Source organism: Cryptomeria japonica, chromosome 7 (genome assembly GCF_030272615.1).
Source record: "Cryptomeria japonica chromosome 7, Sugi_1.0, whole genome shotgun sequence".
In the NCBI taxonomy this organism is placed as follows: domain Eukaryota; kingdom Viridiplantae; phylum Streptophyta; class Pinopsida; order Cupressales; family Cupressaceae; genus Cryptomeria; species Cryptomeria japonica.
Window position 1 is genome coordinate 552115004 of NC_081411.1, and position 144179 is coordinate 552259182.

Genomic DNA, 144179 nt, shown 5'->3' on the forward strand with positions numbered 1-144179 from the left:
TTGACTTTTTCATCACCCAATTAAGGGGAGAGCATATACCTACCACTCAAGACAAAGAATACAATATTCTTTTTACCTTTTCAAAGCAATTATTTTCTAAGTCCTAATTGGAGATGTTCTGATTAATAAGAAAAATAGGTTTTCATGACCCGAAACCTTTAACATATGAGACTAAGAAGTATCATCATAGAGTATCTAGACCATAAAAACTGCTTACAAAATGATTGGAAAAAAAGCCAGTAACAGAAAGGACAACAAAAGATAGAAACAACAAAACAACAGAAACCAGGAAAACACTGCACAATTAAAGAGTCTTCAGGATGTCCTTCGCCTTAATCACCAATTAGTCATAGGTGGTCGCAATAGCTTTGAGTTCATCCAGGTCCTTATTAGGCTTCTTCTCCTTCTTTTTACATCTAGTTCTTGTTCTGGGTCCTTGAACATCTCCTATATCTTCAGTGTCAGGGTCAATTTCCAGAATGTCCTTCTCCTCATCCAATTTGTTGATGAGAGTTTTGGTATTGCGAGTAGAGACCTTCAGAATATTTAAGCTTTGCTCTGCGATACTTTTGAGACATTCCTCAATTTTGTTGACTTTACTGACAGTTCCCGACATGGTTTGATCCATAGCATTAGCATTCGCTTTCCTCTCCAGCAAGTCTTTCTCAATTTGCTCGAATCTGGGGTTGAAGGAGTCTCTTATATTTTCAACTTTAGCAATAGTATTTGTCAAATCCTCCATATAATCTGCCATAGTCTTCCCTTCACCAGTGTTGATAGTTTCCAGAATCTAGATTATGTGGCTGAGCTTCTTGTTGTCATCCACAACTTTCTTGTAACTGGTGATTAACCATTCCATGGTGTCCATAAAACCTTTCAAACCCTCATCCAGAGGGTTTGAGGGGGGATCAATCTTACCAGAGTTGTCCTGTTCCTTATTTGGGGTGTCACCAATAGTAGCATTATCTTTAGCAGCATCTCCAGTGGTCACCTCCTCCAAGTTCTAGTCAACATCCGAAATCTGTTTCTGCTTATGATCCTCCAGCTCCTTCACATTCTCATCTTTTCTCTTTTGCTTGTTTCTGGTCTGAATATAGGCTTTAGTTTTCTTTTTCAGAGAACCCTGGGGTTTCTCCTTCTCTAAATATTCAAAGCCCTCCTCCTCCTCCGAGGAGCTTATTTGGAGAATTTTGCCTTTAGATTTCTTGCCCTTTGAGGAGGAAGGTCTGGTTTTCAAATGTTTCCTCTTCTTACCTACTTGAGCTTCCGAGTCATCCCTACTCTCCTCAGATTCACTCATTGGATCACTGTCAGAACCCTCATCCAAATAAAAAACAGAGTCTGACCCATCCCCCTCAGACTCAGAAATAGAGGGTTGCGGGCGAGCTATTTGGTTAGCCTTGAGGTGGTCATAAATAAGAACCATTAAGCCTTGATGCATGGCAGTGTCACCCGTAGGGTTCTCTTTATAGGCCTTAATGGTGGCATTCATAAAACATGACAGAAAATATGGAATGTTAACCTTCTTGTCATACCTAAAATGATTCATCAAAACAAAATGGTAGTCGTATACTTTAGTAAATCTACCATCCAAAGTAATATAGCGCATTATAACAAAAAGGACCTCCCTCCATGGTTTAACAAAAGCCCTAGGTGGATAGTAAGTTTTACTTACCTTCACGAGACATTTTTTCTCCTTTTCAGTTTCAGGATATCTTTCAATGGCCTCCTTGCTCACTTTCCTATCTCTGTAGTAGTTGCTTCCTTCCCTTCGGAGACCCGTGGCCTGGGCAATAAGGTCTTTATCTATGACAATAGACTGGTCTCCCATCTTCAAAGCGCCCTTTCTCCAGTTTTTACAAAAGAAATCAGTGAGTGTGGCATCCCGTCCATGGAGCCTCTCCATAAATTTTGAAAACCCGCCCTTCTGCAAAATGTTCCAGATCACCTCCTTTTGCTTCCATTCCTTACAGCTGCTAGGTTTGTAGCGGCGCCTATTCCCTCCCATATTTTTTCTATTCAGAGTTGAATGTCGAAACTTGCAGAGAGCTTTAGACAGAGAGTTTCTCGAAGCTACCAAATTTACCAAGAAAGTGTGCAAAGTGATATATTGAGTGTTATAATAAATGGTGCTGACAATATTATAATTGCTCAAAGCACTCCTTTTCATCTATTTCATTATTGTTTTGTACATTAATGATCTTTGGGGTGCCATTGTATCGGTCCTTAAAAATGATTAATTTGACATCCTCTAGGAGGCCTTGTTCTCCCTTCCAAGTAATCATTTTGTCTTGATTGACCGCCGCATTGGCTGCCCAATCAGCAGAACCATTCGCTTCATGGTAGATATGAGATATGTAACTTTTCTCAAAAGTGTTAATAAGGTCTCTAGCAACCTTTATAATGTTATTGATAGACCATGAGGGCTTAAAGGTCCCCTTGAGGCATTTGATGATGTTGTTAGAGTCCCCTTCAATCCATATGTAGGGGCAATTCCATCTTTTTGCGAGGAGATACCTTGGAGTGTTGCCATTGCTTCTGCTTTATGGTTTGTTTGGCTTCCTATTAGAACAACAACCATTTCCTTGCATATACCTTTGTCATCTCTAAGAATAGCTCCACATCCCGCAAGGCCCGGATTACCTTTTGCAGCATGATCAAAATTGACTTTGAACCAACCTTGAGGGGGAGTTTACCATCTTGCTTCTAATCTTTTGTTTTGCTTGGGGTCAAAACTGCCAACATTCTTCAAATTCCAGGAACTTAAAATGTGAGACTCCAATGGGTTGGTCGAAAAGTAGGGACCCCTAATGATCCCAATGTTCTCCACAATCGCCCATTGTATTTTCTGGAACACAATATCCTGAGTAAGAGAAGTGTCCCTAAAAATACGATTGTTTCTTTCTTTCCATATTCCCCACAAGATGTGGGGGAGAGATAGCTGCCACAAAGATCTCAAAAAAGAGTTAGACCAATGGTAATTCCAGGAGTAGAACAACTCACTGATAGTGTTAAGAAACACCTAATCAATGCAAAACCTCTTAAGAAATCTTTCCCAGATAGAAGCAAAATAGGAACAATGGATAGCCAGATGGTCCACTGACTCTTCCTCATTAAGACACATAGCACATCTATTAGGAAAGGAAAATCCTCTACCCTTGAGGTTATCTAAGGTCAAGATTTTATTTTGTAGAATAGTCCAATAGAAAAAGTTAATTTTGGGGGTCAGACCCTTTAACCAAGCTTTAGACCAGAAAGGACTTTCAGAAGGGGTGGGGGAGAGAACACCATACATTGAAGAGGCAGTGATATTACCTTTGGGTTCATATTTCCAAATGAGGGAGTCTTCCTCTTTATTCAACCAGACTGAAGACGGATGAATTTTGAGCTTGATAAGGCTTGGGTGAATACTTTCTATGTTCTGCCATTTATTATCAGTCCAATACCCTTCAACTAAAGGACCAAAAGTTCTAATACAGGAGGAGGCATAAGGGGCCCATTCTGGGAAATCAGTTAAAGGTTTATCAAAAAGCCAGGGGTCTTCCCAAAAATTAACTTTCCTACCATTGCCTACTTTCCAAGTGACCCCTTTAGCAATGCTATCTCTGCACTTAGAGGCATGATTCCAGATATGAGACCCATTAATGCTGATTTCAGAATTGATAAAAGAGGAAAGAGAGGAGGACAAAAAAGAGTACTTTGCCATATTTTACACCATTAACTATCTGAGTGGAACATTCTCCAAACCTATTTAGATAGGAAAGCTTCATTTAAGATCCAGATTCTTCTCAGGCCTAGACCTCCTTTACTTTTCGGTCTGCATACCTAATCCCAAGCCACAAGAGACATTCTTTTCTTATCCTCAACCCCTGACCATAGAAATTTTCTTTGATTTTTCTCAATTGCATTAGCATACTTAACTGGAATTCTGAAAAGGCTTAGGGCATAGATAGGTATGCTCTGAAGAGAAGCTTTAAGAAGTTGAAGCTTTCCAGCCTGACTTAAAAGGGCTCCTTTCCAACCAGCTAGCTTTTTATGAAATTTGTCCACTAAAGAGCTCCAAAAAGAATTAGGAGGTGCAATGCCCAAGGGGAGGCAAAGATAAGTGGCAGAAAGATTAGCAATCCGACATTCCAGGATTCTACTGATTCTATGTTGTCTTCTCTCTGACGTATTGATGAAAAAAACTTCACTTTTGACCCAATTAATGAGCTGATCAAATGCAGAGGCAAACTTACAAAGAGTGTCCTTCAGGGTTCTAGCTTCTGAGATACTTGACTCCCCCATGACAATGGTATCATCCACAAACTGTTGGTGAGAGCAGATAAGATCAGCTGAAGAAGGTTAGAGTCCCTTAAAAGATCCTCGCATAACCATGTTTTCCATAGACCTACCAAAACATTCAACCATAATTATGAAGAGGATAGGGGAAATGGGATCCCCTTGCCTCAGTCCTCTAGATGCTTGGAAGAAGGGGGGAGGGGAACCATTGACAAGAACAACAAAAGAGGCTGAGGTAATAAGCTGACTGAAGAGGTCAACACTTTGGGTGGGAAAACCGTAAGCCATAAGAACCTTCACAAGAAAAGACCAATCAACCCGATCACAGGCCTTAGAGGGATCAAGCTCGAGGATGAGACCCTATTTCTTAGCCCTAACAGGAGAATGAATATTCTCATGGACAGTAATAATGGAGTCGAGAATTTGCCTTCCAAGGATAAAACCATTTTGCTGATGATTAATCAGAGAAGGAAGGACAGTCAAGATTCTGGTGGTAAGAACCTTGGAGATAATCTTATAAAAAGATTTGCATAACCTGATTGGTCTGAACTTGTCCATGGAGTCAGCACCTTGGGTTTTGGGAATAAGTGCTATGAAAGTGCCATTAATTTCTTTCAAAATTCTTTTAGCCCCAAAAAATTCCTTGACCCCGTTGGAAACATCTTTCCCTACAGTGTCCTAGAAATCTTGGAAAAAGAACATGGGGAAGCCATCTGGACCGGGGGCTTTGTTACCATCAAAAGAAAAAACAACATTTTTGATTTCCAAGATCGAAGGAATTGAAGAAAGGGAGGCATTCATCTGCTTATCATTGAGACAAGGAATATTTTGAAGAAAAGAAGATTGAGCATCAACGCCCAACCTATGATCCCTCCTCAGAAGTTTAGAAAAGTACCTTTTGGCCTAATCCCTTATCTCTTCCTCCTTGACTAGTTCCCCATTGTCCACTGCCAATTTCGTAATCCTGTTTGTCGCTTTATGTTTGATCATCGACATATGAAAAAAATCTTGTATTCTTATCTCCTTCCTTTAGCCAAATGCATTTTGATCTCTATTTCCAAAAAGTTTCCTCTTTAGCAATGATTTCATGGTATTTTTTAAGGGTCTTATTTTCTTCAGCTATAGACAAAGTATTGAAACCATCCTTCTGAATTTGGTCCTGAATTTTAAGGTCATCCTAGACTTTACCTTTGGCCTCAAAAATGTCCCCAAAGCTAGATTTATTCCAGAGTCTTACATTGTCCTTAAAACTTTTGAGTTTCTTTACAACTTTGTACATAACAGTTCCCTCTACTTGGATACTCCACCATTTCTGAATATTACAAGTGACATCAGGGTGATGAGTCCATATTTTTTCAAATCTGAAAGGAAAATGTCTTCTTCTATTGATTGGGTTAGCAATGAAGGTGATGGGAAAATGATCTGACCCAACCTAGATGTGGGCAGACAGGGAGCAGAAGTAATGTCTGTACCATTCATCAAAAATAAGAGCCCTATCAAGGCGAACTTGGATAAGATCATTACCAGTTCTCCTATTAGTCCATGTGTAATTGCAACCCTGTATCTCCACATCGTTGAGAGCCTGTGTATTTATGAAATCCATAAGGGTCATCCTACTTTCCAACTGAGAGGGGCTACCACCAAATTTTTCCTCCTCTCTCAAAGGAGTATTAAAGTCTCCCATGACCAGCCAGCTAAGATCCTTGAAGCTATCCCTAGTTTCTATAAGTTTTTTCTAGAAGGAGTTTCTAGCTTTCAAGGTGTTGGGTGCATAAATGTTGGTGAGGACCCATGTTGTTCTATCTTTTAAATGCTCAAATCTAATGCAAGAGAAATTATTTTCTTAAATAAGAACATGACCTTTGACACTATTAAGATTCCAAATTTTAGCTATGCCTCCCAAAGCACCTTCCGAGCTACCACCACTGATACTCCCATTTTTAAAAAACTTCAAAGATTCCACTTTTTCTCTACTCATTTTGGTCTCTCGAATAAGAAAAACATCAGGTTTACTATCCCTTATCATATTCCTAATAATATCGTGTTTATGAGGATTATTAAGTCCCTTAATATTCCAAGAGATAATCTTCATAGTTACTTACTGATTCCTAACTCCTTAAGAGTCTTCTGAGTCCCATCTGCAATGTTCTTATTGGCCTCCTTGTCTCTGACTTTATGGTTAGAAGGTCGACCTAGGGAAGAGGAAATATACCCAACATCTACTTGAGCTATTCTGCTGGATTTCCTTAGTTGAGAAGTCAAGGGAGTCAATCCTTTCTTGTTCCTGTATTTTGGTATTTTCCAGTCAGCTTCTTTTTCGAGAACCGCTTCTAGATTACTGAGGATTCTAGATCTTTCATCTTCATTGCCCCAATTAGGGAATCTAGAATCATGTGAAGCACTGTTTACTGTTTTTGAGTTTTGATCTGAGTCCGAAAGGTTCATACCTAGTATTACACATTTTTGGGCTTCTTGCATTTCATAGCTTATCATGAGTGGGGAAGAGTCAGTCTCTTCTTCTTGAGAGCCAAAGATCTCCCCTTCCTTAGGTTGTTCCTCTTTCTTTTGTGTTTCCTTACCAGCATAAGTATCAGTGATTACCACTTCAGCTGTGTCTTTTGAAGATTCAATCTGTTCTTTCAATTCCTCTATTTGGATCTGCTCTGTCACAGGGTTGTTTACTTTGGTTGACTCATTTCTCAATACTTCCTGGGTTGGGGGATTGGAGACAGAAGTTGAGGGTACCACTTCCTTATTTTCCCCCAAGGGTTCAAAACAATTGTTATCAGTAAAGTCAACTTCCTTGTTTTCTAAGTTTTTAACTTGCTATACCTTTTTTTCTAGAACCTTTTTACTTTAAACCGAGGGTTTAGTCTGCTTGAGCTCTCCTTTAGGCTTGATAGGACAAGATTTTGCCTAGTGACCTACTTTCTTGCAATGGAAGTAGACAAAGGGGATAGATTCATATTCTATTTGTTATTTCCATGTCCCCAACTTTGACACTATATCTATCTGTTCTGACATATCTGCATCATGGGCTATCCCTACACAAAACCTAGCATGAGTGAGTCTCCTTTTTGAAGCTGTGACTGGGTCTATAGAGAGGAGTTCGCCAAAGGAGCTTTCTATTCCTGAGAAAATGCTTTATGCCCAATATTCAAGAGGCAGGCTTGGTAACTTTACCCAAACTAGAAATTGTGCCAAAAGAGAGTCATTCATGTTCAGATTCAGATGCCATTTCCGAAGAACCAAGGTTGTCTTTCCTACCATCCAGGGACTACCACAAAGTATCCTTAATTTATCTTCTTCACATGAGAAAGTAAAAGACATAAGGCCTTTAGGCAAAGCTGAGATTTCAATGTTACCCTTCAGAGCCCATTTCCGTTTGACATAAGCCCTTACAACTTCGATGTTTGGACGCAAACCCATAAATTTGCCTACCAAGGAGTTTGACATACTGTTTATATTATGATTGAGAACCAGATCAGGGATAGAGATAGCAAACTTTCCACCGGTTGGATCAGAAATATTCTTGACATGAGGTAAAGAGGATTTACTAGATGGTTTTGTTCCAAAAAGGGATGACCATTTTCTAGATTCTTTTCCGTTCTCCAAGGTCTCTTCACGTGGGTTGGACCCCCCGCTAGACCCCTCCCTTGAAAACCTAGAACCCACTTTCTTCTCTGGTAGAGTACCACCAGTCTGCGGAATGCCAACAACCTTTGGAATGTTCGGAGGCTTGTCCTTCTCTCCCATAGGACCAACTCCTTCGTTCTGGCCGCTCCCACCATTGGAACCAGAGTTCCCGCCTTTTAGAGAATTTGAATTTTGAATTCTCCCATTGCCGCTTCCTACTCCTCCCAGCTGCATCTTCGGTTTTTCCTCTCTTAGCGGTGCAATCAAATGTTCATTTCATATCTTGAGATCATTGTTACCAATCTATGCAATCCTCCTAATTGGAGATGTTGCTCCAATCAAACATGGTGTTTATTTTAGTCCCACGTAGCAATTGTATTCTAACTAGGAAAGTGAAATCCTGGTCAACAAAATGAAAGCACGTTGCTATAAAGTAAATCGATTTTGGAAAAAGGGATTAGTTGATTGTTCTTTTTAACTTGCAAATACAGATTGATTGTGAATTTTAACTTTGCAAGAAAATGAAAGATGTTGTTCTTTTTAAGCCCAAATTGAGGTGTTTTTGCTCCTAACTTGCAAGAAAACAAAGTTTGATTTGTGATTCTTTTTACCTTTACAAGTGATGTTCTTTTTAGAGCCCAAAAAATAAGTTTGATTTATTTTAGAGGACCAAAACGAAATTGTGAGGTTCTTTTTACCAAAAAGGAAATATGAATTCTTTTTACCCAACTTTGAAAAAGCTAGAAAGAAATAAAAAATCCTAATTTAACTCCTCCAACCTGCAAGAAACTGTTAGAAACCTGCAAAAAAGAAGTTAGTGAAAATCTCAATCACTTGGTGGGCTAGACAAGCCTAATTTACCAATCGAGATTACAATTTTTTTGCCTCTGTGACAAATGCGCTAAAACAAAGTGCAAATGCGCTACAATGTACTACAAATGCGCTAAAAGACACTATAAATGCGCTAAACTGTCTAGAACCAGAAAAAGACAGAAGATTCAAATGCATTAAAATAAAGAGTGAATGTGCTACGTCGTATTGCAAATGCGTTATAATAGAGAAAAAACGCGCTATAACAAAGACCAAATGCACTGCAGTGTACCACGTATGCGCTAAAAGATTCTAGAAAATTTCTTGGCCAGACTTGCGCAAAAATGTTAAAATTTTGATCAAATTAGGGGTCTAGCCCCACGGTGGGTGCCAAAAATGTGCACCTGATTTGTTGGGGGCCTGCAAGACAACAAGAAAACATCAAATGCACCCATGAAACATTATATCAAGAAATTAAATGAAGAAAACGTGTTCATCAAATCAAATTGCTCAAAATTGTCTCATGGTCCTCTATCTCCAAGGATCTTCAAGATTCAAGGTGGCTCTCAGCTTGGAAGAGCACTTGATCTTTTATATGTCAACCTAAAGAACAAGAGATGAGGAATGATCTAGGATCAAAATGGATGCAACGAAGATCCTAGTGATTAGATGAAAAACTATTGATATGATATGGATGAAGAACTATGATAGATGATATGCAAGATGGAGGTGTATTTCCAAATTGAAAGATTAAGTGATGCAGTTAAGCTAAGATGAAGATGAGATATGAGAATGCTATGGAATTGATATGAAATTAAGCTAAATGATAATCTAAAACATGATATAATATAAAGTATGATGCAATTAGGATGGCCTAGATGCTTGAGGGTGAACAATTGGAGCTCCTTGATAACTTGCACAACAAAATAACTATAATATGGATGCAAAAGATGATGGGTACTAAGATTGAATAAAGGGGCTCTATTTATAGAGAAAATAGAGAAATGGATGGCCAAGATTGAGCAATCTTAACAAGGGCTAGGATTGAAAGTTATCAATCGATGAGGGAGATTCAATCCAATCCCAAGTTGAGAAATGTCACCTTGAGATGGCTTGAGAGGATGCCAAGCAAGCATTAGATGCTAAGTGAGCATTAGGTGCTAAGTAAGCATTACTGATAACCTCAAGAGATGACATCATTGGATAATGCTATTATCCAAGGGAGAATGCTATTGTCCAAGAGGTAAACTCTTGTGCAAAGTTGAGGGATGGCCAAAGGGACAACCATCATGGGCTAGGGTGATGTCTTGTAAGAGACATTAAATGCTCTTTGAAGACTTTGGAGGTTAACTTGTTGAAAGTTAGACAACCTTACAAGTTTGGAAGACTCAACAAGTTAACTTGTCGAAGAAGGTAAAATCTTCAACACATTTTGAAGATTTTCCCCAAATTTGGATAAGTGACTCCCCCAAATTTAGGGATGTGACATGATTAGAGGAATTAGGTTAATTAATGAGGAATTAGAGGGGTTACAGAAGAATATTAGCATGCTAATGGAAAATGTAGGAGATTGCAAGTGGAGGGAAATAGGCATTTTTAGATAAAATAAATGATTTATTTTAGCCAAAAGGGGTGCAACTTGCATTTGTAGGATTTTGCAAGTGGGGAGACTATTCACAAATAAGCAATGATTCATGGGATTTTAATCAAATGTAAATTCAATTAAAAGGGGAAAAATGGGGTTTTAATTAAATAAATAAGATTTATTCAATCTAAAGGGTACTTAATCAAACCTTACTTTAATTAATATGTTAGGCTAGAATAAAAGTATTTTAGTCAAATCTTTAATTTGATTAATAGGTTGATTGGAAGAATATGGATATTAATTAAACCTTAGTCTAATTAATAGGCGAATAAATGATGATTAAAAGATTAAAATTCATTTAATTAGTTGTGCAAGTTTTAGGTGTCTACAAACCATTTGATGGGTTGAATCAATGATGGTGAACCAAAGTTAAAAATGATAAGTAGGCATGTAATGTACTCCTAGAATGATGTCACAATCAAACATTGTGGAATTAATTCTTGTTTAGACTCTTTGACATAGGCATTCTTTTTATGTTAAAGATGATTCACTTTGAAATAGGGTTGGTCCTTAAATACACTACTCTAATGTGGCTCAAAATAATTGTTCTTTAGTGAGTTCACAATGGTTAGTAAAAATGGAAGGAATGGGGTCTAATTTAAAAAAAATGAATTTATCTGTGTGAGATTGGTTCAAATTTACAAGTGCAAAAATAATTTGAATCAATTATGTACTTGTAAATTTGAACCAAATTGACAAATATAAACTTTTAGAAACAAATGACCATAAGATTATAATTATATATCTTTATTTGCCAACCTCAACATGAAATACTCCATCTTACATGCTAACCGATAAATAAAAAATAAACTACATCATCATATACCCAAATCACGAATACACAAATTTTGATTAGTATATTTATTATTATGATTATATAAAAAGAATGCCTATGTCAAAGAGTTTAAAATATAAATTAAAAAAACTATAAGCGAATGTGTAAACCCTAAACAATTTTTTTCTCCATAGGGAGTTCCATGCAATTTGGCATTCATTGTAGAAGATCAGACCTTGAAACGCGCCATCATCACTAACTTACATGTAATTTATGTTTTTAGTGTAGAATAATTACGAAAATTCTTGTTTGTGCTCAGGAAAATCTTATTTCAGCTTGGAAAAATCTTGTTTGAGCTTGGAACCTTGGACGGTAAGGATTTTTGTTAATAGATGCGTTTGAATTCAAAGCTCTGAACCCCTGCTCCACAGTGCGCATTGGACAATAATGGGGAAGAAGGACAAGAACAGTAACAAGTCCCAGTTACCGCTGCTTCCCCCAGAGGAAGAGGTCGAGGTGTCCGACGAGGATTTGGAATTTATACAGAGGAATACGCAATATGCTTCCTTCCTCAACCGCTTGGATACTCACACCATCACCAAGTAATTAAGCTATAGCTTTGAGTTTTAGAGTTTAGTGTTGAGCTTGGTCACTGTTTATCATTTATTAGTTTGAAGTTTGAACTGTACAAGTTAAATGGAGAACACTTCCATAGTGTGGTTCATTGCTTTTCTGTGTAGACAAGTGGTGGGGTTGCTTGATGAGGGAAATGATGAGGAGGCGTTAGAAAATTATTATGAGAAGAAGCGGTTGAAGAAGAAGGAAGAGAACATTTCAAATTTAGTAGATGCCGTCGACGTGCTTCCCGTGAAGAGCCTCACTGGACAGCTCTATTATAAAACAGGCAACTTTAACTAACTCAATCTACTGCAATGGCTCTATTACAATGTTTATTTTGCTCTAGATTATGTGTATTCTGTCAATTCATTTTTTTGTACATGCACGCACTCTTTTTCTTTTTAGCACAATTCTCAATTGCGCAGCTATTTGAAGATAGATCCTTTGACTTGTCTTAAACAATCTTTTCTCAATCTAGAGATGGATTAGTAAACAACAGTCAGTCCACATTTGATTAGTGGCGTTGCATTTAAAATGGAAGATTAGATAACTTTTACATGTAAGATAATGCTGTGTCTCATTCAGCACAGCAAAAATTGATCCCTTGAGAAAATAACAGCCTTCTATTTTTTTAATTGGCAAATGAAATATGACAGCGGTCCCCTTACTCAGCTAAAACTACTCAAGCAAATCCTCTGCATGGATTTAATTACAGAGTCAAGAATTTTCAATATTAATATGAAATTTGAAAAATGCTGCTAAAACGGAGTTACAGGAAGCTCCCCATTAACGACAGGGACCGATCCTATAGCTATTCATTAGTTGATAGGGTATGAATGCATTCTTTGATATAGCTGTCGATAATATCGCAACGTTTGCAGTATAAGAGGTCACATTGGATTAAGCATTACACTAAAGTTAAAGAATTTGGTGTTTCCCGTACATTTCTGCATACATGCCTATCACAACAGTCACAGTGACTACAGACAATAATCTTGTTTTAAATAGCGAAGACAGGAAAGGAAAACACACCTAAACAGATCTTCTAAGCAAATTCTAGGCTTTATAACAACAGCCTAACTCCATTTGTGGAGAAATGACTGTTGGAATAGCACCTTTTTTGACTGCGTTGTTTGAACATTATTCGTCTCGACATTTCTGTTTGTCCAGCAGCTCTTGCACAAACAATGACTTTGCTGACTGTATCCAGAGGTTGTTGCAATAGGAATTGCAGAGCTTTGCTTCTCTATTTCCGATGCACTATATTTGCACTGGCCATGAAAGGGAGTGTTTGCTCCACTATGACTATTCTTATTTTCCAGGAAAATATAGAAAACAACAGCAGGGTCCCCCGCAAAATTCATAAGGAGCACTTTCAAACATTCCTCCTTTCAATCCCACTACAGTTTGTTTATAAATTGGGGAGTGGAACAGGTAACAATTGGAAAAGAAGCTGTTGTTAGGGCTAGAGAAGATCCTATTATACCGAAAAAGATGAAATAATCGATCTATTAGCCCATCAATTAACTTCAAAGGCTTTATTCGGATTACTGGAAATACATCAATAAACAATAAGTTGAAAATCTTGGTCATATACAACACCACGAGAACCAACAAAAGTATCATTTGGCCTGCAAAAACTTCACTCCTATACAAGAGGTTTGTTCTGGCATTACAACTAATCAAGGAAACAATAATCGTTTGGGGAATTAATCGGCAAAACAAAAGTATAAGATTTTTTCAAAAAATCGGGAAAAAATCGGGAAAAAATCGGATATACAAAAAAACGTAAAAAATTGCAGAAAAACAATCAAAAACTACTTTTTTTATATATTTTAGGGTATTTCCATAGCATAGAGATATTGTAGGCAAATAAAATAGACACTGGAAAACATGAATTGCAGGAAATAGATTTTTGTTGTTTATATTCATATCACTGATTACGTTCCACAAAATATACTACACCATAAATAATATCTAGATGGTGATAGATGTCAAAATGTCAATTACAATATAGTTTGTGACTTTGAACAAAGTCAACCTGTAAACTAAGTACAAAATTCCAAAATCTCAAATGTAGGCAATGACATGCTAGAGAGTAGGAGGCCCTGATGATGAAGCTCCTGGGTAAGAGCCTGTCCTAATTCCTTCAACCCATTCAGGATGAAAGTTGGCTTGCCTCATGATATCAAAATCTTCAGACACAAGCGGACGATCAGCAACAACATAATCATCATCAACATCATCATCATCATCATCAGCATCATCAGCAGCAATCAACTCGCACTCTGGATATATCTCATCGAGGTCAATTGGCAAGCATTCCTCAATAGTTCCTGATTTTGCCCATGTAGAAATTAGTGTTTCCCTTACAAATGAAAAACCAATGAATAGTGAATACAATTCAAAAAACTGCAACTATATATTAATATTCTCACCTTGAGCTTTCCTTATCTTCAAGCGGAGGTTGTGATGAACAAATACCAAGTCATTCAGTCGTTGTTGTGATAGGCGGTTGCGTTTCTTAGAATGTATGTGTTCAAACACACTCCAATTACGCTCACAAGCTGATGAGCTACATGGTTGGCTCAAAATACGCACCGCCATCCACCTTAAATTTGGTATTTCATCTCCAAAAGAAGCCCACCATGCAGCTGAAAAACACATTATATGGAGATGATATTGTAAGACTAAGCATATCTTATAATCTTAACAAACTTAATGGTTGGCAAAATAAAGAGATTGTCAAAAGTTTATAGAGTGTACCTGGTTGAATTGTCTTTCTGCTTTGTATAGCAGCCCTAGAAGAGAGAAAGCCCTTAGCATGCTTGTACATTTCCAGCTCTATCGTAGCCGCATCAAATTTTTCCAAGTCAGGAAACATTTTTTCCATGCACTTGAAGAAGCCTTGTTTGATCTCAGCATCAATTTCCAGGAAGTCAGTCTTATAGAATAACAGAGGATTGAGAAAATATCCTGCAGCATGGAGAGGAGTGTGCATTTGTCCATCCCATCTCCTATCAATTATGTCCCACAACGGCATATACTTATCCCTGTTATTTTCCAGCTTACTCCTTATCACCTCCTTGGCCCCATCCATGGCCTCATACACATATCCCATGGGGGGTTTATCTCCATCCACTAGTCTCAAGACTTTTACTAAAGGCTCTGAAAATTCTACAATTTGTTCAATAGATTCCCAAAATGTGGTAGAATACATATACCCTGCCACTACTATGCCATTTGCTTGAGTTGTGAAACCAGACTCCATCCACTCAGCTGAAACAAACATTCGCCTTAAATTACCTTTTTGTTCACATAATGTTTGTAATGCAAGGAAATATGTTGCAAATCTTGTCACTCCTGGTCGAACTAGCTCCTTGCCTCCTGTGAAAGAGCGCCTTATAGCCAAAACCCTTGTGTGATTATAAACAAATTTGGTAACCTTGTGAGCTTTCTGAAATGCCGCCTTAACCCATTCAATTTTTCCAATGTCCTCTAGGGTTAGATCAAGGCAATGTGCTGCACATGGTGTAAAAAACATGGAAGGATATTTATCTGTCAGAAGTCTCCCTGCAGCAACACAAGCAGCAGCATTGTCTGTGATAAATTGAACCACATTTTGTGGCCCTACATCCATAACTACCACGTCATACATCTCAAACAATGCATTTGTGGATTTCATCATATTAGATGCATCCACAGATTTCAAAAAAACAGTGCCAATCTCACAAGAGACAAGGAAGTTAATGAGAGTTCGGTTCCTTCTATCTGTCCAACCATCTGACATGATGCTGCAACCAGTTCTAGCCCACTGTAATCGATGTTGTTTAACAACATCTTGAACATCCTCTACTGCATCTTTCAGCATACCAACCCTCAATGATTCACAAGATGGGGCTTGAAACCCAGGACCTACAGCTGCAATAGCATCTACCATGGGTTGCCAATATGGATTTCTGGAAGCATGGAATGCCGTGTGAGAGGAGTACCAATAATTAGCAATTGCCTTCTTTGCTTGTTCAGTGACAGTTTTCCTCCATCCTGTACTCTCCAAAGTGGTTTGTGATCCTGGTGTGGTACGAGGTTGGAAGAAAGCATTAGTGTTTCCTCCACCTGTATTTGGTCCATGTGCTATAGAATTATGTGTCGACCCAGATTCCCTGAAACTCCCATCTTCACCATCCTCCTCACCCAAATGGTTCGTCTTGGGATCTGCAGAACTAGAACCTAGTTCAACGGTAATTCTTGCCTTTTTGGCCTTACTCTCAGCAATCCCGTCAAGAGATTGCTTTGCCTGATACGAGACATCTGTAGGGCATGCCTTGCATATCACGGTGTTATTTCCTCGTTCTTTGGACAAATGCCATTTGAAACGATAAATTCCACCACTGATCTCTTCTAGACACCAATTGCACTTGACCTTCGTGCTACCAGGAACTGCTGTGCAATGTGTCCACGCAAAGTCTTTTTGACGCGGCATTCTGATCAAAAAACAGATCTGTAAAAACATTACACTTAGTCTTAAACTTTTGAGGGATCTAGGGTTGGGCTTGTGTATAATAATTGCATTTTAATTACATTGACATGGGAAATTGGAAACCTAAATGTAATTGAATTTCAAGTTTACACCAATGGTATACTTTAATCATTGCTCAATACATAACCTAGTAGATGACCACAAACAACTGTGACATAATGACATTAATTCATAAATTTACGACATCAAGACAAAGAACTAATAGTAGAAGTCACACACAGTTATATGGGCACCTATATTAGACCTTTGACACTTAAAGAATCAATGCCATGCAAAGTTATATCAAAATCAAGATCAAATAGAATATTAGTTGGGCAAAGCTAAGACTTCATATTGTCACAAGTCATAATAAAGACACAATTTCATAAGCATGTTAAGTAGACTGGTTTCTAAACGCCCTATGACAAGTAATTCCCCATCCTTTGTCAGGATTGATGATTAGGAAATAAGGATTGGGGCTTAAGCATAGTAACTGCCAAATGTATTATGAATCCTAATTGTTCCTTCACTTATGAATTGTTTTCTATCACAAAAAACCAAAACAAGGAAATTTTTAAGTGATATGGTTGAGCAGTAGGGTTTCTATGGTAGTCTACCCAATTTTATAAAAAATATATCTCTATTTTCTGTGCAAATTAAACTGTATAAATTAATAAAGAAAATGGAGTTTAATATGATTTTTATTATATAGAAAATAGAGCAAAAATATATATACAAAAAACATATACATAAATTTTTTAAAAATATTTTATGTATAAATTTCCTATATATACTTTATTTTCTGTATAAATTTATATAGAAAATATAGCCACTGTATAAATTACAGTGGCTATATTTTCTGTATAAATTTTTTACAGTGGCTACAGAAAATAGAGTATATATTTTCTGCATTAATCTATGATTCTATACTATACAAAAAATATATAAGTACTTCTGTATACAGCCATTAATATAGAAAATTAATACAAAAAAATTATAAAGAAAAGTTAATACTATATTAAATAAAGAAATATACAGAAAAATACTCTGTTTTTTTAATTAATTTTCTATAAAATACATAAAATTAATATAGAAAAATTAATACTCTATTTATATAGAAAATCACGTAAAAAAATTCTATTTAATATAGTCTCTTTTCCTGCATACAAATACTCTATTTTTTGTATTAATTTTCTATAAAATACATAAAATTAATATAGGAAAATTAATAATCTATTAATACAGAAAATCACATAAAAAAATTAATAATCTATTAATACATAAAATTAATAATCTATTAATACAGAAAATCACATAAAAAAATTAATAATCTATTAATACAGAAAATAACATAAAAAAATTAATAATCTATTAATACTTAAAATTAATAATCTATTAATACATTAAATTAATTTAGGAAAATTATTTCTGTATATTTCTGGCAAATCACATAAAAAATACAGAAAATCACATAAAACTTTGGATTAAAAAAATTTGTGTAAAAACCTGGCAATGGCAGAAGACCTCTTCCCGTCAATGTGCAATGGCGCGACCTCTTCCCGTTTTCGTCGAGCTCCCGTGCCTCTTCTCTTCCCGTCGGGCTATTTCACGACCCCACAATGGCTTCCGTCTAATTACGCGACCCCGTGGTTTTCGTTGTTAATTTACAAACACCTTCCCCGCGTATTTATAAAAAATCTGACATTTTCTAACATTTCGCGGCGTGTTTAGGGTTTTCGCGGGGATTTTTAGGGTTTTCGCGGGTTATTATTCCGCGCTGGTGATTTTTACCGATTAATCGCGTCTAATATGTTCGTTTTTTTGCCGATTATACCCGAAAAAATCGTTGACCGCGTTGACCGATTAAAACGCGATTTTTGGGGGGAATTAATCGGCCAGACACCCGATCAACGATTAATCGGGTTTAATCGCGTTTTTTTCCAGACTGTTGTTTCTATGCAACTAATCAGTGGGGAGCAGTGGCGTATTACAAAACAATTGTTTTACCAACTGCACCATACAACTGAGAAACATATGCATCCCAGGATTTTCCATCCAACAAATTAATTTCGAAGGATTAGATTGGATTTTCATGATGGCAGTGCAAGTTTGTTGTATGTACTGTGTATAGAGGCATATTTAATGAGTATAGAAGTTTTAATGAGTATAGAAGTATATGCCTGCAGATTCAGTTTAGGGACAGTTGACGTGCAGATGATACTTGAAAAAGAATATGCCTTTGAGGAGGGCAAAGCAGGGGCAAATTTATGATGAAATCTTGGAGGTTTGGACCTAACATATTCTTTGGAAAAACAGCCAAACACTTAATGGTCAGCACCTGTCATATGAATGATGAGATTAGTTCGGGCTAGGAGCAAGGGGTTTATCATTATGATGTATCTCTTCCAGTCTGCCTCACTTCACAGCAATAGAACAAGTGAATGTGCATACAATTTGGGGGTGATTGGATTAACCCATGGTCATCTTTATCAGGAGCCCATGAAGGCTCATCAACTTTCAGTCTGTCATTTGAAGATCTTAGAGTTCCTCTTCTTCCATAGGTGCCAAAAGGTTATTGACTGGGCAATTGAGAGCCTTTGTTTATGCTAATCTTGTAAGATCACTTGAGATTGAACAAGGGTGAGGGGATTGTCATCTAGCCCAGGCCAATCTCATTTCAAATTTTTCAATAAAATAATTCTATTGTATTATGAAAAATTGCAGTGAAGTAGGAGTTAAATCAGGGTATTCTAGTATCATCCATACAAAATTGCATAGTTGGACATACAAATCCATTGTGTTTTAGTGTACTTGTTGAAAGAATTTTGCAACTGCCAGCCAACCACAAGAAGACATTTGCCTTACGAAGTTCCACCTTAACCCAGGTTTTGTGGGCAGGAAATTCAGGCTGGGCTATTGGGTTTCTAAGAAGAAGTAGGTAGCTCTACTGTGCAGACTATTGCCTAGAAGCATGCTCTGCTCACTTGGAACTGAAAACCTGTAACTATGTTGTCAGTTCCGCTAGTGTGTTCTAAGTCCAAAAGCAGATTTTTAGAGCAGGTATTTTAATGTTGTCTAGACTAACCTCATTAATTGTGAGAGTCCTGGCAAAAGTTCTGATATATTGCATCCCAAGCATTCACAAATGAGTTCATAAGAGCACAAAGTTATGTGTTTAACAAAAATGTTTTATTTCTTGCTCAAGAGTACACTTGAAAGTTAACACTATATCCATTTCTGATATCCCAACCTATGAACGTCCACACCAGTTTACAGGATTGAACAAGGGTGAGGGGATTGTCATCTAGCCCAGGCCAATCTCATTTCAAATTTCTCAATAAAATAATTCTATTGTATTATGAAAAATTGCAGTGAAGTAGGAGTTAAATCAGGGTATTCTAGTATCATCCATACAAAATTGCATAGTTGGACATACAAATCCATTGTGTTTTAGTGTACTTGTTGAAAGAATTTTGCAAATGCCAGCCAACCACAAGAAAACATTTGCCTTACGAAGTTCCACCTTAACCCAGGTTTTGTGGGCAGGAAATTCAGGCTGGGCTATTGGGTTTCTAAGAAGAAGTAGGTAGCTCTACTGTGCAGACTATTGCCTAGAAGCATGCTCTGCTCGCTTGGAACTGAAAACCTGTAACTATGTTGTCAGTTCCGCTAGTGTGTTCTAAGTCCAAAGGCAGATTTTTAGAGCAGGTATTTTAATGTTGTCTAGACTAACCTCATTAATTGTGAGAGTCCTGGCAAAAGTTCTGATATATTGCATCCCAAGCATTCACAAATGAGTTCATAAGAGCACAAAGTTATGTGTTTAACAAAAATGTTTTATTTCTTGCTCAAGAGTACACTTGAAAGTTAACACTATATCCATTTCTGATATCCCAACCTATGAACGTCCACACCAGTTTACAGGATTTGCTGATGGAGTTCAAACCATGTGATTCTTTTGTAATCGAGCTTGTATTTAGGATCTTGTTGGGGTAAGGGTTGTCAAAATAATCGTTGCATGACTATGATGATATGCCTCTTTGAAGAGTTGCCATATTGTTGTTGCTGCTAAGTCTGTGGTCAAAGTGCCAAATATGAGTTCCCATCTCTACTATGCTAGCAAGAGTGTCTAAACATTAGCACTCATTCGTCATATTTTTTATTATTGTGCTAAGGTTGTCTTAGACCTACTTTGGGGTTTTCAAGATTGACATTAGATGAATTGTGTAATGCCCCTTTTCCGGTCCATTCCAACATTTTTGGAAACTCCAATTTTCTCGGAGAGTGCCAGTTTTCTTAGAAAGGTTTTTGAACAATGGCAGGGAGTTTGTAGAGCCAAGATGAGTACAATGGTACTTTCTGTGTGTGGATAGAACAGCTTGGGAGCACTTCACTCTTCTTGGAGAGGTTTGTCATCTTTGGAGAATGCCAAGTTTCAAATAGACATTTGTCATATGTACTTTTAGTGTTGGTGGTGAGATTGAAAATCATATTTGGCATATTTTAGTAGCTTTGATGGTTGTGCAGAAAATAAATTAAAATATTAAATGGTTTAAACACTTAAGTAGTCAAAAAATGCAAAATTAAAACTTTTCATTAATATGGGGAAGTGAAATTACCAGAGGAGTAGTGAGGGTGTTGCTTTGGTAGAGTGCTATTAGGATTAGGCTGTGCTGTTAAAGTAATGGCAGGGATAGGTCTTGAAGGGGTTTCAGCTAGGGAAAGAGTTTTCTTGGTGGGCACTATCAGTAGTCATTGCAGTGCAATTGTAACTTTTCTTTCAAGAATTTAGGTCAGAGGAGATTAAATCCATGTCTGTAATGAGGAACTATTAACTTTCATTAATAGGTTAGGTTTTTTTTTTACTTCTGCCTTTTCATTTTCTTTTTGGGCGAAGGATACCCATGTTCACCCCTGGTATGGCCAGGGTCCTGCATTGGTAAGCTCTGGGTTCATCTCAGTTGAACCTGGGCCGTAACTAAGCAGGATCTGCAAGAAACAACCAATTCACAGTTTACTCCATATGCAGACCGTACTGGACCCAAGACCCAGTTTGGGTATGCTCCTGTCTACAACAGAGCCCAGTATTAGAGAGTTTAGGGTAGATTCTGCATTTAAAATAATGATATCATAAAGTTTTGAGGGAGAAAGCTTTCTATAAACTTGAAGATGAACACGATCAGTTAATCAACTTAATCTAATTCTAACTACCAGTAGAAGAAGCTAACCACCTTTGAATCAAATGATTACGTAAAGCTAGTGGACTAACTGCTTATCTTGCAGGACTGTACAGATGACAAGATTGACCTGGATAATTTTGTTTTCTTTGTTGGTGAATTCTTAAGTATGAAAATCTGGATACTGAAAGCTTCTATTCTTCATTGAAGCAAATTGTTCTGGGAGAACTGAAAGAGAACAGACTAAATCAACAGTTGCATGTCAAGTAGTGCTTTTAGCTACACTCCTTTTGCTATTTGCAAGCAATGAGGGGTGATGTGACCGTTGTGACAAATGGATTGATCACAACATGAAATATAAATTCAGTGAAAGGATGCCATTTTGGCTTTGGAAGCACAACGGTGAATATAGTTGGTTCTTGGGCCAGAACAGTGAGTGCAGATAGAAAGCTAAGTAAGTATCTCAACTTTGAACCTGCAATAATGGATAATGGACCAGAACCTTCACAAGGTAAGCCTGTTACCCCCTAATCTTGCAAGTGAAATTAAAGAAAACGAGTAATAGACAGAAATAAGGAAGAACAAAGAAGAAGTCAATTAAGAATTTAAGATGGTAGATCTTGTTTAATGTGTACATACTTAAGAAGTCAAGTTATCTTGGATAAATAAAGGAGCATGCTAATACACACAATGATAGCATACTTTTAATATATATATGAGAAGTGTATGTCATTTACAAAATGAACAATTTTGGTGGTTATGGGGGAGTAAGTAGGGGAGGTTAAGTTGAGATACCATAACTAGAAGACTAAAAGTAGAGGGTTCATAAGTCCTAATAAATCAATCCACATTGGTCATGCTGAAAAAATTTGTCTCTCAGATTACAATGGTGTTTTGTCTGGCTTTGGAAACTTTGACAGGTATTAGCAGTAGGAAAATAAAGTTAGTGAAGAATGCAGATTGATTTGGACAAATTGTTTTCTAAATCCCAAAATTAGTATTTTTTGTATCATCTATACTTTAAGTTCTTGGAAATCTTAAATTTCTTTTCTTAAGCAATTGAAAAATCTGGCTCTTAAAAAGCAAGAGGAAATTTGGTTTAATTATGTACAGAAATGAGTATTGCATGTGGTTTTACAATGTGAGAAGTAAAATTAATAATGTTTTTAATGTGTTTGTCATCATTTTGAGCTTTGTTTAGTTATGCCTTGGAGTGCGTGATTTCTTGGCATACATTTATGTTCTGCACATTATGCTCAATGATAGAATACTGCTTCTGTATTTATCAAATCTGGAATGAATCCTGAACTGTGGATTTCCTTTTTTTTTGGGTAGAATTTTAATAGTTATGCCTTGGAGTGCGTGATTTCTTGGCATACATTTATGTTATGCACATTATGCTCAATGATAGAATACTGCTTCTGTATTTATCAAATCTGGAATGAATCCTGAACTGTGGATTTCCTTTTTTTTTGGCTAGAATTTTAATTCTTCGGAAGACTTTATATTCCGTGGTTTTAGAATGTGAGAATTAAAATTAATAAAATGTGAGAAGTAAAACTAACAATGTATTTAATTTGTTTGTATGATGTCCCCTTGTTGAATTATGATTTACTAATAAATAATAATAATAAATTAAAATATACAAGAATAATAATAAAAATTAATATAATTAAAATTTAGTTAAGTTTAATGAATGGTCAAAAGGCATGAAATGAAAAGTTGTGACTCCGTCAAACATGAGGTATAAAAGGGAGAGAAGAGAACTTCATTTGGAAAAAAGAGGAAAAAGGAAGAAAGAAGGGAGCAAAGGAATTAAGGAAGCATTGAAGGGAAGAAGATAAGGAAGTGACTCTTTCAAAGGGGCAGCAATGATGAAAGATTGTGACCCTTTCGAAGGGTGGCAATTGTGAAAGGTTGTGACCATTAAGAAGAGGTGCGACTCTCCCTTACATTGGAGGATATAAAGTGGAGAAGTTTTCATTTGAGAAGGTAGGATCCATAGAGTAGAACAAAATATTTGAAGCGTTAAAAGCAGATTTAGGAGCAGGCCTAAACAGACTTATAAGAAAATCTTGAAGAATGATAGGAACATTTATCAAAGAGATCAGAACACAAATATAAATCTGCAAACAATAATAAAGCAGGCATCGAAGAAAAAGAAGAGGAAACATTAAATCAATAATCAGAGAATCAGACCTGATGGAATACAAAGGATTTTCATACACACATACATATATCTGAGTATAGTTAGCAGATCAGATTGATATAAACAGCAGACCTGTGCATTTAAAGAGGGAAACAACATTGAATTGAATCTGTCCAACTTACTACAGCAGACTGAATATACATAACTTGCAATAACTCTACAAGTATATTAGGCAAGATTTAGTGTCCTCCCAAAAGGGGACATTACAGTTTGTCATCATTTTCAGCTTTTTTTTAGTTATGCCTTGGAGTGTGTGATTTCTTGGCATACATTTATGTTATGCACATTATGCTCAATGACAGAATACTGCTGCTGTATTTATCAAATCTGGAATTAATCCTGAACTGTGCACTTCCTTTTTTTGGGTAGAATTTTAATTCTTCGGAAGACTTTATATTCCCTGTGGTTTTAAAGTGTGAGAAGTAAAATTAATAAAATGTTAGAAGGAAAATTATTAATGTATTTAATGTGTTTGTCATCATTTACAGCTTTGTTTAGTTATGCCTCGGAGTTTGTGATTTCTTGGCATACATTTATGTTATGCACATTATGCTCAATGATAGAATACTGCTTCTGTATTTATCAAATCCAGAATTAATCCTGAACTGTGAATTTCCATTTTCTTGGGTAGAATTTTAATTCTTCGGAAGACTTTATATTCCCTCTACTTGAATCTTGCAATTTAATACATTTCATGTTTTTCATGGAACCAATGCAATATTGTGTTTATCAACTATGACAAATTCAGTTAATGGAAATCTAATGTTCTTTCAAAAAATGTGTAGATTCTAAGGGTTCAGGTCCTTTTCAGCAGAATAATAAAGGAACTTCAGTTGAGAGCAATGTAAATGAAGATGTTAGTGCTGCAAAATCCAAGGAGAAGCTTTCGAAAGCTGAAAGAAGAAAGGAGTTGAAGCATGCCAAAAAGCAGGCTAAGAAATTGGCAAAGGAAGAAAGTCAGCTTGCTACAATAAGAAAAGCACCGAAATCAGCTTTGCTGGTATTTTTTTTTTGATTTCTGAGATAATATACATTTCTTTTACAGATAAATTAGAAAATGTCAACAGCAGCCTGGCAATAGAAGGAAGGAATAAATTCTGATGCTCATGTGTTGTATGTGTCATTGCACCACAAACAAATAATTTATTGAAGAAGAACATTTAATTCCATCTAGCCAAAGCCAAGATAATAAAATAAATCTGATTCATTGATTTAAATACACGTAATTTTTTGAGTGCCATAGTTTGCACTTGCAAATAGATAAGATACATTCCTATACTGTATCTAAACACTGAGTATGGTAAAATGAAATAAAAAAAAGACAAGAATTCTTGTGCTTTAGCAGAAAAAATAACAGTAATCAATTCTGAAAATGAAACCTGCATATGCATTGGCCCACTCAATACAGGTTTATCTAGGAGTTTGGAATCCATGGGTATTCCTAGGATGAATTGGGCATGGCGAGTAAACTTAATCATCTTGCTCTAGAGCTCTGAAAGTCAGCCTACCCTGCATTCTTCGTCCTCAATCAGACATTAAAATTGGGGGTCTGCCACCTTTTTATGTTGCCAATCTAAAGATAAGTTAAATAAATAATTCTCATTTGTGATTAGTTTGCACCGGATCTGGGTAATGGTTTGGTATGCATGTGGGTGCACCCGATTCTAATTGTGATTTTTTGGCCTCCCTACACGCATTTGACTTTTCCCTTCATCCAATTGTTTACATTTCATTTGTTGTGGCAAATAGATACACTTATCACATATGTTTGTACTGTAGTATATAGATCATGATTTGTTTGGCTGGAATTATTCCATGGATAGTTATTTAATAAAACTTTAAAAGGATGGTTGGAAGTATTATCTTTAAATTTAATAATATTGTTTTATTTTTAATAATTTTAATTTAATAAGTGTAAAATATATATATTAATTTTAAATTTAATTTATTATTGTTTTATTTATTTATTTATTTTTTGGTCGGTAATATTTGTATATTTTATTGCATCAAAATAAGGTAAAACTAAAAGTTTACATAAAATAGAATTTATTATTGCTTTATTTTAATAAATAATACATTTCACTATATTATTTTATAATATAAAAAACTCAAGTCTATTGGGGGACTTAGTGTGTGTGTGTGTGTGTGTATGATTTTTACATGGTTTTTGTACCAATGAACCCAAATGAATCCGGACCCCAAAAATATTTAGTTGAATTGGCGAACTGAATCCCCAAACCTGAACCTAAACTGGAACCGACAACTTAGGGAGCCATCATTGATCATTTCTTGACCTTCCAACTGAAGTTTTCCAGCTTCCAATTTTGGGCCCTCCTTTTGTTTTAAGTTCTAATAGGCAACAAGCACTCCATGGAAGTGATGTCACCCAAATACTACAACTCTTGCACTGAAGGGAAAATTGAAGTAAGCAGTGATCCTTGTGCTGTCGATTATGCAGAGAACCAGAATTCTACTTCCAAGTCTCCTTTGGTAGAGTATTCCTTTCCATTGAATCCATAGGAATCTCTGAAAGCAATTGAAAATGTAATGTCCCCTTTTATAAAAGCCATAATTACAATTTTTGATTGAAACAAGATTAGGGTTAGAGATATCTTTCACTTGATTGAGACCTTGCAAACAGCCTAGAAACTATTTATAACCATAATCCATAAAAGAGATCTCTTAGTTAGGAATCATCAAAAGCATATATCAGAAATATAAATTTAATCACAAGATTTCTTAAATCTATTTGAGAAAGCTCAACCATAGGAGAGCTAGGATAAAGCGACTTGATAGGGTGCCCTAGAGATCCTCTAACCTAGGCCCAAGAGCGGATATACCATCCCTCTTGGTCCCATATGGTTTGTGCCATCCATATGGAGTGGTGTACCTAGTGAGGTGTCCTATAACCGCTCCCCTTCATCTTGCCATCCATCTCTCACTTCCTATGATTGGACTTCTTAGTGTATTAAGCCACCTTAATAGAGGGTTGAGGTGTATTCACAATAAGGTGACACGGAAGTCCATCCCTTCTAAGCCCAAAGGTAGTACCCCTTGTACCCCCTTGGCCTCATGGGACTCCCTGGTCTACTACCATGAGGTGGCGTACCTAGAAGAGGACCCCTTTGCTATTTACCCTCCTTGTAATCCCTCATTGTGCCTATCACGGCTGATTTTAATAATTAAGCAAAACATATAAAGAAATCCATATTATACACCCACACACACACACACACACTCACACAAACACACACACACAAATATACGCACACAGACACAGACACAGACACAGACACACACAGACACACAGACACAGACACACACATACACATACACACACACACACACACACACATAAATATACGCACACAGACACAGACACAGACACACACAAATCAGCCAGAAACAACAACATATTATTAATCATAGAAGCAGAAATCGGGAATAAATGGCCAAAATCGCGATTAATCATGAATCAGCAATATTCCTGATTTTTTCCCCTTAGAAATCATGTTTTTTTTAATAAATCGTTCACTATCACTTTGTTGCCGATTTTCAACGATTTATGCACAGCTTTTTTTAATTAATCGTAATTTTTTAGTGAAATAATGTACGGGATTTTATCTACTTGTGTCTGTAGGGTTTATATCTGCACGTTTTTGCCATTTTAAACGTAACGGTTCTGATGAATTTGCTGCGATTGTAGGGCAAACATTCTGACCGAAGGTGAGACATGGACACGACATATATTTCAGACAAAATTTTTGCTCTTTTTTCTTTTTTCTTGCCTTTCTTTGAGAGGATTAATAGGAAATTTTTTATTTTCAACTAATTGTGATTATATTTTCTATAAAATCTTTCAAAACTTTATCATTTATCATGCAAATTACTTATTTTTAAAATCTTTTCATTTTTCTAATGATATTTTTTATAAGTTATTTAATTTATTTTTATTTTTATTCTTTTTATAAATTATTATTAAAGTTAATAAATAATTAAATTGTACAATTTTTTAAATTAATTTAGAATGTTGTTTTAAATATAATTCTGATTCTTATTAATTTTTTTTTTACCTCACAAATTTTAACTTATATGTATAATAAATATAATATATTATTATACTAATAACTATATTATTTTTTTTTAGGTGAATTGCTACCATGGGGGTAGCTCCCTTTCCATTAAAACATGAAAAAAGATTACATAGCTAATTACATAGAATTTGCAACAAGATTCAAATAGCCTCTAGAACCTTCTGCATAGCTATTTATCCATCAGTTCGATCCTTGATTATAATGTTCTAGATGGTGTCTCACTACCTACTATCCGTAGTAATAATGCTCTTAGGCAGATCAATGACAGCCTTAGACAGAAAGTTCGCCACCTTGTTGGCTTCCTTGTACACATGTCAGATTGTATAGTCCTCTATCCCATTCAATAGCTCCTTGATGTGCTTGGTCCATACATGGAACTTCCAGCTTAATGTTGTATTGGACGTGGTAGCATTTATGATGATCATCGAGTCTCCCTCTATGTCGACAGTGTTTAAATTTTGTGGCCTACACCACTTGACTCCTTCATATAAAGCTCTGAACTCGACATCATTATTAGTGCCATCTGGAACTTTAATCGCCCCTAGCCAAATTGGCGACCCATTGTGGTCAGGGATTATGAAACCACTGCTCGACCGGCCAGGGTTAGACTTTGATGCCTTGTCAAAGTTTAACTTTAGTTTGCTAGAGGGGGGCAAATTCCATCTCGCCAATTTCCGATCTGCTTTTGTTTTCAGGAAATCACCTTTGGGAGATATTAGATGTTTCCATATTGTGGTTGTCCTATCATCCCAAGCTGAATAATATTTGCATTTCTTCCAGGCAATTGCAGATTAATAATTATATTATATTATTATATAAAATTTATAATATAAAATAATACAAAATAATTTAAATGTACCTATATATTATACTTAATTATATTATAAAATAATATAATATAATTTTAATGTACCAAAATATTATACTTATATTCTAATTAATTAATCATTAATTACTATATTATAGTCAATGAAGGTTTTTCATTTTTTTATTTATAAAAAAATCTTATAGCTATAACATAACATAAAAATATTATAAATATTTTATTAAATAATAGCATAATGCAATAATATATGTAATACTCAGAATATATATTAATACATGTAATATAATTATAACATATTAATATTGTGATATGTATCATTATATGAATATATTATATTAAATTATTAAAAAATCTTATAACTATAATAATATAACTATATATTATTAATAATTATATACCCAATTGCCCCCACGGGTTAGAGTAGTTGGTCTTAAGTCTCGGGTTTGCTCCCTGGGGTCTTGGGTTCGACTCTCTCTCCCGGAGTTATTCTGCCACGGACACTTGGGGGCGGTGCTGATGGCACCGTGGCCGCAGGGATTAGTCTCGCCCCCAGCTCACCCCTTGCCTGAACCAGGGTAAGGTCGGGGCGCTGGGCTGGGGCTGCGGGGATACCCTGACGACAACAAAAAAAAAATTATATACCCAATTGCTGCAGTCTAAAAAATAATTATTAATAATTATAATATATATTATTTTAGATATTTTATAATAATATACATTTTTTTAAATCTGATTTTTGTCTGATTTTTTCAAAAAATCTTATACCTTTGATTTGCCGATTTTTTCCCCAAACGGTTTTCGCTTCATCATAACATTCATCATGCGGAATATATAGAACTCATACCAAACCATAAGTATGTTCAAACTGCTGTATATTAATTATGAATATTCAATTGATTCTGTCTTCCTTTGATGTTCTGGAATGTTGGAATGGTCCTTTATATCCTTCGATTGATGCTAGGCAGTTGTGATCTTTCCAACGGTTGCACTGTTTGCAGGAGAGCTGCCTTTTCCTTATTCATTCACTACCTTTCCCACAATTGATTAGTGACTTTTAAATTGCTTTGTTTATTCTTAATGAATCGTTCCTTAATAATATTCCATATGTTAACTGAACCGCCTCTTATTGATATAACTTATGCTTAACAAGTCGCTGGTCACTAAGTGTGAGATCACTGACATTTGGAGAGTGGGAAAACGATTCATTATAACATCTTCCATTCTCCACTGCCTGTTGCAGTCGTGTGGGCTGTTCAATTCTTGAAATTGTGAAGTCTTACAACTTGTAAGTCTGCAAGACAATTTCATTTTATTGATTTTTTGTTTATTTAATGTCAGATTGGTGGGCATGACAGAAAACCATCTTTGGTGACAAGATAGGAAGCAAGCCTGATTCCTCCAAACGAAATCCTTTGTTTTGGAACCCATTTCTGCAACTTGACCAAGCCGCTCTGAAGCATCTGCTGGGGCAAAGAAGAACTGTCATGCCCCCTCCTTGATCATTATATATAACATAACGAAACACTTATTATTATTATTGAATATAATAATTAGGAATTTATTTATTTATTAGATATTATTATTTAATTAATATTTATTACTAATAATATTCTTGAAATAATTCATGTAAAAAATAATAATAAATCAATATTATATTATAAATATAATATTATATATATTATAAAGAAGAGACAGTAAACTGTTGAGAACCAACAGCAATAACGGTGGTCGACTTTCTTAATATGAACAAAACAGCAACTGGAGCTCCTTAAATTGTCAACTTTATTTCTGGACAACTTCCTCATTATCGGCACCTACTAAAGACAAAGATCGAAATACACATAATGCAATAACTAAAGAATGTGATTAAGGATAATAGTCAGCGATTTGTTTAAGAGATGGGTCAGCGATTTGAGGTAGATAATCATTCATATAGAAGCGATGAGAATAACTAATAGTTAGTGTAAATAAGCACCAAACCTGCTATTATGACCAACTTTCATAATAATACAAAACAGTGATTAGAGTCAAAGTTGGTGCGACCCATAAAATAATAGTTATACATTCATTAAAGAATTCAAGGAAGAAGTCGATCATGTTAATGATAGTGCTTATGTTTGTAAAGGCAGCACTTAAAGATTTGTTAAGAATCATTGATTAAAGTCAGCGATTTATATAACAGACATGAGAGAAAAGGCACGACTTCTATTAAGTTAATAAGAATTGTTTACATGAATCGACTAAAGGTTGTGTCCATTAGAAAGGATACCTCTTTTAATAGATACTACCTCTCACGAAGTGGTATGTGGAAGATATTTATTCGTAAGGCAAGAATCGATTGAGAGTGTGTGGAGATTTTATTTTAATATTAAATACAACTAAAGTGCTCAGAAGAGCCACAACAGTACCATGAATGGACACATGAATAATAAGAGTTATAATCAGGGGCAGCGCCACTAAGTCATAGACCGCATGAAGACATTGACAGTCATCTGAGACAGTGATCAGACTTTGCGAGACTAAGAAGTTCTGTTCAAGTCACATACAATAGCAGATCTGTTTAGTTATTCTTTCATAGGCAAATGTACATCAGCTGATCAATATTAAATATGTAGTCATATCAATCCAAGGAGACACTATTTGTGGGAAAGCTGAAGGTTACAACAGATTGAATACACTTAGCAGGATTATAGCCTCAGAGTCTTATATTCTAGAGGTCATATCCGACCTTCTTTCTTGGCAGAGAATCAGAATTTATACCAGACTTATCATTTCAATACAAGGAGAGTTAAGTAATATTTGGTGTCAATATTGATATTATTCAACATCCATCTAATATAAGGGTATATTACAAGAACAGACAGAACTCCCACATCCAGTCTGATTGCACTTGAATAATCTTAGAGGCAAACCCTCATAATCTACATATTATAACCAAGTGCCAGAAGAGGAATGAATATTAAGAGAACAAGGAACTAGTCAGGAAAGATCCATATACACACAAACCTTTGCAAAGCTGTTGACTGAATCTTCTAGGTCTGAATCAAATTTGGCAAAGATGCCAATCTTCTTTGCCAACAGGTGAACCATTTTTTTAGATCTAAAGAGCAGTGAAAGATTGTTGAAGCAGATAAAAAAGGGAACCTTTGAGAAAGCAACCTGCTTAGGATCAAATAGGGGCTGCAAGGTACTAAAGGTCAAACCAAAAATCCCGTAAAACCATGGTACAAAGCTCCACACGAAAGTTTGATGTTTAGGAAAATTTTATGTAAGGAGAAAGAAACACTAAGAAATGAAGGAGAAAGGTGACATCATGGATTGTAGAAGCAGATAAAAAAGGGAACCTTTGAGAAAGCAACCAGCTTAGGATCAAATAGGAGCTGCAAGGTACTTAAAGTTAAGGCCAAACCAAAAAGCCCTAAAAACCATGGTACAAAGCTCCACACAAAAGTCTGATGTTCAAATTTTATGTAAGGAGAAAGAAACACTAAGAAATGAAGGAGAAAGGTGACATCATGAGGCCTGACCAAGAAGATTCTATCCACTGAGAAAGCTCGGAACCATTAAGACTTTTACCCACAAAATTGTAAACCAAGGAAATACCCCTTTGAAGACATCTGCAAAACACAATCATCTGCTAGAGATATGTCAATTGGAAACACAGCCAAATTAAGAGGGATGCCGTCCCAAATAACCCAGTGCGCTCAGAAGGCAGCACCTTATCAGTGGCCAGACACTTGTATCCATTCAACATAGCCACAGAAGCTTTTTACTAGTTTTGGAGCCTGCTTCTCTTTCTCATTTAAAAGAACCGAGGCACTGAAAAACAGAAGCTGCTACTGAAGTGCAAGGGGCTGCAGGCATTCTTGGAGGCCTGATATACCATCTTCTCAGGCGGTCTACCTTATTTGGCCACTTCATCCTTAGCACACAGCACCATATTAGTGCTAAACCAGAAGCATGTTGAAAAAAACCTCCCTTTGGCACAACATCAGCAATGGCACCTACACTTTTTTTCACCTGGTTAGCGGTTGCAGGTCTAGAATATGTTAGAAAACCTTTCAAGAGAGAAGAACCACTGCTAACAGCAACCTTCCAAAGATAAGAATCAGCACACTCCTTTCAATCATCACCCTTAGCAGTCACTGCCTCTGTCTTTCTCCCTGCAAACCGAACTCTAGAGCTGCTCTTGAATGCTCCATCTCTCCTAACTATGTCAGGGATAAGCTCTTATTGTTTTATTTCCCAATTTCTATACTACCCTTTCTTTTTTCCACCCATTATTTATCACATTCTTTTCTAGTCTCCTTCAGACCAGTTCTGTTATTATCCAGCTTTTGAGTTAATAGTAGAACGGCTGTTAAGAGTTCAGTTTGTTTTCATTTAGTAATCAAGGTGTGTGAACAGCTGCGTTGATAAATCTGCTGACTAGTTCATTAGTTTTAGTTGTTTACAACATGCGTGATGTTTTGGCAATAAAAGTGTAACTAAAAATAGTTAGCAGTTAGTCATCAAATTTATTAAGTCAGAAAAACTAGTTCTTAGTAATGCCACATTTTGGATTCTAATACAGTCTATCTGAGGTTAGTTTGACTATTTCTGCATTTCACAAGTTGACAATCTGAAGAATAGGAGCCAAGAGAATGGCTATAAATGTAATTTCATTTTCATAACAACATTTTAGAATTGAAGAAAATTATTGAGCTCAGCAAGAGCCATATGTGCACAGTTTCCAGGTTCAGCAATTTATTTCTTATGTTATTTTCTGTGTTTAATGCTGTAATGTGTCTCTCTGTAAGAGCAATAATTGTTTTCTTTGAGCTAATGAGTCCCCAAAACAACACAGTCATGGTAGCGTCATATTACACAAAAGCTCTAAATCGATGTAAATGGTGCCATTCAATATTAAAATAATATTGTAATATTTAGTTTTAATGGTCACTTAAGTTGTTAGTATGGATGGTAGGAATATTCTTTATTCTTTTGGTTGTCATCTACTTTTCTTAGTTGTCAATCTTATCCTTTTCAGATAAATTGTTTGTAAGTCTTATTTAAGGAGCCCTTCACTGTTTTGTTAATATCAAATATCTTGGTAATCATTCTTTGTGTAATTACTTTCCGTAATTGGGTATTAGAGCTGAAGTTTTGGAGGAATCTCTTGATTGGTGATTGCAACTTAATATTTGTATTTTGTAGAAGAGAATTGATCAAAAGTGCATGTACGAATTTGTACGATGCTGCATAGATCACCCAAGAAAGGAAATTTGCAGATTTCCTCTTAAGATTTTGACAATTTTTTTACAAATTTGTGGGTCTAAGATTACACAATTTTTTGGTGAAATTTCGAGGGTTTTTCAATTGAAATTCGTAGGTCATTTCTGCTTCATAGTGTGCAAAGATTCTTGGAAAATCATGGCCATATCTTTGGTGTCCAAATAGGCGACTAGATTTAATTGGGTTTTCGCATGTGACAACAGATTTTTGGTACCGGTTTTGACAATTTTTTTTAAAGTTGCAAGCTTTTTTTCAGAAAATCATGGGCCGTTTTTGTGGAGAGTCATAGCTGGAAGAAATTGCAAGGCTAGGTCTTGATTTCTGCAATGTCACAAGTTTTTCTTCCATTTTTTTGCAGCCGCAATTGGTTTGAGAGTCGTGGATAGGGTTTAGACACGATAACATTTTTTACGATTTTTTCAGATTTACTGTCGTGGATAGGTTTTAGCCATGATTTCCATATTTTAGAGACAATTTTTGAATGATTTATTTACAAAATTGTGGGTACAACAATGCCTAGGATTTCTAGAGTTTTTTTGGCTCTTTTTTAAACAAGTTTTGAATAAATTTGTGAACTTCATAGTGCCTAGGGTTTGAAGCAGCTAGGGTTAGGATTTTTTAGAATTTTTAATTGCAAAATTTTTACCGATTTTTTCATAAAAAATTGTGGGTTTTGTTCGTTGCTCGGAGTCTCTAATTCTTTTTTCTAAACATTTTAGTTATTTTCAAAAGTGGCGGGTTTCTTTTTTTGTGACTTAGGATTGTGGGAGGGATGGCTTCATTGGCTGACATCATGTTGGAAGGCTGCTAGAGGTTTACTGGCAAAAATTACAACACTTGGAAGTAGAGGATGCTCACTATCTTCAAATATTGGTGCCCTGATCAGAACATCCTAGAGATTGAGACTTGGACAATGATTGCGGTTAAAGATTGGGACAAGTTTCATGAGTGTATTGATTATGAGGAGACGTTTGCTCCTATAACAAAGATGAGCACCATCTGCTTGGTTCTGGCCATTATAGCTCAATTTCGTTGGGAAGTCCATCAAATGGATGTCAAGAGTGCCTTCCTCAATGGCGACTTAGAAGAAGAATTGTACATGACTCAACCTCAGGGATTTCAGGTTGAAGGAAAGGAGAATCAGGTATGCAGATTGACAAAGACTCTTTATGGCTTGAAACAGGCTTCCAAGCCATGGGACAAAAATATTGGCAGGTATTTGGATGAATAGGGGTTTTGGAGAAGTCTTTCAGACCCTAATTTGTATGTCAAAAGCATAGGCAATGACGTTATCCTTCTGGTCATGTATGTGGATGATATCTTTATAACAAGTAGTGAGGCACATTTGATTGAGCAAATTAAAATGGAATTTGAACAAGGCCTTTTGACATGACAGACTTACATCTCCTACGTTATTGCCAAGGTGTAGAGTTTTGGTAGACAGGTGGTGGTGTTTTCATTTCTCAGTCTAAATATGCCAGGGGTTTGCTAGACAAGTTTAGAATGACAGATTGCAAGATCTCGTCTACACCTATGGAGAAAGGGCTGAAGCTTTAAGCCAAGATAGACATTGACAGAATATTTGGGCAGAATAATAGAAGCATGCAAATATTTTACACAAATAATATTGTGCTTCATTGTTTTTAATCAAATACATCACACATTTATAGGATTTACATATCCTATTTTATTGGTAACTTCCCAAACAACTTTCCTAAATAGAGAGTTGTTTTAACAACTCAACACAAACACATCCAAAGTACTAAAATATTAACCTATTTAACAAACTGCAAACCTTAAAATAATTATTATATGCATCTTATGATGCAATATTACTAACACAGATACCAACAGACTCAAAGTTGATCAATGAGTCAGCATTCAAGAAACTAGTGGGCAGCCTCATCTATCGTAGAGCCACTAGACCTGACTTGAGCTATGTTGTGAATTACATTTTTAGATTCATGACAACACCTAAGGCATAGCATTGCATTGTAGTGAAGAGGGTGGTGAGATATGTGTAAGGTACACTCGACTTTGGCATTTTGTATGGCAAAAACAAAGATCCTAGAATGGTCGGGTTCTCAAATTTAGATTGGGTAGGTTCAGCTGATGATAGGAGACCACTTCTGGGTATGCGTTCATTCTCGATACGGGTGTAGCCACATGGACTAGTAAGAAGCACCATGTAGTATCTTTTTCCTCGACATAAGTTGAGTATCGAGGAACAGTCAAAGTAGCATGTGAGGCAGTATGGGTATGGAGGATTCTTTAGACATGCAAATGTGTCATGCCCCACCTATCAACAGCCTCTTACCGACCTTCTAGCAGGAAGAAAACAAAAATAAATAAATCAAGAGACTCTATTAATCAGAAAATTGTCTCATTTATGAGACTTAATGATTTTCTAAAGGAACTAATGCTTCAAGCAATATAAGTCTTCATAAAGTAGGCCTGAAAGGCTAGCATTATTAATAACATTGATACATACACTTGGGGGATGCAACGATCCACATACAAAATAGAGATGCTGCGAATAATGCATTACCCACATTAGTACGGACCTGTAATTCAGGATTAAAAGCGATAACAATAACAGATAATTACCATGGTTAGAGGCGACGCAATAACTATAAATTAATCAAAAGCCAAAGATTTTAAACTAAAGGATGCTACCCTTGCAAGGGAGTTGACTGTTTGGGAAGGACATAACCCTCCATTCACTTTAAGGAGATATATATGCAGCCCATCATCCATTGAAGAGATCATGGAATCAGATCAGAAAATGGATTCAGGAAAATCTACACTCATCAAGAGGAAGATCAATCATTAGTAACTGTGGCAACAGTTTGGTATGATGTATCTCACTTATTTTTAAGTGACTGTTTGCAATTATATGATATAGAACATTGAGAGTAAAAAACAAATATTTGTAATATGAGACACTATATTAATAAATGCATATTAGTGAATATTGTCAATAATTTGCATTGGTAATAATAAGGAAATCAGATTTATACTTAATTTCTTGTGCATTCATAATACTTGGAAGGCCAATTTATTAAACGGTCTAGTCCTTGATCTTCTGCTAATGCCTTTGTTAGGATAGGTTGGTTTTGTGTAGGGAGACGCGAAGTAATTCCTTACAAGATGGGTAAGTCCCAAGATGGGTTATAGACAGGTGTTCCAGAAACCTTTAGGGAGAAGTCCCAAGATGGGGTATGGACTTGTGTTCCTGAAACCTTGAGGGAGCCTACTTGTAGATTGGTTTCCAAGCGCCCTAGCATTGTAATTCCCCATCCTCCGTTAGGGTCAGGGAAATAATAAGTATAAACCCTTAATATAATTGGTTATTGATTGTATTATGAAGAATTAGTTGTTCACCAATCTCAAATGCTTAATTCAAGGCATAATAATATTTAATGATATATGTTAATTTTTGGTAAACTGGCAGCCTTCTAGTAGGGGACATCATAATTGGTATCAGAGCTATATCCTGCCATCTTGTGAAAAGATAAGTTAATGCAACATAATCAAAGGGCACAAAGAGCCTAAGAAAGGGAAAGGAAAAAACTAGCAGCAAGCTCTAACCCCAATTAATATAAACATGGTAGGTGAATTGGCTTGGGCCGTGGGTTTGCTCCCCATTGGTCTCGGGTTCGATTCTCTGCCAGATTAACCCGGCGGTTGGGGACTGCGGGCGGACTCATCCGCCTCCAGAGGACTAGTCTTGCCTCATCTCGCCCCTCTTGTGACCCCAACTTGGCACCCATAAGTCCAAGGTAAGGTGGGGTTGGTCGCTGGGATGAGACGTGGGGATACCTTTGGGTTACCAAAAAAAAACCAAAAAAACATGGATGAACCAATGGTAGATGAGTTTAGAACATTCATGGAGTTGACAACCAAAGCATTAATGGATCAGAATGAAAGAACCCAAGTACTTCTGCAGGGCCTATAAAATATGAATAATTCAATTAATAATCTTAAGTCCAATTCCTCAAATGGGAGAGACATTAGTTCAAACCATTCAGAAAACAATAATGGGTCCTCTACATCTAAGATACCAAAACCATCTTTCCTACTGAGGAATGATATACCAAGGGAGGAAGAAGAAATTAATCCTCCCACTAACATCACCGAGGAAATTGCTATAGCATACACAAATTTAGACCCTGAGGTGAGAAGAATCATATCATTTAGGGAATTCTATGAAGCAAAGAAACATGAGGCACCTAGAAAAGAAAAGGGACATCCAAGTAAAGACATGGGACATAAGGTAAATATAGTAACTCTTCCAAATTTTGATGGATCTAATAAAATAACAGCCCATGCATGGTTACAAAAGTCGAACACCTATTTTACTCTTAGCCCAATGACAGAAGAAGATGCTGTCCAATTTGCTATCCTACATTTAGAAGGATTGTCCCACGAATGGTGGCACCATTGAATCCACACCCAAGGGCACCAAAATATAACTTCCTATGATGAATTCTCACAAAAACTGATCAAAAGATTTGACCAGAAACATCGTCAAAAAGGTTACAAAGAACTGACTCAGTTAAAACAGCAAGGGATAGTGGAGGATTACATAGCCGAATGCCAAAGAATTTTAGTTAGAGTTTCAGGAGTTGATGAAGACAGGCTAACCTATCTATTTGTTGAAGGATTGAAAGATTCACTCTGAGGATTTGTAAGTGCCCTTAACCCAATATCTCTAGAGGATGCCATTGAAAAGGCCTTGAGACTAGAAACATCATCTACAAGTAACAAACCCTTAAATGAGCACACAAAAACTTTCTACAAGGAAGATATATTACACAAAGTCTTCTCTTTAAGAGATGAACTTAAGAGAAAGAACTTATGCTGCAAATGCAAGGAACCTTGGGAAAGTGGGCACATTTGCCATAAAGGTGAACCTGAAAAGAAAAATTTATGCTACAAATGTAAGGATAAATGGGAACCAGGGCATAATGTAAAAATATAGGTCAAGCTCATAAGATAGAAGCAACCACCGACAAAGAGATCAAAGAGAATCCTAGCAAAAAAGCATGGTATGATGAATCAAATCTTAAAAGCATGGTATGATGAATCAAATCTTAAAAGCATGCAATCAAAAGAAGAAGGAACAATGAACAAATGGAGCTTTATGGAGGAACCAATCTAGTAATCACGACACCCTCATAAATATGGCAGCTGAAACGTCTTCATAAAACCTCAAGATTTCATTGTCAAGAAGGGAATGAATACATTCTACTTAATAAGAAGGATCTAGTAATAATCGGCATTTGTACGCTCTGTGTTTGCATATAGCATGTGTATGCTTCATGTTTTTATGTGTATGCTCTGTCTTTGGTTCATACCTGATGTGCTTGTCTACTCTATGTGTGTTTATGATTACTATAGACTTTCATATCATCATAAGATTTATATTTTTGGGTTGATCTGGAATATGAGATAACATTGCAATTAAGGTCATAGATGTGTGTTATGCTTCTGATCCTCTTCTTGATATATGGGAAGTTTGCTTTTTTTTGTTTCAAAGAGACATCCACAAAAACAACCAAAACAGTTCCTATGATTACCATTGGTGAGAGGAAATTTGTCTCGAAGGGTTAGTTAGGAATCCTTGCATTGAGAAAATTTTAGTTAACGCGATCATTGCTTGAAGACAAGCAATCTTGGGAAGGGCGGACTGTCATGCCCCACCTATCAACAGCCTCTTACCCACCTTCTAGCAGGAAGAAAACAGCAATAAATAAATCAAGAGACTCTGTTAATCAGAAAATTGTCTCAACGATTTTCTAAAGGAACTAATGCTTCAAGCAATAGACGTTCTCAGAATGTGGGCTTGAAAGGCTAGCATTATTAATAACATCGATACATACACTTGGGGGATACAACGATCCACATACAAAATAGAGAAGCAGCGAATAATGCATTACCCACATTAGTACGGACCACTAATCCAGGATTAAAAGCGATAAGAATAATAGATAATTACCATGGTTATAGGCGATGCAACAACAATCAAATTATCAAAAGGCAAAGATGTTTAACTAAAGGACGCCACCCTTGCAAGGGAGTTGACTGTTTGGGAAGGACATAACCCTCTGTTCACTTTAAGGAGATATATATGCAGCACCCTTGCAAGGGAGTTGACTGTTTGGGAAGGACATTAACCCTCTGTTCACTTTAAGGAGATATATATGCAGCCCATCATCCATTGAGGGGATCATGGTATCAGATCAGAAAAACAATATGGGAAAATCTACACTTATCAAGAGGAAGATCGATTATTACTGCCTGTGGCAATAGTTTGGTATGATGTATCTCACTTATTGCTAAGTGACTGTTTGCGATTATATGATATAGAACATTAAGAATAAAGAACAAATATCTATAATATGAGACACTATATTTATAAATGCATATTAGGGAATATTGTCATTAATTTGCATTGGCAATAATAAGGAAATCACATTTATACTTAATTTCTTGTGCATCATATTACTTGGAAGGCCAATGTATTAAGTGGTCTAGTTCTCAATCTTCTGCTAATGCCATCATGAGGATAGGTTGGTTTGTGTAGGGAGAGGTGGAGTAATTCCTTACAAGACGGGTAAGTCCCAGGATGAGGTATGGACAGGTGCTCTGGAAACCTTGAGGGAGAAGTCCCAGGATGGGGTATGGACCTGTGCTCTTGAAACCTTGAGGGAGCCTGCTTGTAGATTGGTTTCCAAGCGCCCTAGCACACTAATTTCCCATTTTCTGCTAGGGTTAGGGAAATAATAAGTATAAACCCTTAATATAATTGGTTATTGATTGTATTATGAAGAATTAGTTGTTTACTAATCTCAGATGCTTAATTTAAGGCATAATAATATTTAATGATATATGTTAATTTTTGGTAAAGTGGCAGCCTCCTAGTAAGGGACATCACAAAATGTCTCAATCAGGGCCTTCGCCTTTGTATGTGACAGTCAAGGGGTGCTAAAGCTGGCCAAGAATCCAGTCTTCCACAAGCATACAAAATATGTCAAGCTTTATTGTCATTTCATCCGAAACTTGTAGAGGATGGATCAGTGATGTTGCAGTACATTCCAATTGAGGACTAGACTGAGACATTCTTACCAAGTCTTTAAATCCTAACAAATTTGTCAAATTTCGGGATAATCTTGGTGTAGTTGATAGATTGACCATTAAGGGAGGGTATTAAAATAATATTGTAATATTTAGTTTTAATTGTCAGTTAAGTTGTTAGGAATATTTTTTTCTTTTAGTTGGCATCTACTTTTCTGGTTGTCGATCTTATCTTTATTGGATAAATCGTTTGTAAGTCTTATTTAAGGAGTTGCTTGCTCCTTTGTTAATATTGAATATCTTGGTAATCATTCTCTGTGTAATTACTTTCTGTAATATTCCAATCCTATATACCAACCCCTAGGACCTTTCCATATTTGCAGTGAAGTAAATTGAAATGAAAGGGACCCAATAGAATCACATACTCGGATTCAAACACCTGCTAATGTATTAGAAGCATTCAAAATGAACTTGCTCAGGCAACAAAATTGATTCTTCTTCTTTGATTATTAGCTTTTTACTTCATTGTCTCAGGCACAGGTTCTTGCTCTTAAATTAGCTTAGCCAAGTTATGGGCCTCTCATTCTTCTAGAACTTCCATTTGTCTTTGGCATTTGCATAGATTGCCCTCATCGTTTTGTTCTTAAGCACAAACTGCCATACATTTAAGGAGGATACAGGGTTTGTCCTTGTGCATAAGGATGCCACATTCCATCTAATCTATGCCATCCTGGATTGCATGTGAGTTGCTTGTTGGACCAGAGAACAATAGGCTAAGATGACTGCAGTAGGTTGAAAGAAGCTTGTGATGGAGTCTTCGACATTGAACTGGGCAATATAATTAATGCAGACAAATATGATAACTGTGAAGACTTTCAAGACATAGAAGATGAAGATCCATGTCCAAGTGGACATGCACTTTAAAGAATACTGAATTATGTCATGTCTGCTTCCAAATCAACATCGAGGAGAGATTTTATGTTATTTCAATTTTTGTCTGAAAGTCCCTAATATAGAGATTACTATGGAAACATATTGTTCTGTCTATTTTTGTATTTATTGGTTTACCAGTTGAGATGGTGTAGCATTTGAAGCTTATAATGGGAACTTTCGAATCCTATAATGGGAACTTATTCTTCTGTTCGAGGCTTTAGTTCGATTAGCTGGCTTTGGTGTTAACCTTAACAACATATTGGGTGATAAAATTATTATAAACATAAGCATATGGAGCATTTGTTTCTGTGGGTTACTGAAGGTAGCTTTTCTATTGTTATTTGCATTTGCCACAAATATCTCTTTCGAGTGCACTGGCAATATTTCCTAATACTGATTACATGGCTATGAACTGTTTTAAAGTTAATCTGTGATACTCAGTCATACAAAGTATCCTGAGATTAATTATGAGCGTTAATTCCAGTAACATTTATTTTTTTCAATGCAGCAATCTCTGTGATAGTAATGTTTGACACTAATTAAACTAATCAAATTTAACAATCAGCACGTACTTTTCTGTTGGTTGCAGTTTTTTCTTCTGTCAGACACCATCTTGTGTTCAACCTTAGCATTGTCTCAAATGCTTTTGCATCTCCTGTTGTTTCATCTTTTGATGTGTCATTATGATGACAGTCTGTGTTCATACATGGTTTTCACATCACCTGACCGTTGTGTAACTCACAATCTGAGTGTTGCCAATTTTCAAACTTACTAACTACTGGAAAAATATTGTGTGATGCTGATTTTGTTATCATCGAAACCTAATAAATACTTTCATGTCATACATGGTGGTACCTATAATTCAGTTGCGTTGCTAACAATTTGGAATATCTTGCCAAAGGTTTTGTTTGATTGAATTTATGCATCTGAAGGTATTTACTATTTACAGAGGAGATGCTGTTTATTGTTCTTATCTCTATAGACTTTCCATTCACTACAGTGTATTTCCTACGAACTTTATCATATACTAATATCTATAATTAATATGTTTATAAAATTATATAGATAATGTCTATATCTATTGTTTTCCATCCTGCAACTGCTCCATGTTGATTAGACAGAAAAAGAACATGTATATTTTATTATCCTAATAATGGTCTGAATTTCTTAAATTTAACTTCTAATATTGTCATTGATTCTAGGCTGTAAGAATTTGAGATAAAGACATGCCATAGTTTTATGTGAGAGGTGTTTGTTAGTGTCGTTCTCCTATCTTAACTTAAAAAATGTTAGGTTGTTTACACTTTACATCATTATGATGTTCAAGGTTATATATAGTTCTATATCTGCTCAGAGTGTGAACATTCTGCTTTCATATCAGATCCCTATCGACCGCATTGAGTCCCAATACTTTGAAGCTTTCATGTTTGCTTCTGGCCATGAGGAATGAGATAATTCATAAAACCCTTGGTACTTTGTTTGCTTGTTTTTAGGCATGTGGCTGTATAGGGTCCTGGTATGATCTGCATATGGTTACATCCCAAACTTGCTTCAAAAAGCATGTTCTTTCTGGATACGGTCCACGTTTGTTTGTCTTTTAGATGAACTCGGGGTGAACCTGTGCAGGATCTTCCATGTCCTACCCGAGGTGAACCTGGGGTTTCATTGCCCAAGAAATAAAATTTTTCATAATGATATTTAAAAAGAAAAACTATCCCAGTTCTAAAAGAAAGTACTTTATCTACACTAACAACATAAAACACAAAAGAAAACAACTTGTACAGTTGGATGAAGGAAGCCTGTGTGTGTGCAATTCTTGGCCAAGGAATTAAAGTTTTTGGCTATGTTTTTATATTTTGTATATTTTTTTTAACCATACAGAAGCTTTATCAGACCCAAGGAAAAATAAACCAGAACCCAAATTGGCAGTAAGATAAAACCTCCATGGACTGATTTGGGTGGTTTTGGTATGTCATTGTTGAAAATTAAATGGTTCTTCTCTTCAACTACATCCTTAAGCATTTAATTCTGATACGAGCATATTTGTGGAGGAATTTTGATACTTCAACTGTGAAATAGTGGAAATTTTGGCCCTTTAGTTACACATTGCTTTTTTAATTTAGGAGGAACTGAAGAAGGATCTTTCTGCGGAGGAATTGTTTGCCCAGCGAAAGGCTCACTTAGCAGAGATTGGGACTGGACTGCTTGCAGATCCAGAGAAAAACATTTCAACCTTGAAGGAGTTGGTGGAGATGTGCAGCGATCGTGACAAGAGCATTTCACATCTTGCAACGCTATCTGCTTTGGCAGTTTTTAAGGACATTGTTCCAGGGTATGCTTTACTTTATTAATTGATTGATATCATTGATGCATTATTTGAGAATTTGAGAGATCACTTGCAATATTGCAACAACTCAATATATTGGATTTTTAAGCCAAATTATATGTGTGAAGTATTACTGTATTTTCTCTGTTCTTGCAAAGGCATTCTGGTTGTGCTCTAGCAATTTATATAGTGAATTGTTGATATGTGTCTTATTTTGTTGATAAAAGGAACTGTTATTGTTTAATGTTCAGCTTAAAACCATTGGCAATTGTGTTAAGAAATTGAGTTTAAATCATAAAACAATGTAATACGAAACTTTCATGGAGTGTGTTCTTTCTTGAGTTCCAGTTATTGACTCTGCATCTAGGCATCTAAGCTCTATGGAGGCACCTTTTATTAATCGAGTCAGTACTCATGTTACTGTACATATATGCGAAACAGCTATCGTGTGAGGCTTCCAACAGAGAAGGAATTACAGATGAAAGTTTCAAAGGAAGTGAAAAAAGTGCGTGATTTTGAATCTACCCTTCTACGGTTTTACCAGGTGCAGGCATAACTCTTATATTGATCTTTTTGTCAATTTATACTTTTATACAACTACATTAGTTTATTCAAGTGTCTGTAAAATTTGAATTTATTATGTGATTAAATCAAATTTCCTAAGCAAAATATTTTTTGATTGACTGTGAAAGTACACATGTTGAAGCCCTGCTTGTTAAATTTGTTAGTTATAACATCTCGTTTCTTTTTCTTAAGATTAATTATGAGAGTTTGTTCAAAGGACTGACATCCCATACCTTTTCTTTGTGGGTATACTGCTTTAACTAATGCTCTATCTACCATGTTAAGTAATGCTCTATCAGCAGGGGATATACTGGAATTACAACTCATACTATATGGATCCTTTTCCTGCCTCCTCTAACATTACCTGCAGGCATGCTGCTCATATAGGCATCTATCTGCACTACTGCCAGAATGCTCCTCCTACCCCCTATCTCCTCCTGCAGGTCATCCATTCCTTTCTGTTCGTCATCTCCTTCCTTTGTTTCTTCTAGGGTGCTCTCCTAGCTCGAATGCTGTTCTCCTCTATCCCTGCTTGAATGCTTCTTCTTCTGATTTTGTCTTTTAAGGCATTTATTTCTCTTCCTCTCTCTCTTTCTGGCATTCTTCCAGCCTTCTCCAACAACTTGTGGGACTATCACTATATCTATGAATTGAGGCAGGGCACCCACTATATCTATCAATAGAAGTGGGACTACCACTTCAACAAGCCTCTAGGTGCAAAGATGTCACTTGGGGAGATTTGAACCTTGAGCTCCAACATGAAAATCAAGTGGCCCTACCACTTTGATCACGCCCCCTTTTATATAATATCTTGGTTCTTATGATATATATTCATGGTGAAGAGCACAAGGTTATCAGTATAACAACAAATTTTACCAATTTAAACTTTATCAATCGCAATAGCATAAACTCTGATGGGAAAAACCATGACAAATTAATGCTTTTTAATAATAATTCTTTTACAATGTTTGTACACACCAACCTACTAGAGGCATCAACCCTATTGCCAAGCACCAACTTAGCGGGAGACACCAATCTCTCCTTTAGGAAGCACCAACTTCCAAATCAAGGTTCCACCTTTGAACGTTGCTTCTACAATAAATGATGATCAACTTGATTTTCTTCAAAATTCTTCATATCTTTACATACAAATCTGGTTCTCAATGATTAGATTATCTCTTCAGATCTGCCTTCACTTTCATACAAATATTCTTCATTTCTGTAAGATGTTCTTCTTTATATCAGCATAATCTTCTTTTATTTTCTCTCTTGAACCCTCTTTCAAATCTGCATATTCATATTCATATATCTGCTTGTGCTTATGTTGTATCTTTGTCTACTCCTCACAAATTTCATCAAAGCAGACTTATTTCTTTTATACATTCATGTCTTTGCCTTTCCACTTCTATCTCTTGAATAACCTTCTTATATTCTTTATTCACTCCATCATTCCTTTCCCATATCTTATATCAATCCCCACACGACAAACTGCCCTTTTTTTAATAAATAGACATTCTACACACCACATTTCATTCACTTGTATTGCCTTATATACCTCATTGCACCTTTATGCAGAAAAACATATCATTTCATAAGAAATGCACCTTTCCCAAGTGAGGCGCCACTACTAAGGAATAAGCCTTTATACATTTAATTACATCTTTTAGAATGTAAATTGGACCCCTTGATTAATAGTTGTTGTTCCCTTATCACAAATCGCTGCTTTAATTAATATTCTTTGCTGCTTTCTTTAACTATATTCACTGCCATTATATTCGCTGCTTTATGAATGATAATCGCATTGTCCAACAAATGAGATTCTCTCAATGAAATCGCAGCACATATAAATTGTATTACATTCCTTCAATAATCTGCTTCTTTCTTTAATACATTGACTTCACACATGATGCCTTCATTTCATAAATGAGAGTTGGACTTCTTTTTGGTCAATGTCTTTAATGAGTCAGCCATCATGCTTTGACTAATTCATTTCATGTCTTTCTAGGAGAATCTTCTCTTAACAAAATCGTGATTTCCAATTTATTATCATCGCTGATGAATCACACAAATGTTTTCCTCACTTTGACTTCTTCAGTTGCAAACTTTAATATACCGATTCGGGTACGGATACGGATACGGAATCTGGTACGGATTCGCAGATTTGGCAATTTTTTTTTTTCCTTGGGTACGGGTATGGGTACGTCTGTACACACACACACACACACACGCACACACACATATATGTTCAAACATCAAAATTCTAAAATATAATTATATAATTTATAAACTATCACTACCATTATTGATTATTACAATGATACAATCCATACAAATATGAAATATACAATGTGACTTTCCATACATAAATGATAAATGATAAATGATAAATCCATAATTGCCAATGCCAATAAATATTCATATATCGTAAATGTAATAATTAATAACCTAATAACTAATATCATATTCATATTTAAAATGGACTGAGATATCCTATTTCTGCTTTTATTTTCTAATTTTCCAGATTTCCAAATATATAGTTAGATTATCTCATGCCCCTCTCCAAATGAGATTCCTCTCCTTGTTATATCTCCCTTGTGGAGGGTTGTCATACCCTTTCACCACTAATGCCTTGTTGAAATGGTTACAACCCTTCATCCTAATCGCTGCCTTAAACCTTAATTTAATTATAATTAAATATCTTTCCTTTTAACAAATCGCTACCCTTTGAGAAAGTTACAATTAAATTATAATTAAACATCTTTCCTTTTAGCAAATCTCTTTCCTTGGTCCGCCTGGGTTACCCGTGGATTCCTCCCGGGTCCTTCCCAGGTGGCTGGGTGACAGAGGACCCAGCCACCTGGGAAGGACCCGGGAGGAATCCACGGGTAACCCAGGCTCGGACGAGAACCAGGGCGGAATCCGAATCAGGATCCAGACATTTTAGGGAAGAATCGGTAACTTGGAGCTTTATTAAAGGAATTTCTGTAATATTGGTTGTTCATACACGGCCAGAATCATGCACTTCCCGTCTCACTAAGAAAAAATCTGGCTTCGATTTCTACAAATGGATGCTGTCAAAATGGTACGCCCAAGATTGAAGATGCACAGGCAAGGCGCCAAAAACAACTGAACATGCAAAATGGCAACCTGCTGATTGTCAACACACCTGCACATGCAAAATTTCAACTTGCCAATTTTAACTACACCTTCAAGGTGCCTACTTAGCATACCACTCAAACACATAATAGATTGTGCCTACATGCATAACTCCACATGTAATAGCAACTTCCAAACTGTTGACGTGGCTAAAGTTGTATCGCTATAACTTTCTCTGGTCAACGCGGAATAGAATACTGAGTATCCTATCCTCTCATGAAATAAGGAAATCCCTAATGCTGTTTTTAATTGATCAATGGGGATGACCTCAAGGTTTCAACTGTCAGGTCATGACTGCAAGATAGCTCAACGGTTTGATGTGTTTTGCTGGAAACAAAAGGGGACTTAAGGCTAGACAAAATCGTTTTTGTTCGCACGGGTTCTCTAAGATTCTACAGTTTCAATTTCATCAAATTTATGTTTGACATGATGCTGTTCGGACTTCAACTTTTGATTTAAAAAGGGGGAAAAAGGGAAGGGAAAGAGAGAGAATGTTTAATTAATCTACCTAAGACAACATGTTAAGAAAAATAGACAGAAACCTTGAAAAAACCAGATTAAACATCATCAGCTAATGAAGCACAACTCTGTAAAACTAGTGCAATCTTCAATGGGAGTTGGATTTTCATGCTATTGAACATAAACTCAGAATCAAATATTCATTCATTTAATATTTAATAATATTTAATTGGTGGCTTGACAACCGCCTTCCGCTATGCCTGGGCTATCAACTAGTCATGAGGGATGGTTTGTCCAGATGTGACTACTAAATCCCCACTCTGTTCTTTGGATGCCCCAGCTGATTCACTGCCTATCTGCATTTGATTGGACACAAAAGGAGGAATTGGTGCAATATCTAATCCTTTACCTCACGGTTGAGTTCTCTCCCTCCTCACTGAGTAACTGATGGGTATCCTCTAATAGTGGCTGTTCTTCAGTTCTGCTGGGTTCTTGTGTTCTATCTTCTTCCCTTTCTCCCTCAATCGTGGTGTCATCCTTGTTGCCGCCTTCCTGCTGCAACTCATGCCTGCTCTCTTGCGTGAGCTCTTGTTTACCAACTCCTTGATTAGGTGCAATCTCTCCTTCCTCGACCTGGTTCTCAAGTCCATCCAAACCAATGATCCTTATCTTGCTCATTTTGTATTTGTGGATCATTTGCTTCTGATGCAATAGGATTATCCTGTGAAGGTGGAGTTGGAAGGGGATCAAGTTCAATCACATCATCTTCTGAACTGGGGTCCTTGGATGAGGAAGTAACCTCTGGCCTCCCGATCGACATCTTTTCTCTTCTTGTCCTTTTTGACGTCCGAGTCCCCCTATTGGCTCTTACTTTCTTTCTCTTTTTCTTCAGGTTTCTCAACCTCTTCTTTTGGCGTGCTTGATGTTCCTTCGTCTTTTGAAGACTAGGAAGCAAGACTACCCATTAAATTATATGTAAATTGGGTTCCCTCATCGGTTAACCTCTCTATTTGTTGGGATAGCCAGTTATCTGTGTACCTTCTTGGACCCTCCATGACAGCTACAAAATCTGTGATAGGGTCTTGAGTCCAATCGATGGCTGCTGGGAGGTCCTCGACTGCCTCAAATTCCCGGACTTGCAAGCAATTTCCATAGTCTGTTACCTGATCCGGGACTTGGCGGTACTCATAAAGTTGCATTTGTTGAACACTCAACCTTGAATATTCTCGTCGACGGAGTTTGAAATCATTCGTACACTTGCTCCAATAGTCCTCTATTGATGCCTTGGCCCTGTAATGCTTGCCGTAGGCCTTCTTTCCCAATCCAGCATGATCAAAGTATTTCCTGGGGAAATGTTCCTGCAAGCAATAGTACGCCAGTTCATCTAATGATTCCTCAGCCTGCACTGAATTCTTGAAGTGCACATCAAGGTTGCCTATGATCATAGGGAAGGTAAATCCTGACTGCTTTTTGTCTTTGAGTATGCTGCCTGCTCGATGTGCCTGCCTTGCTACCTCCATGAGGACTAATCTATCTGATTGGTAATGCGGAAGCCGATACTGTGTTCCCTCAAAGCCTGCTATTCTGATGTAGGTGAATCTGGGGAACGGGATGAACCATGCACCGTATTTCTGAATCAGGGTGGTAGCCTGCTTTGACAGCCGTATATGCAACCCTCCTTGCATCAATCTGACCATGCACATTGTAAAAGCGTCATTCACACGCTCATACTGACTAATCGCATCCGCAATGTTGTTCTTTTCTCTTTGGGCTATGTCATAGTAATGCAACTGGGGGTAGTAGTCGTATATTTTCACCTGATTTGGCCCTTTCCCAATCTCACCTCTCTTGATTAATCCTGGGAGTGGCTGGTGTCGAGCAAACATGTAGACCAAGTAGGAGGTCATGGCGAAGTACTTTTTCTCATCGAGCTCAACCAGCTGTGTATGAATGTTATCGTTGATGATTTGAGCCGAGTCAAACTTAGATTTCCCAACGAAGACTTGCTCGGTAAAGTAGAACATCCATTCCTCAAAGAGATTGGATTGCGGAAGTTCCATGACCGGGCTAAGCAAGGTAACCATATCGCCATACTCATTGTGGAAATTGCTTCTGTGGGTCTTTTTGCTGATCCTAGTGCTCGGGGGTGTTCTCTCCTTGAACCACTCTTCATTTATCAGTGTTTTGCACGGAGTAGGATTCTTGTCATAAGCAATTTGGGCTTCATCCATGTTTAAGGCAGTGGGACTATCAGGAAGCGGGATATCAAATGCTTCCCCAATGGCTTCAGGTTCGAAGTCGGCCATTACCATCCCTCTTAGCACCACTAATCTGGTTTCCGGCTGATAATGCTTAGACCACTAATTCGTAATTCTGCACAGCCGGTGGGAAACCAGGAGCCTGGGCAATACCACTCTCCAACGTCCGTCTGGGCTTGCCATAGGCGTTAGGAGAGTATACTCTGTTCTTGAAATCTTGAATGTCGATATGTCCCAGGTCTGTATCTCCAATATTGTCCCATACACTTTGGACCTTTGACTCTTTGACTCCTCCCTGGTACTGATACTTCATTTTCTCAAACTTGCGGGGAATGTCAGCTTTGGAAGTTCGTGATGCTTCGGTTTTTTTAGGTGCCTTTTAAGACTCTGTCGCTGATTTAGGCATTTATCATGCACACCCGGACACGAATTACTAGACATGCCTTAATGTGAAAAAATATGGGTTAGCAGTGCCAGTAGACGACGTTAGTGCAAAAAAAATGTTAAATGGCCAGATAGCTTAAAACTTGAAAGCTAGTTTAAAACGAGATTTTCAAATTTTGCGTTTTGATTGCGATTCGGATATTTGAAAATCAGTTGGTTATTTGGTTAATTGCTGACGGTGAAAAGTTGCAAACATTATTGGATTGTGCGATTCAGCGTTTTAAGTTTTCAATTTATTTGTTTTGAACGTTTCGAGTGTGCATTTGAAAAAGATTACTTTACACTTTGTAGCTATTTAGACCATTATCACTAAATCTGCCTAAGTTTCGAATTTTTGGCTGGGGGCAGCAATTTTGGCGACTGATTTTAGACTGTTGATGTTTCCTTGGGTTAAATTTTAAGATTCGCTTGAATGCTTTCTACATACCAACCCTAGTTTAAACAACACGATCATCTTGCAAAGTGTTAACTATTTGAAAGGAAAATTCGGACTTACTTGTAAGTGTAATGAAGAAGTTTATTGACTGCAAATGCTGATGGTGCGTTAACCCAACGTGGCGTGGTTTTGACCCTAACGGTTTGGAGAGATCTTGCAGTTTCGGCTAAATGCACATAAATGTGAGAAGGCCCTCCTTTGTAAACTCGTCAAATCCCCCCTGAATGCCTTATGTCCTTTTTATTGACTGCATATTGAGTATACCTTGGTTTCTAACACTTTGCCAAACTTCCTCCTTAAAAACATTTGCACGAACTTTACCCTAATTATAAATGACTTGCCCAAACTTTGAAGTTTGAACGATTTTCAGCTTCTTAATGTTCTTCACGCGATTTGAAGTTTTGAAGGATATTCGGCTTATAGCTATTTCACGCAAACTTGGATTCCTTTGATTTTGGCTTATAGCTATTTCACGCAAACTTGGATTCCTTTGTTTTCGGCTTATGAGCTTATATTGCGTGATTTAGACTTTATTAAATTTTTCTGCACTTTTAATCAATTTGCGAGATTTTAAACTCAACGACTGTTTCTTGTTTTCGGTTAGAAAGGTGAAATGGCGAACTTTAGAGATTTTCGGACTCGGAACTTATTTTGCGCGATTTAAACACTCACCTTTTGCCTTTCGTCTTTACTTTTTTGGCTAAAATGGAGACTTTGCGTGAATTTTGGAGTTTTAACTTTTTCGGCTTATTAGCTGAAATTGTGAACTTGGACGTCGTTAGTTTATAAGAGCTATATGGCGCGATTTTGAACTCCTTGGATGATTTCAGCGGAATGAGGTTTAATGGCGATTTAATATCTTCTTCCGATTTTCGGCAAATAAGAGTACTTTGCCCGAATTTGCCTTTATTAGCCATTTTCGGGTGATTGGCTCACTTTATGAGTTTTGGAGATTTTCGGCTCAAAAGCCTCTTTTGCGAGCTTAGTTGTCACTTTTTCGGGCCAAAAGGTGATTTTGCGCGATCTTGAAAGTTAGTCATTTTTCGGCAAATAAGGTGATATTGCGTGATTTTTTTCTTTATCAATTTCGGCCTATCAAACTGTTTTGTGAGGTTTTGAAAGCTTTTCTTCCATTTTGGGCCAAAAGGAGATTTTGAGAGTTTTGTCGATTTTCGGGCTCTATGGTTATTTTGAGAGCCTTTGGAGTTTAACCTTGCAATTTTGTTATTTGGGCCGATTTTGCCTTTAGTGTTGGAATTTTGGCCCTGGAGGCCGATTTTTGAGAGATTTAGCTCACACTTTACACTACTTGGCCGATTTTAATTTTTGAATGGGTTTAAAGACACATTTTCAACTCGGCTTCAAGAACATTTTGCAAACTTCAAATTTTGGGCCAAAAGGAGATATTGGGCGATTTCTTGTTTGTTTTAAGTTAAACGCCCCTTTGGATGAATTTTGGGCCTTTGATATGAAATTCGGGCCAATTGGAATGCTTGGAATCTAAGACTCAGGGTAGCTCAATCTTGAGAAGGATCATCTCCTTTTATCTGAAATTCTTAACTGTTGCAACTCTCTCTGCGAATTACCAGAACTTCCTACCCAGGACCTCAGCGAGGACAAGATGAGAAAACAAAGAAGGGGGGACCCTATCGACGACGGGGAGTGTGTGCAAGGCACAACAAATGTCGACTCCATTTTAATTGAAGATGTTGATCAACTATTGGATAGTTTTCCTAGAATCTAGGCAAGGCATTACATAATCTTGCAAGATCCCTATTTTGAAACAGATTATGAAGCACATAGACAACAAATCCTACATTGGTATAAAGTAGTGTCAACCAATGGAGGACAAATGAAGTGAAGACCAATAATTAAATCCAAAAGGTTAATGCTATTAGCATGAACAAATGTTGAGAATAAATTGGTTCGGGTTTGGACCAAAAACTTAGATGATCAATGAGATTTGTGGGAATCCACTAGAATAATCTTTGAGTCAATGGAAAAGAAAATACTGAAGTGTCAGCCAAAGTCAAAGGTGGAATAGTTATGGCCATTTTTGTGAAGGCACATTACACCTAGTGACCAAACGACGCTAGAGAGTATTTAGCCAATTGCAAGTGGAATAGTTAGCACATTTTAACTAAGCTGGATTGTAAGTTGTTATAGAGGAGTGCACAAGTCAACTACATACCCTCAAATCGAGGGAAGCCTTTATATTTAGATGGATTTTGTTCCTTCCTCGTAGAAGAAGAAAGAATGCATACAAGAGAAATATTTGCGATATCAGAGTGCTGTTGCTAGAGGCCATCAAATCAAGGACACAAGGGCAAATAATTAGATTTTGATGAAGGGAGCTACATGTTGTCTGAAGTAGCAAAATACTAGACTACAAGAAGGGACGAGGTTTCAAAAAAGATTGATAGTGGTAGAAGTGTAGAGGAAACCTTGCTTAGAACTTTTTGAATAATTGGATCCTACCATTCAAATCCAATTAGGAAAGACAACTAGAAATGGTTATTTCATCACTCAAGTTTTGAGAAGCGAAAGCTGCTGAAATTCATGGGTTAAGGGTTTGAAATTTTAGTTTGTCATTTTAAAACATGCACAATTATTTGGATGAAGAAAAGTATGCAAGTGCTTTTAACTCAAGGAGACAACTCTATCCACCACACCTCCAAAGGTACATAATAATAAAGTTCCATTTCCTAGACGCTATCACAATCAAAGATATAATGAGAATAATAGATGCTAGAACAACAATGATATTGGAAGTCAAAGTCAGATAAATTATGACTCCAAAGGTTGGCTCATTGTACAATACCAAAAGTACAATGAGAGGAGGTACTTTACGAGAGATTGTCTTGGGAACTAAGGTAGCATGGGACTGCTTTGTAGATAGTGTGGATAGGGAGATTATGATGATACAAATTATTTGAATAAAAAATCTAACCTGAACATCAACATAATTAATGGAGCTAAAGAAGAGGAAATTGTGGCCATCACACATGCTAGAGCCATGAACACATGCTAGAGCCATGAGTAGCAAAAAAATAGTTGGCAGACTTTAACTTGGCAAAAGCTTGGCAGACTTAAAATTTGCAAATTAGCAAAGACTCGGAAAAACTTGGCAAGAACTCGACAAATTGAAAAATTGGTTAAATTTCTTTAAAAACACATTTTTTGCAAAATTCAATCACATAATGTATCCAATGAGTCCAGAAATGTGTACAAAAGTGTTTTCTATTAAATTTGATTCATTTGAATACAAATTGGGTACAAAATCACATCATTATGCAAAATCCTAGTACAATAGTCAGCTAACAAGTATTATGAATTTATAAAGATTACTACCTTTGAAAATCATTATCATAAATCATAAATTACATACATAGTGAAAACTTGGGGAGAAGTTTTAATCCTTGCACTCCATTACAGCTCATTGCTTAGCATTGAAGGCTGTGTTTGTGGCTCCAACTTGCTTCCATTCTGCCTCATTAGTGTCATCCAATGTCAATCCAGTAACTCCTTTTGCTGCAACCACATCCTCCATTTGCCTGCTTCTCAAAATCAAGAATCTTGTTTGCAATAAACAATGGGGTCTCCTCATCTTGCCTTTTCCAATTGTTATAAGGATCAATGCCATCCGAATCATTACATTTGATTTATCCTCTACCTTTCTTGTGTGATGTTGAAGGTTGTATTGTATTTTATAATAAATATAGTAATGGCGTTTGAATCTTTCTTATTGATAGTCTGATACTTCATCATTGATCAATGATATTATGATAGTCATAAAGATAATGGTCTATGTTGTTGATTTTGGTCTCCATTCACAAGGTTCCTCATTATGATCGAATTTCTTATATGACAAGAGATCTCAATAACCAATGGGGGGTATGGGAATAAAGACCCCAAAAGGGTTGAGTGGTAGCACCCCTTCTAGGGGTTTAAGGGCAACGGCCCCAATAGGTCAAGGTGGGGTTTAGGGTCAGTGCCCCTAGCACATTCCCTATTGCAATATAGGGTGGGGTTAAGGGGTAGAGCTCCTGCCACCAAGCCCAAATTAAGGCCTTTGAAACCAGACAAAATTTCATGTCACACACCATTTTCACAATTTTATCACTTAAGGGAGAAGTTAGGTATTTGGCATTAAAAATGATCTTTTTGTTTTGATTTTTGTTTGGGCAGTGACTAGCTGAGTTAATGGTACAAAATCACCAATTTTTTATATTAATTTGCCATAAACTTGACGAGTACTTGCCAAAAACTCGCCAGAAAAACTCTGAATTTTTTGGCGAGTTACTAGACAAAAAATCTTGGTGAGTACTTGTCAAATCTGCTAACTATGAGAAAAAAGAATATTCTTCAAGGCAAGGGCCAAAATAGAATATTTTATGGCTAATGAATGATGCCAATGACCTAAACATGCAAGCATGGTATCAAGACAACTAGAGTTGGACAAAGGTATTGCAAGATATGTACTTCAAAGTTCAAACCATCATGCTACTGAAAGTGGTATATTTGTTGGAAAACATTTGAATTCAGTATTGCGATAGGCATGGCCATATTGGTACCTAATAATGGTTGAGAAGTGGAACATGCTATGGATCACTCAGTGTCATGGAATAAAGATGAGAACCAGTGGTCAAACCCCCGTTGTTAGGAGATCATATGATGTAGTCTATGTTCTTGAATGTGAATTTAGCTTGAGGATTGGAGTCAGTGAACATTGAGATTCTAGGGAAGAATCTGACACACTATTGTTGATAGTGAGTCAAATGTGCTACCAAAAGATACCTAGAAAAGCTCGAGCATTCCCATTATTTGACCTGCAACTCTCTCTTAGAAGGAGCAAGGCATAAAGGTGGTGGGGATTCTGATGGCATAAAAGTTTTTGATTGAAACCCAACCTTTTTTGTTAAATTTTGTAGTCATCTAGCTACGTAAAGGGCATATGATTTATTGTTAAGCCGTGGTTGGCTGACAAAGCTGAAAATAATGTCAAGAAACATATAATAGATATGAGGTATGAGGCAGTCATATAGACATAAAAATGTGATAACAATGCAAGGTCTTTAATTCTTCCTAAACAAGTCCATTGCCTCCCATGGGATTATGCTTTCTCATACATGGGTAAGTTACTTCTCACAGCAGAGTAAATTTCAGTCTCTGAATATATGCCTTTGCTGGATTTGCTGTGAAAATTTCATCAATTACTTTTGAGATGTAGCTTGTAATTCCTTTATAAAGTATTTAAAGCCCATAGCAAACATGGTTATTGCTTATCAGCTGCTAATATTTTGTTGCCTGGGAAATAATGAACATTTTTTAACTGATCTGTAAGTTAAATATTTCAGTGTTATGTTTGCTTTCCCTTGTGTAATTTCCATGAATAACATATCTTTAAATTTTATTTTGTATCATATATTTAATCTGTTAAGTTACCTATTTTGGCTATGAATTTACAGTTGAACTAGTTTTTGTGTTATTTGACAGACATATATTCAAAAACTGATGACTTTGGAACATGATTCTTCCTCTTGCAAAATAGCACTTCGTTGCATGTGTTGTTTACTAGAAGCCATTCCTCACTTCAATTATCGGGATAGCTTGTTAGCTGCAGTTATTCCACACGTGAGCTCTATTGATGATTCAAGCAGGTTTGCATCCTCATTATGCGTAATGTGTTGTGAAAGTGAAAATCTATCTGTAGGATCAATACCATGTTTCTGTTAATGCACGTGTTACTGTATTCTGAGAGTACTTCTTGTACAAATGTCTCTGTAGAAATCTGAGTGCTACAGCTGTGAGATCATTGTTTTTGAATGAGGGAAAGCATGGTGGTGAGGCCACAGTGGAGGCTGTTGAACTAATAGCAGATTTTGTAAAGCAGCATCATTGTCGTCTTCATCCTAATACCATTGAGGTATGTAGAAATCACATTTGAATGGTTGAAATATGTAGAAGTTGGTTTTTCCTGTGTATGGTTGAAAATTTGAAATAAGTAGAAGTTAATTTTTCCTATCTATCTTTTTTATTGATATAGATTCCTATCAATTTAAGCCCTTAGCCTTGAGTTCAGATTGTTTGAGCTGTTAATGAGAGGAGTTGGACAATGTTAGTGTGATTATATTGTTCTCACTGGTTAGACTATCTTAATCAGGTTGTTGTTTAAATTCTTCATATAAATGTGTTTACTCATGATGTTGATTGAGAAATTACTAAGAGATAATATAGTGATTTACCACATCAAACCAATAATTTAATTGATGGTTGCAGAGATGTTTTAGATTGTTCATTAACCATTAAGAAGGCCAGTCCACCCTACTGATGACTACATTCAATCAAATTGGAAACACTTAAGTGAATGGATGCATGACTGGCTAAGTTTTAATTCTTCAAAATGGCGAGGGAAAAGCCTAGGTCAGAGGCTCATGTTGGTATAAATACATCAAGGTTGTGATGTTTTTATAGGGTGTCAAACACTTAATATGTTTGTAGGACAATTAGAGATCGTTCTATAACCATGAGATTCTTGACTGATAACCATAATTTGTATCATCGTATTACATGAATTGTAATACATATGATGAATATCTTCCTTATCAGGATCCCTTATATAGTTATCTGTTATTGTCCATTCATGTTGGAAACATATGTGTTATCATTTGACACAAAGATGCATATCAAGAGTAAGAGAGTGTGTAACAATTGACTACAACTCTATTTTTTGTATACTCTTTATTAACCAATAAATAGAAGGCAGTGATACGAGAAACAAAATGATATGATGCTCATACAAATCTGCTTTTACAGAAGTAAAAAATTAAAGGTGTAGCATGTGTGCATGCTTGGAGTTAAAAAGCTTTTAAAGTAAATTTAGATTCATTGAGCTAGAAAGGTAAATCTACTATCACTATGTATCAGGAAAGTTACTAAAACATAATGTTCTCTGAGGATGCCTCCCTGGGGTAAATTTGGCCACACTTGTATTAGGAACATCTTGGGTAGAGTGGGATATGGACAAAATGTATCCTGCTTTCGGATGGCCTTGCAATGCATGTGATATCCTTGGGGATGTTCCGCTTTGCAAAAGAGTGTGTGGACACCCTTTTGCCTTGGGATGATTGTGGGGCACCCAGATGTCCCTCAACTGTCTTGGATGACATGGCATTCCCACGGTGTTTTAAAAAAAGCACTTATTTTTCTAAATTGCAGTAAATCTCTATTTTTTTTTTTATAAATTTTTGTGAAACTCAAAAATTGTCATGAGCATATCCTGGGAAGTAGACATTTATTGGCTTTCCCAACATTGATAGGTTGTCTCTACCCCATTTAAAAAAGCACTCTTTTTTTAAATTACAGTTAGCCTCTCTAAACTATAATGTATGCCAAAAACTATAAAGAACTCGTAACAGCAATTACACAAAGATTTCTTGATATATTTCATTCATGTATTTTATACATAATTAGCTCACAGAATTTCCATGCATGCGTTCCCCTTTCTTGTTTACTATAGAAGTATATAAAGTGGCCGACAATTGCTGAGGATTACCAACCATTGGCAGATACCAACCATTTAATCTGAGAAACTAGCTATGCAGACTAACAGAAACTAATAGAATTATTTTGCTAACTACATTGTTCCCTGCAACAAGAAGTCGTCTTCCGGACGACTAGAAAACAAAATTGGAAGACAACACATAACAAGTAACAACATTACATATTACTGAGGAGCTGGTTGAGAAGATGTCCTTGAAGTATGAATTGATGTAGACAGAGTGACACTTCAGCACATTGATAGACTTCCTTAGTGCGAAGCTTCAGATGATGGGCTGCCAACAACTCTTGTTTGCAAGTGGTTTTTGCTAGTTAGATTGCTTTGGACAATTGGCACTTGGTCTTCTTATTTTCAAACTGTAACTCTGCAAACTGTTTATCTTTTGCAACAAGTTGGTTGTCATTGTCAATTAACTGTTGGCCCTTCACTGGCAATTTCGTTTCTTTCTCTGCGATTGGCCTTCTCAGTCCTGGTGAGATGTGACTGTTGGGGTAGCTGCTCTTGAAATCTTTGATTCTGCTCGTCTATTAATTCATGTAACTTCTGAGAGATACGGGCTGACTTGAACCCGGGTAAACAGTATAATGAATGCCAAAAACTATAAATAACTCATAACAACACGTACACAAAGATTTCCCGATATATTTCATTCACATGTTTCATACAAAATTAGTTCAGGGAATTTCCATGCATGTGGTCCCCTTTCTTGTTCACTATAGAAGTATATAAAGTGGTCGATGGTTGCTGAGAGCTACCTACTGTCGGCAACTACCAACCACTTACAACCGAGAAACTAATTATTCTGAGTAGCCAAAACTGACACAATTACTTTGCTAACTACAATTTGGTCCCCATGTTGTCTTCTATTACACAACCACTCCTATTTAAACCTGACACTATTATCTTTATTCAATCTTAATTTGAAAAAAAACAAAACTTTAATATTAGTTGATTAAATTTCTTTTAAACCTTGAATTTTAGCTAGATACAAGATCCAATCACTTAAGTTTGATTCTAACAATGTCTGCCTATTGTTTGCAAATCAAATAATTTTTTTTTTTTTTTTACTTTTACCACTTTAGCTCAGTACATTTGAGAGAGCAGTATTATATTTGTTATCTCTTATCAAAAATACATTTAAAACAGGAAAAAAAAATGGCCTGCCTTGGGGATATACGGGTTGAAAAGAAATTTAGCAGTTCCAGTGGTGAGGAGAATGCCATGACATTTGTATCAAAGGCCTTAATTTGGTTGTGGTGGAGGGGAACATGCTAGGGGCAGTGCCCCCAGATGTTGTGAGGTGTGTTGCTGCCCCTAGAGTCCTGTTCTAATTTTAACAAGTGAATAATAAAAATTGTTTTGGGCTGAACATATCTTTGTAGTTGAATTTTATTTTTTCTTTTCATTTGTTCAAATTCCTTTAGTACTTTTTGTAATTGGATTCCACTTTTTATAATTTATATTGGATGAAGTGTACAAATATGGCTTATACAAGCAAATGAATACAAATAGGACAAAACCAAAACCTAGGGAGCACTGAGCAAAATACATAAGATGTGATCAAATCCAGATGAATGTCCTGTAATGTACCTTTTTTTTAATGCCCTAGTTTTGCCCTAAAATCAAATTTCCATGGAAGTAGGAGATGGAATAGGGTTACATACCAACTTAGAATAGAGAAACGAGACTCGCCTGAAATCGCCCAAACTCGGCGAGTTCGAGTCTGAGTCAGGCCAAACGAGTCCCAGGGGCTCGGACTTGGACTCGGCCGAGTCTGGAGAGTAAACTCGCCAGACTCGCCGAGTTGGCGATTTTGGCTCAAAATCGCCAGACTCGGCGAGTCCTGAGCCCCAGACTCGGCTACTGGCTAGGTTAATAAAATGACAAAAAAAAAAACATTTTAAAAAGTTTTTTTAAAAAGTAATAAGTTTTTTTGAAAGGGCGAAATTTGACATTTTGGTCTCTCCGTCAGGATTATTTTATGGAATTCTTATACTTTAAGTTATATTCCATATATACTGTCAGGATGTTTGAGAGTGGTTTCGGGCCTCAAGGAGTTATATTGCAAAATCTAGTTTTTGGAGGATTCTTCAATTTTCCAGACTTAGTCAAATTTCAGGATCAGGACATTCCAGACTTAGCCAAATTTCAGGGCATTTGAAGATCAGGATGACATTCCAGACTTTATCACTCACCAACTTGACCTAGCTTGGACCTTCAAGAATGATACTCACTCACCAAGCAAGACCCAATTAGCAACAAGAGCAAAACCAGGCCCTAAGGAAGACTCTCAAAGAAACCCTAATTCAGACTTGTAATAAGTTTTTTTGGCCTCGCGGGGCGCTGCCCCTCGACCTCGCCTTGTATCGCGACAGGGAGCGCGCAAGGGGCGCTGCCCCTTGACCCCACCTTGGGGGCGCTGCCCCCAAACCCCCGTCGAAAAATATGGGGGAAACTGCGTCGATAGAAGTAGAGAAAATTTAACCTACGAGTTTGACATTGATTGGATCGACCAGGTAGATATAGAGGTTGAGACTGTAGCCATGGCAGAGGAGGAGCGGAGAGCACGAGCACAGACAGGAGATTCAGAGGCAGATAGTGACACGGATGTTCCTGATGTTGGTGAGCATGGCATGGTGTCACGGGGAGCGGCTATGGTAGTCGAATCATCCAGGACCTACCTTAGACACCTTCGCAGGGGGCTGGAGCCGGAGGGTGCAGGCTCCTCTGAGCCATAGACTTGTAGTTGTATTTACCTTTGGTATTTGTATGAAACATTTGATGATGATCATATGATGACATGGATTTTTTATTCCATGAGTTTTGTAATATTGTATACATTTGACAATATTTATATATCTATGTTTGTTATTTTCTTCAGCTACAATTTGCGTTTATGCTTATGTGATTGATGTATACTTGTGTATGTAATCAAATGAACCGAGTTTGATGATGTTATTGTGTCTTTAAGGTGTATTCAATAAAGGGTGTCTGAAACAAGTTTTAAATATTTAAAAATCTCTAAATTTCTTGAGTTTTTCACTATCCCGAGTCCAGACGAGTCTGGAGCCGAGTCTGACGCCGAGTCCCGAGTCCGAGTCCGAGTTGGCCTTGCCGAGTCCGAGCCGAGTCCGAGTCTCGTTTCTTTGGATCACCCAAATTGAGGTCCTGCAAACATGTTAGATAACCATTGAAAACATAACTAAACAAATCTTTTGTTAGAAATAGTAAGCAAAACATAGATCTTGTTACTAGGGTTTAGGAACATTAACTTGATTGCAGACATAATTTAATGATGGAACTCAACGAAGGGAAATACATCCTTGAATGCTATATTGGCATATATGTAGAAAGAGTCATTCAACTCTCAAAAAATTTATCACAAGTAGAACAAAAGGTCATTCAATTCTGTTGTATGCCTTTTTGAAGTCAATGAGAGCCATTAGACATTTTGCTTTGACACACCAATTCATCTCTGCCCAACTTGCCAAAAGATTAGCTATGATATATCTTCTTTCTGCAAAGTCAATTTGAGTAGGAGATAAGCTTCGATAACAATTTTATCACCCAAATGGCCAAAATCTTGGCAAAATTATTGTAGGAAACATTTAACAAAGTTAGAGGTTTGCAGTTTTAGTTTAGGATGAACACTGTCCCTTGGATAATAAATTTGATTGGCCCCTTGCAATGCCACTGGCCAGGAAGCTTGCAAAATTTTGCCTCTCTATGCACCTCAAGCAAATGGTCACTTACCTGATCTTTGTTTTATTTATAGAAATGCATAGGGAACTCATCAACACTAGGGACCTTTTCATTGCTTGTGGAGCTGATCACATCCATTACCTCATCAACAAAAATACTATTGTCAAGATTCAAGAACATCCTTGCAGCCAAGCTTACAATGGAGTACCTTAGCAACAATGGCTCTAGCTTTGGAGATATCTTGACTAAAATCCTCTAATGAAAAGAGATCATTGTTAAAAGATTGAAAAGACTTCCCGATTTTAGAATCTTCTTCTACTAGTATCTGTCCAGTAACAATAGGTGGAATGTTTCATCTACTATGCTTTGCCCTTAAGAATTTGAAGAAAAATTTGGTACCTTTATTCCCGAACTGAAGCCAAGTCATTCTTGACCTTAATTTAGCAACTCTAACTTTTTAGAAATGATCGCACCTAAGATTTTGCTTCACACCCATGACATGCTTTTGGAGGTATTCATCAAAATGAGCTGCTTGAAGTTTGCATTCAACTCTAATAAGACCCCCTTGCAATTTCCTACACCTTTTGATCCTTCTCTTAGCTTTATCTTTACCAAACATTCTCATAAATTTCTTAGAAGCATACATGGCCTTGTTGACCTAGAGAATTTACCAAAACTCGAGGTCCAAATATTAAACATTGTATTACAGTAGGAAGTGTCTTTTAGATGAGAAACATTCAACTTATACAGGGGGTTGGTTTGATGAAGTGGAGAGGGATCACTTTGACAATATTGTTATCTAGCATAGGGGCTATACTAAAGAAGGATTGGACAACAAGAAATCTATCAAGCGTTGAAATCACCCTTTTTGGCCCTTTAGGAAAGTTAGACCATGTGTACTAAATACCTTTACTATTCTTCTTGCTCTTAGATAAAAGATCGATGACATTTCTCCCCCTTTTGAGTTTAGCTAAGAAAAATTGCTTGTTACCTTTCCAATCAAACTTACAACTGCCCTCCTTATCATCACTGCTTTCCACCATACTAAAATCCACACCAACCCAAGGCATATCCTTAATGTCATTAGCCATCTAACTTCATAGGTTTGTTCCTTACCTATTGAATTTTGGTGCATACAATGAACATATGATAAATACCTTTTGTATGACCAACTCAATCCAATTACCATATTACATGGTAAAACTCCAAATCTCATAACATTGGATCCCTTTCCCTTTCTCATGTTTTGATGATTTATATAGGTCTTAGGTCAGATTACTTGAGAAGCACATTCAACATCAAACCCTATAGACTTCACTTCCTACAAAAATAGGCATTTTAATTGAGGTGTTTGAATCTATGCAATGCTACGATAGTATATTTTTTGTCTAGGGCTTCCAACCCTCTTACATTCCAACTTATAACTTTAATTAAAACAAGAAAAGGAAAAAAACACATTATTGAATAAAGGAGGAGTTCCCTCTTCCTTTGCACAATCTTTCAGAACCACTTTTATCATCACATGCATGATCAAATGCCAATGAAACCACTTCCCTCTTCCCTTGTTAAATCTCCCAATGAAACCACTTTTATCATCACATGCATGATCAAATGCCAAAGCTTCCACCCCCTAAAATGGTAGTAAACAGTCCCAACCGTTCCCTTGAGGATTAGTTTTTTGCTGATTGGAGGACCACTTCAATTGGCTTTTAGAACTAGTCTCCAACTCTTCACGAATGACCCTTTTTTAGAATATTGTAACGAAGGCCTAGGGTTATTCACCTTTAAAGTTAAACCATTAGGTAATTCAAAACAATGAACATTTCTTTTATCATTATTATCATTCTATTCTCTAGCCTCAAGAGTCAACATCCTAGGAAGAAGGGATGAGTTTCATCAAATGACTTCATATTCAACCTAAAAGGCCCTATCCCCAAATTATTGTTAGGATGAATAACTGCATTTTCAACTTGACCCTTAATGCCTTTTTGAGTAACAATAGCGCAACTAGAATCATGGCATCTCCTTGCCCCGTAAGTCTTATTATCAATATCAATATCCATTGTACCGACTAAAATCCCCAACAAGAGCATACTATTCCTTGCTTTTAGAGTCTCTTTTTTACAAAGGGCAGTACACTATCATTCTTGCAAAGGAAACCAATCATTCAAGGTACCTAATTCTTTAATATTTTAAAGTATAAACATAACCATAAATTGAAATAGCAATACATTTAGGAAAACAAATAGTTGATTTTAACGAAATCGACAAACATGCATTTATACGAGGCAAAGAGGATCCCTCTATTTTAATCACTTACCCTAATGGCTTGAGAATCTAAGGTAATAGAAACCACAAGTGAGGTGGGATGCCACATATTTCAATCCATGTAGGAGAAGACTACAAAATTACATCCTTAGGGTTCAAAATGGGATCCCAAGCTAATTCTTTGAACATAGAGTGACTCACATTACAAAAGCTCTTAGCTATGACTCATTTTTGCATGTTATTGTTCTTGAAACAAAAAAAAAATCCTTTTGTAAAATTCAACAAAATGTAATGTAAATACAATATATCTTGCCACACGTAGAGGCAATCTAATTGTCAAAAGTTTCTTTGAGGGCAAGGTCTCATTAGTTAGACAAATAAATAAAATATCAATAGATTTAAGCCTTATATCTTCCTTTTCAATGACAAATACTGTAGCTTCATTTGGAGTCAAGGACAACGTAGGGGGTTGCTTACCTTGCTTTACATTTTCTTGCTTTGTAGTTGAAAGGAATTGTCCATGCAAGCTGCCACAAAATATGCACCATTACAAATTTCCACCACCTCTCCCAAAAGTAGAGTTTCTTTGAACAATAAAAAAACTATCACTACTGCTAGTAGGTTTGATCCCATCATTTCCACTTTCCATACTAAGTAGCAAAAAAATTAGGGAATGCCAATAGGGTTATTTTTTCAGGGAATAGGTATAAATGTAAAAGAGGTAAGATGTGAAAAAATGCCTCTATTGAGAATGCCAAGGGGACTAAGTTGTATAAGGAGGGGCATGTAAGAAATAAGGGAATGCCCATAGAGACTATGCAGTCTAGTATGTCATTGTCCACCCAAACCATAGATCTAGGAGTCGAAGGAGAGAGGATTATACCAAGGGAAAGAAAAGGGCTACTAGTGTTGGAAGGATGCTTAATGTGCAATTACTTTAGGTGGATGAGTCTTCTATTGTTAAATTTTTCATTGTCCATGCCATACCATTTCATGTGGGATGTTCGCCCTATTTTAAACAAATGTTCAAAGATGCAATTGTTGTTGGTCCCTCATTTGCCCTCCCTTAGAGAATATAAACTACACACCACCCTCCTTGATAGAGAACATTCTAAGGTGAGTGTGGTGTGGAGAAAATGAGGCAAATCTGGATAAGGAATAGCTACTTTGTCATCATGGATGGGTGGAGAAATAATAAACATTTGTCATTCATCAACATCAATGTCATATGTATAGTTGGCTTTTACTTTGTTAGAGCTGTTGATTGTTTAGGGAAGAGGAAGGATGCAATCTTTCATGTTTAGATTTTGAAGGATTCCATAGAAGAGGTTGGGCCCTCTAATGTTGTTTAGGTAGTGCCCTATTCAACACATGTATATAAGTTAGTTGGCTTGATGGTGGAGGGTGTAGTCAACTTACTATGTCTATCATTATGTTTTGATAATATTGGTCATCCGACTATGTATTAATTGCTCATATTGAGTGTTTGTCAGCCTTCGGTAGTTATAAGCGTTGGTTGGTTGACGATTGTGTTCCTCTTGGCTATCTGTTGACGTGTATTTTGTACACCATCATACACAGAATAAAATACCTAAAGGCATCTTATCCTCTCTTGAGAAAATAGTCTCTAACTGCTGAAGATTCGCGTAAAGGATCAGTTAGGTAGACTCCAAGGTTCTTTTAGTGGGGTCTCCACGTGTGGACAAGCTCCAGTGGTATGATGTGATTTGCTGGAATCACAAGGGGACTTACATTGAACTTCCGATCTGCTTTGCTGGACACAGGCTCTTACTAACTTAGATTAAAAAAATGGAAAAAGGATAAGGGCGAAGAGAGGATCTAATCCTAATACTAAGAATGTAGGAGCAATGATTGATTTTTTGATGAAACTCTAACTAGGTCTTGTTTTGACATCAATGGAACATCTACACAAGACTAGTGCGATCTTCTAAGGGGAGCTTTATGATGTTCAAATTATCACCGCAGGCATAGATACCATCCAAGTTGATGCATATCAATGAAGAGGCAACAAATTGAAATTGAGCTTAGGCTGAATGATTCCAGTTGACTACGCAAGGCAAGTCTGCAATCAACAAACTGCTAGTAGTATGGATGTACGAATTCCACCATCAATCAATCACATTTCCTCCATTCATCTAATTATCTACCATCTAAGATTAAAGACTTCAACAAGAAACCATGCAAATTGCAAGAAAACGACATATTTCACCATTACTTCAATGAAAATGGAGTTTGTTTACAATCAATGGCAACAATTTCTTGCCTTGTCCTCCTATTCTACTCTAATTGCTATTCTATCAACTATATTCTAACTCTTCCAACTATTTACAACTCTCTCTAATCATCTAAAATTTTTTTCTTTACAAAATGAAAATGCCTGGGCTTATATAGTGCCCACAATACAATTTGATGGCTTAGATCAATTCAAGATCAATGGCCAAGATTTTACAATGAAAACCCTAATTAGGGTTTGTTACAACCATTACATAACATTTAATGCTTGACCAATGATAAAATTGTATTGCTTGGACACATGTCCCTTCTAGAAAAATCGACCAATGGATAGCCGGGGTAGGTACATCGAAGTTTGTGCCACCTTCCATGAGTTAAGTACATTGAATCTGGACATGCTAAGGTGGACTTCACTGACTGGAGGAGTGATGACTGGGATGCCACCTCATCTGACACTTGAAGCTTGCTAGATATTCAATTTGATGTCGTTGAGAGGCTATCTTTAATTAACTCTTGTTCTAACTCCTTTTGTCCTTGATGTGCAGGAAGATGATGTACCTCGCCTTGGAACGCTGGATTGAAAGAGGTCGCCCATGTCTTGGCTTGATCGTCCTGGCGAAGACCGTCCTGGCGAAGACCGTCCTTGATCCGGCTTGATTTTCCTTGAAGAGACCTCCATTTGATGCCTACACAACATTTCAAAATTAGTAACAAGATTTTGCAATACATAACATAAATTAGAGAGCAAATTTTAGGAAACTTAATGATAAGTCCTTTATTAATCACTTCCTAAAAAAGACTGAGCTAAGGAAAAACAAAATTTCAAAATTAAGGCAATGACAATCAAAATTCGAAATTAAAACAAGAGATCTTGCCATACCTTACTTGAGAGCTTAACCCTAAAATGCAAAATGAATAAAATTCGCCTAGGCGAAATTGAGGTATAAATAGTCTTCAATGTTATCTCCTCAAAAGATCAATTTCGCCACCTTTGGATTTCAACGTGATCTTCAAGTCTTGCCTCTTTGACAATTTGCTCAAATGGATCTTCAAGTTCGCCTTAACAAATCCTCCTAGTCTCGCACCTTTGACGTGGTCTTCAATCCTTGACAAATTCGCTCCAACGAAGTCTCCAAGATATCGCACCACCTTTATTAGTAAACTCCAAATCGCACTTCTCCCTTGTCTTCCTTAATTCGCATGTAGAAGGATAAAATGATGATGTGAAAATGAAATCTTCCACTCCCCATATATAGCGCTTGGATTGCATTTATCCCTTAGGCCGACTTGAGGATATAAAACAATTTTTTAAATGATTTTTAAATGATTTAGCAAGGCCGACCTTCCTTTGTAGCGCTTCAAATTCGATTTTTATTAATTAATTAATTAATTATTAATGCCTTACGTTTTTCATTCGCAAATTTCGATTTTTAATAAAGGCAAAATAATTAATAAAAGATCAACGCCACATTAAATGCCAAATTAAATAGGATTTTCAATTTTTTATTGAACTTAGCATTTAAGGAAAATTTGAATTGCTTATTTGGCGCCAAAACTATGAAAATGAGAGGAACGTACCTCATCGCCCTGGTCCCTTGGAGAGGGACAGGGCGATCCATGATTTTGTCTTGATTTTTGCATTTTTCACGTTCAACTCCTTCATCTCCACGTTCAACATTAATCATCATGATGAGCTCTTCGAATTTGATTGCCTTGCATGCGTTCATGAGTGTCTTTGGATGTTCATCGCCCTGGTCCTTGTCCAAAGGACAGGAGCGATCTTCAAATTTCCACGTTCAATATGCATCCTTTTATCTTCGATCTTCATTGTGATGTCCTCCAAACGTCGTCCCTTGCCTCGCTTAACCTCACCTTGCTTTGATCTTGAAGGAATATGAGTGCTCTTGATAGGATCGCCCTGGTCCTTGTCCAAAGGACAGGAGCGATGTGAGCTTTTTACCTTGATTAGCAATGTTTGGACGTTCAAAACTCTTGTATGTTATCTTCAAACGATGCCTTAGACCTTGCATTACCTTATGAAATCTTGTTCTTACGTAAATCTTGCACAAAATGACCAATGCATATAACATCGCCCTGGTCCCTTGGAGAGGGACAGGAGCGATCTATGTCCTAGGATGCGAATTTCATCATTGTGACGACCTTTTAATGTTTGTGCTTGCTAAAGACGCCTTGAAATGTCCCTCGCCACCTTGTCTTGACTTGGATCGACCTTGAACTTGCATAGGAAGTAACATCACCATTGTATCGCCCTGGTCCCTTGGAGAGGGACAGGAGCGATCCTCCTTTTGTGGCCTTCATTTTACTTTGTCACCTTCCAAATTTATATTCAATGGATTTGTCATGCTCCACTCCATTCATCCATGCCTTGACGTCATTTGTAACTTTGCAAGAAAAGCAATTATATCAAAAATCGCTCCGGTCCTTCACTGAGGGACAGGAGCGATTTTCCTCCTGGAGGCATTTCTGTGCTCATGAAAATCTTCAATTTATATTCAATGGAAAGATCTCGCCGTTCTCCATCACTTCAAACGTAAAATTTGTCTGGACTCTGCAAGAATGATGAGATATTTGAGATTGAGCTCCTGTCCTTCACTGAGGGACAGGAGCGATTTTGCTCCTACAGGCCAAAATATCATGATTTTACACATTTTATCACTTCACGAGGCGAAAACAAATCAATTCCAATGCCTAGGATCAAAATTCAAAAAAGTCAAAATTTGGTCAAAAATATTCAATTGGACAAAAATTCACATTTCATTTTCAACACTTAGACAAATTTAAGCTCTGCCTCAACATTCCAATTGAAAATTAGACCATTCTGGCGAATTCATTTCATTCAAAATTTGCATTCTAGAAAAGGAAACTCAAAAGCCCTCAAAAACGACTGGATTTTGGTCCGAAAAGACGGTAATTAGAACCCTAAGGCTTGACCCTAAATCCAAACAACTAACAAACTAACAAAACCCTAAAAAAGCAAAGCGAAAACGAGCAAAACGAGCAAAAAAACAAAAAAACAAAAAAAAACATGGGTCCCCATTTGCAATGGGGCGATGTGTGAAAACGTCACAACACTATCATAGGGTCCTTTAAATATATTGTGTTGTGAAGGAAATTATATGATATAGTCAGATCAACTCCAATCCATGGCTGATCATCTCTTGTTTTCTTCTGTAATAATTTCATGTGTGAATAGAGATATATTTTACTCTTGTATCTTGTGTGCATTGTTATCTCTATTATTAATTCATGTATTTAATTTATCAGATATGACAATAAATAGAGGGTGCTTACAAGCACATTTTTTGGACTCCATGTTATGCTTATCTGTTGAACAACACATTGAAGGACATTAGAATAATAGATTGGGTGAACATAGTGGTGGCATAAGCTAGACATATAAATGCTCACATTCACTACCATCACATCTCACTTGCTTTGTTTAATATTTTTCAAGGAAGGAATTTGAGAGATGGCCAAAGACAAACATGGTTGGAAAAGATGTGAAACCAAAGTTCTTCGATGACGATTGGTGGTTTACTTAAAAAAAATTCTGATTTTATCATCAAATTATTAAATAGTTCATTTATTAATGTTTCTAACTTATAAATTATTTTCATTCTTTGTAACAACATTATCTTTTTCATTTGATTCAATCTTTTTTTGGAATTTTAATTTTTGTAACTTCTTCACCTATTGTGTAAATCATAATATATGTTGTTGCAAACTCTCCTAGCCTTGGAGAGATTCATTTGACATTTGATAGTATGTTTGGATAGATGAAGCAAGCCATTCATAGTTGGAATGATGGAATCTTACTTTTGGATTTTATGAGAACACTATGAACACCTTGCTTCATATGGTAGCATGTGCTCTAAATTCCAAATTGTATATAGATAGGCCTAGGAGAGTGCCTCAATCTGATGATGAAGAGGATGTTGATGTGCTCATGAAGACCCTTTAAAAATGTATATTGATGAAGAGTTTGCTTTACTTAGCACATAGTGGCTAGCCCTTGACAATCTTCGTGGTCCAACTTTCAACAAACTAGAGGCGAGGATGTATAGAGTTACATTAGCTCAAATTGACTCTATTGGATGGTTAATGTGGCATGGCAAGGATGCACTAGAATTGAGGATGCTTGCCATTTGCTTCTTTTCATAGGTTGCCAATTCCTTTGCTACAAAGAAGAATTGGTTCACATACAACTTCATTTAGAAATCAAGAGGAATAGGCTTACCTTTTGAAAGGTGAACAAGTTGGTGGCCATGCATGGTGCTTTGCAACTTCAAGATTAATAGACTCTCGAGTATTGTTAGACTCTAGCTGCATGTTAGAATGTTGATCTCTCAGATGCCACATAAGTTGACAAGAAGGCACAAGAGGGATTGGTTGGGGTTCCACTAGATGAGGCAGCACTTCATAGTAGCAGTGACTCAGAATTCAATTTTGATGCAATATTATCAGATGCTGATTAGGGATTGTGGAAATTTTTCTATGTTTTTGTAGTTGAAACTTGTGGGCTTTGCACATCTTGTGAATATTGACATTGAAAGCGATTAAATTTTGTTAATTTGTTTGTTGAATCTCATGTATACAATGTATATGATGAATGTTTAATCAATGTTATCAAATGAATATTTGAAAATTTCCCCATTATTTAGTAGCTGTCCCCTTCAAAATGGCTTGCCAAAAAATCTGTCTTAATAACATGTCTCCCCATCTCTTGCCATTGGGGTCCCAAAAACTTAGTGCAACATAGGGAAAAAGATGAAATAAATTTGGCAAATGAGCAATCAGTTTATAATGTAAAAGAAATTTAAACTAAACAAAAGGCACACCACAAACAAAACACCAAAAGCATAATGCCATTAACACAGTCACACCAAGAATGACCAAGAGCACAAAGGAAAGATAAGCCAAGGAGTAGGAAGAAGTCCATAGAAGCAATAGTCTGCAAAAAATCACGATTATACCCAATTAATCTTGAATCTTGGAGCTAGCCGATTTATTCCTTGAAAAGATCCCGATTCATGAAAAAATCTTTGACCAATCATTGAACCAATTTTCAATGATTTTGTGCATTTAAGTCATGTTAAAAACCCCCCAAAATGGCAAAAGAAGTGAAAAAATTCATTGTAAAAACTTGCAAAACCCTAGAAAAACTGGTGAAATTACTGAATTGATTAGAAATAGGGTTGATCCGAGACGGAATTAGAGTTAACGTGGAATCAACATTGAAAAGGTTTGTTATTTTGTCCCTTAGTTTTCTTTCTGACCTTAGAAATCCCTAAATAAAGGAGTGGGAGGAGCAATGGTGGTCAACAACCAAATTTGGAAGGGCCTCAATCATCCTAAATCATGGGGGGCATATGAGATAGTATCAAAGCCGAAAATCGTCTCTAAATCGTGGCTTCAATGACTCAAGCTCTCTACACACCCCAGTCCATGGATTCTAAGGGGAACAAGTATATAATTAATATTATACACCAGCTTTAATATTAATACTATCATGCACTATTGTAGATGGCATTTTGACAGGGAAGGAGCGAATCCCTATAGTTTATAATTAATATTATAAAGTAGTTTTAAAAATTAAACTATTATAGACTATGAATATATATTAATTGTTATATAATAAACTATAAATAAAAAATAATGTAAAATTTATAATGTATATATTTAATTTTTGATATAATATATAATGCACAGTATTTTTTGATGGAGGAAACTCGGGTTTTAACTTGGTCTGTTCCCAGACAAACCATTTACAAAGGATCTCTTCTCACGAGGCCATTTTTGGAGGGTCATCGTTCCCCACATTTCACTTGTTCAAACCCACGAGCTCAACGACCTGTTGTGACTTTTTTCACACATCGCCCCATTGCAAATGGGGACCCTCTCTTTTCCTGCTTTCTAGGATTTTTGTTAGTATGCTATGACCTTCCGCTTCAGTTTTACCAAGCCTTGCCTAGTTTTGAGCAGTTCAGGCCCTGACGATTGAAAGTTAGTTTTTGCAAATCATGTGATTCTAGAGTACAAACACCACCAGTGTGCTTAGACAAGTCGGAGGACGAAGATCGCAATTGATTTGGACAAATTTGGACAACTTTCAATTTTTAGAAAGTCTGCTTTTTTGCTTTTTCCTATTTTTTAGGATGTTTTATTTTTGGCATTTTCAGCCCGATCCCCGGTATGGCTATTTTTAGAAAGTTTTCCCTATTTTTTAGGGATACTTGCTTTTTGCTTTTTCGGGATGGGAATCTAGGGTTTGCACCCACACCACTGGCCAGCTTCGACCGGGACCTAAAATCTCCGAGTTTTGACCTAAAAAGCGAGTTCCCTACATTTTAGGGGTTGTATTGCTTCAGATGATTTGCCTAAATATAGATTTCAAATTTCAAATAAATCCGGTTAATTTTGGTTAAAATGTGAAATTTTGAAATTTTCCAAAAATTTTGTCTAAGTATGGCTAATGGATAAGGTTGAATGTCATGACAGGTGTGGAAAGTCCGCCATATGGAAGCCTCAACAAAAGTCCGCCTTAGAAGGAAGGTGTGTGAAGTTGAAAAAGTCATCAGCAAAGTCCGCCATGTTGGGGGGTCCTCCAAAAGTCCTCCATGTCTTGGATAAGCCATGGGGGTTCTCAAACTCGCCATACCTTGGAGAAGCCTTGGGAATGGTCTTGAAACTCTGCCCTATCCTAGCACCTCGGTGGCCAACACTTGAAACTCCGCCCTATCCTACCATGTTGGTGGCCAACCCTCCAAAGTCTGCCATGAAGGAATGCCCCCCAAGGTCCGCCATGTGGGAGCCTTGTCAAAACTCCGCCATGTATAGGTTAAGTTTGGAAGCCCACGAGGAGAGGTCTTAGAAGTCCGCCATGTAGAAGAGTCTCCAAAGTTTGCCATAGGTCAAGAAGACTAAGGAGAGGGAGCCCAAAACTCCGCCCTCCTTGGTGCCCCCTCTAAAGTCCGCCCTACCCTAGTAAAATGATGGTGATCTCAGGGAAGTCTGCCCATGTTGGAGAAGTCTTCAAACTCCGCCCAAGATGCTAAGACATGGAAGAAGAGCCATATGAAAAGTCCGCCCTAAGCCTTCAAGTCTTGATGAAGGGTTATCTAGAAGTCCGCCTTGGCAAGCAACAAGGTAGGAGAGTCTCCAAAGTCCGCCCATGAGGAGAGGCCTTAGAAGTCCGCTCAAGGTAGAGGACTCACCAAAGTCTGCCCAAGGGAGAGTCTCCAAAACTCCGCCCAAGGGAGGCCTTCAAGGAAGTCCGCCATGATAGAAGCCAAGTCTAAACTCCACCCTCCAAGCATATTGGAGCCTTCAAAGTCCGCCTTGGTGGAGGTGACACCAAAGTCTGCCTTGGTGGAAGTAACACCAAAATTCCGCCCTATCCAAGGAGATGATGGGGAGCCTCTAAAAGTCCGCCAGCCCTATGTGGAGACCTCTAAATCTCCGCCATGCATTAAGAGGTAAAGGAAAGTCCGCCTAAGAAGGTAAGCTTCCAAAAGTCCGCCAAAGCTTGAAGAAGATGAAGGTGAGTCTTCAAAAGTCCGCCTACACATGAAAGTCAAACAAAATCAACAAAAATGCAAGTGATGTCAAACCTAAAAAAAAAATCAAAATGGAAAGTTTTCAAAAGGAGAATATTGGAAGATTGGTAAGGATTTCGAACCTAAATCCAAAATAGAAAGTTTTGAAAGAGAATATTGGAAGATTAATAAATATTTCGACTTATAAACCAAATTGGAAACTTTTGGAAGATATTTTCTTCAAACTTGGAAACATGACAACACTTTCCTAAAGAGTGAAGATAGAATTGGAAGTATGAGTTGGAAGATTTTAAGGGTTTCCAATTGAGGAGTTAATTTTATTTACAAATACTTCATTACAAACTTCATTTCTACACCAACAAGTTCGAAGTTAATAAGGAGAGCTTAGTAAATTATTTCTGTTTGAAGATCATCTGGAGAAAGTTTTTGATATTGCTGGAAGTTGGATAACTTTTTTGACAAAAGTTTCACAGATTTTTTGGAGAAAGACAACTAGTACGAGGAAGAATTATTTAACCTTTTCTGAATTTTCTGAGTGTTCTTGAGAGAATTCTAGCCCTACTTCTACCCATTCGAAGGTGAAACTAAATTCATGATGCAGATTTATGGGTTTTTTCTGAATATTTTCCAGAATTTGAGAAATGATTTTTTTTTCGAAATTTTGGGAAAGAAAATCATTTTTTCGGTTAAGTATAAAAAAGTTTTTCAAAGTTATGACACTCAGTGTTGATTGACGATCACGATCATCCTTGAGTTTGAAAGGTTTTTCAAATGAAATTTCAAGTTTTCATGACTAAGTATGAGATGAAATTTTCCGACACTTGGCCATTTCGCAGCCCCGTTATTTTTTTCAGAATTTTGCAAATTATTTTCTAACTTAAAATTTCATTGTTTGTCGGTAGGTCCTAGACATTATGAAATTTCAAGTGGATAAAGATGCTCCTCCGGAGTCGAGGATGATTTCAAAATGGAAGAACGTTAGCGACACCAACCTCGGACACATCAATCTGAGGGAATTTAAGAAGCGAATGTTTGGTCTGGACAACCTTGTGCCTACCACCATTGCGCGGAAGATGATGAAGAGTGGCATCGTGCATGCTGCTAGCTTCCTCCCCACCATGCAGTGCAATGGACTAGTAGTCGAATGTGCCAAACATTACAACCCCATCAGTAAAGACATTGTTGTACCTGATGGAAGGGTATTGGCGAACATCAGTGATGAGGCCATTAGAGAGGCCTTCAGGATCCCAGAGTATCACAACACAGTGTATATGACAAAGGACGAAGTTGACGGTTTGTATCAGGACCACCTGGAGGAATATGATGCCATAGTTAACCATTCCTGGCTAGACAAGCCAAGGAAGGGCACCTCCAAACTTCAGAGGAAGAGCCTAGTGCGAGCACACTTAAAGGAAGACATTGGAGACATGATCGTCCTGCCCAATAGAATAATGGGAAACCCTTAGGGAGCTCCATTCGAACCCTAGATGTATTATTTCATTAATGAAATAATCAAATGGAGTAAAAATGATAGATTGGGCCAGGATGATCAGCGACAACCTGGATAGCTAGCTGAGGAACCTAGAGACGAATAGGACTTTCTTCATGAGTTCTTACCTGTTTTATTCCTTGGCCAGGACCTACAGATACAGAGGTATCACTTGTTGAGGAGAAGTAGGGAACAAGGAGAACCAGTTTCCAGTGTATGATTGCTATCCCCAGCTCCACATGGAAGAGAAATTCCATTTCAAAAGAGTAAATGATACTTTCTTTGTGCACATCACTCGGACATTGCAAGGTGGGCTGCACTAGAGACTCTCTCAAGAGTCTATGGACTTCATCAGTCGGTTCGGATATTGGTACATCCAATATCCGAAGTTCACTTACCTCTGAATTCAGGGATTCTCCGGACCTCCATACAAGCTTCCAGCTTACCCTACCAACCGAGTGGTGTTGCTCGAGGTTGTAAGACAATTGGAGGAGTATATAGTGATTCAAAGGGATAAGCAAAAGAAGGCAGGAACATCCTCACTTGCAATTGGCAATGGGTTGGAAACATGTCCGTCATCACAAGCTACTGCGACCGCTGAGAAGGAGCTAGCCTGGTATCCCCTCTATCAATACAAGGAAAGAAGGAATTTCCATCCATTCCACAGGATAAAGAAGGTCGAAGGAATGACGTTTGAGCACAGATCGGACCTAGAAGATTACTGGGCTAATGCAACCGATAGCTTCGAGATCAGGAAGAGATTCTGGTCGAGAATTCCTTTGAGCATGGTGAGAGCAACATAGGTATTCAGAGTTGCCGATCAAGTGGAGGAAAGCCTAGAGCTTCAGCAGCCAGGCTTTGAAGAGATGAAAAATGAACCCCTAGTTTTAATAGATTGGACAGAGGGGGAGAAGTCAGATCTAGCAAACTTCATGAGGTCGGTGGTTGAGTATTTGAGGTGGTGGATGTCTGAAAAGACAAGGTAGTTAAAGGCCAAAGGTGTGACCTTGACCTACGAATTGATGGGATTAGATGATACTTTGTCCATCAATCCTTGTACCTCTACCGGTGATGCTCGAATTCCAGAAAGTGTTGGGTCTCAAAAGAGGAAGGAGTTGGTTGGAAGCTCCACAAAGGTCACATGGAAAAGGGTTGTAGGTGAAAGAAAGGAGTCCTGCGAAGGCCACTCCATCTTGAGTGCCGCTTCCATTGTGCCTGATCAGAATAAAGGCCAAGGTCCCCAAGGACGCCTGTTCCGAAGAGGTCACTGCAGCATTTCTGGAGAGGGTGAATGAGCCCACTATAACTAAACCACCCAAGCCTGCCAAAAAGTTTTCTCTAATTCAGAGAGACAGTGTGGGTTCAGGACAGTCCAGATAGCGGTGCCCAAAGAAGGAAAGACTAGGGACAATGTCGCCGCGGATGATTACAAGATTACCACCATAGAGCTGGGTAAGCCCACCTAGGACCAAGAGGTCCAGTATTTTGACGACTCTTGCAACGCTCTGAAGGCAAGTCTAGCCCATGAAAAAGAAAAGAGGAAGAAGGTTGAAGAAGAGAACCAACAGTGGAGAAAGTACGTTCTCCATCTTACCAGACCACTCAACCGTGAGATCCGGGTTACTCCATCACAACCTCTTCAGCAGGGATCGATGAAGGATTATGATGATATGAAGGGCTCGTACACTCAAGCAAAGGAGTGGATTTCAGACGCTTTGGCGCGTGCTGACATACTAGTAGAGAATTTAGTATCAGCACATGAGTCAGCCTCTTCACTGATCAATCGTATCCAGGATCTAGCCACCAATTGGGAGGATGTGGATGAAATTCAGAATGAAATACTCCCACATCTGAAGGTTATCCGAGGCTTGTCGAAGAGAAGCCTAGTGGATGCAGGTATCATACAGGCTGGAGACAGGTATGACTTCAACACATGGTACTATGCCTTGGTCACTTGGATTGAAGTTCTGAAGAAATCCAAGACCAAGTGCTTTGAGACAGAGGAAAGTGTTAGAGAGACCCTGGGCAAGGTATTTCATGTGGCGTCAGAGATCTGGAAGAAGGAAAGCATAAGGGAGAAACATTTGCAGGGAGAAAACCTGAGAGCCGGGATCCAATCTAGCTTCTTCAAGGATTGAGTGGGAGAGCATCCTCGCTACCTGTATCGATGATGTGGACATCATCGACTTCCAGATTGGCAGTTTGCCAAGTGTCACCATGGAGGAGGTCAAGCTCATTGTGTCCAGATACGTTGAATCTCTGAAAGAGGAAAGTGGACACTCACCTCAGTGAGATTAGCAGCTGCGCCACGTGTCACCCTCTTATTCATTTGAGCTAGTAGTATTTTGGGAAACCCTAATTAGGGTTTATGACTTTCAATCTTGGCCCTTGATCACTGTTTGATCTCGGCCATTCATTTATTTTGAAAAACTATATAAGGTTGCCTCCTCTCATTTGGAGAGTGTGATGTTTTTGATGTATTGTTGCGTAAGGTCATTTCCAGATAATATTTTGCATGTGCGCTTGCTTTGTAATCCCTATTGTTTGAATGATTTGCATGGTTTCAATTTCCTCAACACTTAGAATTAATTTAGATTTGCTTTCATTGTTGTTAATTTGAATGAAGGATTTGATAAGTGTCAATTGATGGTGCATCTCCGCTCATACTTTTAGTAAATGGATGATTTCCATTTTACCGTGCAAAGTTAGTCTGAGCCCGTCCTCTGTGCATCCCAACATCTCGATCATAAGCGCAACCCATCGAAGATTGCACCGACTTTGTGTAGTTGTCCCTAGTGTGGCGAAACAAAGTTTGGTTTCTCGAGAGCATCCAGTTGATACCGTCTCCAGAGTTCATAGGATTAGATTAGCCTTCCTAAACCCTATCCCTTTTTTCTTTTCTTTTGAAAGTCTAAATCCCCAGAAAATCTAAAAAAAAAGAAGAGCCTAAAAATTGCTAAATCCATTTAAGTCTAGCCGTTCAAGACAGTTGTTAAACGTAAGTCCCCTTGAGATTTTCAGCATACACTACCCAAGAAGCTGTTCCACTAAAGTCGCTTGTTCGCACATATAGACCTTGGAATCAGTAGTGATTTTTCAGGAGAGGATAGAATGCCTTCAGGTATCCTATCCTAATGTTTGGTAGATGATAAAACAGACACCAACATGACCCAACAAAGGCAGAAAGCCCGTGAGCTCAATGGTGCAATAGGGGTTTGAACCTTGGTGGCTGCCTCACCAATGGAGTGTTTCTACCACAACACTAAATGTTCAAAGACATAATATATATAGATATATGTTGAAATGGATAGCTAGTTCGGAGTATATTTTAATGCTGCCTTGTGGCAATTAAAATATTAATCATATTGTAATAAGGTTAAGCGATTACATGTCTAATAGGGTTGGGCCCAAAATGAAACGTGGTATAACTTGCAATTTATGTAGGCCCCAATTTGGGCACCAAAAGGGCAAAACTAAAATATGTAAAATAGGGGCAATTTTGTTAAAGCCGACATGGAAAACTTGAACATGAATCTTGTATATAAACAAGATTCATTTCACACTTCAAATACAATGCATCATCTTCATCAAGTGCTGTTAGCCTTATGTAAATTCAGTCAGTGAACTTGGAAGGAAATGAAGCGATCTAAGTCTTCATACTGCTGCAAGTCTATCCGATCATTGAGAAAATCCATTGGACAGCTTGCTGGAAAAGGTGGTGTCCTATACTTCAGTGATCTCCTTCTCCAAGTGGTGTCGATATTCTGCTCTCTCTAAAGATATACTACAGCTGCATATACTTGGTCTAATCTGCCCTAGATTGGCACTACAATCAAATAAGTAATCTGACATATACTGTTCATGTAATCTGCTTATAAATAAAGGAACTGATCTGAATCTTTGATGCTGGGTTTTTCCTCCAAGAGGGAGGTTTTCCTAGGGTATTTGTGTCTTGTCTTGTGTGCTTTATTGTTATTTCTGCTTATTCTCAGTCTGATTATAATTTATTAATTAGATTAACATCTGATTGCCTAAAATCAACAATATAGATATATGATTTTTAATTTTTAATTCATTTAGTTAATTTTTGCTCAAACAAAGACATACAATTCATTATGTGAGCAATATATCCAAAGTGCTCCATGAATTAAATTTGCATGGCAACAAACAAGCTTACATATTTGTAATAAAACAGCCTTACATTTGAATGACAACAAACAAGCTTACTTACCTGTAATAATACAGCTTCCAACACACAATCATTAAAATTTGTCTCTACCTAAAATAGTAATTGCAAGCTAGGTATTGCCAAAACCAGTGTCTTGCTAATCTTTTACTTCAGCTAAACAAATTCCTTTTGTTGAATTCTACCCCATATAAAAGACTTACCAATTGCCATCAGGGAATATAAAGCATTGCAACTGTGGAATATGATTTGATAAGTTTTTTCAAATATTGAACTACCCCTAGAAAACTCCTCACCTCAATCACAATGAAAGTCTTCGATCACTTCAAAATGGCTTCCACTTTTACTAAATTACTAACAATAGCTGGATCTCTGTCTAATAAATTTTGATCTCAGCTACTTCATAGACTTTCACTTAACTAATCTTTTATCTCAGAGTTAGACAACTATTCGGTGACTGCCCTTTTAGAAAGTTAAATGAATATTTGCCTATGTAATCAGTAATATGAATATAAAGTTATAAACAACAAAAATCTATTTTTTACAATTCATGGGTTAAACTCTATTTTATTTACTCTTTATAATATGATTTTTACACCTTTAATGATCTATGTCAACAATAATATAATTTATTTGTTTCTTTTTGTACATACACGTTTTCCTATTAGGGAAAATGGATTTAAGAATTGACAGGCATGGCCCATTTACAGAATTTTCGTAGGTGGTAATTTGACAGTTAGCCGTACTGCATTTGCAATTTCAGTTTGTTATAGTGACTTTGGTTAATGTTCAATAGTATTTTGTTTCATGCTGTCTTTTTGCAGTTTGGTTATGTGCATCTTAAGACTTGGAATGTTTATTGAGCATATCACCATGCTTGACTAGTATACATATATTCTATTTTGCTTGAATATGAATTTGATGGTATGCAGTTGACAGTTTTCCTTTGTCATTGTTTCATTAGGTTTTTTCGTCACTATCTTTTGATGAAGGTCTTGGAAGATTCCAGGAATCTCAATTAAATTCAAAGAATAATCGCCGAGCTAAGGAGAAAAATAACGACTTAAAGTCAAGTGGGCCAGAAAAGAGTGAGAACAAAGTAAAGAAGCGCCAGTTGGCTTCAAAGTTGAGAGAAGAGGTTTTCTCTTGACCCATGTTTTATTTGTCTCTTATTAAATAGATATTATTTGAAATGAGAATGTATCTGTAAAATCTTTTCAATAGATTAATATTCTTTGTTCATAACTTCTGTGTTTTCTTTGCCTCATTTTCTGTACCTGATGAAGGTGGAGGCAGATTTTAGAGCAGCCTCTTCAGCACCAGATACTGTGGAACGCAGAAGAATGCAGACACAGACAATTGCTGCAGTCTTTAAGACTTATTTTCGCATTCTGAAATGCAGTATAGAGCCACAAACAGATAGGTGAGTGCATTTTGGGTATTCATTTGTAATCAAATATGATGTCCTGACAAGTTGTTGAATAAGAAAGCATATTTATTTTTAGAATAAAGCATTGTTGCCTCTAAGTTCACGGACTGACAGTTTTATGTTGTGTTTTCAGGTCTTACAATCCCCCAAGGCGTGAACTTTCGGATTTTGGGTCTGGGAAACATCCACTTCTAGTGCCTTGCTTGGATGGACTAGGAAGGTTTTCACATTTGATCAATGTCGATTTTATGGGGGATCTTCTACGATTTCTTCAAAGACTTGCATCTGGAGAGACTACTTCGAAAACAAATAGTGGAGTTTCAAGTCAATTGGAGTTGACAGTTCTTGAACGTCTTAGATGCTGCATTGTAGCATTCAAGATAGTTCGAAGCAACCTTGATGCATTAAATATAGATCTTCGGGAGTTCTTTGTACAACTCTATAATATACTGCTTGAATGCAAGCCTGAGAGGTTTCTGCCTTGATGTTTTTGTCCTTGAACATTTACTTTTTGCAAGTGTTACTTAAAATCATGATTTTAGTACAAGGCCAAAATTTATGATGTGGCATCTGTTGGCAGGGACAGTCATGGGCAAGCACTTTCAGAAGCATTACAAATAATGCTATGTGAAGTCAGACAACATGACATGCAAAGGGTAGCTGCTTTTACGAAACGTCTGGCTTCATTGTCTCTACATTTTGGATCTGCAGAGGCTATGATGGGTACATTCTTGTCTCTCATCCTTTTCCTGGATTTGTGTTTTCAATTGCTAAAGCAGTTATTAGGTTATCGATTGAAAAACTACTTTACAGGTTCATAAAGGTTATGTTTTTAATATTTTAAACGAAACCTATATTACTTAATAAATTGACTTTGCATTTAGTTGGTGAGGTGGTTAGGTGGCTAGGGATTATCTTTTCCTTCGTAAAGTGTACGAGTCAACATTTGAATGGAGAGGTTTCTTGAGACTCTAGAACTCATATGAGTTGTTTATTTGTAACATCTTTATAAATAAAGGTATTTTTAATGTTATTATTTTCTCCACTTATCTTTATATGGTGTTAGAGCAGTTGAATGTGGATCTGTAACTGGCCCTCCCGAACTCTTGGTGAGAATGAGGCCAGAATAACAAATATTGATTTGCATGCTAATGTGTATATTGTGATGATGATCATGATGTGATGCTGATTATATGATTGTAAATCTTGTTTGGACCAAATTGGTCCATAGTTTTTTTGAAATGCTTGTCATATCCGCTTTTCAGAATTAAAATAAATAGGAGACGTATGGCTTGTTTTTGAAACATTGGTGGAGGAAATTTTTGAAGGGAAAAAGAAATTCAAATTAAAGGGGCCAAAAAGGAACATATAAAAGGAAGAAAATTGCTCAAAAGGAAATCACCCGTTGTTTGTTGGATTCAGACCCTTTTTAGGGCTTGAGCGTTTGTGTTTATCTTCTCACTTGGTGATGAAAACCTTTGGTGTGCAGTAAATTGGAGGATAAAAACCCTCTTGGTTTTCAGTGGGGACTGGAGGATGCAAAATTCTCGTCCATTGGAGGTGGTTTCATTTTGAAATCATATTTGTGTTGGAAGATTGAAGTTTATTCCATTTCTAGTTTGGTATTTGAAGATTTCTTTGTGTTGAAGATTTTAGATCAAGTTTGTAATGTCCCCATTTTAAGCAAAATTGATTTCTGAACAATTAGCGTAGTTTCCTAGTTCTTCCAAAGGGTAATTGGTGAACAAAGGGGAACTCTAGAGTTCTTGGAGAGCACAGGTTCAGTTTAGCAGAGTTGTTGATCATGGCATTGAGTTCAATCGATGGTGGGAAGCCACTTAATGTTTTTAGAGTTCATTTTTGACTTTTTTGGGAGATCTCCAAACTTCTTGGAGTTTGCTATTTTCAGAAAGTTGTTTTTGATCTTTGTACTAATTCTTTAGTATTGTGTTGGTATGGTTAGAATTTGATTTCTATGTCATTTCAGTGCTTTTTGCAACTTGTGTAAGTTAAATTAATAATTCACTTAAGTTGTGTAATATCAAAATATTAAAATGACAGCTTAGTGTAATAATTCATTAGAAAAGTTGTTATAAGTGTTTCAAAGTTGTATGCTTAGCCTTGGGGGCCTTTTTGCACATTGAAATATTATTTATTTTCAAAGAGGTCATTTTGGAGAAAAAGAGGAATTTTATTTTAAAATTGGTTATTTTTTTCTCAAGAAGTTATAAAAGGAGGATGAGAGCTTATTTGTGAGGTTAGCCATGAGATGATATTTGTTTTCGCTGTCGATTGAAGCTGAGTTGTTCCAAAATCTTTTGAGGACAAAACCCCCCCTAACTAGTTAATGTGATTTCATCTACGAATCACTGGTTTCACATTTTGGGTTTCATATATGGACGTTTTTAATGTCTTTTGAACTTGCAGATTCTATTATGGTTTGGGAAGATTTGCTGAAGAATTTTTAATGTGGTGGGGTGATTCTGAGGGCGTTTTAGTTGGGTGTACAACCTTGCTTGCTGTACCCATTTTCCAGTAAAATCTTTATTGTCTTGGTCTTCATTCTGCTATTTGTGGATACCTTTATTCCTCCATTATAGGCTAACTTGAGTGCTGGATGCAAATATTTTCTACGGAGCTAATCATACAACATAGTATAGGCTGTATCATGGCTAAGGAGGGGACGTGAACCTTTCTGGGGGTAAAGTGCTCAGGTTTTGGGTCTTTTTTCTTTCTTTCTGGAGGCATCAAGACCTCTAATCACTTTCCAAGCTGTTTGGCATTGGTATTTTGTGGTTTTATGCCAAGTTATCAGCTATGCCCTTAAGGCTTCCAGCGCTCGTACCAGGTACATCTGGGTACGGGTTTGCATGGGGGTATGCCTGGGTATGCACAAGGTATGTACCCAGGGTACCCAAAGGCACTGAGTGCCAAAAAGTAACAAAAAAAATACTTTTTTACTTCTTTTTGCATCCAAAACCCCTAAAATGTCTCTAAAAGTATCATTTTATCCAATACAAAAATCATTTTGCTCTCATCGCTCTTGTTTCTCATTTTGGCATTTTGAAGGGTAACTGATACAGATATATATCATATTACATGACATAATATTGAAATTTTGAACTATCAATTAGAATTTAATCATCTTTATCACTACCATTCTGGCATTTGGCATTGACCAATGATGAAGTATCATACTATCAAATGTATTTAGTTTTACAATTCTGTATATTTCTTTAAATTTAATTTTTTTTTTGTATATATATACTGTACCCAAGGGGAAAAAATTACTGTACCAGTGTACCTATATCTGGTCACCGTTGACATCATAGTATGTGTACCTACTCTATCAGTGCCATGATAGACATGCAACATGGCTGATTGCAATTATTAGTGTGTATATCTTTCTTCTAGTGAACTATGGTGAAGTTTGGGGCTGTTTGAGGAGATGTATTAGTTTGTGTTCATGTTTGGTGTGTTGGGTGTGAGTTGGTGGAGATTTCTGGGAGTCTTTTTTGCTGTCCAGACCTCTTGCGGCATGTTTTCAGAGAATTATGAGACCTACACCAGCATATTCCACATCACTCATATAAGGTATATTGCTGTTGTGTCATTTTTAGGTTGGTTTATTCATGAATCTTGGCTTTTTGGGGGTTTTACAACAGTTCTTTTATTACTAGCACTTTATATCAGCAGTTATTCCTCTTATATGGTGTTTATAATGCATATGAACCAACCTTGTAATACTTCAGATGGCTATATTGCCGAAGAGCTATTGTTTCAATGCACTTTATATTGTAAACATTGGATGGTAGTACTGCTAGTGGGTTTGATTATTGCTCATTGATGGTATGTACTTATCCCATTGATCAAGTGGTTACATTTGTATTATGCTTTCCCACTAATTAAGTGGAAGTACCCTATTTGCTTTCCCACTGAATAAGTGGAAGTGCCCTTAGTTTCCCACTGAATAAATGGATGATTTGTATCGCACCCCACTGAATAAGTGTGTAGTGTTCTTTCTTTCAGTATTGCATAAGCACTCCACAAAATAAGTGGGATTGGCTGGCTTGCTGACTAGTGCATTTTCCTTTCAGTTGTTGCATTCTAATTAAGCGTATAGTCTTGAACACCGTATGTTCTCACCTTGCCCATCTCAGGATCTGGGTGATCAAAAAGTGGAAAGGACATTGCATTGTAACTTATTTTCAATTGGTGAAAATTAAAAAAAATAGGGATGTATATTACGAAGTTGCAGACTTTGTGTTGATTAAAGGGTTAAATTTAATATCATAATATCTTATGGCATTTGTTGTTCATAGCAAAAATTAATCAATTGGTGGAGGATTAATTTCTACTGTACAAATTTGAGCCTGTCATACCAGCTTAAACTCCACATTGCACCCATTTAAGACTGTTGTACCTTCACCTATAGCTATGGCTTATTTCTGTAGTTGCGGTATTCATCATAATCAACAGTATAATACCAAAGGTTCAAATACTAGTAACAGCATTTGTAAGTTCATTTGATGCTGTTTATTATGAATATACTTTGGGGGTTTTGCTGACCATTTTATGATTTTTTTTTTCTTTGTATTTTGCTGAATATTATATGTAAAATGGTTTTCAATAGTGAATATCTATGTTGCTCAATTTGTATCTATATTAGCATTGTATGCTACTATTCACTATTTAATTAATATTCCAGTATTGTAAAAAGAATCACAATCTTTTGTAGAGTTTATAGAATATCGGAAAGGGGCATTGCACTGGTATTACAGTTGTGATCTTTCCAGCTTGTAGGATGAAAAAGTAATAGTTTGATTCAGATTTTTATATTTATAACACATGCATGCTAATGAAGGAGAATTTAGGTATCACCAAATAGAGAAGGAAGGTTTAGTCACCAAAAACAAATATGGAAGTCATGGGGGACAAAGAAAAAACACCTAGAGATGAAATGAATTATTTGCATGAATTCATTGGTCAAAGTCAGAGAGAATTGACAAGGACAAACCAGAGAACAATGAGATAGTCCTTGGCAGAGCTAGTATGAGTCTTGTACAATATGAATCAAAGTAAGGCTAAAGAAGGAGAAGGAAGCTTTTCAGCTAACAATTGGACTTCAATCAATTCCCCTTCCAAGACCTTTTGAGAAAATTTTTATAGAGAGAAGAGAAGCATCTAGAAGAGGAAAAGCCCTATCATCAAGAATGAGATGTCTTTATAGCATATCATGATGAATATAATGATCTAAGTCGGGCAATATGTGATGAGATGATTTTTCAAGAGTTACGTGATCTAAGGATGAAGAATGGATCAAAGAGAGGAAGGAAATTTCAACATGACTAGGCCCACAAAGACATCCAACATTGTCTCAGTAAGATTACGATTCCTACATATGATGTGTCCAACAAATGTTCTATTAGATCTTGGTTGCAGAAGTTGGATACCTACTTCTCACCGAATCTTTGAATGAAGAATAGGCAATTAAGTTGGCTACCCTTCACTTGGGAGGAATAGCACACAAGTGGTGGTATCACATGATGATTATTCAAGGACATAACTCTATTTCCACATTGGAAGAATTCATCCAAAGATTGACAAAAGGATTTGACAGGAACGATCCAGAGATTCACTTTAGGGAATTGTCTCAGCTTAAGTAATTAGAATAGTAGACAACTATGGTGCAAAATTTGAAATATTATTAGTTATAGTTCCTAATGTGTTAGAGAGAAGACTCGTTGTTCTATTCGTGCAAGGAATAAGTAAACCTATCAAGCTTTGGTAAAAGCCTCTGATTCTCCATCTTTGTAGGAAGCTATTAAGAGAGATTTAAATTTGGAAACTTCAATATCTAAGACACCACCTTGGGGCAGTAAAGAAATTATTTCAAAATGGAGTTTCTTATCAAAAAGACTTGCCACAAAGAACAAGTAAAGAAGAAGAAACCAAGAATGAGCTCAGGAGAAGGAAATTGTTCTAACTTCTCTTGGAAGGAGTCATGGGAGCTTTGTCACACCTGTCTTGATCATGGATATGCACATTACATAGAGGTGATATTAGATGCAGAATCATAATCAGGGAAACCTAAGCTAGAAATTGGAGATGAACAACAAGAATTTGAAGGAAAAGATGAATACAAAACTTTAGGAGGCACCCTTGCCATGCTTTCTAGCGTTTTTAAATATGATCCTTTTAGAGTTTGTGGAATTCTGTAAGGGTAAAAAATATAGTGTTGATTAATAGTGGGGTAACTTGCAACTTTATTGATGAGAGATTGGTGGTCAAGAAAGGACCGGGAATATAGGATTTTGAAGGACTTAATGGCTAGTAGATGATTTTACCATCCCTTGCACTAAGAGCATACAACTTGACATCTCACTGAGTAAACATAGGAGGCTGTGATGATTTCTATATAGTGGGCTTGAGAGAGACTGGCATGGTCTTAGGGGTGCAGTGATTACATTCACTTGGGGAATGTACTTAGATCTATCAAATCACGGAGCTGAAATTGAATTTAAGAGGAAAGGTGGTAGTGCTTCGAGGCATTACAAATGGAGCCTCAAGAGTTGTTTCAACCAAAGTTGCATGGACACGGATACGGTATCGGATACGGATACAGCTATTTTTTAAGACCCCCAATATGGATATGGCTGGAGACGTCATTCATAAAAAAACACATATACATATATTTAACACAATTTTCTGAGTTATTCGAGGAGATTTTCATTACTTCAAAAGCAATATAGACACACAATTGCTACATAAATAATGATTAGTAGATTTAACATTTTACAATATGCAAAAATAGAAGAGTTGCATTGGAAGATAACCCAAAAAATGGGTCATTGAAATAGAAAAACATTTCATTTGTCTTTCTCATTTGGTGTAGGTTTTGTTAATACCATATATATTTTTTTTAAATGCGTTAATGAACTTTTTTAAAATTAAATTTAGGAAGATTTACGTCAATTTTGTTTAAAAATCAAATCACATTAGTATTTAGCATGGTTGGAAATCAAGTATTTTTGGGCATGCGTGGGTACAATATTTGACGTGTATTTGGGCTGTATCGGATACATATCCATTTCAAAAACGGGAACGGATACGGGGAAACGCGTTTCCGGGGAGGGAAAAAGGAGTTTCCAGCAACTTTGGTTTCAACAAAGAGGATGGAAAAATCTTTGAGGAGAGGGCAAGTAGCCTAGGAAGTCCACTGTTTGTTGAAAACCACAACTTCATCCATAGATAAAAATCCCATCATGTTGACATTCAATCTATTTTGGATAAGCATAGTGCGGTGTTTAGTGATTTGTCTTTAGGACTACCACTTGATAGGGTATTCCAACATATTGTAGAGTTGGAACCAGGCTCATTAGTGGTTCTTGTGAAGAAAAATGGTGGTGCCATATGTATGTGTATTGATTATAGAGTATTGAACAAGAATACTATTGAAAAAAGGTATCCCATTTCCATGATTGATTAGCTAATTCATGATTTACATGGAGTTGTGCATTTTTTTATAGATTGATTTGATATTAGGTTACCATTAGATTTGTGTAAGGAATGAGGATGTGTACAAAACAACATTCAAGTGTCAGTTTGGGCACTTTGAGTTCTTGGCTATCTCTTTTGGCTTAACAATTACATTAGCTACTTTTGGGTCATGCGTGAATGCATGTATATACATATACATACATACATACATACATACATACATACATATACATATACATATATATGGCTTGTACTTGTTATTCTAGATTTATTTTTTTTCTATTTTTTGTAGAATATAATGCTTTAGAGGAAGTAATTAGAGCTCGATTAATATAGAAGCGACATTCCATAGAATTTGAAAGCATGAAGTTGATAGAATCAGAAAAATGATTCGCTCTCTATGATAATAGATGCTGGCCGTTATCCATGCTTTGGAAAAGTATAGACAATATCTAGTTTGTGGGAGATTTGTGTTGAAGACATCCTAACCACCTAATTTGTTTTTGTTGGTCAATGAGATTTGATTCTTTGAATGATAGATGACAAAAGTGGGCAAGGAAGCTTAAAGCTTATGATTGTGATGCTTATGATATTGACAGAGGAAAGGGAAAAATAATGTAGTTGCTAATGCACTTTCTAGAAAGCCTATTGCATTTCTATTATTTTTGCTGATTGGAAGACTACAATTATGGCAGAATATGTTAAAAATGAATTTGCTACCAATTCCCTTATGGGATAATGAAGCATAGTTCCCAGACTCAGACTCAGAGAGTACTCGACGAGCCCAAAATTTTCAACTCGGCAAATACTTGACAAAAACTTGGCAACTTAGAAAGTACTAAAAATCAAAATCTCTTAAAGAAACATTTTTTTTTTTATAAAATTCAATTACAAAATGTATTAAATTGAAAGTTGATATCTTGAAAGAGAAAATGCATGGTTTTATAGCAAAAACAACATGTGAAAAATGCATTTCAACCAGCATTTTACCTACATCGACATTTTTACCCATGTTTTTTTGTGTCTATAAAAATGCGAGAGTTAAATTTGTGAAAACTCACCCAGCAAAAAAAAAAAGAGAGTACTCGGCAACTCGGAGAGTACTTACAGAGTTTGCAAACTATGTGAAGAATGATAGGTATCTAGTGATAGATGGTCTCATTCTCTACAAGAATAGGATTTCTTAACTCTAGAATCCAACATAATGGAGAAGATCTTGAGAGTCTTCCACGATACACCATAAGCATGGCATTAAGGATATTACAAAACATTTAGACATTAAAGTGAGATTTTTTTTGGAAGGCACTTCAAGAAAATATCCTCAAGAATATTAAAGAATGCATCATTTGTCAACAAAACAAAGTGGAGTATATCTTTTTTGCAGAATTGTTACATCCTTTGCCTATTTTTAATTAGAAGTGGGAAAGCATATCTATGGACTTCAGGATAATATATCTATTTAGGTCGCATCCAAGCATTATTATCTTGATTCAAGTCAGTCATGTGTTTCAGCATTAATAAGTAACTTCGTGTCTGATTGAAGTCAGCCATGTTTTCCAGCACATGAGTAAACCTGTGTTCATTGAAATCAGTCACTTGATATTCATTTCTTATTGAATTTTACTTTGATTCCAACTCTAGTCTATTGCTGGAAATCAAAATAGAAACTTTCTCTTGGACCTAAATTCACAATTCGAACTTGCCAAAAGGATTCCAACTCAACTTGAAATCAAAATAGAAACTCTCTTTTGGAACTCGAAAGACTAAAGAGCAATTAGAAGCAAACCAAGAAAGAATTTCTGTGTTTCTAAATTGGAAGTTCGAACTTCGTGAGGTTTTTATACAAATAGACTTTCATTATCTCATTCATTCAGAATAGAGTTCGAACTTGAGAGAGACATTTGAGAAGGTTTTGAAGGTTTTTAACAAGATTTAGAAGATTTCAAGAGGATTTTGACAGTTTTGAGGATTATTTTCACAACATTTCAAAATGCAACCTCTGATTTTTCATCACAAGCAGCATTTGCCCTTCTTTCTCATCTTTTCTGAAGGTGAAATTTGGTTTCAAGGATAGATTATCAGGTTTCCTAACTTGATTTTTTCAATATTTTTCAAGAGAAAGAACTAATCTTCTACGAATTCCTTCCATTCTTTCTTATTTTCTGCCCCTTGAACTAGATATTGATGCATACTTAGTCAAGTTTTTGACTTAGTTTCTCATTCTCAAATCTGATTTTGATCAAAATCAAACCCAAGGTTTCCAAATTGGGTTGTATTTCAGGGCTTTCTTAAGGTTTTTAAAGAATATCTGAGTGTTAAAAATCCCTTAAAAATGCAAAGTGTTGGAAAAAGTGAAAAATCAGAATTTACTTAGCTGCTAAAACTTCCAAATTCATACTCAAAATGAAGGTTTTAATTCAATCTTCTTTAATTTTTGCAGATTTGAATTTCAAATGAAGTATTAGGTAGACAAGGATTCCCCCCCGGAATCCAAGATGAACTCAAAGTGGAAGTAGGTTGGAGACACCAACCTTGGACACATCAACCTTCTTGAGTTAAAGAAGAGAATGCATGGCACAAACACACAGTTACCCACTCCGATTGTTCGGAGAATGATGAGAAACGGAATTGTGCAAGCTGCTGATTTTCTTCTAGCAGTCCAGTGTAATGAGGTAATCGTTGAGTGATCTAAACACTACAACCCTGTGGATAGAGAGATTGTAGTCCTTGATGCTAGAGTGCTCGCCAATATAGGAGAAGTGGCAATAAGAGAGGCCTTTTGTATCCCCGACTACCACAACAAAGTTTATATGACCAAAGAGGAGGCAACCAAACTATATGAAGACAATACAAAAGAGTATTGTTGTGACCTTTTCACACATCGCCCCATTGCAAACAGGGTCTTCTAGCAGTCCAGTGTAATGAGGTAATCGTTGAGTGATCTAAACACTACAACCCTGTGGATAGAGAGATTGTAGCCCCTGATGCTAGAGTGCTCGCCAATATAGGAGAAGTGGCAATAAGAGAGGCCTTTTGTATCCCCGACTACCACAACAAAGTTTATATGACCAAAGAGGAGGCAACCAAACTATATGAAGACAATACAAAAGAGTATTGTTGTGACCTTTTCACACATCGCCCCATTGCAAACGGGGACCCCCTCTTTTCCTACTTTCCGCGTTGGTTAGTTTAGGGTTTTGGCAGCATAATAGGCAATTTTGAGTTTCTCGTGCCCGAGTCTCAGAATTTTGATCATGCCTATTGTCGTTTAGGGTTTTTGAAGTTAAGGATCAAGCACGTAAAGTTGAGATTTTAAATGATCCTAATTTTTGTCTTAGTGTAAACCTTTTGAGCGTTAACATGTTTTTGAACGTCCACGTCGGTAATTTTAAAGTGCTGAGGTGTTTCAGGACCTTTTGGAGTTGTTTTCTCGCTCCTAGGAAGTTATTAAAGTTGATTTTGCACTTTATCCCGATAGGTTTCCTTGTGTTTCGCTCAAATTTTTGGTGAATTTGCCCAAGTCCGGATGGGTTTTATTGAGTTTTGATGTTTCCTAGCGATTTTGAGTGGAAAAATGATCATTTTCGGATGAAAATCCATATTCTAAGGGTTAAAAGGTCAAAATTCCACACTAGAGGTGCTTTTCCCTTAATATTCCTAACTACCCATGATTTTCCCCACTCAAAATCCAGACGAGACATGGATTTCCCTTGGAATCCAGACATGCCCTGTTTTTTCCCCATTCAGAATCCATACTAGGATCGATTGTCCACCAGATGATCGAGAATTTGACTAAGCGTTGGGATTTTTCCTGACTACCTTCATTTTTCCACTGGGAGTGTGGATAAGGTTACAGATGACTTTTATGATGATTCCATACATGGATCGATTTTCCACCAAGACTTTTGTGACGGGATTTTGTGGATTTGTATGCTGATAATCATTCCAGACCCTAGGCGAATTTCCACTGGAGATATTTTGATGATTTTTGTGTCTGGATGACTATCCAGACTAGGGTTGATTTTCCCCTAGGAAGATTTTTGTGCTACGTGATGAAGTTTAAGTTGAAATTTTGATTCCAGACCCAAATCGATTTTCCCTTGGACCCATTTTTGTGCAAGTTGATGAAATTTTTGATAGGGATTTTTATCCCTACTTGGGGCGATTTTCCCCAAAGGGGATAATTAATGATTTTGTTGGGATTTTTATCCCAATTAAAATCGATTTTCCCTTGTTGGTCATTTTTTATCTTAATTTTAAAATCTTTCAATAAAGTGGCCCCAAATTTAATTGTTTATACAAAGTACAAACGATTATTTAAAAATAAAAAAACAATTAATAAATGATTTGCAATGAGCATTTAATGATTCTACCTTCTAGAAGCAAATCAGTTTTTTCCCAGGCAAGTATAAGTACAAGTTTTTTATCCCACATTACGCGTGTGGTGAAAGTTCAAGGTGAAAACAAGTTTAAAAGGAGGAGGCCAGAATTATTATATTATTATATTTGCCATGTGTGTGCTTGCTAAAGCGATTTTTCCTCTAGCTGGTGAATTTTGGTGAAGTGTCAAGTTGACACATTGGGTTGAAGATTGTTTTGTTGCTCGTTTTTCCTCATTTCCAGCCCAAGGCGATTTTTATTGGCTGCCATTGGAGTGTGTTGAAGCTTCATTTTTCAGACTTCGGCGATTTTTTTGGAAGTGGCGTCATTTTTGGAGGAAGGCGATTTTGTTTTGGGGAGGTTTTACCTCCATTTTTGGTGATTTCTTCCTCCTTGGGTGGTGGTGCCGTTGTTGGGAGTTGCTGGTAATTGTTTTCAGACCTGATATATCCACCATTGCTGAAGATTTTCTACCTCCATTGTTGGCTGGAAACTCGATTTTCAGACTTCACACATTGTTCCGAGCTGATTTCCACCTAAGGTGATTTTGCCTAGAGGCTGATTGGAGGCGTTTTCAGTCAATTTTCGGAGCTTTTTTGAGTTGTTGCAGGTCTGAAACTCCATTGATAGGCGGCTGTCCTCAGAAAATCTCCATTTCCAGCCACTTGTCATTTTTGGCGATCTTGTTTGGAAGGCGTTTTTGATCAATTTCAGGGATTTTTACTACTTTGCAAGTTGCTGGTAAGTCTGAAACAATTCATTTTCAGACTTGTCCTCAGAAAATATTCTTTTTACCGGCCATACTTACATTCCCGAGATTGATTGTTTTCACCATTGAAGTCGATTTTCATCAAGTTTGTGCACATTTGGGTGATTTCAACATGTTTTTAGAGATTAATTTGTGAAGTTGCAGGTTGTCTTCAGATTTACTGATAGCCATTGTTGACCTCAGAAGGTGTCTTCAGACATAAGTTTGTGCGAAAACATAACCTTTCACACCTTTCCTTAGTCATTGTTTGATCCTGTATACTCCTTTGCACTCTAATTTGAATATAATTTCTAAGTATAGGGAGGTGTTTTCAGACTTTGGTCTGAAAATTATTGATTTTAATGAATTTCATGAGGGTTTTATACCCCAACCTTGTCACATTTTGCATTCTATTGTTAAAATCTATTGAGAGTGGATTATTTTTCTAATTTCCATACCCAAATTTGTCTAAATCATTAGGAAATCAGAATTTCTGTTAGGAATATTTTCCGAAGTTCTAACTTCTAGCTTCGTACAGGTACGATGTTGAAGTCTGGACTCAAGGAAATGAGAGAACAACAGAAGATAGTTGAGACTGGATTCTATCCAGAATCCAAGATGTCATCCAGATGGAAGGAGGTTATAGACACGAACATGCATTTCCTAAATATGAGCCAGATGTGACAGCGTATGTTCGGAATTGGGAGCCAAATTCCTCCCCCAGCTTATGTGAACATTATGAAGAGTGGCATTTATTAGGCCGCTAGATTTCCGCAATCCATACAGTGCAGTGAGCTTATCCCGGAGTGTCCACGATGTTATGATCCTCGCTCTCGAATGATCAAGACTCCTAAGGGTGCCATCATTGCCTACCTTGTTGAGGATGCGATCGCTGAGGTGTTTGGAATTCCACGTGGGATGGACATGAAAGATATAACTAAGGATGAATATGAAGACTGATATAAGAAGATGGATGCGTGCAAAACCGTAGTGAACAAGGAGTGGATGATCGAGCCTAGGACTCATCATTCCAACGCTCCCAAGACACTCATGTGCACAAACTTCAAAGAGGAATATAGTGATTTAGTATTCCTGCTTAAACGAGTGATGGGGATGCCGCAGGGTGCAATATACGATTGATGGATGTTCTATTTCATCCAGGATTGTCTGAAAGGAACATTGATAAATTGGTCTAAAATCATAGATTCATAAGTGACAATCTGGATTTTTAGCTAAGGAATGTGGAGCGATCTAGGTCATTCGCCATGACTTCTTATTTGGTGTAGTTGCTTGCACGATTTGTTATATACAAGGGATTGATATGCAGAGGTGAAGTCGGGAATGGACAAGGACAATTTAGGAGTTATGAGTGCTATCCACAGCTGAACATGCATCAAATTGTAGATTATAAGAGAGTGAATGATGTATTCAAAATGTTGTCCAAGGAGGCAACCGAGCTGATAGAGGAATATGGATCGTGGTATATACAGTTTCCCACTTTCACATACATACCTTAGGATTCATGGATTTCAATCCGAACCCTATAGGCTTCCTAGGTATCTGGTGCAAGGCACCCTCTTGGTTTTGGATTTCTTTTGTTGTTTGTGTGTTGGATAGGTGGTCTTAGATCCTAGGATGATGTGTTGGATCAGTTTGGATCCTTTGGATGTAATAAAGAACCCATTTGTACGGCCAATTGGCTCTAAGGTCATTTATAAACCTAGAGACCAAATTGGGTCATGAGGTTCATGTAGTGTAGGAGGCATGTTGATAAGTTGTCTTGAGTTGTTTTAGGCCTAGGATAGGTCTAAAAAGTTCATTAGGGACGTTGGCATGTCAAAAGTGTCAAAAATGCAAAATTGTCAAAAGTTGCAAAAGTTGCTAAGCAACATTTTCCACCGATTGGGAAAAGAGGTTCCAATGGCCATAACCAATTGGAAAAGAGTTGTAGCCGTTGGGGAAAGCCCTATTTGTGCCTAGGAGATCATGCATGTTGGTGTTGGATGAAGCATGTAAAGATTTGGTGGTTTGAATAACAAGAAAACTTAGATTTTACCCAATTTCCATTGTTTTCCGTATTGTACGATCTGACAAAGGATTTACTTGCATGGATGTTTGAATTTGTTGGATTGTGGTGTGAGTGCAGGGTCGAATGCAGTGATCTGACTCCAATTGATAGAGTTTGGAGCGAGTGGTAGGCAGTTTGCCAAAAATTGTCATTCTAAGACCCGGTTCATAGGGTTTCATCAAGACATGACCCTAACTTGCAAATCCCATTGAGGAGTTCAATGGCCTTTTGGGAAATGCAGGTTGAGGGTGTGTACACTGAGATTCCCAAATGGTGGAATCTGGAAGTGAGGGTTGGTGTGGTTACCACCAAAACCTAGGCTAAACAAGACAATGTGTTTAGTCTAGCCTACAAGGAGGAACGAACAAAAAGTCACTAGGGAGTATTTGGTGACCGGTCTAACGGTGGATTTGATCTATTAGAAGCCTAAGGAACATGTCCAAGTGGTGAGTTTGGTTCTGCAACCCCATCTTCAAGTAGTTGCTTTGGAAAACATGCCTAATTAGGCCTATTGGGTCTGCAAACTCTCTAGGTGCTTAGGGGTGCTGGAGCAAAGTCAAACCTCAATCTCTTGGGATTGGATGTAAAGCCCAAAAGGGTATTCGAATGTGTAATTTGTTCCTGGAGTGTTTTGGGATAATTTTGAATGATTTGGGAAATACCGGTCTGGCAGGGCTACTAGGATTAGGCCTAAATAGGGGTTTCTTGACCCGGGTGCAAAAAGGAGACTTCCAAACTTGGTTGGAAGGCTAGGGTGAGTGAACTTGGCTGTCAAACAGTCCAAACCCTCCTTAGAAAGTGCAGTAGGTGACTGGTTGCATTGGTGTGTGTAGAACCCTAGTTGTGGGGTTGTAATAGGCCTTAAACAAGGCATAGAGGGGTGATTTTGGGTCTTCTTACCTTCTAGTTGCCCACTTTGCATTAGTATCCTTTTGATAGAGTGATCTTGTTGGAAGTGGTGAGACAACTTTTGGAGTTTGATTCTATCCAGAAGGAAAAGCACAGAACGGGCATGCCATTTCCTATTTCAGTTGGGAACACATTGGAGGTTTGCCAATCCACCTTAGCAGCCAACACAACAAGTGAGGAACTTGCATTCTATCGATTTGCAATATACAAGAGAAGAGAAAGGTTTGATCCAAATAAGAAAGTTGGAAGGATTTGGGGAGAAAAGTTCATCCACAAGGTAGACATAGAAGATTATTGGGCCAACCTTATGGATGAGCAGGCAGTAAAGAGAAGAATGTGGTCCAAAATGTTAGTGGATTTCATGAGGAAGTGTGGACTTTTCCTCATTCCTAGCCAAGTGTTAGATGATAGGGATCATATGCATCCACAATATGAAAACAAAGTGAAGAAGCCTAATTGGTCAGAACCAGAAGAAATAGATCTGAACATATTGATGAGAGAGGTCTTGAGTTTCTCCCGAGCATGGGTGGATATTCAGATGACTAAATTAGTTGATATGGGTGTTGTCTTCACTTATGAAAAGATGAAACAAGAAGATTCCGCTTCCGAGGATGATCAGAGGACTATCAGTGATATTAGGATTCATGCGGATGACGAGAGTCAAGCTCCCAAACGGAGGAAGAACACACCAGGAGAAGTCAAGGCTAGAGGGAAGAAGATTGAGGAGGTTAAGAAGAAGAAGAAGCAAAAGACTATCATTCCTTCACCACCCCTCAGTGTCTCATCAATCAAGGAAGTTGAAGTGCCAAAACAAAACAAGGGGACTGAGCAATGTTCCAACACAGTGATACTACCAGAGAATATTCAAGATTTACATGCCACAGCGACATCTGCTCCACCTAATGAGGATGATGATTAGTTGGGATCCCCTACTGTCCTTTTAGAGGTTAGTTTGGGAAAGAATGTATATGATTTGACCAAGGATAATCTTGATGATGATGATGATGTTATCACGACATTGAGAGGGCTTGATTGAGATATGTGTATCGATGATGGTATGGAGATGGCCGCTATTCCTGATTGGCTGATGAAGAGTATGGAGAAAAGTAAGAAAATGATAGAGGCACAACCTATTGATGACTACTTAGCTAGAAGCAATAAGGAGAAAGAACCTAAGAGAGCTGAGATTTTGTCACACATAGCTAGAGATGAGACAAGAATGCGGATTGCGCAGGTGGTTGTTCCTATTGGAGGTGTGACATTGGACATTGCTACTGCCATGGATTCTCAGATTACTTCAGTTGCCCTTGGCCGTACTACAAGAGAGCAAGAATTTCAGGAGGTTGGTGATAACCTCAAGGCAATCAATGCGAGATTGGATAGAGAGATAGAGAAAAGAGAGAAGTACGAAGAAGAGAATATCAGACTTAGAGAGTACATTGCAGGAATAAGGCATGAGAATCTCACCCTTATTTCCCCTATTTCAATTGATCGTGGACTACGTTCACATTATGAGCCAGTGAGAGATACACTCTTGGAGGTGGAGAAATGGATTGGAAATACAAAGAGATAGGCGGATGATTTCCTTACTCAGTTTGTCCAGGCATTTGATAGGACAACATGGCTCATATTCAGAATACAGTATTTGGAGGGAGTTTGGGAAGAATTCTGACCTATTCAAGAGAAGACTATTCCACACCTCAAAGCTTTGAAGAGGATTCCTAAGTCCACATTGGTCAGGGAGAATGTTGTGCACAATGGAGATAGATACGATTTCCATGGCTGGTATTGTTCATTAGCCATAAAGAAATCAACTTATGAGAGCGCACAATTGAGTTGTGCAGAGATGGAAGGATCAATTCATGATATTCAGTTGAAGATCCTTGCCTCAATTGAGGAGTTATTGGGGGTTGATGTCAATGAGGCCAGTGGTTTACACTTAGCAGAATTAAGAGACAAAATTAAATTCATGTATTTCAATCAATTGGACTCTTTGAAGAAGAGTCAGATAGATGATTTGGTCTCTTTGTTGATTCATGTTCATAATTCGCAGAAGCTCATGCCAGATTGGGAGAACACTTTGGATGCTTGCTCGAATGCATTGGATGTGATTGATTTACAGCAGGATACCTTACCCAATATTTCCATGGAGGAGTTAGATTTTGTATTAGCTAGATTCTTGGAGTATGCTAGGAGAGAGAGAGATGCAGGACAAAATCTTCTAGAAGATTCCCTATTTGATGACTAGGTGTCTTTCTATTGGGCCATATGTTGGTGGCTCTATTTTTTATGTAAACCCTAATTAGGGCAATTCTAGGGTTTTGTTGACATAATCTTGGCCCTTGATTTAGTTTTAATCTTGGCCATCCATTTTTTATGAGACTATATATACCTCATTTCCTCTCATTTGTAAGAGAGAGTTTTTGTAGAATTGTTGGTATATGCTCCAACTTTTGAATATAAATCATTGTTCGATTTGATGGTGATTTTGTTTTTCAAGTGTTGTTTTGCATTCAACGTCCTCAATTCCTCCAAGTTAGATTAGAATTTGCTTTCAATGTTTGTTAGATTGAATGAAAGAATTGTTGAGTATATTTGTGTGGAATGTATGAATCCATACCACTAGCCTCTTGCTGATTGTAAGTGCGCCTTGCATGGTCAACTGGAAATTTATGCAAACTTAACATCAATTATTACATATCCATCGTTATTCATCAACTTGGATGGTTTCAATGCTTGGTGTTAATAGTTTGAAAATCTATGAAGTATACCCTAGATGATCGCACTAAGCTCATGTCAAAATCTGTTTGATTTGATGGTGAGACCTTGCCTAGTTTGATTCCACTAAATTTGTTCATCATTTCCTACATTCCTAGGCTTAGAATAGATTTCTTGAACCCTATTCCTTTTTGCCATTTTTTAGTAAGTCTTGAGTCCAGAACTACATTGCGATATCCTAAGTTACCAGCACACCCATTCCATATCATGATAAATGAAGTTAATTCGAACAATTGTGTAAGTCCCCAACTGAAAACAACAATTCACATCGACCATTGAGTTACTCACTCGTCAAAACCTGACTGTAGAAACCTTGGAATCATTTTAGTTGATCTTATCCTTAGCATTTGAGGTGATTTTGTTCAAGAGAGGGGAAATTACTTTGGTATTTTATTATGAATGTTATGTGCATAAAACACACATCAACAAGCATGAAGCTAACATCAATCACTCATGGTTGGAGAAGCCAAGGAAGAGTGTGTCAAAGATGCATAAGACCCTTCTCAGACCCTATTTCAAGGAAGAATATGGCAACCTTATTGTCTTGTTGAATAGTGTTATGGGCAGCCAACAAAGTGCTCCCTTCGAGCCATGGATGTACTACTTTATCCATGAAATTACAGTTGGCGTGAAAATGATCAATGAGCTAGGATCATCAGTGATAACTTGGATTATGAACTTAAGAACCTAGAGAAGAATAGAACATTTTACATGAGTTCCTACTTGATCTATTCCATGGCCAGAACACATAGACACAGAGGCCTAGTGTGTAGAGGCGTAGTGGAAAACAAGGAGAACCAGTTTGTTGTTAATGACTGCTACCCACAGTTGCACCTGGAATAAAAATTTCATTTTAAGAGGGTTAATGATGCGTTTCTCATGCATATTTCAAGAACCCTTCAGGGAGGCCTTCATCAGCGACTCTCTCAGGAGTCGAAGGATTTGATGAGCAGATTTGGATATTGGTATATCCAATACCCCAAGTTCACATATTTGCAAATCCAAGGATTCGTCGGATCCCCATACAAGTTGCCCATGTTTCTCACAAACAGGATGGTTTTACTTGAGGTAATAAGGCAATTGGAGACTTTTATGATTGTGCAGAGAGGAAAGCAAAAGACAGAAGCGTCTTTTCCTCTTAATGTTGGAAAAGGATTAGAGTCTTGTCCATCATCCCAGGCTGCCACACATGCCGACAAAGAGATTCAGTGGTACCCATTTCTGCAGTATCAAGCAAGGAGCTATTTTGATCCTTTTCACCAAATGGGAATGGTTGATGGAGTGAAGTTTGAGCATAGGCCAGACCTTGAAGATTATTGGGCCAGCGCTATTGACAACTTTGAGATAAGGAAGAGATTCTGGTCTAGAATCCCATTGAATTTGATCAGGTCATTTGAAGTCTTCTGAGTGGCAAATCAACTTGAGGAAGAAAATGAATACGAACAACCACACTATGCCAACTTGAAGACTGAGCCTCTTACCCTGGTTGACGAGACAGATTCTGAAAGATCTAATTTGGGTGATCTGATGAGGCCCGTGATTGAATATTCTAAGTGGTGGGCAATTTAGAAAACAAAAGAGTTCAAAGCAAGGAATATCATCCTCACTTATGATCTCATGGGGATTGATGAGTCCATGTCTTCTAATCACGGTGTGACATCTAGCGGTCCAAGGAAACCAGAAAGTGTTGGATCAAGGAAGACGAAGGAGCCCACTGAAAATTCAGTAAGAGTGAAGGGAAAGAAAGTTGCTAGAGAAGAAGATGTGAGTAGGTGGCAGAAGTCTAATGAAGGCCATTCAACTATCGGCGCCTCATCCACGACTACAGTCATAATTTTGATTGATGAATAAGAACCGGATAGTGAAATGGGAGGCAATGAGATGGATTTTTTTTCTCTCATTATTGAGGAATCAATTTAGGAGCCCATTCCCACAAAAGTTGTACAAGCAGAGAACCCTAAACCTAAAGGAGAATTCCTAGATGGCATAATCTCTGCAACGAAAGGAGTTGAAGATAATTTTGATGATAGCGACATGGAACAGTCAACCATCCTTGATTGGTTGAAAGAGAGGATGAAAGCCATGGTTCCTCAAGAAGTTCATCAAAAAAATAATACAACAACACTCTTGGCTGAGTTGAATAAGCCAGATGAAAAGAGACCATCTAAGCCAACCAAGAAGTTTTCTTTGATCCAAAGGGGCAGTGCAGGATTTAGATTTGTTCAGGTAGAAGTGTCAAAAGTAGATAAAGCTCAGGATAGTATCACTCCTAAGGAATATGAGATCACTACCATAAGTCTGGGTAAAACCACCAAATTCCAAGAAGTCCAGGAGTTTGATGATTCCTGTAACACCCTCAAGATGAGATTGAACAAGGAATTTGATAAGAGAATGAAGCTAGAGGCTAAAAATGAGCAGTGGAAGAGGTATGTCCAACACTTGACAAACCCTATTGATCGGGAGGAGGTCCTAGTTACTCCACCCATGCCCCTTCCACATGAATCAATGAAAGACTGTGAGAATATGAGAACCACTTTCAGAGAAGTCAAAGGATGGACTTTTGATGCCTCAGAGCGTGCTGATATACTTGTTAAGAATTTGGTATTAGCATATGACTCCACCTCATCCCTCTTAAGCAGAATCTAGGATATATCTGAAGCTTGGGAGGATATTGAGGACATTTAGAACAAAATAATCCCGTGCTTGAAGACCATCAGAGGGCTTCCTCCGCAGGATTTAATTGATGGAAAGGTTATTCAGCCTGGTGACATATTTGACTTCAACACTTGGAACTTTGCCTTGACTACCAGAGTTGAATCTCTGAAGAAATTAGAAGCTAAGTGTGTGGAGATAGAAAAGGTCATTCAGGGTATTTAGGACAAGGTTTTCCTTGTGGCAACCAAGGTACTGCGGCAGGATGAGGTGCGTGAGAAGCATATACATGTAGAGAATCTGAAGGCCAAGATTCAAGGAAATTTCTCAAAGATGATCTCACCAGAGTCTCGAGCTTCTTGCTCATTGATGAGAACTTTTTAGCACATGCCGCTAACTGGGAGAGTGCTCTCACCACATGTACTAATGACGTGGACATGATTGATTAGCAGCTTGCCACATGTCACCATGGAGGAGGTTCAGCTCCTTGCTTCCAGATACATTGAATTTGCAGCTTCCAGAAAGGAAACTGGATGCCCACTTCAGTGAAAATAACAACTGTGCCACTTGTCTTGATCTCTTTTGTCTAAATTAATTGAGTTTTGGGAAACCCTAATTACGGTTTTGATCTTTCAATCTGGGCCCTTGATTTGATCTCGGTCGTTCAAAACTTTTGTGTGCCTATATAAGGTTTCCTCCTCTCATATGGAGAGTGTGAGGTTTTTGATAAATTGTTGCGAGAGGTCATTTTGGATAATACATTGCTTGTGTGCTTCTAGGCCTTGTAATCTCTTTTATTTGAATGATTGGCATGGTTTACAATTTCTTCAACACAATAGATTAGAATTTTCTTTTGAGTTGTTAAATGGAATGCGAGATCTGATAAGTATTGATTTGTGGTGAATCTCCGATCATACTTTTGATGAATAGATGATTTTTGTTCATTGTGTAAAGTTAGTTTGAGCTTACTTTGTGGATGCTTAACTTCTATCTAGATGAATATTGTTCGATTTGATGGTAGTTATTCATGATGTGAAAATCATAAACACGTCCCTTGAAGATTGCACTCACTTTGTGTAGTTGTCCTAAGCATGGTGAAGCAAAGTGTGGTTATTGAGTTCACCTAGTCAATACCGTCTCTCAAGTTTCCTAGGAGTAGAATAGACCTCTTGAACCCTTATCCTTTTTATCCTTTTTTGAGGAAGTCCAAAATCTGAAAATCCAAAAAAAAAAGAAAGAGAAGAAAAGAGCATTTATTGACAAATTTGTCTAAGTCCTAAACTTGTGAACCATTCTACGTAAGTCCCCCTTGTATTTCAGCATACATAACCAAGGAAGCTATCCAACATAAAGTCGCCCATTCACACTTATAAACCTTGGAATCACCGTGTGGTCTTTCTCGCAATCTTGGCACACGTAGTGATTTTGTTCAAGAGAGGGTAGAGTATCTTTGGATATTTTATTCTAATGTTTGGTAAATGATAAAACGTGAACCAACAATACTTCTCATTAATATGTATGATTAGTTTGACCAATTCGTTTCGAGGAACAATCCATCAATGTCTTGTAGAAATTTATATTCTCAATAAATTCAAGAGTGTAGATTGATCTTGAAGTCCCTATTCTCAAGGAGAGATCAATGCAAAAAGTTGAACCCAACCTCTTGGGTTGATCAATTTAGTGAAGATCTTATAATCCAACTTGTAGTCCTTCGAGCATTAACAATTTAAACTTTAAAAAGTACTTACAAAATGTTTGACATATGCATTTAAAGAAAAGATTGTGTCGACTTGTTGGGGTTCGATTGATGAAGATGCTTGGCAAGGATTCAATTGTTGCTAATGATGAAGGCAAATGGTTACATCTTCAGGCATAAATAACTCACCTGTTCAATTGGCTTTTTGAACTCTAAAGATGTAAGATTCAAAGAAATTAGTTTCAAAGAAAGAAAAGTTGACATGTTCAGGATAAGAGACATTTACAAAGGAAGTAGTTATTTAAACAAACTGACATCCTTGCAATAGGTAAAACCGTAAAAGGTTAGTTGAAAGTAGAAGGTGAGATTAAAGTATTTTGAAAATGATTAGCAAGAAAACATTGGACATTGAAAGATAGTTTTGATGAGTGGTATTGCATTAAGATCTAGAATGGAGGGGCAGATCTCTATGGACAGAATGTTTTCTCTAGGGTACATGAATACTGGATGGATAAATATAAGAGATTTTTGATGAGTAGTATTGCATTAAGATTTAGAATGGTGAGGCAGATCTCTATGGACAGAATGTTTTCTCTAGGGTACATGAATACTGGATGGATAAATATAAGAGAAAGCTGGATTAAAATATAAATGATGCAGATTACCAAAATGTTAAAAATTACTAAATATTTAATAAACAGAAACATAAATTACAAGGTAAGAAATGAGGAATTGTTTATAAAAGAAAAAAAGAGGTTGGAGATTGTAGCAAAGTGCAAAGTGTTTCATACGCATCAAGATAAGTCTGGTATAAAAGAAAATTATTGTTGTATGTGGTACAACACTAAGAAAATGGGTAATGGAAAAGAAAAAAGAGAAAAAATCTAACAAATCTGGCTGGTCCAAAAAATCTTTATCCAGCCAGATTTGAGTTGAATCTGACATATCTGGCTGGACCAAAAATTCAAGATCCAGCCATATTTGAGCTATATCTGGCCAGATTTGGTAACAATGGACTAGATGATGGAGCCACAAGAAATGAGCATGAAAGAAAACTTATGGATGTCATGGGAATGGAATGGCCCTCACCACCGCCCACTACTCCCGAGCCTTCCTTTTTATTGGAACTTTCTGGAATTTTGCAGAAAATGGGGGTGCCTTGTCATCCCTGGGTTGCCCTATGGATGTCAGGGTGTGCCCCACTTCAGATACATAAAAATAAATGATAAAGAACATTCTGAAACAAACAAAAACCCTAAAAGTGGGTCCCACCAAAACCCGTATCCGTTGCTGTTTTGCATTCATCAAAAGGGAAATGGAAAAGAGAAGAACAATTTCTGAGATATCAATCAGATGACGAATTCAATTGCTTGTTGCTCAATGTACCTAGTACCATGTAGTATGCAACATTTCTTTTTTTTGTTATCTCTGAATATAAATAATGCTTCATGTTATGTCTATGGTTATCAATCTATCACATATATTATGGAAATGATGAAATTGTTATCATAATTGCTTTTTGAACTTTTAACTCATTTTAGTTTGTCTAATTAATTTTTAAGTTTTTAATTTATTTATATTTTAAAAATTCAAATTTTTATCCCTCGAAACTTGGAACATGAATATTAATTGAAGTACTAGAAAGAATTGTCATATTGATGAATTATGACCATTGGCATTTGGATCCCCTGGGATTCTAAGGCCAATAGTTATAAACACATTCTATCACATGAATAGTTGTTAATTGGTTGAGTTGTCATTTACAATGCTCTAAGCCTCTAGGCATTCAAGCCGTGAGGCCCGTAAAAAACTGTGATAGACTGATATGAATAAACTTTTGAAGTATTTCATTGCTTTATTGTGTGTATTGAATTTTGTATATAAATATTGCTTGCTGTGTAAATTTATTGTATATGGTGGGTTGTGGCAATATTCATTTGGGAATTCAGTTAAGCTGACACATTAGTTTTAAATTTTTTGTAGTTCTGGTGACAGTAAAGAATTTACTACAGAAGTACAGCAAGTGTCGTAATTTATTGGAAAATGATGGTGGAGGTGGCTCAGTTGGTGGTACTGTAGCGGTAAGTACTTTCCAAGTTTGTAAATATTGTGACTTGTTCTTGATAATGACACAAGAAGAATGTAACATTTTATTGTCTTTTTCTGATAGGCATTTTTTCTATTTATGCATAATATTGTTAAATTTATTGCGAGGAACTTGTACTTCTAACATCCCATAGAATGGCAGTACAGGAAAATAAGTTCTACTTCTGATCTTACCACAGTACTTACCATGCAACATAAGCATGTATGAAACCGTCTTTTATAATATCTAATACATAGACCCTTGCTCAATGACTGTAAAAGATTTCCTTTTGTGAAAAGTTCTCCCCGTTTTGGTTTAACTAATGAAGAATTTTGTTAATTTTTGAATAGGAATCTCTTCGTTAAATTTCTGTTATAATATTCTTTTAAAAGTGAAAACTTTTACCTTCCAATTGGAGTAAATCTGAGATGTTCTTTGTATTTATAGGTGGGTTATATTTTGATTGCTTAACAAGACATTTTTATAATGCTTGTTTTATGAGAAAAAATTGTGAATTTTTAAGTGATCTTCTCTTTTAAAGGTTTTTGTGTCCAGATGTCTCCCATTTGTGACCCAGGACTTACATTGACATGTTGATTTTTTATTTTTCTTGCAAAGCTTTCACTCATTTGCTTCCCTCTAATAAATGGGTTAATCATATGATTGCCAGATGAAGTTTTAGTGTAAGGGGTCTCACAGTCACATCTTGCACTGCTATTATGCTCAAGAAACTCATCTGGGTAGTTTGATTGGATTGATTTTTCTCATAGTTAAATTCTGCTGAAGCATTTAATTTATTATCGACATGGCATTTAGTTTGCGTCATAGGTTCTTTTCAATGGGTTTGTTTTTCGTTTCTCTATAGTATATGAGGTGCAGAGTTAGTAGCTTTTTTAGCTAAAATGGCCTATTTAATGCTTCTTAGAATTTGGTATCCATCTCATCTCTCTTTATTTGTCTTTCATTGGAGTTTGGCTGGAGCATGTACCCTGTCCATCTGGAAATCTACAAATTTGGAAGTTTCACTGCATTTTTAACTATTGTGCTGCAAACTTCCCTTGATTGGAAATGATAACCTTCATATTTCTTCTCAGAATCGTTCTTTCCCTTTTAGTCTGGTATTCCTATATATTGATTTTACTTTTTTATATATTTTTAAGGGGTTGTCAATTTCTCTATTCATTCGGGTTTAGCTTGGTGTTGTGTCATGCTTTCTATAGATAACAATAAGTTGTTTCATCTTCTAAGAGCAAATTCAATAGCCTTGTTGGTGGCTATTAAGGGATCTCACAATGACATTTTCTAGCCTTTTCCGTTTGCAGAGATATCAACCTGAATCTGTGGATCCTGAGTTAAGTGGAGCTCTTTCTTCTATTCTGTGGGAAGTGGCCTTGTTATCCAAGCATTATCATCCAGCTGTTTCAGAATTGGCTAATAATATTGCTACCATGAGTGTATCTCATAATCAAGTGTTTCTTTCAACTCTCTCTCCACAAGAAGCTTTGCGGACTTATTCAACAAGGTTTAGGACATTCTCGTCTCCCATTTGTCAGGTCAAGCCAACACGGAAGAGGAAGTGGAATGATGGGAATATAATTCTAGATAAGTCTATAGTTGACCAGATCAAGGCTGGTGAAGATAATGATTTGGTTAGAAAGAAGTTTACCACACATTTTAAAGTGCTTAGGGATATTAAAGAGAATGAAAGGTTGAGAAAGGAGCTAAATACTACTTTAGTATCCCTAAGAGCATATGATCAATACAAAACTGGAACAGCAAAGAAATTTAAAAAGGTAACCACTGTGTAGTCTTTATGTTTTTTAGACTGATAAATTTCACTGGTCGTCAAGTTACATGGCCCTGATTAACTGAATTCTGTTCAAGGGTTTTCATGCAGTTCCATTTAATGCTATTAGCACACTGGAAGAAATGCAAATTTTCCATCGTTTTAATGATAAAATAACCAAGTAGTGACTATATTTTATGTTATATTATTAGCAGCACCAATTTAAGGGTATGACTTGCAATTAGCATATGATCTTTTCCATGGATAATATGGGCCCTTTTACATTTTAAATGATCTTTTTGGAGGTGGTCTCATGAAACAAAAAAAAATCATTTATTCCTTTGTAAAGCACATGAAATGTAAAGACACCTCCATTCATAGAGTCCTTGCTAACATTAATGATAGTCTGCAGGGGTTCTCAAATGTTTTTAGCTAGATACCTGTTTGGATTCAGGTTCAGGTGCGCTTGTACTGTCGGGGAGATTGGGTTTGTTTTGGGTTCACCTATATAAGAAAACATATAAACATAAAAACATTATACATATTTTGCAGCTTAAAAACAGGAATTAAGTTCAGAATATCACATAGCATGCATACAATAAAGTAAATAAACAAATCCGTCATAGAAATAAAATATACCACTTCAATGTCAATTTGTCAAACATGAAAATACCACAGTATTTATAAGGTTTTGTGAAGCTAAAGAAATTTTTTGTTTAATACTATGGGGGAAGGTCTTCTAAGTTTATTCAGAACATATTAGAGCTCAAAAAATTTAAAAGTGGGAATTAATGTTAAAAAGAGGCAATGAACAAAAACAATTTAAGTTTGCCTCTTGCTTGCATGATATGATTGTCAAAGTGGCAAGCACACCTGATCACATAGCGCTGTCTCATGGTGCAACTTGCACGATTGGCAAACAGAGGTTAACGACTCTTAGTCACTATCCTCGACAGAAGCACAGGTAAATTGTGCACAAGTTGGATCTTACAGTAGAAAAGGGGGGACATAAAAATACTATTTGGGCACATTGTATGATAGGGCTATCAGGGGTGGGAAACAAATTCATCATTTAGCAGTTGCTAATCCCACTCATTTGGAAACATCTGATCCTGTTGTCGTTGGGAAAACCTGTGTAAAACAATTTTATTCAAATGACAAGGAAAGGATGAAGAACATGTCTGTCTTGATTAATGGAGATGGAAGATTTGCTGGACTTGTTTTTATCTAGGTTCTGCAAAAGGGACCTGGATTCACCTTGTAGTGGACTTGGCTGAATCCGAGCCATTTGGGAGGATCCTGGATGAGCCCACAGGGGATCTGAACTAGGATCTGGACTGTGTTCTAACTGCACCTATTTCTTAGGGTTTTCCTGAATGAACCAGTAAAAGAGGTTTTTAAGTTTTTAGCTTAACCAAGGAGATCTTATGGTATCTTAATAGCACGGGTAATTAAGGGTATGACTTGTAGGTAACATGTTAAGAGAGACTTAGTCACAGGTAATATGAGGCTCTTTGCATTTCAAATGATCTTTTGAGAGATGGTTACACGAAACTTAAAAATTCCCCTGCAGGCTCATCCTTAAATACCCCCTGCAGACTGTCATTAATTTTGCAGAGGGTTTGGGAGGATCCTGGATGAGACTGTCACTTTAAATACCCGTCAAAGCAGATTGTGGTTTGATGCCTTATGTTTTGGTGTAGCATCTTGGCATATGAACAAGATGCGTTTCCTTTGGAAAACTATACACTACCTTGCTTCTTGCTTCAATGATGAAATTTTCAGTTTTAGAGTCAATGATGATGATCTGATCTGACTTTCAAGTTTAAGCTCAGTAATGTAGCACTAATGCCTTCCAAAGTGAAGAAGCTTTGATAATTCAGATTTAGGCGTCTTCTAACTTGTACAGGTCCCACAAATCAAGAATTGGGAAGACAGTGTTGAATAAGGTGGGATTAAAAGAGAATGACGAAGCATGCGGTAGGGAAGGATACTGAAAAAGCCAAGCAAATGGCAAGGTTCATGCTCTAATCAGTATAACACATATCCATTGTATGAGAGTCTACAAGTGTTAGATCCACAATTTGTTTGGTTAATTAATCAAAATCATTCAAAAAAACATTTCGACATTGTATAAAATTGTTCTTTGATTTACAAAGGCTGTTTCAGATTAGTTCTGAAGTTCAGTTTAGCTGATGTAGGTCAAATTGTGCACATTCAATTTCAATTTTTCCATTTACTGTTACACATAAGTAATGAGATCGATGATGTGCTCCCCAGTTCAATAGACTAAATTTCCAAAATAACAAATATTTTTTGGAAGTTTGTTATTTCATGCACGTGCACTTGTAATAATAGGTAGCAATAAATATATAATATCTATTGACAAAAAAATAATATTCAAAGCAAGTGGTTTACAATGTCCATCATATAATATTTAAAAATTCTTTATATATGACATTCGGAAAAAAAAGGGAATATTAACTACAGAAAATTTCAATATAAAAAAATTACAACTCTTTTCGTTAAGCAAAATTAAGATAAAAAACTTAGAAAGATTCGAAATACAAGTATGGATAAGATTAATTTGTAATATTATTTTATGAAACTATTCCCACATGACATAATTCGTTGGGTGGAAACAAAATATATTGTGGTGGAAGAAAAGTAAAAATAATTGTAATGTATATGATCTATATGAAAAAGATATGAAAATATATTTTGAATTATATTTTTGTTAGTGTGTATGATGAACATGGAATGTTAAACGATTGTAAGACCAACAAAGATCCAACCAAATGGCTACAATTAATATTCACCATACACCAATGAAGAACTTAAAACATGCAAAATATCAAAAACATGAAAGATTATACCATTCACATGCTTAGTAGGGTTTGATTTCCATTGTTTCCTATCTCCATAGATTTTGCTTAATATAGTTGCTCTCAAATTTTGTATTGTGAAGAAGAGCTCAACAAAGAACTGATTGTAGTTGTGTAGATGTTTGATTGTTTGATTGCACGAAAGATTGATTGGTCATATATAAAGTCGTTAGTTAGGGTTGATAAGGATGAAAGGGTCATTTTATATAGATAGTACCCTAGAAAATTGAGGGATGAGATTAAGAGGTGGAGGGATAAATGGCAAGTTAAGATTAGAGGGTAGGTATATAAAATGATGAAATATTAGAGAGGAGGTTAAAAGCAAATTAAGAGATGAATGACAAATGTAATGGAAAAAAAAAGCTAATGAATGAATTAAATAAATAAATATTTATTTAATTAATAGAATAAGTGGGATCAATTAAATAAACAAAATATTTATTTTAAGAAAAGTAATTTCAATTAATATAAATATTTATTTAAATGGGGAGAGGTTGGAAGAGGATTAGTGAATTAATTAAATCAATAAAATCTATTTAATTAATAGAAGGCTTGGGATAAAAATATTAAATAAATAAAATATTTATTTAATTAGGTTAGGACAATTTTAGGTGTCCACAGTTATAACGTAGAATGTAAAGTAATGAAGGTTGGTTATTTATATCAAAAGAGGCAACATTAAATATGAATTTCTAATGGTGAAATTAGTATACTCATGTCATTTTCCATTTAGTTTTGTGTCTATTTTATCCATGTACATAGCAACAATTGATATGATTTTATTTGATATTGGGTTTATTCTCATAGCTTCTTTATCTATTTACAAATACATATATTTTACATCCCACTTGTGCCCTAGTTGTTTATATGTTGTGATTACACCATGTATTCTCATCTTTTTTTCCTCTCATTAAGCGATTCCTTTAAAAAGCTTGAATTGGAGGAGACCAATGGCATGATTTGTTGCTTCTTCCGATAGACAAAGATTCTAGAGGGTTGGGAAAATGTTTTTGGCATGATCTTTACCATTCTCGTGAAGGAATCACGCATGCTTTGGGCATAATTTTTAGGGCAAAAGAAAGGAAAACCTATTGGGAATGCATATAGGCGGATTTTTGGAGGAGGAGAGGGACATTATTCTTCTTCTCTTGGACGTTGGAAGAAACATTTTGGCTCTGCAACTTAAGAACGTGGCTTCTCTTCAACAGGCAGACTAGAGAGAGTTCATTGAGAGAGGCATTGTGTATCAGTTGCTAAGCCCTCATCATTCATGTTATGTGATAGTTGCAAAACCTAGTAGCATGTTATTTTTGTCATTCCTTTCTTTAAGTTTGAATTCTTGATTGAATTTAATGGGAAAGAAGAAAGTGCAAAAATATTTTCTGTTATATACGATTTAACTGTGTTGGACATTCTTAAAAAGGAATAATGAAAATTTTGTAAATCTTTTGTTCTATTTTGATTTTTCTAAGATTTGCACAACCTGGAGCAAGTATAATGTACTTGCTCTGAATAGGGTTGAATATTCTGCAGTTTATAAGAAAATATACGTACTATTTTTGCTAAATATTTGCTATTAGACTCTTTCTTAACAACAGAATCTCGGTTTCTTTGTGTTATATATATATATATATATATATATATATATATATATATATATATATATATATATATATATATATATATATATATGCAATTAGACTCTTTCTTAACAACATAATCTCAGTTTCTTTGTGTTGTAGATAACATAGCATGTTAAACTAAAACCCTAGACTACGAACGGAATGGGTAAGAGAAGTACAGTTGTACCCATGATGCAGTTAGCATCTCATTTAAAGAGAATACCCTCAAAATTTCAACGACAACAGAGACATGTCGCTCAAGGTGTTCATTCCATACTTAAAGATCAAACAAACAACTGGTGGTTCTTAAACCCCTTACCTTCCCATTCTAGGGAATTAATTGTATTATTAATACCTTTTTGCAATCTTGAATAAGAAAAATAAAACAAAAACTTTTTATGAGAATTAGTGTTGATAACAAAAATCATGTAAAACCATTGTGTGACCAAGCGTCTTCATGTGAGTACAGAAATGGTCAATTATAAGTAAACTCACTTGTTCTAGACCTATGTCGTAGAGTCCTTAAATTGCAGTCAAGAAGGGTGTAATTATGATTTCACACGTAAGTGTGATCATAGCTATTTGAAAACCTTTGGGCCAAGGAGGTCCTCATACTAGAGTGTCAATCTAGATGGTTAAGTTATCTTCAGCTTGGTAAGAAACGTTCAATTAGAGTAGTATTCAAGTTCTCATTAATGCAGTTGAGCATAATAAATATTATAGGAGCAGACTTTTAGTAAATATTACCTCGGTGAGAAAAGGACTGATAGACAAGGGAACTTATAATGCCTCTTAATGCAGATAGTGTTATGTATAGAAATACATAGCTTCACAACTTCCTAATGCAGTTTGGCATTCAAACAAAATAAATAGTTTCACCTAATAGTTAAGTAGCAGCATGAATGCTCATAATACACATAGAACATAGAAGCTAATGTTGATGAGAGTGGTAGCAGTCTGTTGTCTATCTCATCTTTTCCTCGCTAAGGTAAGTTTATCGGTTTAAACCATGCTACAATAAAACTAGAAGGGGACAATTTACAACTAATATAAAGTAAGGCCTTAAACCTTAGGATGAGGTAGAGTACCGACCGATACAATCAAACATGTCGGACTATGGAGAACTACTGACTGTTTGATATTCGTGCAATATTCATGTGTGAAAAAGGGCATCGCATGTTAATCATTTGCAACTTAATGGCAGATGTCGGTTAATACAGGCCAAGTATTAGCTACTTCTCTTGTGTAAACAACATTGAGACTGTGTGAAATACGAAACAATCACCTCTTGTACTTAAGATTGGTAAATTTGTACAGAACATTGGTTCATTAAAAAAAGGGCGGTGATTTCTACAAGTCCTTTAAACTTGGATTCTTCCTTGTACTCGTGAGAGAGCGGGTCGCTAGCTCAAGGGCAGTAGTATGAACTCTATATTAAATTAATCTAGGGTTCTGTCAAATAAAGGATGCATTATAAGTCATCTCAAGTTTGTTGACCAATATGGGAAACTTGGGTCCAAACATGTATGACAGCCATTGAGCCTCATAGAGTCAAAATGCAGTAGCATGGAGACATGCATGAGGGCTTGGTCACCTTCAGGAATCAAATCCAACCAAGCAAGATGTTGAACAATTGACTTCATGTTTTTGCGTGTTTGCAATAATATAGAAACCCTCAGTTAAGGTGAGGTTACTTCTATAAGTGTCAACCAATATGTTAATCTAGATACACAATCCAGTCAAAGGTCATACTAGTTCGGGGTAGCCTATAGTGTATGATCGACTAGGGATCTATGTAGGATTAACCTCTAGTTCAGATGACATGATTTAGACCTTTGTTACCTCCCTGCGAAGGGTTGGGCCAATCCAGTTGGATATGGCAGGGGGACTAGTAAGTCCACTGTTGGGCGGAAAAACGCCCCGATGATACTTTCCCTCCTCAATGATCAGTTGATAAAGTTGTGAAAGATTCAAAATATTGGCTTTTGGAGAAATGTACTTTCCAAATCTTTTCTCTTCCATTTAGATTGAAATGTTTGAAGTTACTTTCATATCTATTGTTCTTGTCTATGTTTACCCCCGTGGGGTGTGTTATTAATAGTACATGTCAACAGTCAGATGATAACCATAGGATAGACTAGTAACCAGAAACTCAGAGCAATGCTTTCATTAATGCCAAGATGTCTAGTACAATAATCATTCTTTGCATCTGTGTATTCAACAAGTACAAGAGCATATATAAAGACATGGTCGAGGGTTGCAGTTACCACCTGTGGGGAACCGTCGTGCAACGGACAACTACCCTCGACGACACTAACATACTTAACCAAGGTAGCTTAACAAGTAGTACAAAGCCCATTTTACGACCAACATCATCCCCCCCCCAAGAAAAGTCATCTCCAGACGACAAGGACAAAAATCCAAGACTAACACAACAAAATGGGGATGAAGTACACTGTATACAATCAGAAAATCACTGAGAAGAAGTGGCTGAGGGGGCATCCCTGAAGGAGGTAGTTGCATCGTCGATGAAAAAGATGCAGGAACTGCTGACGCCAGTCGAGCCCATAACTCATACCCCTGCTGCGTCCTCACCTGAAAACCATTTTTTGCTACCATCTGATGCTCAAGTGCAGATTTCACCATTATTGCTTCTGCAAGGAGTTCTTTTTTTCCTTGACATCATAGTCCTCCTGTGCCAAACTTGTCTGCAAAACACGCTTCTCAGTCTCAGCCTCCACCAATTGCTACTCAAATGATACTGTCTCCCTAGCCAATTTGTCTTCGATAGCCACCCGCGCTGCCCTCTCGGCATCCAACTCCTAGGTACGCTGAGCTAAGTCCCACGCTACTACTGCTCCAACCTGGTGGTCAGCTCCTCTCGAGCCCTCTGTGCATCCACCAAGGCAACCTCACGTCCAGCTGAGACATACTCTGAGTTCCTCAAAGCGTACCATTCATGCCTAGAAGTGGCCGCAACCCTTTGGCACAAAGGCTAGGAGACGCCTCAAATCCTCCATCACACTCCTTAAAGGCTGATAACTGAACTGAATAGCTCCCTGGTGCCGTACGACTTCACGTTCTTGCAATGCCTTCCCTCAAACTCAGTTTGTTTGCATCCTCCAAATCTGTCTCCCTCTACGACTTATGGCTTCCCCACCAATGCTTAGCTTCAGGCTTCTTTCTCACAGTACGGAACAACCCCAACACTTACCATGACTTCTCTGATGCCCTTCGCCCAACTCAAAAGTGTATTGTAGCTCAAAAATAAATTGGGGGTCTGGGGGCAGTGCCCCCAATGGGGTCGAGGGACAGCGTCCTCGCGGGGTCTAGGGCAATGCCCCAGGTGTCGCAGTACAGGGCGGGGTCGAGGGGCAACGCCCCTGCCGCCAACACCAATTTACAACCTTCAAAACCACACGGAAGTCCATGACACACATCATTTTTGTGATATTTTAAGATGCCAAAAACCTTCTTCTCCACTCGATTTTTTTCAGCGTCCTGACTCTAGACTCCATAGAATGATTTTTTCAATCTAGTCGTCGTTTTTTTTTTAATAAATTAAATGCATGCTTGTTTGAATGTCGGCGCATTTTTCATTTCATGTTCCATCACCACTGTTTATCCCTGTCGTGCCATGGTATTTTTCCTTTCACAATTTTTATTTTTATCTCGTCGACGTGCTCCTTCAGGCCTATGGTGGTATTCCACCGTCGACGACCTCCGTTGATGGTGGTGCACCATACGGTGTCCCACCACACGAGGCCCCACCGCATGGTGGTCTACCCGTTGTGGTTCCACCGGATGTTGTCCCACCACCACTTTCAAAAAATATATATATTTTTTCAATTTAATTTCCTAATCTAATTCTCTAGAGAGTCTTCGGCTCGGGTCCCGTGCCTCTGGGATTGCCCTTCATCCTTCTCGGTTTGCCTCGCCCGAGAGTCTCCCGCTTTGGTCCTGTGCCTCTCTTGTCGCCTGCCCGGCTTCTCGGGTCCCCTTCCATTCTCTTGAGTCCCCCTCCGGACTCTCGGGTGTCCTTTCGACCTCTCAGGTCCCCTTGCACGCTTCTCGTGGTAGGGTTTCAATTTGGACCCGTTGATGGCAAGTCTATTTTCAATGGCCATCCGAAGACCTGGAACCATAAATTCTACACGGACCACGGTCTCCTTCCCGTACATAAGAAGAAGAATAATAATAAATATTTTGAAGGCTGCGACATTCCACACAAGGTTCCAATCGTTGCCGAGACGAATGATCTTGGGATTATCTACATCACTAAGGTTTGTCTCCTTCACTTTTACCTCTTGATACTTGATGGGTTCTTCCTTCGAGAACTGGTATACACTGGTGTCACTCACACAGGCGTCTCCCTTCCAATATTCTTTGTATTCTGACAGGTACACCTCCTCTGTTACTTGCTTCGGTTCCTCTACTTCGAGCTTGTAGCTCTGGAATATTTCATAATCCTCCATCTGCCAGTGGAAGAGCCCGTTCAATGACCCCGTCTCATCCTCGGAGCACTCTCCTAGTTTTAGAATCCCTTCGTCGTTGGGCTCCATGCAACCCCGTCCTTCATCCCTCAGGTCACCTTCTCCTTCACCCTCCGATTCCAAAGATGATGCCAGTTCCTCGCTAACCAACTGCGTCCCAAGGTCTATGATAAACTTTCTTCCTCCATTCTCCATAGACAAAGTGTTCTTCTTTCAGTTGTGGGTGGCCTTGGCTGCCAATAGCCACCCTCTCCCTAAGATCACATCATACCCTTTTATCTTTAGTGGGATTACCACGAAGTCCAGTATGAAGGGTTGCGCCCCGATGGTAACTTGTTGGCCCATCAGTGTCTCGATGGGTTTGATTCCATGTTGATCTACTCCCAGTAGATTGAATGTAGATGGCCACAATGTCGACTTCTCCAGCTTCCGCCAGGTTTCTTTTGGAAGAACATTCACTCCCAATCCACCATCGACGCTGGTATCGGTTAGAATGGTGCCAAGGATACCCATCTCCACAATGGTCGGCTTCTTTCCAGTGTTAACTGCCAGCAGCCTGGGGTCTATTGCAGACCCCACAGGAACATTCGTGCGGTGGTTGGTATTGGTGCGTGGTTGGGAGAGGTTATTCAACAACGTCGTTCGTAATTGAGGCATCATCTGGAGGAGGTCGTGTACCTTCACATGCACCTCTAGTTTTAAAATTGGATTTAGTATAGCCTCCTCCGCCTTCGGTTGGCTGGAAGTACCCATCGTACCCTTCGCCTTCCGCCTCTCGTATCTCTTTCTCAATTTCTTCTCGTGCTTCTCGGATCCTTCGCTTCTCCATCTCTTGGTTTGGGCACGTTGCTTGTCTGGCTTGGGCGCGGGTTACGGCCAACACTTCCTCTTCTTTGGTTTCCTCAATATTGAGCAAGTTGACGCCGAACTTTGGGCAGGTGGCGTCTTTGTGGTCTCTCGGTCCGCACCATTTGCACAAATATTGTGTGGCCTCTCCCTTCGGGCAGTCTCAGGTGAAGTGCCCCCACTGACTGCATGCTCTGCATTGTATCATCGGTCGGCCTTTGGAGTCGTATTGGATCCGGCTCCTTGTATTGTTGTTGTTGTTATTGTTGTTTCGTCCTCCCCACCGGTTATCTCGGTAGCCCCCCGATGTTGCATTGTTGTTCGCCTGGGAGCTGCCAGTACTGCCCGATGTAATTGGGTGTTCCTACGTAAGCAATACTTGTTGGTTTCATGTTTTCATGTTGTAGGGGCATTCCTTGGTGGGATGCCCCATCAACTGGCATATATCACAATAGGCCTTCTTTGGGTAGGAGCCTTTTGTGTGGCCGTCTGTCTTACATTCCGTGCACCAAAGCTCCCCTTCGGTCCTATCTGTGCTTCTTATTGCTTTAAATTCTCTCCTCATTTTCTCCATGTCTTTCTGGAGCGCTTGCACCTTTTTACTTGACTCGCCATCATTGTTGCTTCCCTCAGAAGAGTCATCATCCTCGGACGAGATATCTTTCTTCTTTTTCTTCTTGGATGTCTTGGTCTCGCTCTCGAGATCCTTCGCTCTATTATATGCATCTTCGTACGAGGTTGGTGGAACAATTTTCATCTTCTTCTAGAGGGAGTGTTTCAGTCCCTCCATGAACCATCTCTTTTTCAACCCATCCACTGGTTGTCTCTCCATTTTCCCCAACAGTTTCTTGAGCTGCCGACTATAGGCTTGGACTGTCTCGTTCTTGTTCTTCCTTGTGCCACAGATTTCGGCTACTATTTCATTGTCGTCTCTGAGGAGACGGAACTCTATCTCGAACTCCTTCTTCAGGTTGGGCCACGTGTCGACTTTGGCCTTATCCGTATTGGAGTACCAATCAATGGCCACTCCCCTTAAGGTTGTTGGAAATTGTGTTACCCATTCGTCCTCGTTGATAACACTGTTCGCTGACCATATGGTTTTGCAAGTGCGGCAATGGCGGACGAGATCTTCCTTCCCATCGCCGTTGAACTTCGGCAGCTCCTGCTTACTTGCCATCCCACTGCTGGATCTCGCTCCTCCGGTGCCTTGTGTGCTTGTACCTGGTGATCCTCCGCCTCATGCACCTAACCCTCCACTCGTGGGTCCTCTGGAGAAGGTTGTTGACCCCGAATTGAACAAATTGCCTCCTGTACGGTACCCTTGTGCTCCCCCGGCACCTTCGGCTGTACCATCACCTTCCGTTGTCTCCCTCTGGTTGTCCTCCGAAATGGACAAGTTCTTTAGTAGGTCTCTGGTAGCGTCGATCAGGTTTAGACTTCGCCTTGTTTGTTCCACCAACTCTTCGTGACTTCTTACCCTACGGTGGTATTCTGGCGAACTGTAGAGTTCTCCTTCGGCACCCTCCGTGACTCCTTCTAGGTTCCCTTCGGGCAAGCCTACGACAGTGTAGAGAGTGTAATTATCTCTGTCTATCTCTGCCTCCGTAACCTCCGTGACAACTCCTGGGTTCCCTTCAAGCAACCCCTCACTCGGTCGTCCTTCGACAAGCTCCCTTAGCCTACGCCTTTGTTCTATCTGTTGTCTGAGATTCAATGCTCTTTATGCCACTTCCCATTCGTCACTTTGTATCTTTTTATTTTTGTCCTTATTTAGTATATTAGGCATAAATCACTTTCGTACATAGCAAGCACACACCATGTACACAAAACAAAAAAACTTTTATTATTTTCCCTTTCGGCCACAATTTATGTCAACATTGTGTTGGGATTATTATAGTATTGCTTTATTCATCTCGGAGGTTCAAGGTTCAATTTCCCCTTCGCCTCTTGCCATCACGCTCTGCTTCCCAACAACGATTGTTTTCTTCGTACTGTCGAAGGACCTGTTGGCGTCGCTCCTCATGGGCAATCTCCTCCAAGTGGGTTCGTTGTGCCAGTGATGCCTATGCAAGCAACCAAGGGAGGTGGTTCATCAACCGATTCACTTTGGGGCTAACTTCCAGTGCGGTCCACATGGAACTTGTTGGGACTTCAGCCTCTGTGGCCTCTCTTCGGACGTAGGTCTCGATGGCCGCCTGAAGCAGGATTGAGAATTCCCTCGTTGCAGTATCCTTTCTGTTGTAGAGTTTTGTTTATGCGTCATCGGCCTCTGGGTTAATCTCACCGACGGTTAGGCCCATCGTGTTCGTACGCCATCCGCTCCTTCCTTTCCTGAGTATGTTTAGGCAACGACGCTAGATGTTTCCCCCGTGGGGTGTGTTATTAATATTGGATATCAACAGTCAGATGATAACAATAGAATAGACTAGTAACCAGAAACTCAGAGCAATGCTTTCATTAATGCCAAGATGTCTAGTACAATAATCATTCTTTGCATCTGTGTATTCAACAAGTACAATAGCATATATAAAGACACGGTCGAGGGTTGCGGTTACCACCCGTGAGGAACCATCATGCAACGAACAACTACCCTCGACGACACTAATATGCTTAACCAATGTAGCTTAACAAGTAGTACAAAGCCCATTTTACGACCAACAACCTATAGTATGGATCATTGGAATGCAAATTCCAGTTAAGATCTAGTTTCATTTTAGTTATAAAAAAATTAAAAAAGAAATGATGGTTTTTCCTCTTTTCTGCTGAAAATATTTTAAAAGTTGTTATTTCAAATTTTGCATAAGTTGTTGCATGTTACAATATCCATAATCATTTATGTACACTTCTTGTTTGCATGATTTTCACACCTATTTGCACACCTATTTATATTTATCTATTTGCCACCTAAATTTGATAGTTATTCCATTTCAAAATAATTATTCAAATTTTGTGAGAGTTCTCTTTCATCGTTCTACCTTGAGTTGACTAAACACATTTTTGGGAAGATTTGATGTTATCTATTAGAATTTAAAGACATTCAATGCATCCATTGTAATCATGAAGTACAATCTGTGATGCTAAAAAATATGGTTAAATGAAACAAGCCTACACATAGATGAGACAACATAATGAAATTACGAAGCAAATAGAAAGCTAAGCAAATGCAAACCAAATACTTCTTTGAGATGTCCCATCTTCCTCTATTCTTGAGGACCTTGAAGGTTGAAGAATTGTTGGCTCTTAGCGGAGCAATGACCTCCAAAGTGGCCACTCAAGAGTTGAGTAGCTACTTCATGATTATGCAAATGGTATGAAAAGCATGATTATCCTGCATGATTAATCCAATATGCTAATTATGCTAGATGATTGAAATGAAAATTCCTAGAGTAATGATGCTAAAACTATGAATGCAAGGGATCCTTATTGCTCCAAAATGAGGGGTATTTATAGGAATTTCAAGGCCAAAGCTGAGGTGGCAGGAATCGACGGTCTAGATTTGATCTAAAGATATCAAGGGTCAAGATTGAGTAAGTTGGAGAAGAGGTTGCAGGAAGGGACACTTGTCATCTCTCTGGTGACAAGGAACCTTGCTCATGAGAGGGAAAGTGTCCAAGGGAGGAGACATGTGACAAAAGTGCCATGTGTCTCAAGGGGACAATATCCAACCCATAAGAGGTTAGGATGTGCAAAAGGATAGGGTTAGCTAGACCCTAGGATTAGATAGAATGGGCTAGGTTAGGTGGTTAAAAGTTAAGAGCCATGTGCTCATTTGAATTTAGAAATTCAAATATTTAGAAAAAGATAATTAACTTCAACAAATCATGATTTGATTTGTTTTAGCTAATTATGAGATTAGAAGAATGAATTTAAATGGGGGGGGATTAATTAATTTAGATTAATTAATCAAAAGGAGATATGAAATGAACTATATAAATCAATCATGTAGATTTATTTACTAGTAGATGAATAGGGAAATTAATCAAATTACTTGTGAATTCAATTAATTGGGAAGGGGAATTAATTAAATAATTGCGTATTTAATTAATTATCTTTAGACTATTTTTAGGTGTATACATTTTGCCCCTCTTTGAAGCGATGTGTGACGACGCGTTGGTTAAAAAAAAAACTCGATTGATGATTTTATTGATATTGATTTTGATAGGACAAAGATTTGATCTTGATTTTGCTGCGGATTCGGTTTCGATATGATATTGATTCGATTTGAGATGATAAATCTCGATATGATGTGGATTTGATGCACTTTCGATTTTGAGATGATAAATCTCGATATGATGCCCCAAACGCTGACTGATAGATTTCGATGCGAGGATGCCTCCTCGGGAGATAAATCGGATAATTTTTCAACGTTTTTGAATTTTTTTGATAGTTTTGACATTTTTACAATTTTTTAGATTTTTTATGATTTTCTGACTTTTAGATATTTTTCAAAGTTGATCCGATTCATTTTCCGATAAAAAATTTGAAATCGCCGCCTTGTCAGGTTGATTAGATGATTGAAAATAAATGGAATAAAAAATCCCATCAAAATGCCCCACTTTGAGTTTAAAAAGGTGAATTCATTTTACCACGCTTCATTTGTGCACTTAAGTTGTTTGGAAAAAATAGCTCTGGAGAAAGAAATGGCAATCATGTACCACCAACACAAGTTTGAACGAGTTCAGAAACACAAGCGTCCTCCGACCTATGGTCGATCGATACGTACTCCGAGAAAACTCTACTTTGTTAAATTTTTAGTTTGATTTTTGAAAAATTTAGCCATTTTTAGAAAAAAAAAATCATTTTTATATCATTTTTGCCATGTGGGTTTTAAAAATTTGTGCATTTTCCTGTTGGGTTTTTCATATTACAAAATGGGTTTTTGGGTTTTGAAAAAATTTTAATATTTTTTTAAAGGTTTTCGATTTTTTTATTTTTTTGTTAAAAAATTTCAATTTTATTTTTATTTTTTCGATTATTGATTTGATTTTTTATTTTTGCGATGACTAATTATTTGAATTGATTTTTCGATTTTGGATTTTTGACGAATTTTTGATGATCTAACTTGATTTTTGATGAAGTTTTGATGATTTGACTTGATTTTGGATTATTTTTTTATGATGTCAATAAAATTTTTGTTGCTCCTCTGATCCCCAAATGTCATGATTTTTCAACAAAGGTGTTGAAATGCTATCAATTTGATTTGATTTTTTATTTAGATAGAGTAAGATAGATTTGATTAGGTATCTAATTGATAAAATTAGATACTCCTGATTGATGAAATTTGATGATCAGTTTTGATTATCTTGATTTATGTGCGAGTGGAGATAAGATTGATAATGACCTCATGATAGATGAGCATCATTGATAGGGGCTCAACGAGATTTGATAGAAATCTCAAGTGAGCAAGATAGACTGATAGATAGATTGATCTGATAGATAGATAAATCAAGATATTGATATGATGATCTGATTTGATTTGCAGGAGTACTTTAGTGTCCTCCACTCTCGGGAGCGCTTCCCGAAGACATGGTTGTTGATACCTCGCATTAGGCAGGCGGAGAGAGACCACATTGATAGGTGTGGTTTATCTTCCCTTCTTGACATGCCTCAACCTTTGATTAATTGGGGATTGTTGACAGCCTTAGCAGAGCGTTGGCATAGTGATCACAATAATTTTCACTTACCAACTGGTGAGATGGCAGTGACACCTGAGGATGTATACCGGATACTGTGAATCCATGTGATGGGCGAGCTAGTGTATTATGATCTTAGAGAGAACGGTGGGATAGATGCACTTTACAGAGTTTTTGATGATGATGAGATTGGTGGATATGACATTGCGTAGCAGGAGATGCTAGAGATAGGTTATGCCACATTACCCATTGTTCTTGTCGGAATCATTGGGGGTTTCCTTTGTCCTAATCACAGATCAAAGGGATTATCTATTGGATGGGGTTGCCTTCTTGAACAATTGGTAACACAGGGGACCCAATTTGTGTGGGGGTCATGCATGTTGGCTCACTTGTATTATGATTTACATCGAGTAGTGTAGCAAGGAGCGGTGGGATTATCGGTAGGGGTGATAGTTTTCCAAATATGGGTCTGGGAGCACCTACCTATCATACGACCATTGGCTGACAGAGATAGACCTGTAGGCAATCCTTATGTTGATGGGTATCCAGGCACCATTGTTTAGCGAAAGCTGGGCAAATTGGAGTATTGGCGATGGACACTAGATGATCTGGATACTATGATATGGAGACCGTACAGAGATTGTGAGATTTGGATTGAGGATTCAGTGGAGATGTATGTATTTTCGACTCGATACCTGATCGGGTCGACACCCTATGTTATCGAGCGATTGCTTTGCATGAGGGTGTTGAGACAGTATGGCAGGATACAAGGGATACCATAGGGTACAACTCATTATGCTCGCAGGAGACTGGATGTTGCTACTTGGGGGCCCTCTATTTCATACGAGCAGGCGTGTACAGAGTACCTATCATTGGGGCCACTTGATTGGGATTATCTACCAGGTATGATAGATAGCGGGATGACAATTGAGTACGTCGTATACTTCACTGCACATAGGTTTCCTAGGTTGACATGTCCTGATGAGCTAGAGTCAGTTCTAGATGAGGATGGCGAGAGGCCACAACGGAGAGCTCTAAGGCGACCGAGGGATGGCGGGGGGAGAGAAGGTGGGGGTGGAGATGGTGGCGGAAACGGAGGGGATGATGATGGGGGTATGGAGGAGATGTAGGAGATCGTGGTGTTGGAGATGACGATGGAGGAGATGATGATGGTGGATATGATGATGGGGGATATGGCTGAGCAGTGGCAGTGCCAGGCATACCAGAAGCCAACAGTTCTAGATCTGCCAGAGATGTATATATGGATTGGATGACCCGGGTGCTCAGACGGAGGAGTTTAGGTCTAGTGGATCAAGGACATCAGGTCCTAGAGAAGAAGGTTCCCCAGGTTGAGGTGGTACCTACGGGAATATCATAGGTTGAGCAGCCACACGCAGAGGAACCTCGACGAATCCTCATTAGGATGTCGTCTCATCAATAGCAGGTGCAAATTATTGACTTGAAGGGTAAGGTTCAGCAGCTAGAGAGTCGATTAGTAGAGAGGGACTCTCAGATAGCCCAGCTAGAGGTCCAGATGACACAGGTACAGGTACATGCACAAGCACAAATGTCTTAAGTACAGACACAAGCACGGGCCGAGATTGCTCAAGTAGAGGCTTGAGTGGCCTCCCTCATGGCCGAGAGAGATGCAGCTAGGGATAGGTGTCGGCAGGCCGAGGCACAGGTACAGATCTCAGGAGAGTCTAGTTCAGGGAAGGTTGCCCTGAAGATGATGCGCTAGGCGGTTCGAGAGGCTGAGTATTATAGGACCTTATACTTGTTGGCTTGATGACGATTGTAATGATTAACTTTGTCATATGTTGTCATTGATGAAACACATACACACACATATGTTCATATTGTCTGTCGATGTGACTTCAAAGTTGTTTATTCTACAACCGATATACTAGAGGTTTATATCTAACCGGTACATGGTGACAACCAGTACATGCATGGAGACAACCGGTGATTATACTTAACTTGGCATCAACATGAAGATCCAACGGAGATTATCAAAGGAGAATAAAAGGATAAACGGTTTATATGTTTAACTCCAACCGGTATTGATTGTTCTAACCGGTATTCATTGATTATGTGATGAGTTATCCTTACCGACAAGTTTTGGCGGTATTTTTGTGATGTGTTATGATTGTTTGACCAGATAGACTGCACCTAGGTAATTGTGATATGATTTCTAGAGGCCGACATGAAATCTAAATGTCTATATATTGACATCACAATGAATTATTTTGGTATGAGCGAAGGAGATATGTTATGTGCAAAGGCAGAAGTATTAAGTTGCAGAGTATGATGGTAAAGAAGTGTTGAGTGCGCAAAAGAGGATCTATCCAAGCAAGTTGTGCTAGTACTAGATCACACTCCCTGTTGTTTTCTAATCATTGCAATAGTCAAATCCCCTAACTAGGTAAGCTCTAACAAGCTTCATTGTACAAATCTTCTAACCAGGTGATCCATTAGTTTGGATTCAGAAATCCTCCATCGAGGTTACTCCTTACAGAGTACTACCTTTTACAGGGTATAGTTTTTAACTAAGCTTTGGGATCTTTAACAGGATTTGCTCCTAGTAGAGCACTTTGTAGACCTTAACTGGTCAGTTATCTATTACTGCAGATAGTTAACTTGTGAGTCCCATCTCACCATGGTTTTTACGTATTTATGTTTTCCACATATAAACACTTGTGTTATGGTAGATGTTATACTTATTGTGGATGTTGTTATATCATTTTGGATTGCATGCATATTGTTTAACAAACTTATCAAGTATTTCTATCAGTCAGTGTTTAAAGTAGTTTTGTTTTTGGTGTCACTGATTCAAACCCCCCCCCTCTTAGTGCTTTACAAGTCCATCAATTGGTATCAGAGCCTGACTTCTTTAAAGCCTAATTGCTTGGAAGGAAACCCTAAATCTACCATGGGGTATATGAGCTACTTTGAGATGGCTAGAGAGCTTGAGGCTAGTAGGAATGAGCTTGAAACCCTAAGGGTCAAACTGAAAGCCTCTCAAGTCAAAAGAAGAGAGCTAACTGAACAACTATTAGAAATGTCTGATAATAGTTCTTCAGATGATGCCAAGATTGATGCTTTAGCCGAGGAAGTTAAAAAACTAAACAATGAAAAGCTAAATCTGAGGAGAGAGCTAGAAGGTCTTACTATCTGCATGAGTCAGGAATTAGAAGCCAGGAGGACTGTTGAAGATCTCATCAAGGAAAGAGATCATGAGATTGCCAAGATCAAGCAAGAGAATGCTACTTTGCATGAGCATTTGAATGCAGAGAGAGAAGAAAAAGAGAACTTACAGCTAGATCTTGAATTAGCATCATCTCTGAGAGAGAACCTGTCAAAACACAATGAGGATCTCACCAAACAGCTCAATGAAGCAAATGAGAAATTGGAAAAGTTCAATAGAAGTTCTACCTTGCTTGAAGAACAAATTCAATCACAAAGAATGAATGGTTATACCTCTGGACTTGGTTTTCACACATCTGAAAAAGGAGAATCCTTTGGTACGAAGAGAAACACTCATAAGAACAAATATGCTCATAAGGACAAAAAGCCTACCGATAAGAAGGTCTTTAAACCTATTTGTTTTGTTTGCCATAAACTTGGTCACACTGCAAATGTTTGTAGAAACAAACCTAATGGAAATGCAAGCTACAATACAAATGCTAGGTATGTATCCAAGAAATTTGAAGGTCATTGCTTCACATGCAAAATGTATGGACATAGATCAGTTGAATGCAGATATGGAGCAAATAATCGTGTACCACATATGCATCTAAGACCAAATGGAAACTGTATGAGAAACTATGATAACCAGGTCAACATGAACTAGCAAAGACCCTACGCAACCGGTTTAGTCCATTTGAGATGGAAAAGGTAACAAATGTCATTTGCATCATTTGTAACAACTTTGGTCATGTGGCTATGAATTGCATAAGAAGAACTAGGAGAGGCAATGCAGGGCCTTAGAGATCATCTGGTATGGCCTGCTATCATTGTCATAAACCGGGACACATGGAAAAAAAATTTAGATCCAGAAAGAGCAAACAGAACAATCCTTCTAAAGATCAATATTGAAGAAACCAGAGAAGAAATGAATCAAATATGGAAGAAGAAAAGTGGTGATTCACCTAGAGAAGAAACTATTCCTTCACCTCGTGTAGAGACTCCTACACTGGTGAACTAAGCCTTTGCAATATGGCTAAGGGGAACTTAACGGTAAATCCACTCTCGGACCTCTTGAGATGAATGAGTGGTAAGAAAACTTGAATGCATGAAATTTTGATGACTTTCTGTCAATCGGTTATCAACTAGTTTTATATCTGTAAAAAATGTATGTATTATTAAGCGATGCAATTAGGGTTTGTAGCCCTAATGGGCCAACATTTAATGCAGTAGGTAAAAAGGATAAAAGTGAGTTTTCACTTTGTTATTTTTACCCTAACGCATACGAGAAAGAATTTTTGAGCAATTGCAGAGCTAAGAAAGGATTGTTAGCTGATTTTAGTTGAAGTTGCATTGTGATTTGAGTAATCAAGCTGATTTGAAGGTTGGTGAAGACTGAACTGGTGTGCACTTGAGTATTCAACCGGTAAACAAGGCAGCGCGCATGAAATAAGGTATTTCTTTAAAAAAATTTGCTTCGAATCTAGTTTATTTGAAATAGCATCGTCTTCTAAACTAGTAGAGAAATTGATGATTACATCTGAACCTATGGAAGCTGTAAAAGCGGAACGAATTGTGTCTTATAATTCCTTATCACAAATTCCTAGTGGTGCCATAGTGAAAGGAGATTTGTCCAGCTACATTGATTGCAAGATTGAGGATTTAGGATCATTGTCGATATATTCTTAGTTGAAATCCCTTTGTAATGAAAACGAAAAGATTCAACTAGAATATATTAGGGTTTACGAGAAAGTTTTCATAATGCAGCATACTTTCTTGAAGATTTTGAAGAAGAACATATCTGAATTATTTTGAGTCATGTTCATGGGGAAAACATGTATTTAGAAAGGACTCATACTATAACCAAGGAAGCTATTCAAGTTGTAACTGGTTTTTACTCAACCGGTGAAGTACCTAAGCTGAGGCGTATTTCAAAAGAGATAGTAAACACTCTAACCGGATCAACATCTGATGGGCGTGCTTTTTCTGTCAATAACATTAGGGACCCAAAGGTAAAGTTGGAAGCTATGGTTATAGGCTATCGGGTATTCTATTCTAGTAGATTGAATAGTGTTCCATCAGCAGCGGTGCATACTTCTTACAAGATGATAGTTGAAAATACTAATTATGACCTATGTGAGGCCATAAGGAGCCCATTATTGTTGAATCTTCAGTCTATCAAGCAGGATAACAATCTAAAGTTTAAATTTGGACAGTTATTGATCGGTCTATTCTTTTATTTCCAGAATTTCCTACTGGGAATAGGTGATCTTGAATTATCTAAGGATCTACCGGTATCTGCCCAGATTAAGAACAACATCAAAGCTGTGAAGAACACCTTCTCTACTGCCTTGAATAAATATTTCAATGAATTATAGAAGAAAATGAGTATGAGAGTAAGATTGCCTGAGGATGTGGTAAAACACTTTGCTAAGGACATTATTTTCATAGTTACCACTAATTTCTATTTAATGGAGGCTATTGAGCCCATAGAAGAAGAAAGGAAGACATGAGTTATGAGGTCAACTATGACTTATTGATCGGTTATGCCAATAACCTGTTGGCATCTCTAGTAGACAAAAAGAAGGCAAGATTGGATACAGTTGGAGTTCAAACTGCAATAGCTGAAACCAGTAGTGTTCCATCCATAAGTGGTAAAGATAAAGGTAAGAAGAAGAAGGTTGAGCAAGCACCTCTGGTAATAAAAAGTACAAGAGTGACATGAAGTGTCCAAACCAAAAAGGAACCGGTACCTAAAGTATATACAAAGAAGGAGATTGCATCAAAGAAAAGATGTCAAAAATTAATTCTCCAAGCAGAATCTAAAGGAACTGATACTGAGGAGGAACCCAAGAAAATGAAAGCAACCGATAAAGCAGCTAAGCAAGTGAAGGAGTGCCAAAGGCAACTATGCCTTTTGATATCTCAACTTACAAGCCTAAGACTACCTTTGAGAGGACAATGAAGACATTAAGAAGAAACGGATTTGATAATGTCAAAGATCATTTTGATTCGTTCAATGAAGATGAAAAGGAACAAATTATTCAACAAGTAATCCATTATTTGTGGCATTATAATAGATTACTTCATGATCTTGAAAAGGATATCTCTAATTCCTTGTATACCATTCTTTTGAATAAATGGGAGGAAGCAATAGAGAAAGAAAAAGAAATCATAGATGATGTATTTGTACAATATTTTCCTGAGTTGTCAAAGAATGAGTTGAATGAATTGTTTGATAAGTACAAAGTTCATTTTGCTTAGAAAACAAGAAGATTGAAGCTGATTAGTGGAAAGGTGCAACCTGTTGAGACTAAGACTCATCAGATTGCTCGTAATTTCCAACACATGGAAGATCTTATACATTCCTCTAAGGATGAGCAAGATATTGTTGATCGACCTGAAATGGATGATGAAGAAATTGTACAAGCTGATGTTTATCTTGCCAAGAAGAAGGATGACACTATTTCCAACGAGTCATACTTGTTGATGAGATTGAGGATGTTATAGATCTATCTGGAGACATTACTGCACCAGATATGCAACAACCTAAAATCACTGAATCATAGGTTACTTTAGTTGAGAAACCGACAATTCAACCAGGAATGGATATTCCACCAGCAAAGGAACCACCAGTGAAACCCCAACTACCATTGGTTTCACAGGACATTCAAAATAAATTCGATGAAAAATTTGATACACAGATTGTTGAATAGGAAACGGAGAAAGAACAAGAGAAAGAAGATATTGTTAAGGTGACATATTCTGAACCGGTAACATCATTAGTTTTACAATAGACTTATGAAGATGATAATGACTCATTAGGTATCTCAGGGCCTATAATTGTTGATAATATGAGTGCATCCGAAATGTTGAAGATTGCAAGTGTCATGCAATCTAGGGCACACAAGAAGAGACTTAAAGAACAAAGAATGGAAGCCAAAACCATTCAAAATGTTGTGGATATTCTAACAAGTCTACTACCGGAAACTGCTATAGGGCATTTGACAACACCTATTACCAAACTTGGTCAATTAGTTGTTGATGCATCTGACCAAATTAAGTCCCTAGAAGAAGCAGCACAAACATATGCTGAGAAGAGTTACAGGAAGAAGCGTGGAGAGCAACTTATGAAAGAGATTGATACAGGAAAAATTTCTCTCTCTTAATAAATATTTATTAAGAAAATCTATCGAAAAAGGAGGGAAATATCTTTCTTCTACTTCTAATGTTTCATTCTTTTATTCTGATATCAATACCAAGTGAACTGAAATAGAGCAAGAGCTAGAGAACATATGCAATGAATATGTACCACTTTAAGATTCTATTTTTGTTTTTAGAAAATTTGTGGATGATTTGCAAAACAGGTTAGATACCTATGATCTTGAAAAAGCAAAAAGACTCTGGTTACTGAAGGAATTGAAGAGTCTACTCACATCCCAAGTGGACATACTGCAAAGAGCCTACAAGAATGCAGAAGCTATTTTGGCTACTCCGGAAACCTGTACACTTGATTCAATGGAAGAGTTCCATACTCAGATTATGTCTACACTTGAGTTCACTGAGAACTTGTTGGAGACATGGGAACATGCTTTATCTCAATTTTATGAGACTAGCAATGCATGAATCTTGATTCAGTTTTTCAAGTTTTTGTATATGTAAAACATTTTGATACAAACTTTTCTATATATATATATATATATATATATATATATACTCTTTTCAATTTGGCATTGCTGTCAAAGGGGGAGTAGAAATATGTATGTGTGTTGTGAAAATTTTGTATGATGTATGTAGTAAGGGGGAGTATATGTATGTGTATTAAAAAAAATTGTAAGCACACTTAAGAGTATTACTGTAAAATTTTCTAAGTGTTTCCATCAATGCCAAAGGGGAAGATTGTTGGCTTGATGATGATTGTAATGATTAACTTCATCATATGTTGTCATTGATGAAACACATACACACACATATGTTCATATTGTCTACAGGTGTGACTTCAAAGTTGTTTATTGTACAACCGGTATACTAGAGGTTTATATATAACCAGTACATTGTGACAACCGGTATATGCATGGAGACAACCAGTGATTATACTTAACTCGACATCAACATGAAGATCCAACAGAGATTATCAAAGGAGCATCAAAGGATAAATGGTTTATATGTTTAACTCCAACCGGTATTGATTGTTCCGATCAATATTCATTGATTTTGTGATGAGTTATCACTAGTCATGATGAGTTATCCTTACCAACAAGTTTTGGTGGTATTTTTGTGATGCGTTATGATTGTTTGACCACATACACTGCACCTAGGTAATTGTGATATGATTTCTAGAGGCTGACATGAAATCTAAATGTCTATATATTGACATCACAATGAATTATTTTGGTATGAGCGAAGGAGATATGTTATGTGAAAAGACAGAAGTATTAAGTTTCAGAGTATGATGGTAAAGAAGTGTTGAGTGTGCAAAAGAGGATATATCCTAGCAAGTTGTGCTACTACTAGATCACACTACCTGTTGTTTTCTAATCATTGCAACAGTCAAAACCCTTAACCGAGTAATCTCTAACAAGATTTATTGTACAAATCCTCTAACCAGGTGATCCATTAGTTTGGATTCAGAATCCTCCACTGAGGTTACTTCTTACAGGGTACTATCTTTTACGGGGTATAGCTTTTAACTAAGCTTTGGGATCTTTAACAAGATTCGCTCCTAGCAGAGCACTTTGTAGACCTTAATTGGTCAGTTATCTATTACTGCAGATAGTTAACTTGTAAGTCCCATCTCACCGTGGTTTTTACCTATTTGGGTTTTCCACGTATAAACACTTGTGTTATGGTGGATGTTATACTTATTGTGGATGTTTTTATATCATTTTGGATTGCATGCATATTTTTTAACAAACTTATTAAGTATTTCTACCGGTCAGTATTTAAAGTAGTTTTGTTTTTGGTGTCATTGATTCACCCCCCCCTCTCTCAGTGCTTTACAAGTCTATCAATACTATATTGTTGTTCATGTTGATTGGAGGGCTCCAGGCTTTTCACAGCTGAGTAGGAGATCGGGACAGAGCCAATCTGAGAGTCGAGGAGTGACAGGGCCACTTCAGAGAGATCCCTTGGGTGGGGACCCAGGTACAGGGGTATCGGCTGGTGTTACCAGACCTGTCGTATCAGGACAGAGTTTCGCTTTGTGCCCTAGTGGTCACACTGATATGGGAAATTGATCCATTCATCTACACACCTTTTTGGATGAGATATTGATGATTCCCGCGATGTATATTTGTTATGTATCTCATATATGTTTTCAATATCATTGTACCTTGGACATTGATCTTTTTGATGATATGATATGTAGTTGATCCTATTCGCTCTACATGACCTATGAGATTATGGATGCATTCTATTTGCTATATGATTATGTTGTGCAGTTACTTTCATGATGTATGATTTATTTTTTATATGTTTATGGATTCTAGATGATGGATGTATGCTTTTTACATGATGATACAGTATTTACATGATGTGATACAATGTGAATATGTATGGTGATGCTTATAAGTACTATGTGATGTATATGCAATGCAATGCTTTCTATTTTTATGATTTTTCCATGCATCTTAATATGAGATGGATGCAATGCAATGATCTAACTAAATGAATGAATGATTGGATGTTTTATATGAATGATGTCTTAGTATGCAATGGTTACATGAGATAAAATAACTTATCATGTAAGATGAATGAATTGATTATTTTTGTTAATGTCCAACGTACTCAATCATGTAATAAGAGAGATAACATTATGTTGAAGCCTTAGGCCTTGGAAAAGATGAGCTTTTGTGATCCCATGCAAAATGAAATGCAAATAGAAAATGAAATGTAATGTTGCGATCGAGCCGGTCATTTGGTCATTGCTTTGTTTCATCATTGAGCCTTTAAAATGTGGGAAGTGAGTGCAAACATCGATGGTATAATTGAACCATGATGACCTGAGCACTACTTTCTTGGGTTTTTACATTGCAAGTTAGCACAAACATCGAGGTATAATTGAACCAAGATAACCTGAGTGTTGTTTGCATAAAATAGACAGTATTAACCATTTCTATATGCAAATTCGAAATGTCTTTGATGATTCTCTGATAATCATGTTCTGAGACAAATTTGCACATATTAACGATTAATTTACAGATAGTAGACAAGAAAATACCATGTTCCTTCCTTGTTCCTCTAGTCAAAGACATCCTGGAGTTACTTAGAAATCATGATAGCGAAAATTAAGATAAAATAGTTGAACCATTATTGTCAAAGTGTTAAAATCATTAGTCAAAAGATATCATCCATTGATGTGTTTGTCATTTGTAGACTGATAGTTGATAGTTGATGGTTGATAATTTGATATTGTGGTCAATGTTGGATGTGTCGCAGTTTTCATTTGACAAGTGTTGCCTAACTGTTGTTCTACCTGTTGGATTAAGCTCAAAATGATGAATAATGTTGCCCCTAGTCTAGGTTCAGGATTTTGCCCCAGTCTAGAAACAAACTTTATTATGGTGAATACAATGATCCAAACCATCATGAAAAATCACCCACAATGCCCGCATATGTACAAAGGCTTTATTATGGATATGAACAATGTTGATGGAAATGAATGCAAGCGGAAGGATGCATGAACCAATAGATGGAAGAGCTAGCTGACAGATAGCGCATGTTGCCAAGTTTTTACCATCTGTTTATTTCACTTTTTCTCATATTTGATTTTTTTTGTTTATTTTTCACTGTTTTCTCGTTGTTTTTGTATTTTATGCTTTTTCACTTTTTTGGATTTTTCTGCTTTTGCACTTTTTGGGGAATTTTTCTTCTTTTTCACTGTTTTTAGATTTTTTTTCTTTTTCAGACATAAAACTTCTTTAGATGCATGTTATTGATGGGTTCCTCAAGTTGATCCCCATCTTGCATTGATAGCTGATATGCTCCTGGCCCAAATATTGTTGTAACCACAAACAAACCTAACTAGTTTGGTTCAAACTTCCCTTTCTTTTCTCGATCTGACTAGTTTCGTGGATTTTCCTTTAGTACTAGTTCTCCAACTTGAAAGGCTCGTGGTTTGACCTTGTGATTATAACTTCGACACATTCTTTGTTGATACACCTTTAAATGATCAAAGACATTTTGTCTTCGTTCATGGATTAATTCTAACTCTTGCAATCTAGATACTCGTTGTTCTTCATCTGGGATAAGGCCTTTTAATGATACTCGTAGAGAAGGTATCTCTACTTCTATTGGCAATATTGCTTCTGATCAATAAACATGAGAGAAAGGTGTGGCTCATGTTGGTGTGCGGATACTGGTACAGTAGGCCCATAGAGGAGGGTTCAATTGAATATGTCAATTTCTGTCAGCATAATTCGTTGTCTTTTTGAGGATTTTCAGAATAGTTTCGTTTGATGCTTCAGCTTGCCCATTCCCTTGTGGATAGTAGGGTGTGGAAAATTTGTGTTGGATCTTGAATTTCTCACATAGCTCTTGTACATCCTAGTTCTTGAATGGTATCCCATTATCAGTGATAATGGTCATGGGTATGCCAAACATATGATGTAGTTCAAGATAAATGCAACAATTTGTTTTCTTGTGATATTTGTGAGAGGTACTGCCTCAATCCATTTTGTAAAATACTTTGTAGCTACAAGGATGAATTTGTGACCATTGGATGAAGGAGGATTTATCTTTCCTACTAGATCAAGACCCCATTGGCAGAACGGCCAAGATGTTGCCAAAACATGAAGCTCTTGTGTTGGTGCATGAATTAAATTTCCATGGATCTGACATTGTTTGCATGTTTTAGCTATCTGAAAATAATCTCGTTCCATAGTTGGCCAATAATAGCCCAAGCGTATGAGCTTTTTTGAAAGGGTAAGACCACTTGAATGAGTACCACAAATGTCATTATGGATTTCATTTAAGTCCTTCTCAAATTCTTCTTTCTCAAGACATCTTAAAAGAGTATAGTCCAGACCTTATTTAAAAAGGGTTTCTGCAACAAGAGTATAATGGGAGGATTGGCGGATGAAATTTCTCTTTTGGTTTTTTGACAACTCGCGAGGGAGGGTGTTATCTTTCAGGTATGTATAAATTTGGCCATAGCAGGAGGAATCATGCCCAACAAGGTGACAGATTGTTTGGGAATCGGGACAATTATGAGCAGGGTAAAACAACTCTTCCACTAGGACGTAATGCTCTTGATTTTCATGTGTCTGAAGTAGAGAAGCAAGTGTTGCCATGGCATTTGCTGCTTTGTTGGCATTCCTCGGAATCTGCTCAAAAGTTATTTCAACAAAGTATTTCTTGACATCATCAACCATCTTCTTATAAGGCATTAGCTTTTCATCCTTTATTTGATAATTATCATTGATTTGATTGATGATGAGCTAAGAGTCCCTAAAGACCTGTAGCTGTGTAATGTTCCATTTTATGGCCATCTTGATACCTATGAGTAAAGCTTCATATTTTGTTGTATTGTTGGTGCATGGAAAGCTTAATTTGTACGTCTTTGGAATTGTATGATCTTGTGGCGTGATGAATAGAATGTCTGCTCCTGATCCATGTTGTGTGTATGGACCATCAAAGTATAATTGCAATTTTTTGTGGTGACAATTAGGATATCAGCATCTATAAATTCAATGTGTAAAGGATGGTCATCTTGAAGTAGTGCCTCTACTAGTTGGTCTGCAATGACTTGTCCCTTGATAGCTTTTATGTCCACATACTTAATATCAAACTCGCTCAAGATCATGATCAATTTTTCTAATCTTCTTGTTAATGTCGCCTTATAGAGGAAATACTTCAATGGATCGATTTTAGCAATCAACTTGATGGAGTGAGATAGTAGATAGTGCCTCAATTTTTTAGAAGCAAACACTACTGCCAAGCATGCTTTTTCTGTTGGTGAATAGTTGAGCTTGTATCCTACTAATGTTCTGTTGATGTAGTAAATAGCTCATTCTTTTCCTTCATTGTCATGTTGTGCGAGTAGAACTCCTAATGATACTTTGGTGGCTGATACATATAGTAACAACGACTTTCCTTGAATTGGTGACATTAGGACCAGTTGTTGCATGAGATATTCTTTGATTTTGTTGAATGCTTCTTCACATTGATTATCCCATTTGAAATGGACATCCTTCTGCAACGGATGAGTAAATGGTTGACATTTATCTACTAGCTGAGCAACAAATCTTCTGATTGACTGTAGTCTTCCTTGGAGTGATCTGAGTTGACTGATATTCTTGGGAGATGTCATTTCTATGATTGTTTTGACCTTGGCTCGATCTACTTCGATACCCCTAGCTAAAAAAATGTATCCCAATAGCTTACCTAAAGTGACACCAAAGGCACATTTCTTGGGATTGAGTCATAGCTTGTACTATTCTAACCGGTCAAAGATCTTTTCCTGTATTTCCAGATGTTCTTCTCTATTGTATGATTTTGCCAATATGTCATCCACATAGTCTTCGATGAATGTATGCATTATGTCATGGAATATCGTTGGCATGGCTCTCTGATATGTAGTACCTGCATTCCTTAGTCCAAATGGCATGACGTTCCAACCGAAAGTACCCCATGGACATGTGAAAGTTGTCTTTTCTTGATCTTCAGGAGCTATTTTAATCTGGTTGTATCCTAAGAAAGCATCCATTAGAGAAAACATGGAGTGTCCAGCAGTTAAATCCACAATGATGTCAATATTAGGCAAAGGAAAGTCATCCTTTGGACATGCATTATTGAGATCTCTGAAGTTTGTGCATACAATGATAATTTTATCCAGTTTAGAAATAGGAACTATGTTTGATACCCATTGAGGATATGCTACAAGTCTGATGAATCACACGTCTAGTAATTTCTTTAGTTCTGCTTTGACAAGAAGAGCGATATGAGGATGCATCTTCCTTATTTTTTGTTTAACTGGTTTGGCTCATGGACTGACATTTAAGTGATGCATAGTAAGATCTGGATCCAACCCTGGCACGTCTCCATATGACTACGTGAAATTGATTTGTCGTCGTTTGAAGAATTCCATATATTGTTGCATTTCTTTGTCTGATAGAGAAGTTGTTGGATGTAGAATCTTTGGTTGCTCTATTGTCCCAATGTTATCTGCCTTTGTTGCTTTGATCAATATGGATGACCTTTCTTGATAGTATTTAGGTAAGGTGTCAAATCTCCCATCTTTGGGCACCTCAAGGAGGTTTTCATCGTTATATGCGTCCTTTGTTTTTACTTTTTATTGGTCTAATGTTGCCAATAAATGGCTTTCAGCATTAGACCTGGTATTGTTTTCTTTATTTTTATTTTTGCAACTGGGAGATTTGGCACCCACTTGACTGGAAGATGCGTTGTTGAAATCCCCGGTGAAAGTCATTGCGAGTTTGATTGCATTAAGGTATAAGGATATGGCATGGTCTTTAGGAAAGGTATCAGTGGCAATATGTCTTTCATTTTCTCAGTCAATAATTTTAGGATGGATTAGAGGTAAGGGGTCCTTAGGTTGAGATGCTTCAGAGGTATTAAGGGTCAAAATAGAGATGTCAAAGTTTTTGATATGTATTTCAATGTCTAGCATGATACTCTCATCAGAATGACCACTCGCAAGTAGCTCTCGATCGTCCTCGATTAAGTCCAAGTCAACCGAATGTGATTCTAATTCAAGTGGGCTAGTTCCTAACGTTTGTCCCGCATACGCATGAACTACATCAATGCCTACATCTTCTTCAAAGCAAGTTTCTTCCGCTGATTGTTCAAAATGATTGGAATCCCATTCCCATTCATTAGAATTTGTCTCACTTGCAGCTTGCAATCTACAAATTTGTTCATATAGCGTTTGATTTGTTTCTTTTGTTTTTCTTGCTATATCATTTCTTCTCTCATATTTAGCTTCCTCTAGGCTGATATTAAGTTCTTTCAACCTTGCTATCATCTCTCCTTGATTTGTACCAGCTTCTTGTCTATTTTGATTAGGAGTTAACTCTGCTTGGGAAGTGCCTTTAGTTTTTTTTCCTGTTGATTAGAAGATTTCTTCTTTTTCCATTTCATGTTTGTCTGTTCTTGTTGTTTGGCAGATGTTTCTTCCCTTTCAATTGCAATTTTCTCTTATTTGTTATCATGTTCATCTTGTTGTTGCCTAGAAGAGGTGTCCTCTTGTGGAGTAACTTGTCCATACCCTAAGCCTGATTTGTCTATAGCCTGGTGACTATGAGGTTGTATAGGTTCTGAGATACCTTCTTTTCTTTTTCCTATAGGACCTGTTCCAGTGTATCCCATTTTATGAAGGATGTTAAATCCTTTTTCATATTTTCCTATAGGTATTCTGACATTATTGATCTTTTGTTGGACTTCTTCATCCTTGTATAGCCATTGTAGCACAACTTTGTCCTATGTTTCCTTTGATAAGGTCCCAGCACTAACAAATGCTCCATCAATATTGGAAGATGTTTTACAACTAGTTGTTGTTTAGAGTTTTATGGTTTTCCATAGGATTTAGGAGAAAGTGGTAACTGTGACAGTGAATATTCTTCATTCCCTCAATCTCTTAGCTGCATTTGATTTTCCATGCTTGAAAAAATTGAGGCATTTTTCCTTGGATTGTGTGTTTGAAGATGATGCCTCCCTATTATGAGGAATAATGACCTCTTGAGCCAGTTTTAGATTACTACAGTACTGGAATGGATTTGAATCTGCTGAGATTGTGATTTCTTGCCCATTATATGGAAATTTAAGGCACTGATGATATGTTGATGGAATAGCTTTTATGTCATGTATCCATGGTCTTCCCAAAAGTATGTTGTATGATAAGGCCAAGTCTAGAACTTGGAATGATATGTCTTTCTGCAAGGGTCCCACTCTGATGGGTAATACCACAATTCCTTTGGAGGAATGCTCTTCTTCATCATATGCTTTAATTGTGATCTTTTTTCGGGGATCAACTGCATCTTCAGAATAACCAAGAGCACGAATAATACTTAATGAGCAAATATTTAGGCCAACTCCCCCATCTATTAGGACATGTTTAATGTGCACCTTATGAATGAGGACTTCAATATGCAAGGGAGAGTTATGGGGTTGTTGCAAGGACATGTCATCTTCTTCGATGAATGATAAGCAGTGAGGGGTTGTGAGGTGTCCCACCATGGTTTGGAATTGATCTACATCAAGATCTATGGACACGGTTGTACTAATGCTCTTTCTAGAATTTCTTTGTGTGCAGGTGAAAGCGTTAAAAGTTCTAAGATGGATATTTGTGCGGGAGTCTATTGTAGTTGATCCACTAGACTCTATTGTTTTGAAGTGGATTGCATGTTAGTTGTAGGACCCGGCAAAACAACTTTGGCTTTGCTTCTTGTGATAGCATGAGTACGTTCTTGATGTTGTTTCTCTTTAACCACAATCACATTTACCACATTGTCATATGCATGAGCATAGTTCACCTTTGCTTTACCTTTACTGTTATGCATTGCTGATGATTCACCCTTCTCATAGTTAGGAAGCGGAGTTTTGAAAGTTGTGTGAGATTCGTTTGTTGTATGTTAATCCATAGTTATCACTCCATTATCAATCAAATCTTGGATGACATGTTTTAACTGTTGACAAGCATCTATTTGGTGTCCTTTGTTTCGATGGAAATCGTAATAATGGTTGTCGTTCCACCAAGCAGGTTTTACCTTGGGTTCAAAGTTTCTTGCTTATGGCAAGGTAATCAACTTGTTTGCGAGAAGCGTCTTTAATGCTGACCCAAGTGGTTCACCAATGTTTTTAAATTTCTTTCGAATGAAATTGTTGAAATTTGATTTTTAGTGATTGTTGTTTTGTTGCACTGTAGCTGAATGATTGGATAAATTGAAAAACGGTTGCTTTGGTTTTACATTGTTGTACTATCCCATCATTGACGACATTTAGATTTTTATTCTAAAATTTGGGCTTATCATTGTTGTTGTTGCTAGTATTGTTGTTAGGAGAATTAACTCCTTCTTTGCATAGCTTCAACTCGCCCTTCTTTATCATGGCTTCCTCCATCTTGATTCCATTACCAGTCATCTTTTCAAAACTTTTATGACATTTCATTTTTAGATCATAACTCATTTGATCGTTTAGGTTGTCGATGAATATGTCCATTTTCTCATATTCTGGCACCGTACGAGGATATCGTGAAGCTAGTCGTCTCCATCTCTGTAGAAACGTCATGAAAGGTTCTCCACTCTTTTGTTTAGTATTATAGAGGTCTAGCATTGTGACCTCATGTTGTATGTTGTAAGAGCATTGTGAAATAAACTTATCCACCAATTCTGGGAATGATCTAATTCCAGGAGGAAGTTTCAAGAACCATTACATAGCTAATCCACTTAAGCTCTTTGGAAATAACCTCATCAGGTATGTATCTGTAGCGTCCTAAAATTGCGACACTTGCAATTTCGACTGCATTTTGGTCTTCACGATGGCGACGCAACACGCAACCTGAATGGAGACCCCAAAACTTGCTCACGACACTGAAAACTGCATTTTTCAAGCACCATTGGCCTGAACCTCCTTGCACCCCGCTGTCCCGGAGGTGGGACCAGAGCGCCCAGCACCCTAGTCCCTCAGGACCATGGCGCCCAGCGCCCTGGTCCCTGGGTCCTATTTTGGGCCCGGTTTCCTAAGTGATATCAGGTCTTTTTGATTGCAATTTGGAAATATACTTCCCTGGTCGGCATAAGGTCGGGAAAATCAGTCTATCAGCCCTAATTGACAAGTATATAAACTACATTTTTCTCTCTCATTTAGGAGAAGATATACATGACGGAAAAAGCGTGGAAACTATACTCAAGCATTCAAGCATTCAAGCAATTGATCATTCCAAGTCTCCATTCAAGGCTAAGTGTTGCATTCAAGTCAAGGATTCAACCATTGAAGAGGAGATCACTTATTACATGCCACATACTACAACATACAACATCTAAACCTTCGCACATAAGGATACAAACATCCTTAGAACAAGGTATTAGTACTTGTTTTACAGTCATTTACATTTACAGCTCTTGCTCATTTCTTGGTTAATTCCAAAACCGGGGTTTGACCTAAAGGCAAACCCCTAATCCCTAACCCCCCAATCATCTTCGCTTTTCTGTGTGTAGGTTGCAGGTACGCGGCTGAGATTGAAGATTTGGAATCCTTGTGCAGAGACGAACCGATCCCACTTCGTTTCGCGGATTTTTCGGAGGACCGTGGCGCCGGGCGCCATCGTCCTGACAAGTTTTGCTCAAATTTGCAAGACAACGCCGTATCGACATTCTACTGCTAATTCCAGGTCCGCAGCTTCATCCTATAACCTAAACTCAGTTTATAAGCGAATCTTTATGACTTTCTATGCATCCTTAGCTTAATTTCCTTAATCAACATTCTTTACAAAAGAGGGTAGTTTTGCTTTCCAAACCCTTGAAATTCATTTAGCATCCAATCTTACATTGTGTGGGATTGAATCTTATGAGTTTCAACCCCTCTTTTGAATGTAAAGTCTTCCTCCTAAGTGAAAACCCATCGAATCCTAGCAAACCTCCCTTCTCTCTCCTCGGAGTTGGAAGAGGGGAGAACAACTAAGGTTCGATCGCGATTTTCCGCTTTACATTTTGGTGAACCCGACGTGAACATCCTTTCTGATTATTCATGATTAGATCTGAAAATTGATTCCTTGATTACATTTCCATGTTTGATCTTTTGCAAAATTTTAGAGGTGATTGCATAAAAACCCTAAATTTTCTTTTTGGTAATTGAACTTGCGAAATGTCTAAATGTTAATGCCTATTTCAGATCTGCCTTTCTATTACAAATTTTCAATTCATATTTGTGCTTTAATTCTGAAAATTAAGTGGTTAAATGTCAAAACCCTAATTTTTGAAACCCTCTTAATTCAACCTTTGTCCGACAATTTGACCAATCAAAACATCTCCAAATCAGCTGTAACTTTGGATTCCGCAATAAAATCACAATATCTTTCATCCCTGAAAATTTGGAAAAAAGTTGCGAGGACCGTGTTGCACTCCGAGCGCCATCGTCCTCGACATTTTTTCCAAAATTTCGGGAGCGAGATCTTGCTGTATTTTCCTGCTAAAATCCAGAATTTTGGTTGATTTTGTCAATTATAACACTTTCAAAATTACAGTCAAAGTTGGTCTTGTGATTGCTTGGTTTAAGGCTCCTAATCATTCAAAAATTGTGGAAATTGAAATTTTGTGTCAAAATTGTGTTCTTACTGTCCTAAATCTGAAAATTGTGTTTGCATTCATTCAAAATTTCAGTGCTTTATTCAAATTCTTGCATTTTGTGACTTTTGAAATTAAGTGCCTAATTACAACAACTTTGATTTCCGCTTTCAAAATTGAATTTTGCGTGAAATTGAATCAATTTTTAAATTTCAAAACTTGCACTGCTTTTGACATTCCCTCTAAAATCATAAAATTCAAAATTTCAGTTTCCCTCTCTTTTTCAAAATTCAAATTTTGCATTTTTCGACAATCTTGATAGGGTTCAATTTTGAGATTGCAACTTTAATTTGGCCTATCTACAGATCGTAAAATCACTCAATTTTTTCAGATTAGCTCTAAAATCATCATACCTTTCATCCCTGCAAATTTCGAAAAAAGTTGCAAGGACCGTGTTGCACTCCGAGCGCCACGGTCCCGGACATTTTTTCTGAAATTTTGGGAGACTGTCGTGATTGCATTTAACAGCTTAAATCTGGAAGATTGGCTGTTTTTACTGAAAATTGCTACCTCTAAAATCAAAATCTTCTCTCTCTCTCTCTAGTGCATGAGTTTTACAATAACAAGCCCTACTTACACTATTCCCGTTAGACGAAGCCGTAGAATTAAGTCCTTCCGAGGTTTAACT

General features: G+C 37.2%; 2 protein-coding genes across 4 annotated transcripts; one reads left to right on the forward strand and one right to left on the reverse strand.

Moving 5' to 3' along the window:
* The first annotated feature begins 11277 nt into the window (after positions 1-11277).
* On the forward strand, positions 11278-110923 carry LOC131031118 (nucleolar complex-associated protein 3). Of its 3 annotated transcripts, XM_057962155.2 has the most exons (15): positions 11278-11413; positions 11579-11749; positions 11888-12051; positions 24456-24670; positions 44001-44209; positions 44645-44747; positions 57017-57180; positions 57308-57446; positions 81521-81694; positions 81843-81979; positions 82119-82457; positions 82566-82708; positions 106700-106797; positions 108125-108595; positions 110498-110923. In XM_057962155.2, the coding sequence occupies exons 2-15, from the start codon at positions 11595-11597 to the stop codon at positions 110534-110536; spliced, it is 2550 nt and encodes an 849-aa protein (XP_057818138.2). In that variant the 5' UTR covers positions 11278-11413; positions 11579-11594; the 3' UTR covers positions 110537-110923. The 3 variants fall into 3 exon arrangements, with proteins under 3 accessions (XP_057818138.2, XP_057818137.2, XP_057818139.2); XM_057962154.2 differs by having other exon boundaries at positions 11302-11749; XM_057962156.2 differs by lacking the exon at positions 108125-108595 and having other exon boundaries at positions 11302-11749.
* LOC131039743 (uncharacterized) lies at positions 13466-15142 on the reverse strand. The gene is made up of 3 exons (XM_057972582.2): positions 14532-15142; positions 14204-14419; positions 13466-14101 (listed from the first exon to the last, which is right to left on the reverse strand). Exons 1-3 carry the CDS (start codon positions 15055-15057, stop codon positions 13857-13859), a joined length of 987 nt encoding a protein of 328 aa, XP_057828565.2. The 5' UTR covers positions 15058-15142; the 3' UTR covers positions 13466-13856.
* Positions 110924-144179: the final 33256 nt, after the last annotated feature.

Coding starts and splice junctions, on each gene's coding strand:
- LOC131031118 (XM_057962155.2), top strand. CDS start 11,595: ATGGGGAAGAAGGACAAGAACAGTAACAAGTCCCAGTTACCGCTGCTT. Junction 44,210..44,644: donor TTTAAGGACATTGTTCCAGG/GTATGCTTTACT, acceptor TATGCGAAACAG/CTATCGTGTGAGGCTTCCAA. Junction 108,596..110,497: donor CAGCAAAGAAATTTAAAAAG/GTAACCACTGTG, acceptor TAACTTGTACAG/GTCCCACAAATCAAGAATTG.
- LOC131039743 (XM_057972582.2), bottom strand. CDS start 15,057: ATGTTTGTTTCAGCTGAGTGGATGGAGTCTGGTTTCACAACTCAAGCA. Junction 14,420..14,531: donor CAGAAAGACAATTCAACCAG/GTACACTCTATA, acceptor TGTGTTTTTCAG/CTGCATGGTGGGCTTCTTTT. Junction 14,102..14,203: donor GAAGATAAGGAAAGCTCAAG/GTGAGAATATTA, acceptor GGGCAAAATCAG/GAACTATTGAGGAATGCTTG.